Consider the following 111,196-nt stretch of genomic DNA (forward strand, 5'->3'; position numbering starts at 1 on the left):
GAGGAGTGGGGAGCCCGTGCGCCCCCCGCGCAGGCGCAGCGGGTCTGGTGTGAGCACCAGCCTCCTTTGTGTCTCTTTTCCCCAGTTTGGTTTTAGACTTTTCCAAAGCGGGAAGCATCCGTGTGTTTCCCAGCTACGTTAACGGGGCCTTCAGTGAAAACCTCCCCGCCCCCCCTTCCAGCAAGTGCCCCTCCCCTTCCGTATGCTCGCCAGCGTGTCGGGTTGGCTCTTCTGCTCCTGGCCCTTTACACCCCGTCCCCGTGGCCGGAGGCTTGGGCACCTCAATCTGGGGGGGGGGGGGGGGGGGGGGCGGGGAGGGGGGGCATCTTCCGCTCCAGGTGCTCAGCTGTGGAGGCCACCGGACTTAGTTCACTAAATCCTACTGCTACCTTCCCGTCACCGCTGGGCTGTTGGCGTTTCAGGCACCAGCGCTGTGACACCTTGCGTCCGTCTCTCGGACCTGCGACCGGACATTTATCTCCGACGGGTGCCCAAAGCAGGACGGCTGGGGGCGGGTGTGAACGTGTGAGCCTCTCCTGAGCTCCCTCTGCTTCCCTCCTCGAAACACTTGTTTCCTGCCCTTTGTTCATCTTGGGCTGGATGATGCCTTCTTTCTTTCTTTCTTTCTTACTGATTTGTCAGAGCTCTTGACGTACTAGAGATCTCAGCCCTTGCTGATGTGAGTTACGGCCCCCCCCCCCCCCCGCCCCGGTTTATCGTCTTTGGCTTTTGACTCTACCTTTGGCCCTGTTTTGCCAGCCAGAAGCCTGAGCGTGTCAGCGGTAGCCTTTTCTTGTGTGGTTTCTGGGTCTGTGTCCCATGTTCAAGGCCTTCCCACAGCGAAATGGTTTTCAGACCCTCTCCACGTTTCCCCTGGTATTTGCACAAGCTAGTTTCTGTACGTTTAAGCCTCTGACGGCGCAGGCTGGGGCGTGGCCCCCAGAAGACTCGCCATGTTTCTGACCAACCCTCAGGGCGCCCGGCTTCCTGCCGGGGCGGCTTACACCTCTCCTGCGTAGGAGGGGAAGTGAGAGACGGGAGGGTGGCCACCACTCTGGCGGGGGCGGGTGGAGGTCTCAGCTGCGGGGGCTGTGATGTGGGCACACCGGACGCCCGTTCCTCCCAGGGTCCGTAGGCAGGCGTCCCCTCCTGTTCTCCTGTCCACTCTTGGGTAGGGCCTCTGTCTGCCCCGCAGGGCCGTGGGCACAAGACGTGTGGGTGGCTGATGGCGGTGGTTGGGGACAGGGGCCGGGAGGCGGAGCCCAGCTGGAGCCCGGCTCTGGACTGGCGCCCTCACCCTCCTGCCCGCAGCAAGAGGCCGAGTCCAACCTTCGCAAGGCCAAGCAGGGCTACGGGCAGCGCTGTGAGGACCACAGCAAGGCCCGCTTCCTGGCGGCCAAGGCCGAGGAGGAGCAGGCAGGCACGGGGCCCGGGGCCGCGGCCTCCAAGACCCTGGACAAGCGGAGGCGTCTGGAGGAGGAGGCCAAGAACAAGGTGAGCGCAGACAAGGAGGGGGCCCCGGCGGCAGAACCCCGCGGCACCGGCCCAGGCTGCGTGTCCCGTGGGAACGCGTCCCAGCCCGTTCTGCCGCCTCGGTTCCTGCGGCCGGCCTGGCGACGTCCCGGGGGCCGAGGCCGGGCTGAGGCATCTCCGGGCACCCCTCTGCCCCCATGCAGGCGGAGGAGGCCATGGCCACCTACCGCACGTGTGTGGCCGATGCCAAGACGCAGAAGCAGGAGCTGGAGGACGCCAAGGTGACGGTGCTGCGGCAGATCCAGGAGGTCATCCGGCAGAGCGACCAGACCATCAAGTCGGTGCGGCCCCGCGCTCTGGCCACGGGCGGGGGGCAGGGGGGCCCTGGGCCCGGTCGGTGCGGCCTACCCACCCGCCTGCCCGCCCGCCCGCCCGCCCGCAGGCCACCATCTCCTACTACCAGATGATGCACATGCAGACGGCCCCGCTGCCCGTGCACTTCCAGATGCTGTGCGAGAGCAGCAAGCTGTACGACCCCGGCCAGCAGTACGCCTCCCACGTGTGCCAGCTGCAGCGGGGCGATGAGCCCGACGTGCGCTACGACTTCGAGCCCTACGTCTCCACCAACACCTGGTACGGCCAGCGGCACGGGCCCCGCGGGGGCCGGGCTTCCCGCCGGCCTGCAGCGCCTCTGTGACCCCCGGCCCGTCCCCTCCCTCTGGCTCCGTCCACCAGGTCTCCGGTCATGCGCACCCGGAAGGGTAGCCTCAACGTCAGCGACGCCGTGGGGACAGAGGCCGCTGGCGGTCCCGAGGAGGAAAGCGGGCCCACCGAGGGGGCGCTGGCCAAGGACCGCAGGGGTGAGCGCCTGGCGCAGTGCGGGGTGGGTGTGGCTTCCCCGCGCCCGCCCCCCCCCCCCCACTGGAGACACGCCTCCTTCTGCAGGTGGGTGTGGCCACCAGGTGCACAAGTCGTGGCCCAGCAGCACCGCAGACTCCGACGGCAGCCTGGACCCCGGCCCTGGCTCAGGTGAAGAGGCCCCCGCCTGCCGGGCGTCTGGGGCAGCCGGAAGGGGGGGGGGGGGGTGTGATGGGACGCTGTGGCGGCCGTGAGCCCTCTGGGGAGGGTCCCTCGTGGCTCGGGGTGCCCGACGCCGGTCTCCCGTGCAGGGGACTTTAAGAAGCTGCAGCGGATGTCATCCGGCGAGGAGCTGGCGGACCAGGACGGCAGCGCAGGGGCATCAGCCTTCGAGCAGGGTGAGGGGCCCCCGGGCCCGGTGTCAGGGGGAGGCCGGTGGGCCCGGTGCTGGCCTGCGGCCTCGAGGCTGACTGCTGGCCCCGCCCTGCAGCCGACCTCAACGGCATGGCCCCCGAGCTGCCGGTGGCCGTGCCCAGCGGGCCCTTCCGCCACGTGGGGCTGTCCAAGGCGGCGCGAACGCACCGGCTGCGGAAGCTGCGCACGCCAGCCAAGTGCAGGGAGTGCAACAGCTACGTCTACTTCCAGGGCGCCGAGTGCGAGGAGGTGGGTCGAGCTCGGGGGACGGCTGGGGCTACGTGCTCGGGGGGGTCCGCTCAGCTGGGAGCAGAGGGGAGCATCTGGAGACCGCAGGGCCCCGGGGGAGCGCCCAAGGCCCGGAGGCAGGACCGCCGGGCTGTCGGCAGGAAAAGCGAGGCGTCTGGAAGGAAGGAGCTGGGGTGGCAGGCACAGGCGTGTCCCCCCAGCCGAGGAGACAGAGTGAGCCGGGGGCGGTGGCGCTTCCGGAGACGCCACGAGGGAGTGAGGGTCGGGAGGGCGCTGGGAGGGGGGCCGCTGACACGCCGCCCGCCGCAGTGCTGCCTGGCCTGCCACAAGAAGTGCCTGGAGACGCTGGCCATCCAGTGCGGCCACAAGAAGCTCCAAGGCCGCCTGCAGCTCTTCGGCCAGGACTTCGGCCAGGCGGCCCGTGGCACGCCCGACGGCGTGCCCTTCATCGTCAAGAAGTGCATCTGTGAGATCGAGCGGCGGGCGCTGCACACCAAGGTGACCAGCCCCGGGGCAGCAGCGGGGGGTTCGTCCTGGGGGGGGGGGCGGAGGCGCGGCGGGCGGGGGCCGTGCTGACCGCGGCCCCCACAGGGCATCTACCGGGTCAACGGGGTGAAAACGCGCGTGGAGAAGCTGTGCCAGGACTTCGAGAACGGCAAGGAGCTGGTGGAACTGTCCCAGGCCTCGCCCCACGACGTCAGCAACGTCCTCAAACTCTACCTGCGCCAGGTGGGGCCGAGTGCCCGCTGAGCCGGGACCGGGGGTGGGCGGGGGGAGGACTGGCGGGCTGGGGGCCTCTGACCCCGTCCGACCCGTCACCCACAGCTGCCCGAACCGCTCATCTCCTTCCGCCTCTACCACGAGCTCGTGGGGCTGGCCAAGGACAGTCTGAAGGCGGAGGCCGAGGCCAAGGCGGCGTCACGGGGCCGGCCCGACGCCGCCGAGAGCGAGGCTGCAGCCGTGGCCATGGCGGGCCGGCTGCGGGAGCGCCTGCAGGGCCTGCCGCCCGAGAACAGGGCCACACTGCGGTACCTGCTGCGACACCTGCGCAGGTGAGGGCCGGCCTGGCAGGGGTCCGGGTTGTGGGGGACCTGGGGGAGCCATTCACACCTGCTCCCGCGCCCGCGTGGCCCCCAGGATCGTGGAGGTGGAGCAGGACAACAAGATGACCCCGGGGAACCTGGGCATCGTGTTTGGACCCACGCTGCTGCGGCCAAGGCCCACCGAGGCCACCGTGTCCCTGTCCTCCCTGGTGGACTACCCCCACCAGGCCCGCATCGTGGAGACCCTCATCGCCCACTACGACCTGGTCTTCGAGGAGGAGCCCGAGGTGCCTGGGGGCCAGGGGAGGGTGTTGGCAGACCGCAGGGCTGCCGGCTCTGAGCAGGGGGCCGGGCCGGAGGCAGAATGACTGACGCGCTTGCTTTGGGCCGGGTGGTCAGAAGTGGCCTTGGAGGCATCTTTTAAGCAAAGAACTGATGGAGGAAGGGCTCGACCCTTGAGGGAGAGCCACTGTTGGTGCAAAGGCCCTGTGGCCGTGCCCCCCCCCCCCCCCCCCCCCCCAGAGCCCACCGCGGACCTCGCGTTCGGCCCGGCCCCGTGGGTCTCCCGTCTCCGTGCCGCCTACAGCACATCCTCACGCTCACGTGCTGCCCAGCTGGGTCCAACCTGCCAGCTCAGCTGGCTGCTGGGTTTTAATCTCGTGCCGCCGTTCTCCTGTCCGCCAGCCCCGTCTGCTCTGTTCTCGAGCCTCGTGCTCCCGTCCCCGTGGAAGGCCCTCTTCCAGGGGGTGTGTGTTCGGGGCGGCAGGGCACACTGGCGTCCACACGGGACCTCGGCCTTGCCGGCCGCGGCCTTCTGCCCCAGGTGGGCGAGTCGCACCTGCTTAGCGACACCGGGCACAGTGGCATCAGGCCATCCGCGCGCCGGGTGTTTAGTTAACCAGACGGAGAACAGAGCCTGGGAGGGGCCAGAATCCCGGACCCCGGCTGACCACATTCTGCCGCCCACAGGAGGACGCGGATGACCGGCGGGCTGAGGATGGGGTACAGGCGCCATGCCCGGAGGCGGGTGCAGGGGCTGCCCTCCCGCTGCGGGAGGAGCCTGCAGACGGGGGTCCAGGTGAGCGGGGCAGCCTGGATGCCCGCTGGCAGACCATGTGGTGTTAGGGGGCCACGTCAGGGGCTTTGGAGGCCACACGCCCCATGGGCAGGGACATCTCCTATATCAACTCTTAATTTGTTGCAAATGCCAGCAAAGAGACGCCTTTTTGAGGTGTTCTGTAGATACCGACGTGGGTGCCCTGGGCCTTGAGCCCGCACCTCGGCCTGCGGGTGGGTGGTCCCAGGGCGGGGAGCGGGCCGGGCGAGAGGACAGCAGGTCAGGCGGTGGACCCCAGGTCCCTCCTGGTCACGGCGCAACTGGCCTCTCTGCCCCCACCCCACCTTCCTTGGCTTCGCAGAATCCCAAGTGGCCTCCAACGACTCCGACTCCGAGGGGGAGGAGGCCTCGGAGTTGCCGTCCCCGGCGGGCAGTGGCGCGTACCGCCTCAGCTTCCTGGAGAAGCAGGGCAGCGAGGCCAGCGTGGAGGAGGCCCAGGGCAGCGGCAGCGGCAGCGAGGAGCAGCTGGGGGCCGGGGCCGGGGAAGGCCCGGCAGAGCAGCTTTCCGAGTTCAACACCAATCAGTGCAACAATGTGGCCGAGGTCGGACTGCCCGTCACGTGGCTCCACGATGGGCAGATCGCAGCGGGCACCGGCCACGAGAGGCAGCCCGAGTTTGTGTAGCTGGGGCGCGGGGCGTGGGGCACGCCGTGTGTTCCTGGCTCCCATCTCTGTGGGTGTCCAGTTACCGGGAGGCCACGGGAGGCCTGGCCTCTTCCTTCAAGCCCATACCGGTGAGGGCACTGCCGGCTGCCTCTTCCACAAGCTTCCGGGGCACTGGGTGAGGCCGAAGCCCGCTCCGTCTGCCTGTGTGCCCTGGTGACCCGACCCAGCCACGCTGGGAGATCCTGCTGTCCAGTCGTCCGGGGACTGACCGTGTGCTCAGAGAAGCCTCGGACGTCCCTGCCGCACGGCCCTGCCCCCGGGGCCAGCTGCCCCGTGGGCCTACAAGCTCTGCCTTGACCTCTCACCGCTGGGCCACCACCGAAGGCCACTCCGAAAGCCAGACAGCAGCGGCCAGTGGCAGCACCACGCCCTCGCTTTCCTGGAAAACCGAGTCGGGACACGTGGGGTTTAGGCGCGTGGTGAGCTCCATCTTGGTCACGATGTACGTCTTTCACATGCACATTTACTCTGCTTAAAATAAAGTTTAAAATCGGAGCCTATCTTCTCTGGTGGTGGCAGGCTGGGGGTAGGGACACAGAGGACACAGAAGTTCCACTACAGCTGTGTGAGCTCCAGTGGCCTTTGAGACCAGCTGTGCAGACACAACCTCAAACAACCACTTCATAAAAACTTCTAGCCCAGCACCGTTCGGTAGAACCTTCCAGATGAAAGAAATGCTGTCCGTTCACCGTCCAGTGTGGCAGCCACGAGCCCTGGAAACGGGGCCAGTGTGCCTGAGGAACAGTTTAAATTCTGTGGCCACCTTCGGAGACGGCAGTGAACCCTCAGCCCGGAGCAGAAGAGGACCCCTGCCCCCAATTCCTGTTACTGACCCCCCACCCGGCTCAGAGACCACCCCCCAAGCTGGGTTCATGCCGGAGGGCCGGGGACGGTCGGAGCGCTGGGAAGATCCCAACTCTTCACACGCAGCGGAAAAGCAGACGGAATTCGCGCCCATCAAGACACGCAAGTGGCAGGAGGGGCCTTCCCCTCCTGACACAGAGCAGCCCCCCGGAAGCTGCTGCGCACCCCAGGCTTAGAAAGCAGCAGCGGTGCCGGTCAGAATGCTCTGCAACAGCCTGCCCGGCCCTCCCCGGCAGCAGCTAAGAAAGATCTGGAAGAGGAGATCACCGGGCCGGCCAACAGCCCAACGCGGAACTGCACGCAGCCAAACCTCGTCACGCGCTGCCCATGTCCCCGCAGAGCCGAGGAAGCACCCAGGGGCCGTCTGGCCCGGGGCCGAGAATACCTATGGTCTGGCTCTTCACGGAAAGAGCACGCCCACCCGATACATGCTTTAAGAGGGTCAGAAGAGGGGCGCCTGGCTGGCTCAGTTGGGTAAGCGTCTGACTCTTGATTTGGGCTCAGGTCATGATCTCAGTTTGTGAGACTGAGCCCTGAGTTGGGCTCTGGGCTGACAGTGTGGAGCCTGCTTGGGATTCTCTCTCTCTCACTGCCCCTTCCCTGCCTGCTCTCTCAAAATAAACTTTAGACTCTTGATTTCTGCTCAGGTCACGATCTCCTGGTTCATGGGATCGAGCACCACGTCAAGCTCCACGCTGACAGGGTCTGGTTGGGATTCTCTCTCCCCCTCTCTGCCCTTCCCAGCTCGTGGGCTCTCTCTCAAAATAAAAAAAAAAAAAAAAAAAAAAAAAAAACTCAGTTAAGACCATTTAACTGTATTCCGTGTTCAGCCAGACGGCACCTTTCCACTTACGGGCATTATTCAAACAGCAAGGGTCATGAAAAGCCTCCCCCTGAAGTCTGGCCAGGCCTGTAAACGAAGGCCTCTGGATGCCGTTCATGAGGTGCCTGCTAATTTACTGGTTCAGGGCCAGCTTCAGGCCAGGCTTGACCCAGCTCACAGCACGTCACAGGGGCCTGGGGCCCCCCTCCTCAATCCACCCGTATCCAAGGAGGGGGCACCTCTTCCATGAGGCCTGAGGCAGGTGTCTGAGCAACAGCCCAACCTGAACCAATCTTAGGGAGGTTATACTCAATGGCATAGGCAGGATCTGGTCCCCAAAAGGGATGAATTCTCAAAGGAAGGCCAGGTGCCGCTGGAAGGAGGGCATGGAGGTTGAGGCAACAAAAAACCCCCTGCACCAGAACGACAGGAACGTCCGTGGCCTCTACGCCCGAAACTCTGCCGACTTCGAACGGAGCTTCAAAGTTGTTCAAAGTCCTTCGTGTGCAGCTGAGCCAGAGGTTTGCACCTGGGTTCAGAGACCAAGCAAACTCAACCAAAAGCAAAAGGATTGTTTACATATTCGTTTTAAGTTCATTTATTTTGAGAAAGCGCGGCATGAGAAGGGGAGGGGCAAACAGAGAGAAACAGAATCCCACGGCGCAGAGCCCGATTCTCCCGGGACCGTGAGACTGTGACCTGAGCCGAAATCAAGAGTCGGACACTTAACCAACGGAGCCCCCCAGGCACCCCTGTTCTTGTACGAAGTCCATGTTCAAGAACAGCCAAGAGTCACGTTAATTTCAGGTGCAACCAGTGACACCCTGTCAGCTACCCCTCAGTAACTAGCTATGCCTCCCCCCAAAACAAAACACACAAACTAAGTATCAATAAACCGAAACAAAACACAAAACCCCACTGTGGGGGGAAGGACACAATAACCAAGTCGTTTTCTGTTTTTTTTACTGTGGTTAAAATATACGGAATACCCACCACATCTAAGTGCACAGCTCACGGGCGGCAAGCACACTCACAGTCATGCAGCCACCCCCTCCATCCGTCTCTAGAACTTTCCATCTCCCGAAACTGAGACTCTGTCCCCATGAAGCACTGACTCCCCGCCCCCCTACCACACCCCCCACTCCCACCATCCACTGTCTCTGTGGACGGGACTCCTCTAGAGACCCCCCGTGAGTGGAGTCACATGGACGTGACCTTCTGTGCCTGGCTTCCTTTGGCAAACAACGTACGTACGTTTGCAGGGGCAGGGGAGACGTGTACCACCGTTAGACATGCTACAAAGCTGTCACTTGGAAAACCAGGACTGATCCACAGACAAGAGGAGCTGGAAACAGACCCATGTCCACCTGGGAATCCCGAGGAGTGTGGCAATTCGGGCAGTAAGGACCCGCTAGGCATTCACAGTATCAAGAGCACCATCTGTCCCAGGGAGAAAAGATACATCCCTAAGTCATACCAAGCCCAGGAGCAAATCCCAGAAGTCAAGGCCACGTGTAAACATACCAACGTTAGGAACAGACGTTTGCAAAAACAAAAAACGGAAAAAGCTCTCGCAAACTGTGTAACTGACCAGGGACTTGTGCGTGTTAAGCGTATATAACACACCTGCACACGGGAACCGACAGCACCTGCAGCCTGGTCGGACAGACAGCCAGCCAGCCCGATCCCGCCACGGACGAAGGCTCTGAACAGACCTCCCTCCAAAGATGACGCTGAAGTGGCCAGTAGGCACACAAACGCTGCTCAGCGTGGCCAGGCGTCAGGGAAAAGCAGCCCGGGCGACGGCGAGGACGCAGCCCGCCCCGCCAGGAGAGCCGCAGAGGGCAGGGGTGTGCGGACGAGACGTGGGGCGGCTGCGGTGCTGACCGCCGGGTGGTTCCTCCAACGGGCAACCAGCCTCCAGGCGACCCGGCAATTCTACTCCCAGATACACGCCCGAGAAAAATGAAAACACACGTCCACGCGAAACTTGTGGTGAAGGCCCACAGCAACATTATTCGTAACTGCCAAAACGTGGAAGAACTCGCTGTCCAATGGCAAGCAAATGGATACACACGTCCACAGCGCACGCGCACATCCCTTGACCGCGAGGAGTGAGGCGCCCGCCCCCGCCGCCCCACGGTCGGTCCCCGAACACACGATGCTCAGGGAGGGAACCAGACACGAGAGGCCACGCGAGGTGTGAATCCATGTGCGTGAAATGTCCAGAACAGGCTCATCCACGGACGGGAAGGGGGCTCATGGGGGCCAGGGTGGTGGTGGGGAGGAATGAGTGGTGATGGGGACGGGGTTTCCTCTGGGGTGACAAGTTCTAACAGTGACAACACTAAAACCCACTGAACGGTGTGCCGCGAATGGGCGGCTTGTGTGGCACAAAAGTTATATCCCAATAAAGCAGTTACTAAAACAGAAAGAAAAGCAAACCGGGGGAAGACTTCCTGAAATCAGACGGTAACGGGAGGAAGCTGGGTGATCTCACTGCAAACTTCTGCGCGAGAAAAGCAGCAGGAAACCAAGTCGAAGCAACACGGCAGCGCTGCCTGCCTCGCGCACGTGGACAGGGCCCGATGCCCGCCGTCCACCCCCCCGCAGGCTCGGTACAGGGACGGGAGAGGACGGCCACCCTCCGGGGCAGCAGGCGCCACAGAACAAGGGGGCTGAGTCCCCCCAGTGGGGCCTAGGGGCTACAGCCTCGAGCAAGGCCACTCGTCGCAAACCGGTCGTTCTGCCTTCCAGACAAGCCGCTTTATTGACTCCAATACTTCTAATTCTTAAAAACACCCGGCAGCAAGTAGCGACTGGCTCTCTGCCGCCACGGACGCGGCTCACAGATGTCCCCGGGGCCACCCTATAGGACACGGCGACAGCAAGGAGCTGGGGGCCAGAGACTTGGACCCAGGACTGCAGTTTGTCACCGGGCGCCGGAGGGCCTCCCTGCGCCGTCCCGTTCCCTCCGGAGGCGCCCCCACGCGGGGCCCAGGTGAGGCCACACACAGACCTTCAGCCCAGGGGTGTGGAGAAGCAGCAGTGAGGAGGTTCCTGGGGTGACTGTTCCCACAGGGCAGGCCGGCTGCCGCCCTCAGCCTGGGTGAGGGACTCCGGGCCGCTGGACGAGAGGAAGGACGAAGGCGTGTTAGTCGGTCCTGCGAGCCTGAGCCAGCTGCCTCCAAGCCCGGCGACAAGTGGATGACACACGAAGGACCGTGGGCAGCGGGGAGAAGGGGCTCTCCGGCCACAACGCGGTGGGCGGGAACGATGCGCTCCCTCCCGGGCCGGAGACGGACAGGCCCTCCCGCTCAGCACCCCCGAGAGGTGCCATCTCACCTGCAAGCAGGGCGGCTACTGCACCAGCCGGTAGGTGATGTACCTGCCCGCGGTCTCGCTGGGCCGGATGATCTTCACCACCTGCGCAGGTGCCAAAGCAGAACAGGGGCTGGGGCCTCCCCACAGGCTGAAGTCACAGCCCACCCCGGATCTGGGGTGGGGGGGGCCCTGGGTGACGGGGGGGTGGGCGGGACTCCTCACCTGCCCTTGGGGGAGCCCCAGGTGGGGGGGGGGGGGGGCGGCGCGAGTCCTCACCTGCCCTCGCTTTATCCCAAAGTAGCGGGCCACCGGGTCTCCGGCCTGGATCCTGGGCAGCTGGTTCTCTCGGAGTTTACTGAGCAGTTCAGTCAGGGAAAAAGCCAGGCTCAGCTGACGGGGGTGGGGGTGACTGGGGTGCGGGGGCCCAGGGGAGGGGGCCGAAAGGATACTACCGGGCCAGGAGCTCGGTCACCTCCTCCTTGGTCATGACGACGTGCTCCGGGACCAGCTGCCAAGAGGAGGAGCCGAGGACAGGCCCCGCTGATTCCCCACACAGAGAAGGGGTGCGGGGCGGGCCCTGGCCAGCTGCCTTGTCGCGCCACGTTAACCAGAGGGGCCGGGGTTTACAGATGTCCTGGCACAGCCCCATCCTGCTCCCGCCTCCATGTGTGGACGGGGGTTCCCAGACTGCGCCTTCTGCAGACCAGCCCTGGGGTCCCGCCCCCACCCCCCGGGGCTTCCTGACTGTGCAGGCCAAGCAGGCCTGGGGATCTGCATTCCTGGTTATGTTCCTGGGTGATGTTGCTGCGGCCCGTCCGGGACCACACTCAGGGACCCCTGCCCTACTTCCATCACCAGACCGGCTCTCCGCAAAGCGGGAGCATCCAGCCCCGGGGACGCGTCCCCACTGTCTTCCTACTGTCAGGCAAATGCCCACATCTCTGCCATCCCCCAGCGGGTGAGGGACCGTGGGGCCCGGCACTGCCTTCCCAGCCTCCCTTCGTCCCTCGCTAGCCCCCGCTGGGGAGGAGGGCCCATTCCCCGCAGCCCCCACCTGAGGCCCCCACCTCGTGCTCTGTGATGTTGATGAGCAGCTCCTGTTGCAAAAACTGCTCCAGGACGTACTTGGGGGCCATGTCAACCAGCGACTGGAAGAGAGACCGCCCTCAGGCACAGCCAAGAGCCAGGACCACCCCACCGTTGGCTCCCTGGAGGCTGGCGGGGGCGGGAAGCCAGAGAGGGTTTGCTTTCACACCCCAATAAACCGCCAAGCATTGCAATTCAGCAAAACCCACCACCAGGCAGCCGGGCTCCTCCGCAGGGAGAGCCCGCCCACCCAACAGGGGCCTCGGCCCGGTGTCACGGTGACAACCAGGTGATGCTCGCGTGTTTCCATCTGACAAAATGCTCCCGGGGCTCGTCCTCGAGCCGATGGGGCTGGGAGTGTCCTGCAGCCCCCAAGCACAGGACGAAGAGTGCTTACTGGTCCTCCGTCCCGTCCTGTCACAGACGGGGCGCCGACCGCCCTGCCACTCTGGCCCTGCCCCTCAGCGAGGGACAACCGCTCCTTCTCAGATCCCAGTCCCCGGGGGTCCCCTCGGGATGGGCGAAGGGCCCCGTGAGGAGCTGTGGCAGGAAGGGAAGCGAGGTGCTCAGGGCCGAATGAGAGACAGCGGGGCTCAGCACCTGGGCAGGGCCCCCACCCACCTGCTTGGCGGAGGGGGTCATGCCCTGCTGCACCACGATGAGGGCGCGGGTGATGTTCTCTTCCTGCATCCGCTGGCAGTACACCTTGATCGTCTTGATGCCGACCTTGGGCTCCTCTGCGGACAGAACGCACGGCGGTCTGCACTGCCGGGGCCCCTCTCGCCGTGCGGGCCTGGCTCCCTCGCCCTCTCGGGCACCTGGGCGCTAGCTCTGCTGTGCCGAGGGGCCCCTGTGCCACTCCGGAACGGCCCCTTCTCTCTGAGGCCTCAGCTTCCCCACACACACGACAGGAACCTGGCTGCTGGCTCCCAGACCAGGGGGCTGGCCGCCTCCACGTCACCTGGGGAGCTGAAAGGTGCCTGGCAGCCCGGACTTACTGGACCCCTTCCTGGAAGTAGGATCTGGGACGCATGTGGTCCGGGGCCTCAGTGGTGCCAGGGTTTGGGAACGCCCACATCAAGCGCTTCGTCTAGTCTACGGGAGCCCGAGGTCCCACCACGGAGACTACCTCCCGTCCCTGCACTGCCGGTGGGGTGCCAGGTCACCACGGCGCACAGGCCCAGAGCCTGGCACGATGGGACCTCTGGACTCCAGGAGCCCAGCAGACGGGCAGCCCCTGGTGCCAGGACCCACGCGGGGCTCCCGGCCAGGCCCCTGCCCGCTGCTCCGTCACGGCACCCTCCTGAGACCCTCGCTCCACCGACGGGCAGTATCGTGGGCTGAGTCGTGTCCCCCCCAAAGCCCTTACGTTAGAGTCCCAACCCCCAATACCTCGAACACGACTGCATTTGGAAACAACGCTAAATTTACGCGAGGTCATCGGGGCAGACCCGAATCCAACCGACTGCTGTCCTTCTAGGACACGAAGACAGAGACGCAAAGAGCGAGCGGCCATGTGAGGACACAGGGCGAAGGCCAGCCCTGCTGATACCTGGCGTCAGACTTCGTGCCTCCGGCGCTGGGAGCGGAGCGGTCGCAGACGCTCAAGCCGCCAGGTCGGGGGTGCTGTGTGGACTAACACGGCAGGAACCCCAGTCCTGAGCTATGGCCCGCGGGAGAACACGGACGCCCCCACTCTCGGGAGGCTGAGACAGCGCCACAGGGACGCAGGCGGCTAAGCACCAATGCCTCCAACAAGCACGCCTCACACACGGGGACGCTTCCTGTGAAAGCACCAGCTGGGTCCATTGTGTAAACGTGTGCCACCCCCCTTGATTCCAGGCAGTGGGCTGGGCCCCCAAGTGCTCACCCCACAGCACAGCCTCCCGACCCTTATGGGCCTCAGAGTCGGGCTGCCTCAGTGGAGCAGGTGCTAAGACAGAGGGACACAGGGGGCCCGGGACACCCCTCGGTGGGCTCTTCGCTCGACCTGGAAGGGGTGGCACCCGAGCTCGGTGAGGGGCATGGACAGGGCCCAGGACGGGGCCAGAACCCTCCAGCAGCACAGGAAGGGGCTGCAGGGAACGGGAGGCTTGGAGACTGGAGGCTGGGCTGATGGGCGGGGGGGGGGGGGGCCAGAGAGGACACAGGTGAGTCTCAGGTCATGAGGGGTCCGGGGGCCCCCCTGGGAGGCCTGTGACGGTCCTGGTGGAGAACACAGCCAAGGAAGAAAAACTGGGGAAGGGGATCGAGGAGAAGGAAGCTGGAAAAAGTGCTCAGAGAAGTCAGAGATCAATATCATCGTCTGCAGCGAAAGGGCGGGGGGGGGGGGGGGGGGGGCGCGGCAGGGGGGGTGTGTGCTCTCTTTCCAGGCTGGGAAGAGTAAAAAGGGTCAGTGTAGACACTGGTCACACAGCATGCAGCTGCGACCATGTGACCCCGAGCAGGCCCTCGGATGGCTCTACTAGGACCGTGACCCCCAGGACACACACAGCCAAGGACCAGCAAGGCCCTCACCTGGAAAGAAGACGAACATCTGGTCAGTGGGGTCGTCGTTGTGGGCCACCAGCACCGTGAGGTCTGTGCGCCGTGGCCGCCCTTCACTCGGCTTGTCCCCAAACTGGGCCTTGAACTCTTCCAGTGTCTGGTCCAGCTCATCCTGGGTCACCAGGTAGCCACGGTCATGGCAGAGCTGCAGAGAGAGAGAGAGAGAGAGAGAGAGAGAGAGAGAGCTAGCCCAGTGACCTCAGGGCAGAGAGAGCTGGCGGGAAGCGCTCGGGCCAGATGAGGCCACTGCAGAGAAGGACACGGGGTTTGGGGGCCTGATGCGACAGGTGCGTGTAGACGTCAGACGGAAATGGGCAGGTGGGGACACAGACCAGGGCACGCCCCAAGAGAGCCCCTGCGCTGCTCCAGACAACCAGCTGCCACACACGCAACTGTCACCTTATCCTGAGCCTCGGGGACAGGCCGTGACCGGGAAGCGGTGGGGCAGAGCTATGGCCCTGGGGTCTGGGTGGGAGGGGCACTGCTGGGCTGGCCAGGGCTCCTCCAGTGGGTGAAGAGGATCCAGACGGAGAGAGGGAAGGTCAGAGCTGCTACCCGGCCCTGCGCCCACCCCTTTTCTCCATGAGCCCCCTGGCCTGATTGTCCCTCCAGAGCCTGCAGGGCCCCCAGCGCAGCCCCTGGGCACGGCTGCTCTGGTCCCTGCCTTAGAGCAGCTTTGCAAAGCGGTAAGAAGAGGCTGAATGCGGCCGCCTGGGCTTAGTTCCGGCGGGATTTCTCCCAGGCCTGGGATCGCACGGGTCCCCTCCCACCGGGCGGCTAAACCGCACGCCTTGCAGCGAACGCTCAGCCAGACTGTTGCTGATAGTTGTCCCGAACAACGCGAGGAGCTCAAAGGTGGCGGCCGAGGCCGTGAAGTAGCCGCCGAACAGAAACATCAGTCAGACGCCCTCACTGACCAGCAGGGCTCCCCCCAAGCCCCGATTCTGGGATTCTGTCAGGCACCCGGGCTAGAGCCCAAGCCTTCCAGGAACAGGCCCAAATGGGAGAACAGGGGTCCGCCGTCTCTCTCCAGCTCGAGGGAGACCCCCTCCTCCCCACCCCCACCCCCCGCCCCTCCCCGGGACCGCCGGACTCCCGGCTCGGCCACAGGCCGTCGGCCCCTCCGTCCTCCACGCGCCCCGGCCCCGCTGCGCGCCGCAGGGACCTCGTCCTGGTCCGACCTCGCCGCGTTAGCCGAGCAGGCTCACCTGCATGATGGTCTTGCGGATCTTCCACAGCCGGTACGTCTCCTCCTCGTCGTCCATGGCCGCCGCCGCTCCGCGTCAACGCGCCCCAGCCCGGCAGTACCCTCACCGACTGCGCCTGCGCCGAGCCATTGTCAAGCCCCCAGTCCGTCTCGTGGAGGGCTGTCGACAGCGAACGCCTGAATCCAGACAACTTCGGGAGAGGCAGCGCCAAGGGCAGCCCGGGCCTTCTGAGAGCGGCGGTTGGCTGCGCGAGAGGCGTGCGAACGGAACCGCCCACTCTCGCCTCGGCAGTTCTCGCGTGGCCTTGGCCGCAGGGCCTCTCGGGAGTTGTGGTTTCCGCTCAACGCTGGTCTCTGCGTTAGATTTAGAATCGTGGGAGGCGGAGGCGAGCTACGGGAGGGGAAACTGAGGCCGGACGGAGGCAGCAGTCTCCTCGCTTCCCAGAGAGGGCCGGGCAACTTTGTAGGCCCTTTGTAAATATGCATCCAGGTGCTGCGGGCCGCGTCCAACTTAATGCCCATGAGCCTTGGTGTTCCGTTCTGTGCAATGGAAATAAAGTGTCCCCGTTTTAGAGGGTTAGGTGAGAGTCTAAAGGGACGGCTGTGCTTGGGAGGAGCCTGGCATAGCTCCTGGGCTCATGAGGTGCTCCCACCTGTGTCTCCCCGCAGCCCCCACTGCGCATCCACCCCTGCCCCCAGCTCAGCGCTCGCCCCATTGGAGGCGCATCAGGAGCTTCTCATTGAGCGATACGTTCACAGAGACAGACATTCCAGGGAGACACAGGACAGAAACGGTGAGCACAACAGACGATAATGTTACAAGGTGACAATGCTATGGAAGAAAAGGTAGACCACGCTAAGCAACGTGGGAGACTTTCAGTGTCAAATGGGGAGGTGGTCAGGGAAGGCAAGGAGCGAGAGAGACTCTGGCAAAAGCCCAAATAGAAGGAGGAAGTTGTGGGAATGTCTATAGAAAGGTCTATCAAAAGGTACAGCGTGTGCAAAGGCCCTGAGGCCGCACTTTGCCTGGTGAGTTGGCAGCAAGGAGGCCTGTGGGGGGAGGGGAGGACAGGAGGTTAAAGAGTGCAGTGAGGCAAACCCTGGGAGGCCTTGTTGCTTGGGTTAAAAAGCTTGGGTTAACTTTGTCAGTCACTCTCAGTGTTTGAGCAGGGAGACCAAGGAGGGGTGGAGAGGATGACCTGGGCAGAGCAGTGGGCAGAGTCCTGGTATTCTGAAGGTGGAGCCCACAGATTTGCAGATGGACGGGACACGGAGAAGAGAGAGACAGAGAGGGAGGAGGGAGAACAGGGCAGCCCTGACTGGGGCCAACAGGCCAGGGAGAGACAGGTGTGGGTGACAGATTAGAAAGGGGCTCTGGAGGGGCGCCACTGGGAGTGGCCCAGTCGGTTGAGCGTGTGACTTCAGCTCAGGTCATGATCTTGCGGTTTGTGGGTTCGGGCCCCATGTGGGGCTCTGTGCTGACAGCTCGGAGCCCGGAACCTGCTTCAGATTCTGTGTCTCCCTCTCTCTCTGCCCCTCCCCTGTTCATGCTCTGTCTCTCTCTGTCTCCCAAAAATAAATTGAATAATTTAAAAATTTAAAAAAAGAAAGAAAGGGGCTCTGGGGGCACCTGGCTGGCTCAGTTGGTGGAGGAGAAGTTCACGCTCCACATTGGGCATAGAGATTACTTAAAAAATAAGAATAAAGAAAAAAGAAAGAAAAGAAAGAAGAAATGATCTCCTTGCGGCCCAAGGAGAGAGATCAAGGAGACCTTGGGATATGAGTGGAATCCAGGGCAAAGTCCAAGGTTGGGAGGCGGGGGGGGGGGGGGGGGTGCAGCAGACTTGTGGGAGTCAATGGAGATCGGAGGCTGGGCGCGGTCACCGAACAGATCCGAGACCAGGACTGGAGCCTTGCCAAGATGTGGAGGCCGAGGAGAGGGAAGAAGCAGCGGAAGGGCACAGAGCGGGGCACAGATCCTGAAGCAGTGGCCTGGCCTCCAGTCCTGGCTGTGTGAACCGAGGCACATCCCTTACCAATTTTGTACCTAAATGTCTCCCTTCCCCCTGCCTCGTAGAACAGGGACAAAAACAGCACCCGCTTCTCAGGGCGCTTGATTAACGATGGCAGTGCCTGGCACCAGCAGTGTTACATGAGTGCTCCTTGGTAGAATAAAGGGCGGTAGGAGGTTGCCAGGTGCCCTGGAACCAGGTGAAGAAAGCGTCTGGAGAAGGAGGAGGGAGAGACCAACCATCACGGCCACGAAACGGCAGTTTGAGTCTGAGCAGATGTGAAGATTAGACGGGAGCTTGGTGACCCCAAGGAGGGCAGATCAGGAGGGGGCCTGGCCAGGGTGGGATGGATGAGAGGAAAGGAGTTGGAGATGTGGACGCGAATGCCAAGGGGAGGGGGGCCAAGGGTGGAAGGAGAGGGAGCTAGGAGCGGTTTTAAGATGGGAGAAAAGGCATCTGTCTAGGTTGCTGGCGTGAAGGCAGATCTGGCAAGGGGAGAAGGCAGGACTGTTGGAACCTGGGGGCGGGGGGAGGCCGGCTCCAAGGAAAGGTGGCCCGGATAGTACCCCAAGAGGGCCCAGGCATGGGTGGCAGGTGAATACAGTAGTGGGTGTGTAGATGTTAGGCAGTCCTGCTGTTCCACAGGGCACAGAAGAGACAGGAGAAAGGGCTCACAGGGCCAGGTGGGCCTCAGGACCCCAGAGAGGCTGCCAAGGCCTGAGCATCATTCTGATGATTCAGAGTCCAGTGACTGTGCCCTCAGCGCCAGGACACAGAGACACAGAGTGGCAAGCTGCTCCTTCGCACCTCTCGCCATGCTGTATCACATGGCCGAGGCTGAGTCCAGAACTCTGGCCGCCATCCACATGCTCCTGGGTGGGGATATAAAATGGAGTGGATGGAAAACAGTCCGGCAGCTGCTCACGAGGTTAAACGAGGCTTAGCATCTGACCCGGCAATTCCACTCCTAGGTGCATACCAAGGAGAAATGAAAATGTACGAAAAGAGGGAGGGGGACAAAACAGAAGAGACTCCTAAATATGGGGAACAAACAGAGGCTTGCTGGAGGGGCTGTGGGAGGGGGCATGGGCTAAATGGGAAAGGGGCATTAAGGAATCTACTCCTGGAAATCATTGTTGCGCTATATGCTAATTTGGATGTAAATTAAAGAAAAAAAAATTTTTTTTTAATTAAAAAAATGAAAATGTATGCCCATACAAACACTTGTACAGCGTTACAAAGGCAAAAGTTCAAAACAACCAAATTCCATCAATATATGAACAGGTAAACACACTGTCCACCACGCATGGGAACATTACTTGGCCACGAGCAGAGCAGGAGCGAGGCGCCCACCCCCGCCGCCCCACAGACGGACCCCGAACACACGACGCTCAGGGAGGGAACCCGACACGAGACGCCACACGGAGTGTGAATCCACGTGTGTGAAACTTCCAGAACAGGCTCTTCCACGGACAGGAAGGGGCTCGCTCATGGGGGCCGGGGGCTGGGGGAGGGGACAGGGAGTGACTGATGATGGGGACTGGGTTTCCTTTGGGGTGATGGGATGTTCTGGAATTACCTAGCGGAGATGGTTGTACATTTTAAATATCTTAAAAAAGTGTGCACTTCAAAATGGCTAAAATAGTGGATTTTATGTTATGTGAATTTTATCTCAATTAGAAAAACTTTCCACTTTGAAAAGGCCTCTCGCCAGTGGCCAGCTGAGCCCCCTCACTGGGGACACACAGGAACTTAGGCCACCACAGGGAAGCCTTCCTGGAGCCTTGAGACCGTCCCAAGACTCCACGGCCCCCTCTGTGAGACGGAGTGTCTCCGGCAGAAGCCGTGAAGCCCGGACGCCCCGGCGGCAGCCGCACCTCCGGCTGGCCTCCACATGGGTTGTTGTCTTCGCCTCTGGCCACCTCAGGACATGGGTGCTGCCAGCTCGCTCCACCTCTCTCCTCCTGCGGGGTGGGCACAAGGGCGTTTCCCTGAGCTGTTTTTCTGGCCCATCCTGCAATAACCAACAGCCTCGGGGGCCATCTTTATGACAAAGTTATAGGTCACAACTGCGGCAAAAGTGAAAACAGCAGTCTTCCCCCCAGGGCCAGACAGGCTCCTTCCCCAATGTGGCCGTGACACCCCGCGGTTCCAGGGGGGAAGCAATATGGGCGGCACGTGCGGGGGGGGGGGGTGCTCCTTCTTGAGAAGTGAGGCTGCCCAGGTGGGACTATGGGGGCTCTCTTCCAGGAGGTGACTCAGACAAGTGGGCCTCTGGTAGCCGCACTGGAGGGAGGCGGCCGTGTGAAGGCCATTGTGCAAGACAGGGCCTGGCCGTTGGAATGGGCTTCCTCATTTCATTGCGCTTCTACCTGTAAGCGTGGCGCAAGGCCAAGGGCCCCAGCTCTGCCCTTGGGCAAGCCTGGGTGGGAGGGGGTCTCATTGGGGCCCCCCAAGTGAACCAAGCCGAGAGTCCTTCCCCCCCCCCGTCTCTGCAGCAATGTTCACGGGAGGACCCGAGAAGGGGATAAGAAGTGCACTGTAGCACAAGCTGAAAACACCCACTCGTCCACAGGTCAAAGTCCAGGCAGGGCTGGGAGTGGGGGCGGACGGGCCGCTGAGGAATTCCTTGGCTCAATTCCCAAGAGCGGGCGGTTCTGTCTTCTGGACCGACTCGGCCAAATGCCTGAGCACGCCTGCACTGTGTGCAGACTACGCCCCCGGCGTGTGCCGCCGCTGCCCCGCACACACCTGCGCGTCCTCGCGGCCACAGGGGCCCGCTAACCGTCGCCCGGTTAGTGGCCCCGGGCTCACGCGCTGCTTGTAACGGCAGCGTGCCGTTTCGTGGCTCGCCGCTGGGTGGTCCCCGGCCTTCGCTGGGCCCACGGGCGGGGCGCCCCCGCAGCGACACCGCAGTCTCCAGTGAGCGGGAGTCTGACCCCGACTGACTTTATTTACTTTTAAAAGACAACCTCCAGTGTTCAAAGAGCTGGGCGATACGTCTGGGAGTTCGAGCCCCCCACCACGCGTTTCCAGTACTATCTCAAGTGGTCAGGCATCCCGCGGTGCCGAGGTCAACCAGCCGGATAACCGTCCTAAACTCGCCGACGCGCCGCGCCTCCTGCGCGGACGTCGCAGCCCTCCCCGCCGGCGAGCATGCGCGGTCGCGCAGAGCCGCGGAGCCGCAGCCCGGCCCGGCCCCGACCCCGCCCGCCCCTCACCCCGGCCTCCCATTGGCTGGTGTCACCACGCGTCCGCCCCGCCTGCGCGTACAACCAATGAGATCTCTGTTGGGCGTGGCCTAGGGCGGGGAGGCCAGGCCCGCCGGCGCGCGTCCATTGGTTGGCTCGGCGAGGGGAGGAGTCGCTGCCTCCGGCGCCCCCGCCGCCGCGATGAACCTCAGCCGCCTGTGCCGCCTGCTGAAGCCGGCGCTGCTGTGCGGAGCCCTGGCCGCACCCGGCCTGGCCGGCACCATGGTGAGCTGGGCACCGGAGGCGGGCCGACGGGCCGTTGGGCAGGCGCGCGGGGCCGCGGAGAACTCGGGCGGGGGGCGTTCGGGAGCAGGCCTGGGCAGGAAGGACCCCCGATGGGCGCCTCCGGGTTGCGTCGAGGGGGCTGGGTGGCTTGGGCACCCTCGGCCGCTGGCGCCCCCGGCCGGGGCCCGGCGAACGGGAGGCGCCCGGTGGGCTGGAAACCCCGGGTCACGCGCCGCGGGGCGTCACCGCCCCTCCCCCGCCCCGTGCTCCCCTGGGCCCCGCGCGGTGGCGTCACAGACGGGCGGCCGGGCGCCCTGGCTACCGGCCCTTTGTCCCCCCGGCGCGGCCCTCGGGCACAGGCGCGTCCGGAAACGGTCCGGCATGGGCCGCACAGCCGCCGGCTCCCCGGGTCGCCGCGGGCAGCGGCGCCGGTTGCCGGGCAGGCGGCGGCGCCGAGTCCCCCCGCGGCGGAAGGCTGGGGCTTGCGGGCGCAAGAGGGCGCGCCCCCGACGGAAGGAGCCGCGTCTAGAGAGAGCGGGGCAGGCGGCGCTCGCGACCTGTGATAGCGGCTGTAGCGCCGATTCCCGGGATCCGGTGCGCGCGGGGGCCCCCACACCCGCCGCTGGAGCCACCTGGCGGGGTCCCAAACCCTCTTTGGGTCTCAGTGTCCTCTGTCAAATGCGCCCTGCAGCGCAAGCGGCGGGCGCCTTCGAGGAGGAGGAGTCCTCAGTTTTTCCTTGTCCCGGGGACATGGTTTTCTTGGCGCGGATCCGCCTGGGAGTCCTTCCTCTGGGGACCCTGAGCTGGGCGATGGGCCAGGTGGCAGCGAGGTCCACAGGCCCCTCATGGTGCCCTTGCCTTACAGTGTGCCTCCCGAGACGACTGGCGCTGTGCTCAGTCCATGCACGAGTTCTCAGCCAAGGACATCGATGGACACATGGTTAATCTGGACAAGTACCGGTGGGTACATACCTGCCTGGTGGGAGAGGCAGGGGAAAAGGTCGATGGCCCTGACCTGGCCTGACTGCACCATCTCTCCTCCAGGGGCTTCGTGTGCATAGTCACCAACGTGGCCTCGCAATGAGGCAAAACGGAGGTAAACTATACTCAGCTTGTCGACCTGCACGCCAGATACGCTGAGTGTGGTTTACGGATCCTGGCCTTCCCTTGCAACCAGTTCGGGAGGCAGGTACGTACTTGGCCAGCTGTGTCCCTAGGTGTCCCTGTGTCGGGATGGTCAAGACTAGGGTGGGCGGGGTGTGGGGAGAAGATCTGGGTCGGGCCTGTGGCAGCGGGGACCAGGGGGAGTCCAGGCTTGTCCTCCCTCACCCCAATGCCCCTGCTCGCCCCAGGAACCAGGGAGTAACGCGGAGATCAAGGAGTTCGCTGCTGGCTATAATGTCAAGTTCGATATGTTCAGCAAGATCTGTGTGAACGGGGATGATGCCCACCCGCTGTGGAAGTGGATGAAAGTCCAGCCCAAGGGGAGGGGCATCTTGGGAAAGTGAGTGCGGGGCAAAGGAGGGGGCAGGGTGGTCCTCAGGGACCCCGGGGGGCCCGCAATCGCCACAGATTTCTCATGAGCTCACATTTGTCTTCTAGTGCCATCAAATGGAACTTCACCAAGGTAAGAAGGGGGAAGGGGGGACAGGCTAGGACCGTGTCCAGGGCCAGCTCCTGCCCCTGGGTCCGTTTATTCAGCCCCAGCTCCGTGCCCTGCCCAAAGGGACTCCAGCCCCGGGGGCCGCATTTCCCCCCCAGAGCTGCGGGGTCCCTGTTTTGACGCGGCCCCTTCCTGCAGTTCCTCATTGACAAGAATGGCTGCGTGGTGAAGCGGTACGGTCCCATGGAAGAGCCCCTGGTAGGTTCCTCCGCAGGGGCCCGCTGGGGGGTGGGGGCCAGGGAAGAGGCCAGCGCTGACCCCCTTTCTCCCCACAGGTGATCGAGAAGGACTTGCCCTGCTACCTCTAGCTCCACAAGGATGCGCCCCCCCCCGCCCCCCCACGGCCCTGCCCCTGCCCCTCGGAACCTTCTACCCGGCACCCATGACGGTCTGCCTGAAAACCAGCCTGCTGGTGGGGCAGACCCGAGAACCCGGCGTGCACCCCCTGCCGGAGGAAGGTTCCTCGGCCCGGCTCGTGGCTCGGCGCCCCCCCCCCACCCCTGGTTATCTTGTGGGAATAAAACATACAAATTGGCCTGCTGCAAGTTCCTGCCTCCCTGGGGTGGGTTTGCGGGGTAGGCGGGGAAGCCTTTTGCCCTGGGGACCTTCTGGTTCAGGGGCAGGAGGGTGGTGGTAGCTCCCCAGGCTCTTGTGAGTTCAGGAGTTCTCTGGCTTCCTAGGGCTGCGTCTGCGCCCGCTAATCTTAGCAGCCCCGCCTGCTGGGCACAGGCTGATCCTGTGGGAGGTGATAGGAATTACTGGCTGTGACTCATCCAGGGTATTAGCCCGCTGCTCAGGGCCTGCCTGTGGCCGGTCTTCCCCAGTGCCTAGATGGGAGGCCAAGGGGGCTGGGGCCTTGTGGCTCTGCCCACTGGAGGGACTGGGCACGTGGGGTGGGCTGAGCATCAGGCCGAGCTGGTCTGGGCACAGAGCCGTGCCAGGCAGGGCCTGTGCAATAGACAGGCCTCACTGTTGGACACTGAGCCAGGGCATCCAGGCCTGCCCACGGGGCCTCATCTGGTGCAGCCGTGGGGGCGTTATCTACAGTCCCCCGCCCCAGGAAGGGGTGGGAATAGCCTGAGGCCATCAGTCCTGCAGACCAACGCTCATCCACGGTCTGGGGGGCCTGGGAGGCATGGTCACAGCTTCCTGCCTGTAGCTGCCTGGGGCCATCCTGGCAAGGGAGTAGGGGATGGCATGGCTGGAGAGCAGTTGGGTCTGTCCTGTCCCTACCCACCCCCCCAGCCCCCACCAATTTCCAGTGAAGGTCAGCAGCAGAGAGATGGGGCTGGAGGGCTGCAGTAGCCAGGCTGAGAACCCCAGCCACCCTAGAGCTGCTTCCCCTGGGTCTCCCGGCTCCTCACCTGTCCATGTCCTGGCTGGTGGGAGACCCTTCTAACCTGAGGACCAGACCCGGGTGTGCTTCCGTGGTTTCCGCGAAGGGCCTGGCGTGCGTTCCTGCCTTCCCAAGGGCTCAGCTCTTGGTCCTCCTGTCCTGGGCTACCCCACCCACCTGAACCAACACTGTGAGGGAGCCTTGGGAATAAACCGGAGCAGGGGCTGCAGCTGTGCACACCAGAGACTAGGGGAACTGCTCTGGAGAGCACCACCACCTTGAGTGTCCCGGGGTGTCGGGGGGTGTTGGGTCTCCCCGGCAGGCAGGAGGCAACCAGTGACTGGCCCAAGACACAGCAGGGCTGGCACGGGTTGGGCCAAGGCAGCTGGCCTGCCACGCTGGTGCCAGGAAGACATCGTAGACAATGGCCCCTTGTAGCGTGGGTCTGTCTCCTCAGCCTGGCCCTAGACCTCTACCCTGGCCTTGGCCTCCCACGGGTCTGGGAGAGGAGTGGGCTGGTCTTACCCGCCTGGCTCCCTCCACAGGCAACAGCCCCCTTGACCTCCTCTGAGTGGGGCCACCGTGGGCATCCGCTAAACGTTCTTGGAGGAGACACACTGTGCCTTCCTCTCCCCATGATCTCTGCAGGCTGGAGAAGCAGACAATCTGGGAGGTAGTGAAAAGGCACATATATTTAAAAAAAGATCTCTTTACATATGTACACCTGCATTAATTATAAATACACATAGAAACCAGGGACCCACCCACACCGCCAGCTCCACGGCAGGTTCTGGGGCCTGGGAGAGAGGGCGGGGCAATAATTTAGGGAGCAGAGAGAGTGGGGAAGAATTGCATATATTAATGGGGGTGGGGTCTGTCCCATGGAGTCCCCCAGAGAAGGCAGGGCCCTGAGCACCTGGGGTTTCCTGAGTTTCCAGCTCTTGGGGCCACCCAGTTTTGTGGATTTCAGGGGTTTCTGGTCAGACCAGGCCCTGAGGGTGGGTGGGGTGAGGTGGGATGGGGAGCTCCTGCCTAGGCCTGGAGGGCAGGAGAGGGCAGAGGCACGGGCAGGGTGTGCCCCTCACCCCCGGGCCCTGCCCAAGCCTGGAGCCCGCGACATCCTGAGTGGGACCTGCGCTGCCTGGGAGGGCCCCGAAGGGCGGGCAGCATCTTGAGGGGTCTGCCCGGTAGGGAAGGCACTACAGTGGAGGCCTCCGGAAGCTGGGGGCGGGGGCGGGGGCGGGGGGGCGTGGCAGCCCCTCCCCGGAAGTCAGCAGGGGGGCCCTGGGCCCCGGCTCACCACCCGCCCCTCCACCCAGGCCTGCAGGAGAGAAGTTCGAGTCCACGGAGACGTGCGTATTGCAGATAAGTTTCCTCTCGGACGCCGGCTGCGGGCCGCTTGCCGGGCCTACGAGCTGGGAAAGGGGGGGCCGAACTGGATGACGCTCTGCCGCTCGGGCCCCCCGCTCCCCGCGGGCGCTCCGGCTGCCCCGGCGCCGGGCCCGGCGTTGAGGGAGCGCAGCATGTCCTCCAGCACCTCCTTGAAGTTGATGTCACGGCGCTGGTGTGCCAAGGCCGCGGCGGCGGCGTCGGCTGCGGAGTCCGGGGCGCCCAGGGGCAGGCCGCCGGGGGCGGGCACGGGGTCCGGGGGCGGGAAGGCAAAGGGCGGGGGCTGCGGGAAGGCCTGGGCCGGCGGGCTGTAGGTGAGGTCCAGGACCTCGCCGGGGCCGCAAGGCAGCTCGAGTGGGCGCAGGGCGGGCGGCGGCGGCGGCGGCGGCAGCGCGGGGAGGCCCCGGCCCCGCGCGTGCTTGCGCTTGACGTCGTCGTCCATGAGCTGTAGCTCCTGCAGCACGCGGCGCACGCAGCCCTCGGGGATCTTGATGCCTGGGGGCCGGGGCGGGTCAGGGCGTCTGAAGGGGTGCCTGCCCCCGCCCGGCCCCTCTGGCGTGCCCACCTGCTCACCGACTTGCTTCTTCTGGTCCTTGGTCTTGAGGCGCACGATCTGCAGGTAGCTGCTGCTGGTGACGTCGGCCATGACGGCGGCGATGCGGCCCCACACGCGCAGCAGGGCCCCGCACAGCATGTAGTGGTGCCGCAGCCGCAGGCCCTGCACGCAGTCCTTGCCCTCCTGCACCAGCCGGCAGTGCCGGTTCCTGCGCCGGGGCGAGGGAGGGGAGGCTCGGATCCCACGGCCCCCACGCACCGTCCTGCTGGCCTCCTCCGAGCTCCCTGAACGCCCCTGACGCCCAACGCGCCCCCCCCCCCCCCCGCTTTGCCCTGTGCCATTCGTAGGGACCCTCCTCGTACACGTGCTTTGCAGAGAGGCCAGGGCCAGGCGGTGCAAAGCTGTGGCGCCCCCGTCCCAGTCCGACCCCGGCCCTCACCATGCGGTGTGGCTGCAGTGCGTCAGCGAGAAGGCGTAGCTGTTCTCCCAGTGCTCCCTGGCCTCCTCCGCTGTCACCTGCGGACACACAGCCGCGTGAGCCACCCGCATGGGCTGACCATCCACGATTCCCAGCGCACGAGCGGGAAGCTAAGGTCCACGGTGCCCCAGGCCTGCTCCTCCTGCACCGGCAGCCGGGTGAGCTGGGCACAGAGGGCTGGCCTGGGGACCTGCAGAAAGGGGAGCACGTGCGCCAGGGGGCACAGGCACCCCCCCACCCCCGGCCCGTCAGCCGGCGCCTACCCAGTGGAACTTCCGGCACAGGCTGTCGAAGGTCTCCAGCTGGCTCTGCCGGCCCACGTTAGGCTTGTACACCGTGAAGTGCTTGCCGCGGTTCTGCTCCGCCAGGAGGCAGCTGGGCTTGTTGTCCCGGACCTGCGCAGGGGTGCGCGGGAGGTGGGGAGGTAGGGGCGATGCTGCGTGTCCCTCCCTGCCCCTCCCTGCCCCCCCCACCCCCTCGGCTGGGGTCCCGCCCCTGGGGACGTGTTGGGGGCCCCCCGAGCCACCCACCTTGTAGGAGAGGTAGAAGCCGTCGTGGGGGCCCGTCAGCTCCAGGGACTTGGCGTAAGCCTCGTCCCATTTCAGGCCGCGGTCCACGCTGATCTGCAAGGGCACGTGGGCTCAGAGCGGGGTGAGGGGTGCTGGGGGCGGGCCTGCACGTGCTGGGCGGCTTAGCGCCCACTCACCTTATAGAAGACCACCTGCCCATCCTGTGGGTGCCCAGGGGCAAGGAACACCTGCTGGCTCTCCTCATAGATCTCATCAACGCCTGGAGCCAGGTCTGCACAGAGGATGAGCAGGGGTGAGACCCTCCCATCGGGGGGCCACGAGGCTCCAGGCTCTGGGCTTTCGGGAGCCGTCCGTCCCAAGTTCTCGGGGACACCCCAGAGATGTCCACCAGGGAGTGCGGTGGATGCGCCCCCGGCAGAGACGGCCCGGATGGCAAGTGGCCCCTCCTGTGGTGGCCTGGGGTCCAAGCCGCCTCCCCAGCCCCCACTGGACACTCACACTAGATGTGACTACAGACAACATGCCCCTCAGGGCCCCAGCTCTGCAAGGCTCTTGTGGGGATGGTTACGTAGAAGTCAGCAAACTATACCTGCCACCGATTTTATAAATAAAGTTTTACTGGCACGTAGCCGTGACCACTCAGTTTCCCGTGGTCTGTGCTTTCACTACCACGGCCAAGTTGTACGCTCGGGCAGAGACTGGTCCTCGAAGCTGAAAATACAGACTCTGGTCTCTCTCAGGAGGGCTTGTGGCCCCCCCCCCCCCCAGCCCCTGCTGTGGGGTATCAGCCGTCGGGTTCCCTTGGCATGAGGAGAGCAAACGTGCCAGGCTCACCACCAGCACGTGGGGCATGTGGATACACCCCTCAGGCCTAAATAAGACCTTCTGGTCCTCAGGGAACGGCACTAGGCTGCAGCAGCCCCCCTCCCCGAGACAGTCTTCTTGGTGCCCCAAGTCCTGCCCCTCCAGGGCCCTCCCAGTTGCTCACCGGGGTGGGGATCACCCCAGCACGGCCACGGTCCCTCCGTTAGGAGGCTGGAGCGGGGACAGGGGCAACACCGTCAGGGCCATTCCGGGCTCTGGAGACCCCCACCCCCCACAGGCCCCCGCCCCGGGGAGCCCACAGCCCTCACCCAGGATGCCCATGTCGTATTTGCCCTCCTTCTTGTCCACATCGATGAGGTGGTCGAAGGTGTCGGAGAAATACTGGAACAGCGCGTTCTGCTTGTGCACCTCTAGCCCCAGGATGCGGTTCAGGAACTTGGTGATGGAGCAGTCTGGGGGGTGGGGGGTGCTCAGGAACTTGATGGAGCAGTCTGGGGGGGCGGGGGGGGTGCTCAGGAACTTGGTGATGGAACAGTCTGGGGGGTGGGGTTGCTCAGGAACTTGATGGAGCAGTCTGGGGGGGAGCAGGGGGGAGCTCAGGGCCCCGGGAGCTTTGCCTGGGAGGTGTGGAGGCCTTCCCATGGATTTGCGGGGGGGCAGGGGGGCTCTGCGTGGAGGACTCACCCTTCTCCACATCCAGACAGCCAGAGCGGGACTCACGCCCACCAATGCCAACCGACAGCAGGCCCTGCTTCATATCTGCAGAAGGGGGGGCCTCGAATGTCTCCTGCCCCGTGCCAGCCCTCCAGCCAGCCCGGGGGGCCCGCCCTGCCACCAGTGCCCCCTCGGTAAGCTTGTGCGGAAGGGGGGTCTTTGGACACAAATTCAGTCTGCCAGTGCCAGTGCTCCAGACCGCTCCGGGTCAAGCTGTCCCCACACCGCACAGACCTTCACTCAGCCCCAGCTCACCCCGGAAAAAGGCGGCGTCTCCTCCGGGGTAGCCCTGGGGCAGCGGCACCTTGTTCTCAGTCTGGCTCAGGATGGTGGTGAGGACACAGCTGAGGGCCCGGGCGCCGTACTGAGTGCAGAGAGGAGGGGCGTTAGGGGACCCTGGGCATGGACACATCCCCTCCTGCCCCCCTCCCCCTCCCCAGGTACCTTGTTCTCAAAGTTGTACTTGCTCAGGTCACGGGACTCAGTGGCGCGGCGGTCCCCATGGGTCAGAGCCCCCTGCCCCGGATGGGGAAGGCCGTCAGGAGCTGCCCCCGCTCCTCCCGGCGCGGCGCCGCCCCGCCCCCCCCCCCCCCCCCCCCCCCCCCCCTCCCCGGGGGAGCCCGGCCAGCCCCGCTCACCAGGCTCTCCAGCCGCTTGGCAACGATGGAGGCGAACCTTCGCTCCCCGGCCAGCTCGGAGATGAGGAAGACGTACTCGGGGGCAGAGACCTGGTTGGACCTGTGGGTCCGGCCTGAAGCGGAGGAGGGCTCTCAGGGACCGCGGGCGGGGGGCGGGGCGGCCGGGGGCGGGGCGGCCGGGGGCGGGGCTGCCCGGGGTGGGACTCACCGAACTGCTGGATGGCCCGGTCCGCGCTCCAGGGCAGCTCCAGTGTCATGTGGACCCGGCGCCGCTGGTTCTGGACGCGGCGGTCCGCTTGGAGGGAGATGCCAGAGCTGGAGGCCTCGGAGATGATGGCCACGAGCTGGGGGACACGGACGGGACGGTCAGAACCCTGCCTGCGCCTCTGTGCCTTGCGCACCTCGCGTGGGTCACTGGGACTCGTTTAAGGTGAGTATGGGAGGAGCAGGTGTGTGTCCGTGGGGGAGCCCACGTGCGCTCAGAGCGGACCGTGGGCCACCCCTGGCCTGCCCTGGGTGGAGAGGAGCAGCCCACACTGAGTTCCAGTGGAGGGCCTCACAGCGGCCCCTGGGCGGTGACAGACGGCAGCGTGACAGTGACTGGAGGCTGGGACGGCCAGGGGGGCCTGTGGGCCCCCCCCCCCCCCCCGCTCGGGCACTCGTGCACACACACGCCCAGCGGGGGCCGCGATGGGCTGTGGTCCTGGGGCCAGCCCCTCAGGAACCCTGCACCTCCCTGGTCACGCAGGGTCCTCACCCGCTCCCTCCACACGGGGGGCACCTGTTGACACAGCCCATCCCCTGCACCCCCCCCGGGCCCCGGCCTCATGCCCCCACCTTCTCCCCACTCATGAAGCGCTCCTTCTCCCTGAGGTTCACGTGGTCGATGGAGAGGCCTTGCTCTGCCCGAGACTCAAAGGCCACTGTCCCGTCGGGCCTGGACACCACACGGCCCTTCCTGCCAGTCATCTGGGGTTGGGGAGGGGGGACCAGCAGTCAGCCGGTGAGGCCGTCAGGGACTGGCCCCCGCATGCCCGTTTCCCTGGCCCCTTGCCTGGGTGCCCGGAGCCCCCGAGTGTGTGTGTGCTAGGGACGCTGTGGACCCTGGGCCAGGACGGCCTTGGTGCCAGGCCCGGGCCGCCCAGGGGCAGACAGCAGGATTTTCACTCCGTCCTACGTCTTCTGTTATAAACCTGCTCCCTGGGGCAAAACCAGAGCCTGGGCTGTCCCCACAGGGACATCCCAAGAGAGGGGCCAGTTTGCAGGTGGGGAGGATAGGGAGGAGACACAGGGGGACAGGCCTGGGGACTAGGAGCACACGGGGGTGTGTGGGGAAGGTGGGTGCCAGGCCGGGCTGGGGAGCGGGGGGGCAGGGCGACGGCGGCTGTGGGAGGGGAGTCCACCAGCAGCCGGCCCGGCCTCCTGGGCTGCACACCGGATGCCGGACCTGGGGTCTTGCCAGCTCCGACCCCGCGTCACGGTGCCGTGCGGGGACTCCGGGGTGGCCACGGGGGGGGCCCCGTGGAAGCTCACCTCAGCCACGTGCTCGGGGCCCCCAAGCTGGTCGATGAGCTCGTCCAGAGTGTTGACGGGCAGCTCCCGGCCCAGCGCCCGCACCTTGGCCAGGAGGTCCTGCCTTAGCCGCTCCACACGCTCCAGGACACCAGGGCCGTGTGGGTCTCGCTGCAGGGGGCACAGGGGCCCTGCAGGGCCAGAGGTCAGGGGGGGTACCGGCCGGCCCACCTGCCCACAGCCCCGCTGGAAGCAGTGAAGGGGTCCCTCCTGAGGAGTGGGGCACAGTCGCGTGCACGGGGGGATAGGGCTCTGGAATGTTCTCTCAGCCCAGACTGCTGGTGTGAACCCCCTCTGCCTCAGGCCAGGCGCGTGGCCCCGATGGCTCTCTGAGCCCGACTCCCCTGTCCGTAAGGTGGCAAATGCCGGGCTGCGGGCCTCACCGCGGTCATCGGCCGGCAGCCCGATGGCGTCCAGAATGACTACGTCGTCATCCAGCACGGACTCAGGGGAGGAGTGGAAGTCACTGTCCAGGCCGGCATCTGACTCGGTGCTGCTGTCGTCACTGATCCGGATCACGCCTGCCACCTCGCACACCAGCCTGGGCGCCTTGGCCCCACGACCCCGTGGCCGCCCTGCACAGGAGGAACCAGGCTCATGGAGGCCCGGCCCGCTCCTCCCTCCTGAGGGGCCCAGCTCACGGCGACGCCTCAGGAGGGGAAGGGGGCAGTCCAGGGCCACACCCAGGTGCCGGGACCCGAGTGGCCTGAGCCTGTTGCTCCGTCCGGCTTCTGGCTGCTCTCCCGGGTCCTGCCGTCAGCCAGGACGTGGCGTAGAGCAGTTTTGACGTCTCTGTCTGACTTCCTGACGCTTCAGTTTACTCTTGGCTGGTGCCTGGGGAGGCCAGGTGCCTGACCTCACACGGCAACCCTGGTTGCCTGGTTGGGTCGGCCAAAGGACGTACCCAGGTCCCGAGGGGACGGTGGTCTAGGCACCTTACGTACACTGCCATCGTCGGGGATGCCCCGCGTCTGGCTGTGTGACCTCAGCTGGGTTGCCTGGCCTCTCTGAGCCTCGCTTCCCACAGCGAGCTGATGCCCAGCCTCTGCTGGAAAGCAGCCCACGCAGGCACCGCCGGGAGGGTGACCTCCCTCCTGGGATGCGCTTCCTGAGCCCCATCGTGGCCCACGAGCTAGTGCGGTGGGGGCGCCGGGCTGGCCTCCACCTAGGGAGCGCGAGGCCGAGAACCAGAATCTTAAGCTCCCCCATCCGAGGGTGACGCTGGGGGCCACAGGTGGCTGCTGCCCGAGGACGAGCTAGCCACGCCGTCCCGCGGAACCGGGGTTTGGTCTTTGGCCAACTGGGAGGCTGAGGAGAGGCCCCGCTGGGGTCTGCGTCTCCCGTGCAGCGAGTGCACCCTGGAGGCTGCCACCCACGGGGTTTCTCTTGGGAAGCTGTGCCGAGTGCCTCTGCACCTGCTGTCCCCTGGACACGTGGGTGGCGGGGGGGGGGGGGGGGCCGCCCAAGTTGGGCCTGCTCAGAGACAGAACCCTCCCGGCTCTGCAGCGAGTAGCAGAGGGGTCGATGCTCAGACAGGGGACAGTGGGGCAGAGGAATGAGCGAGTGAGGACGGGAGGGAGACCAGGGAGGATTTCGAGCCAGGCTGTGCATGGGAGATGGGAGAGAGATCAGAGGCAGGGGGGTGTGGGGGGAGCTTACGTTTTCTCTTACTGCCAACTCCTCTCTCTCGCTTTCTTTTGGTTGAAGGAAAGTGCTTCTGAATTAGTGACAAAAAGACACCCCTAAAATCAAGAAGCAAAATTATTCCCGGTACAAGAGGAATCGCACCTGGAGTAGCTCTGGGGAGGGTGCCTGGGGTTTGGAGAAGGCGGGCAGGGAGGGAGGGTGTGAGGACTGGGGGGGGGGGGGCGGGCAGGGAGGGAGGGTGTGGAGACTGCAGGGGTGCAGGGTGAGGGTAGGCCCAGGGCCACAGTTTCACTGTGAGGGCCTGGGCGTGGGGTGGGGCCCTGAGTGGGGCTCCCTCCTCCAGCCATCAAGAGCTCTGTGCACACAGACTAACCACCTCTGAGAGGCCCTGGGCCCAGGAGGCTTTCCAGCCCTGGGAAGAGAGGCCTGCAGCTTTAGGATCCCCAAGGGCTAGTTCCTAAAACCTGCGCGGTCCTTGAAACAGTGCTGCAGCCATGTGGGGGATGGGCACCTGGGAGCCTTGTTCCGAAATCCCAGGTCCCTTTGCTGGCACCCTCTGAGCCTTGGGGTCACCCGTGGCTCATCGTCCCGGCCTGTCGTCCCTGAGGGCTGGGGCAGTGTCTGAGCAGATGCACACCTGGGTTCTCACGGCTGGGGTCACAGGGCACTGGCTGCCACGTAGGGAGAACAGAGGGTGGGGGCGCAAGGGGGGGGGGAGACTGTCCCCGCCCACCCTGGGGGCTTCGAGCATCACTCACTCAGCGGCGGAGACAAAGCAATCGAGCTGCCCGTCCTTCTGGTCCAGCACCTCCCGGGTCCGAGCCTCACCCGTGGACTGCAGCCCGATGACCACACACTTGGGGGAGTGGGGGGAGGTCGGGGGTGAGCTGGGCTCTGAGACTCCCACTGGCCAGCCCAGGAGCGTGGCCCCAGAGGGGCCCACAGGGAAGCCCCTGGTCGTCAGAAACCAAGTTGGCCTCAGTTCCTTTCTCTTTCCGCCCCTGGTGTCCCGCTGGCTGCCAGGCCCCCAACACACCTGAGTCTACCCTGAGACTCCACACAGCCTCAGCCCTCCCGGACCCTCTCACTACCCTCTGCCCTGGCTCCTGCCAGCCCTGCCTGGACGTGGAAAACCGGGGGCCAGGCCACGCCTGTCACCTGCTTCAGGGGGGCTGGGTCAGGCAGGACTGGAACCTTCCAGGCCACACTCTGTCCTCACGGACTCGGCCCAGCCACACAAGAGCGCAGGGCTCCTGGTGTGACCGCAAAGCCCCAAGCCCTGCCCGGCTCTCCAGGCGACCAGGGAAGAGCGCCTCGCCGGCCCCGCCCACCTGGGCGCTGTGCCTGCCGGCTCACCTTGTCCCGGGCCAGCTCCTCCCGGGCCAGCTCCACCAGCCGGTGCACTTTGGCGGCCACACAGAGATACTTGAAGAAGCGCTGGTGGGCCGACCAGAACTGGCCCCACAGGGACTTGCGGGACTCCAGGCCGATCCAGTCGGCGGCCTGCTGGAACACGCCCAGGGCCTCGGCCCACTGCAAGGACACGCCCAGCTCAGCTGCTGCGGCCCAGCCGCTCCCCGCCACCCGGCTCCCATCCCGGCTGGGATTCGTCGCGGGGGGCGAGGGGGTGGTAAGCAGAGCAACACAGAGGTGCTGCTGGTACCAAACGCTAAGAAATGTTAGAAAACCAAAACGTGCGATTCTGGCGAGGCCACGGTGGGAACGGCAGACTCGGCGCGGGAGGCGAGGAGACGCCGCATCTGCTAAGGGGTGGGGACACCTGCAGTGACCGCCTTCTGCCAGCAGCCACGTGGCTCTTGACACTTCAGACCGGGGCGTCTCACCCAGGACCGTGCCTGGCGACAACTGTGGCCGTCACGACTGGGGGCCCCATCGAGTGGGCGGGGCCGGGGATGCTGCTCCCCCTCCCCCAGTGCCCGGGACGCCCCAGAGAGAACGACCCCCCACCCCCACCCCCACCCCCACCCCGTGTCAGCAGTGCTGGCGGATGGGGCAGGCGGCCCAAACTGGGTTTGAACTGTAGTTCAAATCATCAACACCGTCAGGCCTGACGCCCAGGGCTTGTCCCGTGTGGGCGAGATGGGACCGTGAGAACAGAGGAGCCCGTCCACGACACAGAAATGCCAGTGAAGATGGGGCCACGCCACAGGCACGGAAACGTGGACGCCGACAGCGGCCGCGAGCTCCGGGAACAACGAGGCCCCGTCATTACGGTCACAGGAGAACTGGCGGCAGGAGTGAGTCTCGACGGGCCAACTCCCCGTGGCACCCGCGAGGACAGATGCTGAACGGACGGGAGCATAATTCCCAAGGGACACGCACACTCGTGTCCGTGTGGTCACAAAGCCCGGCCACCCTGCTTACCAGCAGGGCCGCGCGGTTGTAGACGCGCTCGAAGGCTGGGGCCAGCGGGATCTCCTCGATGCGGAAGGTGACGCCGGAGAAGCTGAGCTGGCGTGCGATGTACATGCCGCTGACTTTCATGTCCATGGCCACGATCTCCATGGCACCCACGCCCCTGCGGACAAGGACAGGGCCACCTGACCACATGCCGGGTCCCACGGAACAAGGGTGACTTGGCGGGGGGCTGATACTGGGAGCTGAGCCCTGGAGGGTGAGGAAGGGCCAAGCACACAGAGAGCGGAGGAGACAGCACACGCAAAGGCCCTGTGCTCCCACCTGCCTGGGCCCGAGAGGTGTGGGGGGCGGTGCAAGAAAAGCAGGAGTGAGGGGGGCTCCTTCTCCTGGAGTGATGATGGGCAGCAGGAGGCGGAAGAGTGAGTTTTGGGTCCCTCTGGTGGCTGGACGAGCACAGGCCAGGGTGTACAGCAAACGCCCCTGACACCGGGCCCTGAGGCGTGAGAAGCAGCGCCCTCTGTGGGGCCCTCGCCAGCCCCAGTCTCGGGCAGGGAAGGGCACCCACCTCTTCTCGATGGCATGCAGAAACTCCTCGAAGGTTCGGAAGGGCGTGCCGTCCCCCCAGATGCCCAGGCGGCTCATGTAGATCATGTTCCGGGGCTCAGAGGCACCTGGGTTGGGGGAGCCGGCAAGGTCAGGGGCCTTGAACACCCGGGAATGACTCGAATGGAGGCCCAGGAACGGGGGCCGGGAGGCTCACAGCCAGGGGTGCCAAGCGGGTGGAGGCAGATGGCAGAGGGAGCCCCGAACGGGTCTGGCATCTGCCTGGGGAGAGAAGCCCTGCCTCTGGACCAGGTGCTCCCAAGGCCCCCCGGGGCGCCCCCCCACCCCCGCCCTGCGCCTCCCCCCCCACCTGTGGCGCTGGCGTAGACCACCCTGGCCAGGGGCAGCTTGTTCTGCAGATCCAGGACAGCCTTGCCCATCTTCGTGGAGCTGGCATTCTTGGCTTTGTGACACTCGTCAAACACGATCTGGTGCGGGCAGGGGTCAAGGACTGTTCTGGGAGACAGACAGCCCCGGGGACCCTGGCCGGATGCCCCAGGCCACCCCGTTCTGAAGGGGAGCTCGGCAAGGTGCCTGGGGGGTATGCAGCCTCGGGGTGGGAGCCTGGGAATGTCACCGCCAGGGCAGTGGGAAACAGCCTCAGGGCCCCCTCTCGACTGCTGAGGACGCGTGCCGGGTAGGTGGCGCAGACACACACAGACACTCGTGCCAAGGGGCACGGCGAAACGGGGGTCTCTGAGGAAGAGGGCTGGGCTGGGAGCAGGCAGGCATCCCAGCTGTGACGGGTCCCCTGGGGGGGGGGCGGGGTCTCTGCGTAACTTCTCACAGATCCTGGAGACGCTCAACGAAGCAGAGCACCGGGGAAGGTCTTTGTATTTTAAGAGGGAAGGAACCAGTTACAGGCGAGGACGGGCGCCACCGAGGTGTTCTAAACACAAGACACGCTTCTCCTCACACACGCGTGCGGGCACGTACACGCCTCACGTGAAGCCCGCTTTACGCGGCTCTGCGGGAGCGACACTGGGAAACAGGAGCGTGGGGGTGAGCGCACAGCCTCCAGGTGGGCCGGCCGTCATTTGCCCCAGGCTGTGTGGGGTCTTCGCCCCAGGCTGTGCGAGCTGTCGCAGGGCAAGCACAGCGCCCTCCGGTGCCGGTGCCGGTTCGGCACAAGAGAGACTTGCTCTAGAGGACAGGTGGCATCTGACGGCGGTAAACCCGGGAGCTCGCCCAGCTAAGTGGGAAGGACACACGGGCCGGTGTCCCTCTTCCTATCTGTGACCGGGACCAGGAGAGAGGAGGACTTTTGGAGAGTGCCGGGCAGCCCTGGGGCAAGTCACCCCACTTCTGGGAAGGGGCCCAAGGAAAGTGAGAAGGGGGAGACGGGGTGATGGGGCACCCTGGCCGGGCCCAGTCACTCAGGGTTGTTTATGACCCAGAGAGAGAGGCCGGAAGCTGCCTCCAGGCCCCGGGGACAGGGCGGCACAGTACGTGATGTGCAGACATACCCAGGCTCAGGCGGGGAGGACGGGGACAGCCCTGGGGACAGTGCACAGGAAGATGAGCGCCCTTCGGTGGGGGCCAGGCCGCCCCTCCCCCCCCCCCCCAGCACCGTGAGGAGTGCCGAGCCTGCTGTGCGCACCACGGGGCAGACTCCCTGGCGGGGGAGGGGGTGGGGTGGGCTCAGGGGACCCTCCACAGGCGCCAGTGCAGAAATCCAGGAAAAACCGTGGCCCCCGCCCGGCACCTCAGCAGGGGAGACAGGGGCGTGTGCTGGTGCCTGACGTGTGTGATTCAATGGCTCACACACGACCCACAGCAGACTGTCCTGCTCTTGCCTGTACTGGTCCCCCCGTCGCTTTTCTCTAGTTTGGGAGACGCACAAAACCAAGCTTTCTAAATTCCAAGGGAGAAGAGAAAGGTAGAAACTCCTCCGATCCATGAAGCTCCTGCCAAGTCGGGAAGGATCTAGAGCCAGTACTGGTACGGATACCCCCCAACTGACCAACCGGTCAGCAGAGCTCCTGAACCCCGGCAGCCTGGCTTTTGGCCCAGCTGTCCTCCAGCTGGCCCAGCCTGGCCTGCCCACCTGCATGGAGCCCACAACCGACCGGGAGGGAGAGGGTGAGGAAGAGGGGGAGGGGGGAGGGGGGAGAGAGAGGAAGAGGGGGGAGAGAGAAGAGGAGGAGGGAGGGGGGAGGAGGAGGAGGCAGGAAGAGAAGGGGGAGGCAGAGGAAGAAGGAGGGGGAGGCCGAAGATGAAGGAAAAAGAGGGAGGAGAGGAAGAGAAGGGGGAAGGCAAAGGAGGAAAGAGGAGGGGAAGGGTGAAGAGGAGGGGTGGAGGGAGGAGAGGGAGGAGGGGAAGAGGAGGAGGGAGGAGGAGGGGGAGGAGTTAGAGGAGGGAGGACGACGGAGGAGAGGGAGGGGAGGGAGAGGAGGAGGGGGGCAGAGGAAGGAAGCGCCCTCTGCCCCATTCCTTGGCCACAGGCACCTTCCCGCCCTGGGGCCCCTCGGCGCCCCCGCGCCTGTGGTCGCGGTCCAGCTCGCCGGAGCCGGAGCCGGGACGCCGCCGCCGAGCCAGACCGCAAGAGGACAAGGGCGGGCACTGAGGGCGAGCGTCCGGCCGGCCGGGAATGCCTTCCAGCGGGCGGCGCGCTGGCATCCGGGACGGGAGGAGGGGAGGGAGGTCCCCGTACTGCGCAGCCCCGCCCCCGCCCCGCCCCCGCCCCGCCCCCTCTGGTTCAGGATACGACTCCGTCGAAGGCCTCCCCGCACCACTCCAAGATCTGGCGGATGCGCGTGCGGTGCTGCCCGCCGGCCTGGCTCTCCCCGATCAGGGCGGAGTAGGTGGCAAAGAGGACGCCCTCTGAGGTAGTGTTGTCGCCGTACTTGATCTGGGGGAGAGAGGCGGGCGTGGGGGTGCAGCCGGGCTCACTCGGGGACCCCGCCAGAGGAGGGGGCCACCCCACCCACCTTGCTCAGCGCGTGCACCGCGATGCCGGGGGCGTCGATGTCCCGAAGGTCGCGCTCCGCGTCATACTTGAGATCGTTGGAGACGCTGAACCTAGGGGTGAGGGCCGGTGGGTGCCATGGCGCCCCCTCCCCTCCCTGCCCACGTGCGCGGGGTGGGAGGGCACACTCACCACAGTGACTTCTTCCGGCCCCGCAGGAAATTCTCCAGGATGATGCCAGCCACCGTGCGCCCCTTGCCGACGCCCGCACCGTCGCCAATGAGGAAGCCGGCCCGCTGTCCGCTGGGGAGCAGGACCTCGTGTTGCTGCGGGCCGAGGGACGGCGGTCAGGGCCTGGCAGGAGGCCCCCACGCGGGACGGGGGCCGGGTGGGAGACCGAGGTTACCTGGCAGGCGTAGGTGATGGCCTCCAGCTGCAGGGCAGACAGGGCCCCGCTGTCCGAGGCGGGCAGGGCAAGGGTGTAGGTGATGTCTGGCGGTGGGACACTGGACAGCGTGCTAGTCTCCACCACGCGGTCAGGGTGCTGCTTCCCGATCTTGGCTGCGGAGGCAGGGCCGGGGGCAAGTCAGGAGTGTGGCCAGGGACAGGTCAGGGGCGTGGTCGGAGTCTCAGGGTTGGCTGCGGGGGGGGGGGGGGGGGGACCTATCCGTGCTTCACACAAAGGGGTGCGGGACAGATCTGTACAATCCTAAGCGGGGAGGAAGTGGGCTTTTCATGGTACGCTCTGTGCTGTCTCAGGCGCTGTGCCGAGCAGGGATTATAGAAGTGGCCCCAAGGCCAGCCCACAGCTCCCAAGCCCCTCCAGAAACCTGGAGCAGCCAGCACCCCCCGCCCCTGCTGGGGTTTCGCAGGGCAGAACGCTCACATTTGGAGGGCACGTAGTCGGCGTAGGTCTCTGCGTGGCCCAGCTCGTCCCCCTCCTCCTCCTCCGCCTCCTCCTCCTCCTCAGGCTGACTTTGAGACTGAAGGTCGGTGCAGGAGCTGTGGTCAGGGCTGGATGGCCCTGTCCTGCCCAGCACGGCCGGCCTTCCCCCAAGGGGCAGCCAGGCCAGCGAGCAAGAGGGGTGGGGAGTGGCCCACCCGCCCCCAGTGTGCTGCCTCCCAAGGGCCCATTTCCCCATCTGTAAAACGGGCAGATCTTGCTTCCAAAAGGCTGCCTCTGAGCGTTCTAGTCCCTACAAGAGGTGGGCAGGGCGGGGGAGAAGGCCTGGCTCACCTGGTAGCTGACGAGGAGCGGGGTGCTGGAGAGAGAGGACACGGGGTCCTCGACGCCCGTCCACGGCCCGCGGGGCAGGAGCAGCTGGAGGGGACAGTAGACATGAGCCTGCAGACAAGACGTGGGGGGGGGAAGCGCCTCCCCGAGCCCCCTGACCCGGCCTCCGGCGGGGGGGTACCACGTGGTCTTCCTGCCCCCTCCCTGCTGCCCGCCAGCTGGTTCGTTTGAGCAACAGGCTAGAATTCCCATCAAACAGAGCAAGGACACGTCCCACGTCCCCAACCGCAGTCACACCCGGCAGAGACTGAGCACCTGAGTCTGGTCCAAGGGAACCAAGAACCTGATAGGCAAAGCTGGTGCCTGCGTGGGGGTCCATCAGCCATGGGGGCATGAAGCCCACCTGGGATTAGGACTCATGTGGTGTCCGGGGAGCCTGGGTGGCTCGGTCAGTTAAGCACAGACTCTCGATTTCGGCTCAGGTCACGGTCGCATTTCATGAGTGCCAGCGCCGCATGAGGATCTGGCTGAGAGCTCAGAGTCTGCTTGGGATTCTCTCTCCTCCTCTCTGCCCCTCCCCCAACCCCACTCGCGCTCTCTCCCTCTCGAAAATAAATAAACTTAAAAAAAAAAAAAAAAAAAGAATTCAGCCCACAGATTCAGAGCAAATTCAGCTCTGGGCAGACCCAGCCCACAAATTCAGAGCCCACAGATGGGCCAGGACGGGAGACCCAAATGCCCTAGGGCCATGTCGCACCTGGCCCTTGACCTGCCCACTCTCAGGGAGTGGTTACGCCCATGTCTGAACAGTCACAAAGAGCCTGGGTGGGGTGACTTCTCGGCCCCCAGGACACACAGTGAGGACACAGCACGGTCCAGACCAGGGTCTGTGCAATTCCAAAACATGCTTACCGTTAAAATAAAAACATGACAATCACGTGGCCACCTTAAGGACAGGTGAGGAATGGGATAGAACTGAAGAAATCCCTTCCAGACCCCGTCTCCCCTGGGACTCCCACCACCCCAAGGCCAGTGACTGTGAGTGCCGGGTGCCCATTCCTGAGCACACACGGAGCTCGGGTATCCTTTACGGTCTCCGGGATGGCACGGGCCCCCAAGGCATTTGGTCCCACGACACCCCACCTGATTTTTACAACCCCCCGCTGTTTTCAAAGAAGAAAATGTAACGAGAGCAGGATGCCGGCAGGCCAGGAACCTTTCCTCAACCCCCAGTCCCCTTCTTCTCAATGAACAAAAACAAACAGCCTGGCCCGGGTTCCTGGAAGGCTGAGTCAGGCCGGCGGGCTGGCAAGCAGCGGGGTGTGGGTGCTGGCGCGCCCTGCCGTCCGCTCCAAGCCACCGTGCCTCACGTTCTCCACCGGGAGCAGTGGGCTGCTCGGAGGGCCTTCGGCCCGGACGCAGGAGGGGGCCGGGGTCGCCACCATGGCTGCCCAGGGCAGGGACCGCGCCAGGCTGCCTCGGGCACTTCCCGCCCCTCTGCTGGCCCCATGCCGGGCCCCAGACTTCCCAGGCCCGGCCCTTCTGCGTCTGGGCCGTGGACGCTGCCTGAGGAACGTCAAAGTGGCCGGGCGGGCATCGTGTCCACTACCGTGTACCACCTGGCAGGGCTCCCCGGGCTCCCCCCGGCTGGCTCTGGATGGAAGGGGCCGCTCCCCCTCGGACACGCGTGGCCCCCATCCGTGTTTCCGATGCCGCCCGTCAGCCCTGAATGAGGGTTCTGGCCCCCGAAAGCTAGAGGCTTCTCTCCCAGCAGACAGCCCTAAGAGGCCTGGATGGGCGAGGGCTCCCCACGCCCGGCATTAGCCCCGGTCTTCCTCACCGATGTGCCTGCTGCCCCGGTCCTGGGAAGGAGCTGGAGTCCGGGCCTGGCGCACGCGGAGACCCTGCTCACCTCTGGCGACTCCTGCCCGGCCTCATCTTCCCCACCCCCGCCCGTGTTCCGAGGAAGCAGCTTCACAGACGCCAACCCAGCGCGCTACCCCCTGCAGAAGGCTGGCCGGGGGCACCCCCTCCGGTGCCTCCAGCCACTGCCCAAGGTCCTGGGCGCAGAAGCGCCAGGGTGAGAAGCAGCAGTGTTAGAAGCTGCTTGCTGCTCACCTCCTGGGGAAGCCCGCGTCCCCAGCAGGGCAGAGTGTGGGCGCCGAGCCAGGGGAGGCAGCGAGGTTGGTGCCTGACCGCCACAGGACCTTCCACAGAAGGTCCCGCGCCAGTCCGTGCGTTTTCCGGGCTGTGCGGGAAACAGGAGGACGCCTGACCTGTGACCTCACTGCCGTCTGTGAACAACAACCTGAACCCGCCCCCGGCCTGGCCTGTGGACGGGGCCCTCGGAGGGCGCTGACCTTGTCCTGGGCGGAGGGGCCAGTGCTCACATCCCAGATGGTGGGCACCTGGCTGAGGCTGTCAGCCGGCAGGAAGTCAGGTGTGTCCGCGATGTCTGAGAGGGAGTCCACGGACGAGGAGAAGATGGAGGCGTTGGAGAGCTCGTCGAGGTACGTGGAGTCCTGTGAGACGGGCGGGATGAGAAGCGGCCGGCGCGGCCGGGGCTGGGGGCAGCCGCACCCTGCACACGCCTGCTGCCAGCAGGAGCCAGGCGCCCGCCCCGCGGGCATTCCCCGAACACACGACGCTCAGGCAGGGAACCCGACACGAGAGGCCACGCGGGGCGTGGGTCCGCGTCTGGGAAACGTCCAGGACAGACTCATCCACGGACGGGAAGGGGGCTCGTGGGGATGGGGGAGGGGCTGAAGGGGTGGAGGCGACGGCTGATGGGGACGGGGTCGCGTTTGGGGAGATGGAACGTTCTGGAATTAGGTGACACTGGGCACATGTGACACCAGCGCACGGATGTCAGAACACAGAGAGCCCCGCGCCTTGCAGGAGGTGGCGTGCTGTACACGGTACACACAATTCGGAAACCTAAATTTAAAGAAAATCGGACGCGGTGCGGGGTGTTCCCACGTCGCCCTCCCTCCCACCCCTGGTTCACAGGCACTGAGGACCTGTGTATACCCCGTTTGCACTGGATACCAAGGACACTCGGAGACCAGCCCCCAAGGGCTCCTGGGCCAGCCTGGAGTGAGCCCCCCAGCCGGAGACCCCCATGGTGCCCTGCTGGGTTCTGGTGTTCATACCACTAGCCACCAGGAGGGGGCAGTAGGTGTCCAGTTTTGCACACAGGGCCCCGGGGTGCCTGAAGCTGGGGAGGGGCAGGCCTCCTTCCCCATCCCTGAGGCCCTGCAGGCCCGGGTCAGGGGGTGGGGGCACAGCCCTCAGCCGACTCCTCATGGGGAGGGAGTCCCACAGCCCCGCCCAGACGAGGCCCTTCCAGCCGGACCTCCACAACAGAGGACCAGACCACACTGACATCTCAGGTCAGTCAGTGGGGGCATTTTGTGAGCAGGGCAGAGGCCAGTGGGGTTGGATGAGGCCGCACGTAGGAGCAACGGAGTCCCCAGGCCCTGTGCACCGTCTACGTGTCTCGGGCTGTCGGGGCCACTGGAAGGCCAGGGCCAGCCGGGTGGGATGCCAGTGCACAGGCACGGGGGGACGGCGAGGCAGACAGGCAGGGCTGGCCAGTGGGCGTCTTGGGCTCTGGGGATGAAGGGGATGCGTGGGCCTGGAGCCCGCCTGTATGCAGCTGGCTCGGCCTCCAAGACCACAGCTGAACTGGCTTCTGGGGGTGGAGGCGGCATCCTTGCAGCCCCCAGGTCCCTGAGAACAGGCCCCTGGTCTCGGCTGCTGCTCCTGCCCCACTCCATCTGTGAGGGCTGTTTCTGGAGCTCCCCTCCCATTGATCTGTGTTGGCGTCAGATCCCCATTCCTGGGTGGGGGGGTGTCTCTAAGTGATAACGTCCAGCTCGCTCCGATGCCAGAGCACACACAGCCCCAGGACCGTGCAGGCTCCGGCCCATTGTGCCCTCGGGAGGGGGTGGGCACGGAGGGGGTCAGGCCCCCCTGAGGGAGACTAAATGCGGGAGACTCTCTACCAGATGGGGTTGGTCCCAGAGCCAGGCTGGGACTCAGGATCTGTGCTGCAAAGACCACCCGTGCCCACGTCAGCTGGTGTGCCTTGACTGGATGCCACCCCGAGGCGCCCTGGTGGCAGATAGCATATGGGAAGGCAGAGGGACTGCCACTCGCTCCCGCCCCTCAGCGGTGCCAAGCCCAGACCCGTGGGAGGCGGACCCCGGTAGGACCTGCCAGCCTGGGCAAGTCCCGGCGAGGAGGCAGACAGCGGCTGGCAAGACCAGCTCAGGCAGGTGGTGGCCCAGGGAAGGTCTGCAAAAGTCTGCAGCGCTGGGTCAGAAGCAGGGAACACCATGCTCACAGTGGGAAAAGGCACAGCCGGACACTTGGGACGCCCATCACCCTCACGTGAGAGCCCAGTAGCTCACCAGGCCACAGCAGCCATCTGTGGGTTGGGGGAGGACTCAGGTGGCAGCGTGGGGTCTGGCCTGGCTATGAGGACTGCTCTCTGCCCACCAGGACCTCCTATGGACTCTGCCCCATCCCGGGGCAGCTGGGGTCAGAGGTGACCGAGCCCGAGCCTGGCAGATAACGCCAGGAGAGGCTGGGCCACAGAAGCTGGCCGCCCGCTCCCTATGAAACAGCATGGAGCACGGACCCCTGCAGGCTGCCTGGGGTGGGGGCTGGGTAGGGGTGGGGGTTGCTGTGTGTCCTGGCTAAAATCTCTCTGGGACCGCATCTGAGGGTGGCCTTCCCAGAGGATGCCAACCAAGCCCGGTCAGAGTGACAACAGCACCTGAACCCATGAAGCTGGCAGCCCCGAGGGGCCCTGAGGGGTGGCCCTGCTTCCTAAAGGGAAAACGGTCACCAGCAGTAGGATGGGCAGGTGGGGAGGAGCCCCGATGAGGTGGGTGCTCAGGGGGACCATAGCCCTGCATGGGCTGCACATGGCGACCCCCTGCCCACAAGGACCGTGTGGAGCCCGACCGGCACACCCGGCCGGAGACCAAGGTCAACGTCGGGGGTGAGGAACCTCGTGGGCAGCGGGGGCCCCAGGTGTGACGGCATGAGCCAGACACTTCGTTCAGAGCCATCGTGGGACGAACCCGGGGTGGGGGGGACATCCTGCAGGAAGCCTGTCCAGTCCTGCTCCTGACCGCCTGCCCGGGGCATCCACCGGAGAAGAGGTGGAGAAAGCGTGTCAGCCCAGTGGGGCCTAAGGAGAGTGAGAACCCGATTCACGCGGTGTCCCGATGGGGTCGTGGGACAGAACGAGGACACGGGAGGCCGAGGGATCTTTGGTCGATAATGATGTATGGGCGCCTGGCTGTCCCACCGACAGACGCACCGCGCTGAGGTGCGGTGTGAACAGGGGCCGGGGCGTGGGAACCGCGCTACCTTCAGTGACCGTGCGGGTCGCGCTGCTCCAAGACAAAAGGTATTTAACGAGCGGGGATGGGGGCGCGGCTCAGTCAACTGAGCCAGCGACTCCTGATTTTGGCTCAGGTTGTGATCCCAGGATCCCCACAGAGCGAGTGAGTGGGCTTAGAGCTGGGCCTGGAGACTGCTCCCGAACTCTCTCTCCCTCTGCCCCCTCTCCCCTGCTCATCCTCACTCACCCTCTCTTAAAAAACAAAAACAAAAACAAAAAAACGGTGGGGATGCTGCCCTCAGCAGCCCTCACCTTGATTCTTGGGCCAAAGGGAGGCAGGGCCTCAAAGCGGGTCACCAAGAGTCCCTCCCAGCTCCACTCCCTATAAGGAGTTGGCGGCAGGATGGGGCAGGAGCTGACCCCACCCAGGGGCGGCTCAGCCAGCAGCCCCCCTGTCGGGACCTGAGGCCCAGCAGCCACCAAGCAGACCTCCAAGACCAGCCAAATCCAAACGAACCCTCTGTGGGCGCCCCGCAAAGCGCCTGCCCCTCAGACCCCAGGCTCCCACCTGGCCCCATCTGCTGTGTCAGTGGGGCGGGAGCAAGCTGCTCATCCTGACAGTTTTGGGGGTCACCTGCTGTGGTTACCGTCTCGCAGCATTTTGGGGTTCCCCGCACCAGGCGAAGACCTGGCGGGACCCGGGGGAGCCGCCAAATAGTGGCCCCGCTCTGGCCACAGACCGCCGGGTGGGGACAGGATGGCCCCCACCCCAGACCTGCTCTGGGCCTTCCCTGGGGCGAGGGGGGGTTGCTGCACACACTCAGACCCCAGGAATGCCCTGCAGAGACAGGCTCTGTCACGCGGGCCCCGGGGAGGGGCTGGACCCCTTCCCGGAGCCCCGGGGGGCCGGAGGAGGGCCGGAGGGCCGGGGCGCTCCTACCTGGCCAATCGGAGCCCGAGCGGACGGCACTCCGCCAGCTCCGTCCCGGGGCACCCCGGACGCTGTCGAGGTCGGGCGCTGAGCCCTGGGGGCGGCAGGGCGCAGCCCGGAAGGTGCCGGCCGCGCACCTGCGCGCCCCAGGCCCCGCGGCCCCGCTCCGAGGACGCGGGCGGCCGCCTTCCCCGCCCGGAGCCCCGCGGGCGGCGCGGAGGGTTACCTTGTTGAGAGCCGCGAGGTGCAGCCAGAGCCGCAGCTGGGACATGGCGCGGCCGCGGCGGGTCCCGGGAAGGCGGCGGGCGGCTCCCTCCGGACCGCGGCCGCCCGGCCGCTCTCAGCCCGGCTGCATTTGCATGTTGGTTTAGTCACCGCCAGCGCCGACTTCCCCTAAGGCGGCTGACTTTCAGGAAATGATGGCCGCCTGGGAAGTCAGGGTGATTACTGGCAGAGCGAGAATTCCTGTACTGGGCGGAATCTAGCCACAGACCTCTCGGCGGGGCCGGGCCCCCGCCCGCCGGCTCGCACCCTGCCGCCCCGGCGCCCCCCACCGCCCACCCCGCCGCCGCCGGGGGCCGGGGGAACGCGGGGGGCCCCTCCCGGCCGGCCCGCCTCGGTTTCCCCAGACCGCAGGGCGGCCGGTCCGGGCGCCCTAAGGCCCGGCCGGTGCCTCCACGTCCCCTCCGGGCAGCTCCCGGGCTTGGACAGGGGCCTTCACCAGCTGCCCCCAAGCACCCGGCAGCCGTCTCCGCTGCCTCGCTGGGCTCACGCCCCCCAGCCCCCGGCCTTTGCTCACGCTACCGCCTCACCTGGAGTGGGCGCGCCCCCTCGGGACCCCGGCCCCCACCGTGCTCCTTCTCCTGGAACTTTGCCAAGGGGTATGGCTGCCCCCGACACCCCCATTCTTTCCTCTCCGGGCCTGCGCCTGCACCCCTCGGCCCGCACAGAGGGTGGGACACAGGCAGGGCTCGCAGGCAGGGGGTGTGAGGCCCTGGCGAACCCTGTGGGGTCAGGTGTCCTCTTCTCCGGGAAACAACTGTTGCTTTTAGAAAACCCACTTTGGGGGCGCCTGGGTGGCTCAGTCGGTTAAGCGTCCGACTTCGGCTCAGGTCATGATCTCCGGGTTCGTGGGTTCGAGCCCCGCGTCCGGCTCTGTGCTGACAGCTCGGAGCCAGGAGCCTGCTTCCGATTCCGTGGCTCCCTCTCTCTCTGCCCCTCCCCCACTGGGGTGTGCATGCGTGTGTGTGTCTGTGCGCATGCGTGTGTGTGTGTGTGTGTGTGTGTGTGTGTGTGTGTGCGCGCATGCGTGTGTGTGCGTGCGCGCTCGTGCTCTCTCTCAAAAATAAATAAGCTTAAAAATGTTTTTAAAAGAAAAGAAAACCCACCCGGTAGGGTGTTTGTGCCACGTAGCCGTCACTTGGCTGAGAGGAGCAAGCTGGTGAGGCGAGCCTCGCAGCATAGGCTGGGGGGGCATGGACACACGAGGGGCTCTCGCTGGGGAGAGACCCCGGGCCGCGGGCCTGGTCAGGGACAATGAGGGACCGCGGGGTCCAATGCTGCAGACGCAACGAGGCCACCGTGGCTGCCCCTGTCCTGCCCGCACCTCACGGCCGGCAGACGCCCGAACCCCGACAACGGGAGGGGAGGGCCGGGCCCGGCTGGACCCACCGCGTGTGCAGGGGAAGCGCAAAGGGCGACCAGCCGGCAGAGAGCCGCTCGGCACCGTCAGGCAACGAGCAAACGCAAACCGAAACCCGTGAGACACCACCTCCCGGCCGGCCGCCGGGACCGCGCCACTCGGCCGACTACGGCTAAGCGTCAGCGGAAGTGGAGGAACCAGAACCCCGGCTGGCGGTGGGGACGAGAAGCGGGGCGGTCTGTCTGGAAGACAGGCCCGCGGTCAGTTCCTCGTCAGGTCGACCCCAGGGTCACCACACGACCCCGCGACCCCGCTGCCGGGTCCACACCCGAGAGACACGAACACTCACGTCCACGCAACCCCCACCCGCACGCCCACAAATGACCACGTCCCCCGCGCACGCGCACAGATGACCGGGTCCACCGCGCACACGCACGTCCCTCGGCCGCCAGCAGGGGCGAGGCAACCCCCCCCCCCCCCACCCCCCGCCGCCGCGGAGGAACCCTGAACACGCGACGCTCAGGGAGCCAACCAGACACGAGAGGCCCCACGGGGTGTGAGTCCGACTGTGTGAAACGTCCAGGACGGGCTCATCCATGACGGGAAGGGGGCTCATGGGGGCCGGGGATGGGGAGGTGATGGCTGATGGGGACAGGGTTGCTTTTAGATGAGGAATGTTCTGGAATTAGAGGTGGTGGTTGCACAATTCTGTGAATTTACTTAAAAGAGTGGCTTTTACTATTTTTTTATAACAGTTTTTATTCTTTTTTTTTTTTTTTTTTTTAAGTAGGCTCTACACCCAGTATGGGGCTTGAACTCACCACCCTGAGATCAAGAGTCATGCACTCTACCAGTGGAGCCAGCCAGGCGCCCCAAAAGCATGGATTTTAAGGCATGTGGATTCTCAGTTTTATTTTCATTTATTAAAGTTCGTTTATTTATTTAGAGAGACACAGAGACAGTGTGAGCAGGGGAGGGACAGAGAGAGGGAGAGAATCCCAAGCAGGCTCCCGTGTCAGCACAGAGCCTGATGCCGGGCTTCAGCTGACGAACCGTGAGATCACGACCTGAGCCGAAACCAAGAGTTGCATGCTTAACCAACTGAGCCACCCGGGCGCCCCGACTCAGTTTTAAATGTGTATTTTTGAGAGGCACACACGGGGCGGAGAAGGGGCCAGAAGATCCCAAGCAGGCTCCTCCGTGCTGACAGCCCAACGCGGGGCTCGAACCTACAAACCGTGAGATCGTGACCTGAGCCAAGTCGGACCCTCAACCGACTGAGCCCCCCAGGCGCCCCAGTTCTGACTCCGTTTAAAAATAATCACTGGGAACTGAAATAAAAGATGAACGCAGTGCCTGGGCCAGGCTCTCATTATCAGATTTAGCATAAAGTCCATCAAGTTTCCGGCACAGTTACTGACCTCTGAGTATCCGTCCCCCAAATCTCGGCACCAGACTGATGGGCAAGGGTGGCCCTGAGGAGACAGGGAAACCGGGTGGGGGTTCCCACGCCAAGAAGTCAGCACCCTCAGGGCTGTCCTGCGCCGCCCCCCCCCCACCCCCGCCCCCGGTGGCTGCAGGCTGTGCGGGTCTGCTACGTGTCTGGACGGGGGTGGAGGGGCCGAGGGGGGGGTCTGGGCAGAGGCCCCGGCACCAGTGTGAGTGGGGTCGTGACCAGGGACGTGACTGGTTCCGCCCCCGTCTGGCTGCGTCTGGGCCGCAGTGCTGTCTGGCGGGACCCTCTCTCTGGCCCCAGACTGACCCTCTGCCCTGTGGCCAGGCCACGTACAGAGGGGCGGGCGAGGCCCAGCTGCCCCGGGATTCCCAAGACCCTCCCGGTCTGTTTTGGGCTCTCCCCTCCCCACTAGGCCCCCACAGCAAGCCTGTGCCCAGGTGGCTGCGTGTCCTGACTTACGGCAGAGGGTGTGGTGGGCATTGCAGGCTCCCCTCAGGCACACTGCATTGCTGGAATGTTCCTGTTGAGGGGTGAATTGTGTCCCCCCCAAATGACATGTCCAAGTCTTGACCCCCTAGTGCCTGTGGAGGGGACCTTATTTGGGTATAGAATCTTTGCCAATACAATCAGTTAAGATAAGGTCGTACAGGAGTCAGGTGGGCCCAATCCGGTGACCGGTGTCCTGGTAGGAGGGAAATCCGGACACAGGTGCGTGGGGAGGCAACCACAGGCCACGGGGGCAGGCGCCGCTGCAGGTGGCACAGGCCAAGGGACATCTGCAGCCCCCAGGACCCTCCCTCTGACCTCGGACTTGTGGCCCCAGAACTGGCGCCAGGTCTCCCTGCTTGCGGTGCTCTCTGGGGGCCGCCCCAGCTCCCACGGCCCCCTGAGACACTGCTGCCATAGCCCACTGTCGTGGGGACAGCAGCCCCCGCCAGAAAACTGACCCTGACCACCCTGTTGCCATCAGGAGAGGCTGGAGCTCTGCTCCCTGTGGCCAGACCCTGACCAAGGGCTTTTCTGCAGGCCTCACAGCCCCTCCCTCCCGTCCTCGTCCCTGTCCCCGGTTCCCGGTGTCCCAGTTGCTGCGCAGAGACCCTCTGGAGACACCTGTGCTCCCCGTCGCCACCTGTCTGCGGCCCTTAGTACAGACCACGGAGCGGGGCTTCCTTGGCCATGGCGCTCGGCATGGACCACGGAGCTGGGGGCGGGGGTGGGGCTGGGTTCTCGGCCGCGGCTCAGAGTGAACCGACGGGCTTCCTTTGAGAGGAAACCTCGCGCTCGCTCGGTTTGCCGATGCCGGTAACTCCTGGGAGCCTGCTGGCGGGGCGTGCCGGGCCTCCGATCCCTGCTGAGATCCATTTGCAGGGCGTCCGTGCCGCCCGCCCCTCACTGGAGAGCTGCTGAGAGTTCGCAAAGCACTTTTCTGAGCTGTGACCTCATCCTGGCTTCCCAGAAGCCCCAGGCCAGCAGACGGAAAGCGTCCTCGCTGAGTGGATGCGGGACCCACCCGAGACGCCTGGACTCTCAGGGTGGACGCCCGCTCCAGTAACAGAGTGAGGGGGGCTCAGTGTGTAAAGAAGTGCCCTCCCCCAGAGTCCAGCTGAGACGTTAGGGGTCCAGGTGACCTTGGGAGGAGGGGTCGGGGCAGCCCCCACTCCCAGGGAACGCGTCTGCGGGGGGCGGGCGGGGGGGGGGGGGAAGCAGTGAGGATGAGCACTGGGGGTGTAGCAGGGAGGGTCGGGTGGTCACGCCCACAACCAGGACCCCAGATACCAGGGTGGGGAGAACGCGGGGGAGGGCCTGAGGGGCGGGGCAGCGAGGGCTGCAGGCACGAGGCCTTGGGAGGGCGGCGCTGCGACGTCGAGTCCTTCACCCGCCGCCACGACTTCAACATTTCCCCAAGTACCTCCCCCCAATCAGATTCAGGTCCACAAAGAAGCCGGTTACCGATGTTCACAGCAGCACAATTCACAGTCACCCAAATCCACGCTGCGGGAACAACCCAGATGCCCAACGAGGGGTAAACGGGCCCCCACAACACAGCCACCACGGACGCGCACGTCCACCGAGGACCGTGTCCGCCGCGCACGCGCACGTCCCTCGGCCGCGAGCAGGAGCGAGGTTCCCGCCCCCGCCGCCCCGCGGACGGACCCCCGAACACGCGACGCTCAGGGAGGGAACCCGACTCGAGAGGCCACGCGGGGTGTGAGTCCGCGTGTGTGAAACGTCCAGAACGGGCTCGTCCCCTGCCGGGAAGGGGGTTTCCTTTTGGGGTGATGGAACATTCTGGAATTACATGGAGGTGCTAGTTGCATAACCCGGTGAATTTGCTAAGTCAGTGAGTTGTGTGACACACAAATCATATGTCACCTAAAAGTCAAGAACGAGTGAAAAGCCACGCACTCACACCCAACACACAGTGCTCCCGGCGGTGGGAGACCCCACGTGGGGCCCCTCGACTATCCAGGTCGCTAACAGACGTGGGGGCCTCAGTGGCTCTGTGCCACGCACGGTGAGAAGGGGCCCTTCCCTGGGGAAGCAGGTGGCATGAAGGCTGAGGCAGGGACCTCAGGGAGTGGGCCTGGGCCATTCCTAGTGGCTACAAGGGAGGACACAGAGGGACAGAGGCTCCGACAGCCAAACAGAAGCAGCGGATAGCACCTGACCGTAGCCCGTGTCGTCGCCAACATGACTGAGTAAGGGAAGGCACAGCTCTCCCTACGGAAGACCTCCGGCTGATCGACACGGCGGAGCAAGGACACAAACGTCTGCCAGCCAGACCCCGTGGCGGCCGTCACTGCAGGCAACGTCTACCGGCGCCTGGTGAAATCCACCCCCCTCCCCACCACAAGGGACCAGGGTCCCTGACGCACCCTCGCAGGGGGAGAGGGGAAAATGGCAGCGACCTGACAGTGGATGGGGGACAGGGAGGCGCGGGGCTGGAGGGCAGGACCGTCAGCGGTAAGGCACACCAACGCCAGCAGGCTTGGAAGTGACGCCCCAGGAGGACGCGGCGCCCCGTCTGCGGGACTCCTGTCAACAACACAGAACCCCTCCTTAGCGTGAGGGCCCCAGGCCAGCCCACGCAGGGGCCCTCGGCGGCGACCGACCAGCTCTCTACAGAGGCCTCGGGGCCCCAGCCCCGGCCCTCGGGTCAGTCACTGGTGCTGTGCAGGGGCTACTCTCTGCGCCGTGATAATGGACCGTGGTTCCAGAAGACAACAACGTGCCAGGACACTGGGCAAACGAGTGACAGTGTTCGAGGAGTGTTGGTACTGTTTTTGCAACCTCCCTATAAGCTAAAGTGCTTTAAAAGTCATCTCGTCACGAAAACCTTAACGAACAAACAGCAAAAGAGAGTATCAGACCTTAAATTTATAGATAACCCCTGGGTGCATGGGCCTTCCGAACTGGAACCTGGGCCCCTGGGCTCTGGGCCTCTGCAGGGGGCTCGTGGTTTGAACGCCAGGCCCGCCCCGCAGGGCAGAGCCACCTCAGAGTGGGGGTTAGCCTTGACCTCCTGCATTCCTGACAGCAGGGTCCCACAGGATGTGGGCCCCACCTGGGTGTCTATAAAACAGGAACCCTGGCATGCCTGATGGACTCAGCCAGTAGAGCATGCAACTCTTGATCTTGGGGTCATGAGTTCAAGCCCCATTTCGGACATACAGTTTACTTAAAAATAAAATTAAAATTAAGACAACAACAACAACAACAACAATAAAACAAGGACCCCACATAAAGGCGTGACCAACCTGCCACCAATTGTCCTGGGTCTGGGTCGGCTCATGTACAGAACCAGGGGAGGTTCCTGGTTCCTGGTACAGAACCCGGTACCCCTAACATCCAATGATTCAGCCCTAGGCACAACAGAAGGAACAAAGGCCCTCAGACAGCAAAGCCAGAGCCAAGACCAACCACAGGACTGGGAACCAACGCCATAAGCAGTCCCCGGGGAGATGGGCGTGGGATGCCGACCCCAAGGAACTGCTCCGTGCCCCAGAAGGACGCTGGGAGAGAAGCTTTCTCTTTGCAGGCAACAAGAGTCACACAGCTCCTCTCCTTTCTCATTTTGCTTTGGCTGCTAGGAAACTCAGAGCTCAGGTTTAGTTAGGAGGAGGTACGTTAAGGCCTGCAGGCCTACGTCCACTCCTTGCCCCAGCCCAGCTCTGGCGTTTCTATTCCAATTTCTTCTGACTTCTACAACAGTGGGGACATTTCGAGAGTGTGCCAGGGGCCACGTGAGGGCTTCACATGGTCCATCAGATTTCTCTTGCCACTGTAATGAACTACCACAAACCTCATGGCTTAAAATAGCACACGCTTATTACCTTATGGTTCTGGAAATCAGAAGTCCAAAACGGAGAGCTATGTTCCTCCCCGGGGCCCCAGGGACAGCCCTCTCCCCCCTTTTATGGCTTCCAGAGGGGGCGCATCCTGGGACCACAGCCCCTCCTCATCCTCACGGCCAGCAGCGCGGGGTCTGCCTGTCTCTCTGCCTCTGACCCTCTGCCTCCCTCTCGAGAGGGCCTTGTGAGGCCTCCGGGCCCCCCGGAGCACCCAGGGTTACCCCCGCCTCGGGGGCCTTGACGAGGTCCCCTCTGCTGCGTGAGGGGACAAGTCCCCAGTCCCACGATCAGGACGGGGACGTCTTTGAGGCTGTCCCTTTGCCTGTCACCATGGTGATGTTATTTGGTCAGTTAGGAACGGAGGGTGTCTGCGGTGGGTCCACTGGCTGAGGCACAGCTGTGAAGGGCCTCGAATGCCAAGCTCGGTCTCGCCCCTTCCTGTCCTCGCTCACAGGCCCAGGGGTCACGAGGGAGGTGATGGAGACCCACAGGGCCTCAAGACCCTTCACCGCATCTGAACTTTGGTCTCACATCTGTCAATCCCACACTTGGCACGGGGTGAGATTTTGTTTGAAGAAGCGGCTTTAGAAAAAAGATCTGGGTTCAAGGTGCCCCCGGCAGGGTAGGCTCCCGCCACGTTCAGCAGATGCTCAGTAGGTATCCGTGGGATGGAGGCAGCTGAGCTCCCCTGCACATGATGAGAAACGGGCGCGGTGGCCCCGAGGGGGTCTTGGTGGAAGAAAGCGTGTCTGCTCCGGGCAGAGCCAGGAGCAGCTGTGCAAGCCGAGTACATGAGACACCGTCGGGGGACTGGGGCCAGGGCGGCGGGGGGGGGGGGGGGGGGGGGCTACTGGGGCGGGGCCTGCGTGCACCCGAGCCTCAGCTTCCCCGTCCGTGCGGCAGGTGACGCCCCAGCGTGGGCGTCAGCATCACGGGACGCCACGTCTGGATGTGGAGCTGTGTCGGGGACACGTGCGGAGGAACTTCATCGGGGCTCAGAGCCAGGCAGGGCCGCCAGCCCCGAGGCACGGCAGGCCAGAGAGGGTCTCGGGCCGTGGACGGACCAGCTGCGTCCCGGGCTGGGCGACGGCGGCCGCCAAACAGAGGGGCCAGGGCATCCCTTGCGGGACGGGGCCCCGTCCACAGGGCCCTCCCATCCCCCTCCCACTGACTCCTCACCCTGGGAGGTCTGGGGGCCAGATGAGGCCGGCGTGCGCCCCCAAGGACCAGGGGGGCCCCTGTGCTCCCATCTCCTCCAGGCCTGGCCAAGTCGTTTCCTGGGCGGCCACAAAGCGTCCCAGATGGAGAGGGAGGACTTAAACAACACACCGGTGTGCCCCAATGGCCCTGTGGGGGAGACACCCCAGGTCAAGGTGTCACGGGCCGCGATCCCTGGGAGGCTCCAGGGGAGGCCCCTCCTGCCTCGCCCAGCTCCTGGCATCCCTGCTCGTGGCCGCGTGGCTCACTCTGCCTCGGGGTCACGTGCTTCCTCTGTGTCTGTCTCTCCTCCTTTAGGGTTAGGGCCATCGTGATCTGGGATCACCTCATCTCCATCTTGAGCGAAATGACACCCACAGAGACCCTGTTTCCAAAAACGGTCTCATTCCGAGGCTCTGGGTGGACCCGGATTTGGGGGACACTGGTCCAGGCTCCAGATCCCTGCCCGGCCAGGCCGCGTGGACAACGGCCAGCCTCCTGAACTGCGCTTGTCTGGCTCTAGCGGGTTTGAGCTGACAGGTCCGAGCCACAGCCTCCCAGACTGCCACCCCCACAGGCCCCCACTTCACAGGGAAAACAGGCTCAGGGGAGCTGAGCCTCTGGGGCCCTCCAAGCTGGCCGGTTCCCAAACTGCGTGCCACAGCGAAACCACTGGGGCCATGGATTCCAAACTTCCCAGGGAGACCACGCTGCCCGGCTGCTGCCAGCCCCAGCTTCCGATCGCCCTGGGCTCCTTCCCACGAATCTTCTTGCGGGGCCCGGTGTCCGGGCCGCCACGAGAAGTCGCGTGCCATTAGAGACGCCTGCCGGGGAGGGTCCCCCCGATTCTCCAAAAAAAGAGATCGCACGTATCTCTTCCTTCGGTTTGGGTGGGTGACGCTCTCCAAATAGCTGCTGTTTGGGGACATAAATGCCAACAACGGGGTTTGTGCCGGACGGAACGTCGTTCTGGCCAGGGGCGCGGGGAACACGGCGGACCCTTGCCGAGACGCTAAGTAAGGCACCCAGACGGAGCAGGCGCGGGGGCCTCTGCCCAGGAGAGGAAGGCGCTAAGGTCTGGGAAAAGCGGATCAGATGCTCCACGGTACCGCCCCACAACCCACGGCGGGGGCGTGAGCAGCACGCGGACAGGTGTGGCCCCTAGCCCAGCTCTCGCGCTGCCCGGAAGCCGCCCTGACAGGCCCACGCGGGCGTGGCTGTGAGTCGGGAGCCCTCAGGCCAGGCCTGCAGTAGAGGGGAGCACTGGCTATTCCCAAGTACAAGCCGGGGCTCCATGCGGCCCTGAGCCCAGCCCGGGGCCCGGCCAAGGCCACCAGTGCGTGGCACGGGCCTCCGGGAGCACGTGGGGATCGAAGGGTGACTCTGGCTCCAGGTCCCTACCTGAGGAAAGTCGCCTGTCTTTGGCAGGAAGCTGGGGGTGGCGGCGGAAGGTCCGCAGCTGGTGTCCGCGCAGGGCTGGCTGACGATGAAGGAGGTGGAGTTCATGAACTGGCTGCGGGCAGACAGGGAAGGTCAGCCATCAGGAGCCTAAGGGAGGGCTCTGGCATCCGAGACACTCAGCTCGGAGCAGAGGCCCCCGTGCCCCCGTCCCCGAACACAGTGCCCCGGAGAGACCTCAAGCCTCTGGCTCCGTGCTCTGGGTCCTTTCCATAGGCCATTCCTCGGCCTGGTTGTGGGCCCGCTCCCCCGGCAAACTCCTACTGACTCTTCAAAACCCAGGTCGCCATTGCCCTCTGCAGGCAAGTGCCCTCCCCGCTCCTTTGCCCCCAAAGTTCTCCCCCGCTGCCCAGGGCCACCCCCTGACCAGAGGGTACCCACGGAGCCCTCCCAGGATCCTTCATCCCTCCCACCTTTGCCCTTTTTCCTGGCGGGCTCTTTCTAAGACAAGTCACGGCCGGTCAGTCTCGGCTGCCTCCGTGTGGCCAGGGCGCAGCCCACGGCCCCCTCAGCAGGACACTGAAGCCCCTCACTTGCCACGAGCTCTAGTTTCGTTTAACCAGTGGCTGCAGAGCCACGGAAGGCCTCGAGGGCACTGTGGCCACCCAGCGGGACGTGGCGGGGCTTGCCCGGACCCTGGAGGCCAGAGGAACTTACTGGCTTTCGCTGGAGAAGGCTGGGTACGGCGTGGGCGAGAAGGGGCTCCACCACGGGTAGTGCAGCATGGTGTTCTGGAACAGACCAAGAGCGTCAGGAGGGGCTGCCCTGTGGAAGGGGCGGGGGGCTCCTCAGTGAGGAGGGGGTGAGGACTCTGCGACCCCGTCCAGGTAGAAACGTCACCCTGTGGCGTCCCACCTGGGTCACCTAGGAGTCACTTAACCACCTGACAGCTCGGGGCCTCAGTCTGCCCATCGGCATGGGAGAGCCCACCGAGGGGAACTCGTCCACACCCATGAAGGGCTCGGGCCCGGGCCTGGTGTGCCGCTGCTGTAGGCCTCTCTGTGCGCAGGGCGGGGGTGGGTAGGTGTGACCCACCTCCGGACTGGAGTGCCTCCAGAACCCCTGAAGGGGCCTGGGCAGCCGATCCGAGGGTCTGACCGGGAGCCCCCATTTCACACAGGATCCAGGCGTGCTGGTGGGCCAGGGACTCTGCATGGAGGCCCCCCGTTCTAGAAAGCGCAGGGTGGGACTGGGCGAGAAGCAAGGCCGCATGAGCTCCCCCCTCCAATCCAGCCCCGAGGGAGGCGCCCGTGTGGCAAAGAGGACTTCGTTAGAGGGGCTCCCACCAGCGCCAAGGACCGGTCCCCCGCCCCAGCCCCCTCCCGGGACGGGGGAGAAGGGACAAGAGCCTGGCCTTCTGAGAACTCCCTCTGGCCAAGGGTGTTCCTGGAAAGCCCCAAGCCTGTCTGGCCCAAGAGTGCAGCACAGGTAGGGGTCCTGGGGAGCCTGCTTTGAGAAACACCGATGGCAGGCTGGAAGAATGAGCCTGAGGTCAGCGGGGACTTGAGGGGCCCTGCACTGGGCTCTGATTGGACCGACTCAGGGTGGAGGGCTGTGGACACTCACGCCCCCCGCCTTCCGTACGAAAGAAGTGGCTCGTCCCACCTTGACACACAGCCTGCCGAGCAGGGGTCCCTCCCCTAACCCACAACGCGGCCCACATGGGACCATGTCGGGGAGGTCCCCGACCAGCGGTGGAGAGAGGCCTGTTGGCAGCCGTCACTGTCCCCTACTCGTCCTAGCTGGTTCTGCCAGACGGCACGTCCAGAGACGGAAGCGCAGCGGCCTTCCCGCTGGTCCACGCGGGTCCTGCTCCTCAGCGAGGCCGCCGGGAACCGATCCCGCAGCCACCGCTTCCTCCCGCTCACGGGACCCGTGAACGACAGCTGGCCCGGAACCAGCCCAGATGGCGGGGAGACCAGGCGCCCTTCTACATATGGCGCCTGTGTCTGGGAGGGAGGAGCCGGCCCTGACTTCCCATCACTGTGCGTTTCCCCCCAACACCCCACCCCTGCAGGGCGGTCGGTGGCCAGACGTCCAGCCGCAGAGAGCCAGAACTTAGGAAGGAGAGACGCACGCCCCGCGAAGGGGCTGTGCCTGCTCTTCTGGCGTCTGCCCGGGCTGTAAGATAAGAGCAGCTCCAGCACGAAGGCTGGAGGAATCATGGAGGAATCGCCGTGGAAGCCTCCGGAAGGCTCCCCCTCCGGGGCACTCCCGGAACACTTCCACAGCAGAGACCATACTCAGCCGCTTCAATGAACTGGCATAGACCATCCCAGGCGCACACGTGGCACCGTGGGCACACAGCAGGCAGGGCCGGCCTCAAGGCTTCAGGGGGCTCCCGGCGGTGGAGGGCCTTCATTTACTCAACCTTCTCCGCCGCACCCAGAACCCCAGGTCTTCTAGGACCTTGGGGCTTCAGCCAGGAAGCCGGAGGGTGGGAGGTCACTCCTCCCCCAGCTCAGGGGCACCACACAGCTGCCAATCAGAGCCCACCTCGGTCTTTCCCACTTGAGGCCGGAAGGGTGGCCACACCTTTAGAGGGCAGGCCCCTGGGTCATGATTGGTCCAGAGAGGAGCCCCTGAACCCAGCCAGCCAATCAGAGGTTTCCTTGGGATTTTCCGCTTAAGGCCAGAGGTACGTCTTTGCCTTTAGAGGGCAGGCCCCTGGGACATGATCGGTCCAGAGATGGATGCCTGACCCCTACCAGCCCATTCGAGCCTGCCTGGGGATTTCAGGTGGAGACGGAGAGGCTGGCCTCTCCTGGGGAGAGGCAGGCCCTGGGACATTAATCCAAGGCTGCCCAGGCCACCTGGAAGCTGATGTAAGAAGAGAACACTTTCACTAGGGCAGCAGATAAAATAAGGCTGCCACATAAAACACAGGGTGCCCAGTGAAATTGGCATTTCTGATAAACGACAAACAATTTTTAGTGTAAATGTTGCATAGAACACACACGCTAAAATATCACTTGCGTTTACGTGAAACTTACGTTTCATTCAATGTCTGCGGTTTCAGTTGCTAAATCTGGCCACCTCAATGACACTGGCAGTCCTGGGGTAGGTCTCCTTCTCCTGACGGTGGCTCAGCCCAGCCAGGACAGATGAAGGGGGGTGGCACCAAGTATCCTGACCACACCGACCACATACACGCTCAGCGTCAGCGGGAGCTGCACCCAGAGTGGCCCGGGTAGGGGGCAGCCCTCACAGCTGGTAGCTCACCAGGGACAGGCTCAGTGTACAGCCTGGGGAGGAGTGGCCCAGCCTCAGAAAGAGCCAGAGTCGGGCTCGGAGAGGCACATCCCTTGCCATGGGTCCCCACGGCAGCCCAGGCGTGCCCCCTCCTCCCCGTCGGCATACGGGCCACCATCGAGAGGGTGTGGCCCCAGCCCAGAATCCGTGACCCTACCCAGTGCTCCTTCCGACCCAGGAATTGATTCAGAAGGACACCCTCCTGCCCAATCCATGGGGACGGGGTGGGGGGGGGGGCACACAGTGCTATTTATAGCAGCAGAAAACTGGAATCACCCCAAAGGCCCAACAATAGGGAAATCATTAAGCAAGTTATGGGATGCCGACAAGAAGGAGTCCTGCAGCGCTGTTAAGAATGACAAAAGCACGCTCTGAGACTACAAAGTGGCGGGACATAGAGCCCACACACTGACTGCCAGGGGCCAGATGGCACGTGGGGAACAGGAAGCCATCGCCATGACGACGCGGGCAGAAGTTCAGAGGGGAGCAGGGGGACACGGAGGGTCAGGGGACGTGTGGACACAGCTCCAACAGGAAAGGGAGAGAGAGGAGGCACACGGTGACGTCTGGGACCCTGGCCAGAGGCGCTGGACGACAGCCGAGGCCTGGAAGTGTTACCTTCGGGGGTAACTCATTTCTGCCTTCCCCAGACTGATGGCTCACCTACACAACTTCTGTCCCGCGCCTCTTACGTGAGGGTACCACGTGGGCACATCTGGACGGAGACCGAATTCTGCCTTCCCAGGTTCCTCCTGATGGTTCTGGGCATCGGGCCCTGAGCTAGCCTGACCCCAGCGGCCCACTTCCCGGCTCCTCTCAAACCCAGGCTCGATCCTTGCTCTCTCTTGCCACCCGGCCCTCCTCCCGGCCCCAAACCAGCAGGACCGAGGGGCAGACGGCAGCTGACGCTTTCCTGAAGGAGGGACCCCGTGGCAGCCCCAGCCACGTGCACCCCTTGCCACTGTGTCCCGACACCCTTCTCCCTCCCTTCCCGGCAGCTCGAGTCTCTCTACTCAGAAACACCATTTGCTTTTCTACAGGAGAAAGAACCCTGGTTTCGCCCCAGAAACTGGGAGCGGGGGGGCTCCAGGCCTGACTTGGTGCACAATTCTGAACCCTTCTCTCCACGGGGCCCTTTGCAGCTGCTGGGACCTGTGGTGGTTTTACTACTTGAGATACTTCACTAGCTGTCAGGACCTAGGAGCAACTGAGACGCCCTCCAGCAGGTAAACCGGTCCATAAACACGCAGTGGCCCGGCCCAGACGAGGGAATGTTACTCAGCACTAAAAACGGGCCATCGAGCCGCACAGAGACACGGGGGAGCCTCAGACGCACAGCACTCGGTGACAGAAGCCAGGCTGAGGAGGCGACACACGGGGTGGTTCCCAGTCCAGGATGCTCTGGACGAGGCAGGACCGCGGAGGCACGGCTGCCGGGGTGGGGGAGGGTGAATGGGAGGAGCACAGGAGTTTCAGGGCCGTGGGTCTACTCCGGACGACACCGTGGTGGTGGGCAGGTGTCCGTGACATTCGTCCGAACCCACGGGGTGTGCCGCACCGGGAGCGACCTCGTGTCCGCTGTGGACCGTGGTTCGTCACGTTCGGTGCTGGCTCATCCGTTGTGATAACTCAGCAGGGTCGCCAATGAAAAACGTTATCGATGGGGAAAGTGGGAGAGGTGGAAACTTTCTGTCCAATTTTTCTATAAACCCTAAACTGCTTAAGACACAAAGTCCATTAAATTGAAAATAGGAAACCTTGGTAAAAAAGCCCACGTCACAGAGGCCCCAGCCCCTGTCCTGCAGGGAAGGCGGCGGCAGCCCTGGCCTGAGCGTCTCCCTGAGGGCCCGTCACGGCCTTGGCAAACACACCTGACGGCAGGCGGGCACCCCGAGGCGTCCCCCTGCCGGGCTGGGGACTGGGACGTCTGCTCGAGGCCCTGGAAAGGGGAGCTGCGGCCGCACCCGACCGCGAGGGCAGCGTCCCGCCCCGAGGCCGACCGCGGATGGCGGGGGCTCACCTGGACGCCGGACCCGCACAGCGGGGTCTGCAGCGGCGGCGGGCTGTACAGGATGCCGCCCGCTGGCGGGGGTTCGTGCTGAGGAAACTCGCCGTCCATGGCGGGCCCCACTGCCAGCATCGGGCGGCTCCACGACCCAGGCCGCCGAGGCGTCTATCTGGGCTTCTTGCTCCTGGGCGGCGGCATCATGACCTGGGGGGAGAGACGGCACATCCCGAGGTCAACCTCTGAGGAGTCCCTGCGAGGCTGGTGCCGAGGGGGTGGGGTCAGCACAGCAGGCCCCTGATACGGGAGGGTGTGAGCCGAGGCTCCCCCAATGTCGCAGCGGTGACAGGCGCCCCTCTGGGTTCCTGGACTCTTCCCGGGGGCTGTGCTGGCGCAGGGAGGGGGCCCGGACCCCAGCTCAGCCTGAGCGTGCTAGGGTGCTCGAGCAACCCCTCGGCTGCCGGGACAGGAGTGCACGCGCCCCCCCCCCCCCCCCAAGTGGGGCTCCTGGCCACAGAGAGGGGCCTGAGACAGAAAGACCAGCCCCGGGGACAGATCTCCAGGACGGTGGCAGCCCTTCCAGTGAGGCTGGGCCACCCGACCGCTTTCCCTCCCTGCCCATCACGCGACCAGCTCAGGCCCTGGGGGGATGCTCCGGCCATCTGGGCCCCACAGCGAGTAGCAGAGACTCAGCTGATCCCGCGGGCCTGGCTCTGTGACCTGGCATGTCTGAGGCTGTGAGGCAAAGTCCAACTCAGCAAGCACCTCCAGGCTGGGGGCCAGTCCTGTCCCCCTGCAGCCAGAGCAGGTTTGCAGAAGGGGCTCTGGGGGAGTCAGGGCCAAGCTGAGCCAGGAAGTGGTAAGGACACACAGCATCCCCACTGAGAATGTTCTTGTTCTCGAATGCAGGCAGACCCAGCCGGGAACATGCCTGCCATAAGAGCCGACAACAGATATACAGGATTTCCCACACGATTTCCATCTGCCCCGTGGACTGTGGCCTAGGCTCCCCGGCACCCCCCCCCCCCCCCCGCACCACTGCTCCTGGCTGAGCCCGGACCCTAGGCCGGCCCCTGTGCTCCTCAGTCAGGCAGTGGCTGAGGACATTAATCACCGAGGGGGGCAGGAAGGGGAGGCAGCTGCCACTCCCGGCCAAGCCCTGGATGAAGAAATCCTCGGGACTTCCAGTAATCACTGTCCACACACGGGCAGCTTATGCAATCCCTCAGGGGGTGGGGAGGGGTTGCCTTCACCCCAAGCTCCTGGCCAGAGAAGGGGCCCGTGGGGCCAAGCTCCAGCCAGCTCCAAGCCTTGGTGCTGCCCTGCTCGCCTCCACTGGTCTGGGCGAGCCACGGGCTCACACCTGCCGGGAAGACGGCGCCTCCCCCTGCCTCGGTGGCCCTGGCCTGCTCCGGCCGTGCCCTCCAGGCTCCTGGCTGGGGACCTGGTGGGACACAGACATGGAAGCCGGGAGTGTGAAGTCCTGAGGTCTCGCTCCATAAACACACAGCTACCCGGTGATTTGGGGTCTCAGCCCTTCCTTTTAAAGATTTCGGGCTCAGGCAGATGTGGTCAGACCCAGCTCAGCCTTCCAACAACTGGATTGTTATTTGACAACTCAGGGACACCTCAGCTCCTCTGAGCCCCGGTTTTGCTCAACAGGAGAACTGAGTTGTTTGGAGGTACACGGGCAAGGCTGGTCAGGCACTCGGCAGAGCCCAAGGCCCCGGCAATCCAGGGACCAGTTAGATGACCACTGGTTTCACTGAGGCCCCAGGAAATCTCCTGGATTTGGGGGATACCCCTCGAGGGGGCTCTGCCCCCAGCACCTGGGACAGAAGGCAGGCAGGAATGACCTCAATTCAACAGAGGAAACATAGAGCTGACCACAGGCATTGGCCAGCATCCCCTCAGCCCTGGGGTTCGCCCGCCCGCCCCTTCTCTGCAGCAGGTGCTCGAGATGTGTCCCCCACCTGAGGCCATCTGTTAAACCCTGTCCATACCCCACGTGTCCCGGAGTGAAGCTGAACCCCTCCCACGAACAGGTGCTTCCAGGCTCTGCAGCCACTGAGCCCTGGGCCGCCCCTTTAGAAAAGCACCATCCAGAGGCCACAGGCCAAGGAGCACGGTGGTGCTGTGGGCAGCTTCCCAGGAACCCGAGAAGAAACGAAAATACTTATCCACATGAAACCTATACACACACGTTCACAGCAGCGTGAGTCACAACGGTGTGAGGATGGCAGAACCCAATGTCCGTAAACCGGTGAGTGGATAAACACAATGTGCCCACCGCGCACGCGCACGCCCCTCAGGTGCATCTACCGCGCACGCGCACATCCCTCACCCCGAGCAGGAGCGAGGCGCCCACCCCCGCCGCCCCGCGAACGGACCCTGAACGCATGACGCTCAGGGAGGAAACCCGACACCAGACGCCACACGGGGTGAGTCCACGTGTATGAAACGTCCAGAACAGGCCCATCCACGGACAGGAGCGGGGCCCGTGGGGCCGCGGGAGGAGTGGGGGTGATGGCTGGGGGCGGGGTTCGGGAATTAGGTGGCGGGGATGTTCGTACATTGTATAGTGGAAAACGCTGAATTGTACACGTTGAAAGACCCAGTTTTACACTATGAATTTCACACTGTGCCCACCACCACCCCGGGCCCCCAGAGGCCACCCTACAGTGCCCCCTTCCTCCAAACCCCCGGGGGCCAGTGTTACCTGTCACCGCTGCGGCACCTCCACAGCCTCAGGCTTCCTGTTCCCCCATCCCCCCAAAGCCCTGGGGCAGCCCCCAAACAGCCCTCCTTCTGTTCCCTCAGACTCCAGCTGTCCTGACCCCCCGATTTCTGGCCTCTGCCGACCTCCCCTACCTCCTGCCCTTTGAACCCTGCCCTAAGCCCCGGACCCCAGAGCACCAACGCGCTGCATGCCTGGGACTTTCCAGCTGCCCCAGGACCAGCCCCGCGAGTACCAGGTGGGGTCTTGGGGCACGAGGGGAGGTAACAAAGGCTGGCCCGCTGGGTCAGAGCTCAGCACCCATGTGGTGGGCCCGGCGTGTATTTTTAGAACATCCCGTGACAGGTGAAGCGTGGGTGCTCACAGAGGCCTACGCTTCACAATCGTGGTTTGTGTTCAGACAATTTCCTTTTGAGATCAGGTTTTCGAATGAGTCATTGTGAAAGAAAAAGATCAAGGAATCAGTGGCCCAGACAGGACAACGGGGCAGCGCAGCATGGAGGGAGGCCAAGGCCTGGAAGAGCCCGTCTTTCTCATACGCCCCGGCCGGCAGGCACCTGAGGGCACCCAGCCTCTCTGCCAACCCCCTCAGCCCTGTGGGCCTGCCCCCCAGACGCTGTGAGCAGGCTGTCCCGACCCTGATGGCTGCCCAGACTGCCTGCCCGCTCCCACTTGTTACCTTGTCTGGACCCCGCCAGGCCAGGACGACGTCGTCCCCCGCCCCGGGAACTGTGTCTCTGGGCAGCAGGGACTGGCTGGCCTCCCACAGGGCACAAGACGGTGGCCTCTCTGGCCGTCCTTCCACCTGGCTCTGAGTGAAGATCCAGGGATACCAGCAGGGGTCAGGTGGGGGAGGGAGGGTGGGGGGACGGGGGCCCAACAGAGGCTGGCCAGGGCTCTGTGAGGCTCGGCTCTCCGGGCAGAGGCCCTGGTAAAATCCAGAGGCCTGATGAGACCCCAACTTGGCCAACCAGGACCGTCTGGGGAGGGTCTGTCTGTGGACTCCACACCGAGCGACGGGTGGGGAGCCGCGGGTCAGAGCCGGCCTGGGGCTGTCCCAGTGGGGGTGCCCGGGAAGGGACACGGGCAGGGGCATCCAGAGAACTCCTCTGCTCCCAGACAGAGGGGCCCAGCCAAGATGAGCTGTGCAGGTGTCAGAAGGAGGCAGGCAGCCGGGCAGGGTTCCACGTGGAGGGGAGACCCCACGGCCTGTGCTGGGGGCCCCAGTCCAGAGCAGAGATCCTACCTGGGCTCCAGGCATAGCTCAGCTCTCCCAGACCCTCCGAGGGAGCGCACCCCCCAAATAGTGGCCTTCATGGGTGCTCTGGGCCCAAGGACGAAAAGGAAGGGGAGGGAGGGGCTAGGGTCCCCAGGGAAGACGTTGTGGGGGCTCCTGCCTCCCTCATCTGCTGAGGCCAGAGTGGCAGGCAAACAGTAAAGGGGGCGGGGGCCGGACAGGGTGCCAGCAATGGGGCAGGAGAGGTGCGGGCCACGGCCATTCCCTAAATTCACATCCACTGGGAACCTGTGAACGGGGCCTCGCCTGGAAATAGGGTTTTAGTTGATGCAATCAGCAAAGATGGGGTCCTACTGGGGTAGAGTGGGCCTACTGCAAAGACTGGTACCCCTATACGAGGGAGATTCAAACACAGACACAGAGGAGATGGCCATGTGACCTTGGGTCACAGCCCAGGCCCTGCCACACCTTGACCTCAGACCTCTGGGCTCCAGGACTGGAAGAGAACAAAGCTCCGTGGTTTAAGCGGCCCACTGTGTGGTCAGTTGGCAAGGCCACCCCAGGACACTCTGACCAGAGGGGAAAGCAAACCCCAGCTGGAGCCACCCCAACCCTCAGTCCGAGTCTCTGTGACCCCGGGAGCACTGCCGACCAGGAGCTCTGGGCGAGGCTGGCGGCAAGCACGTGACCTCGGATCTCTAGAGTTCCCAGGAGGCATCCGGAACGCAACAGCTCTGAGATGCCGAAGACAGGGCAGGAGCCCCGGCGCCCGGTGCCCAGGTCAGGCAGGGCAGGAAGGGGGAGCCCCTGCATCTGAGACAAGGACAAGGTGGGCTGGCCCAGAATCCCCATTTGAGAGCACAGCTGTCCAGGGGTTCAATTTCCAGTTCTGTTCTCAACGGGCCCCCAGAGGCCCATCCAGACCCCATTCCCCAGGGGCCACATCTCAACCGAGGGGCTCCCGCGAATGTCCGGTCCCGCCGTCCTGCGGGGACGTGAGGCCCGGCGCCCCCGCACACCTTCGCCTGGGGGGCCGAGCTCTGGCTAGCACGGGCGGCGGCCACACCGGGCTGGACGGGGAGCCCGGACGCCCCGGCCCTGGCCTGCGTGGTCAGCACGCGGCTCGGTGCGAGGCCGGGAAGTGGACAGAAAGTGCAGATGGCTCCGGCAGGAGGGACACCACAGGCCCGTGACCCCCACCTGGCGCCCAGGAGCGACAGCAGCACGCAGGGCCCCGCTCGCCACCTGGGGTCGGTGGGGGGGGCCAGGCGGGGGCGACAGACCCGGCCCGGGGGAGCACTCGGCATCGTGTCAGTGTTCTCTCGCTCGCCCGGGCAAGGGCCAGCCAGGAGGGCGAGAAACTGCATCCGGGGAAGCGGCACCAACCCCAGATGGACGGGACGACGCCCTGTGAGGCACGGAGAGCCTGGAGCCGAGCTCTGGGGGAGCCTCGGGGTTGCCTGCGGCAATCCGTCCGCCTCTCCGGGCAGCGCCTCTGCCGGCCGTGTGCCCACGGACCCCAGCCCGTGGGTCCAGGGTAGCCTGGCCAAGTCAGCAGCAGCGCCTGTGACGGCCCACGAAGGTCAGGGTGGAAGGACAGCCCCGCGGCGGGGCGGGCGCTTTATAAAGCAGCCTGTGACAGACGCCGGGTTGACGGCAGCCCCGGGGAGGCCAGCGAGGGTGCTCTGCCAGCCCCACGGGCACAGCTTTGGGGGCACACAGCCCTGCGCAACCCATCCAAGGGCCCGGAGGGGAATGGGGACCGGAACAGGGAGCCTCCTCGGTCATGGCTGAGGACGCTGGAGTCTGGGTCTCGGGAGGGGCCCCCCGAGCCCGAGGGGGCTCACTTCCGGGTGTGGTCCAGTGGTTTCCCACGGTGCTGCACCGACCCACCTGCCCACGGGCGGGGACCGCTGTTGCCGGCCAGCCCGCTCCCGCCACCGGGAGCGGCGCTCCCAGCCCGCCGCTTAAGGGTGCTAGGCCTTCAAACCTCTGTCCCCGACACCAACACCTCCTACAGGCGCTGAGCACCCCCCACGTGGCTTCTTCTGGGAAGTGCCTCTTCAGGTCTGCGCCTGCTCGCGGTTTTTAAGAGGCATCGTGCACACTGAGCTTGTGGTCTCCTCTGACACCCACGTCTTCTTCCCGCGAGCAGGTTTTAGGGCCAAAGCCCACCGGCCCGACGTCCCGGTTCCTTGACAGCGACGTGCCCCGCGCGGTCTGTCCGTGCGGAGGGTGGTCTGTCTGTCCCGGTGCTTGCTGTCACCCCTGCTAGTGTCGGGCTTGCTTCAGGCCGGCTGGCGTGCCAGGTGTCTCCTGAGCCCCCAGGGAACCCTGAGCAGGACAGGGCTACTGCTGCCCACACGGGGTCACGCCGGTCCCAGGTGTGCGGCCTGTCCCGTCCACACCCTCCTCAGGCTCCCGAGGGCCAGCCTGGTGCAAGACCATCGCCAGGGACCTTCACCCAAACCCAAAGAGCAAATGGTGTCCCGTGAGAGGGGGAGGGCTCCTCCGGGCTCGGGCCGGTCCCGGGGACGGCGGTGGCGCCACGCGGTCTCACACGCCCCGTCCCGAGCAAACGCCGGCACCGGGCCGTGCCCGCCTCTGGGAAGAGGGCAGAGGCCCCCAAATCGCAGCAGCAGGAACCCCAAGCTCTGGGCGTCACGAGGCCCGGGCTCCGTGCTGGGTCCCTCTCGCGGGCAGACACAGCGTCCGCAGGACACAGGCCCGCGTCCCTGTCGCCGGCAGCAGCACACGGAAGCCTCCCTCAAGTTCGAGCCTCTCACTCCCCTTCAGCCTCCAGTGAGAAGGTTTTCTGCCTTTTGGGGGGGGGAGGGGCAGAGACAGAGGGAGAGAGAGAATCCCAAGCAGGCTCCACTGTCAGCACAGAGCCCAACACAAGGCTCAAACCCACGAACCGTGAGATCGTGGCCTGAGCCGAAGCCGAGACTCGGGTGCTTAACCGAGTGAGCCAGCCAGGCGCCCCTAAAGGTGCTCTGCTTCTGAGGACCTCGGGAGAATGCTGGGTCCCTGGGGAATCCAGGGTCACCCCCACCTCAGGGGCCTCGAGGGACCCGGTCTCTGGGACTATTACTGAGCCAACCACACAAGTCGAGTAGAGCATAGCTCATAACGGACCAGTGGGCAGCCAGGCTGGCCCAGTGTCCCCCATAATAACAGTCTGTGGAGAACAGAAGCCCCCCGCAACCCCTTCTCTGGGAAGCCTCCCAGAGTCCTCAGAGGAGCCGGGTGGGGGGGCGGGGGGCGGCGGGGACAGCACAGCCTACACTATGCAGGAATGTGGCCCGGGGCTTCCAGATGGGCTGGTTCTTTGAGAGACGCGGCAGACCCAGATTTGGGGGTGGCAGCCCCTGATTTCTCAAAGTTGGCAATCCAGCCGTCATGTCACACCCTCCTTATGTGGGGTGACTTCCTGCAGGTTCCCACAGTGCTGGGGGTGGGACCACCCAGTCCCCCTGTGACAATGCAGAACCCCTCTGCAAGGCTGTCCCTGATGGTCCCCGACACCGACCCGGGGCTCATTCGCCCCTGTCCTGACGGTCCCCGAGATGGACCCGGGGGCTCATTCGCCCCTGTCCCTGACAGTCCCCGGCACGGACCCAGGGGCTCATTCACTCTGAGCCCCGCCCTCAGGTGGCCGAGCACCTACAGGGCCAGGATCCAATCCTGGATACGCCCCCGGGCAGCTCACACATGCCTGAACGATGCCAGGAGAGGCTCCGATGCCTTGGGCCACAAGTGCCAAGCTCGGAACCACCCTGGGACTAGGCGGGGGCGTGGGGGGGGGGTGGCTACACCCCCACCTCATAGCTTTCAGGGCAAGTGGCCGAGGAGGACCTTCCAGAAACGCTGCTGAGCTCTGGCCCTGTGCAGACCATGCGCGAACCCAGACACAGATTCGATGCCCACGGCACCCCAGCGGGAGACAAGAGTTTGAGCAGGTCAACGGGTCCACCCTCCCACGTCCACACCTGCCACTCACACGTGCAGCTGTCGGGGGGGGGGGGGGGGGCAGCCTTTCCTGAAGGTACCTTATGTAACGTACCTTACAACGTGCAGAGGAAGACGCCACTCCTGGCACCCCCAGGCCACCCCGAGGGCAGGGATTTCTGCCCCACCTGGTGAGTCAGTGCCATAAAGGTTTACTGCTCTCTGCAGACCCACTCCCTTCCTCCTGCCATCCCCATATCCTGTGTCAGTGGCCTCTGACCCTCTGGGTTGTGACTGCAAGGAAATGAAGGTGACCTGCCTCCAGAGTGCGGCACAGGTCGCTTTTGAAATGCAGCAGGCCTTGGAGCAAAGGAGACAGAGGCCAGTCCCAATGGGGAGTCTGGGTGTCTGCTCTCAGTGCCACCAGACCTGGTGACTCCCTTGCCATGGGGCTCTAGGGACAGGAGTCCCAGGGAAGGGCCAGCAGGTACCTGGTTCCACAGGGGCACCTGAGACGCACACAGACCACGAGCCCCCAGGGACAGACTAAAGCCCAAATCTGCCATCACACAGCAGGGGCCACACAAACTCCTTCCCCCCTCCCCCCCCCCACAGGACAGGTGCTTTGTGGGCCTCCCTGGGCCATGTCCCCGCCCACCATGCTGAGGACCACACAGCTGGAGGGCACCCCCTGCAGATGGCCCAGGAGGAGTCCACAGATGACTTTAGACGGGACCAACTCCCTGGGGTCACTAGGCTCCCCACTGTCACCTGGCCTCCCGGCAGGGAGGTCCCCGGGCAATCAGGGCCGTCGAAGGACAGCCAGGACAGTGCAGTCGAGCACCCCTTCCCCTATCTCCCACAGGCCCCAGGCTTTATGGGGGAGCTCCCCCGGGGCCTCCCGCCCAAGGCACCCTACATCAGAAGTCCAAACACCCCCAGGACTTCTTACGTGATGCGCACTGCACACCACGTCCATCTGCACGTCCCAGACAGTGCTGGGGTTCAGGGGCGGCTCCCCCCCTTCATACAGTGAGGAGATGTCTCTTCCCGTCTTCCTCGTGGGGCTGGAAGGGGCCCGCTCCGCGACACCCGCTCACCCCCAGGCCACAGCACATGGGCATCTGACCAAAGACAGGCCTTGCTGTTTTGTTCTGTGAAGGCACAGTTCACAAACCATATACTTCACATATTTACAATATACAATTCAGTGGTTTTCAGTACGTTCACAGAGTTGTGCAACCATCACCTCTATCGAGTGCCAGAACATTCCATCAGCCAAAGGAAACCCTGTCCCCCTCACCCCCACCTCCTCCCCAGCCCCCGGCCCCTACGAGCCCCTTCCTGTCCCTGGATGAGCCTGCTCTGGACGTTTCACACACATGGACTCACACCCCGTGTGGCCTCTTGTGTCGGGTTCCCTCCCTGAGCGTCGCATGTTCAGGGTCCGTCCGCGGGGCGATACATAAACAAATGACAAGCCTTATCTCTGCCTCCCCTCGGGGCCTGGCAAGACCGAGCAGCAGGTGACAGAGCCTGAGCATCAGAAATCACGTTCTCAGCCCTCGCCTGAGTCACCCGCCTGGCAGAAAGGGAAGCAGGGGACCTGCGGGCCAGCTGTCCCCAATGGCAAGAAGATGAAGGAAATTTGCACAGCAGGAGCGGGGGAAAGGGCCGCTCCAAGGGACCCCACTCAGGGGAGAGGGGACCCACACTCGCGAGGCACGTCATGGACACCAGGACTCGGGCCTGCACTTGGGCACGGGCAGAGCCGGGCGGACGGCAGGTGAGCAGGAGTAAGGCCAGGCCTGGGATGGTCCGGGTGACCGTGCCTTCTGGCTGCCCCGGGAGGCCTGCTACACCCTGGCTGTGACACTCCAAGCCTGCCACTGACAAATCCCACGAACGTGACGCACGCTCTCTCACGTACATACAAAACACACACGCGTGCAGGCAGACGCACGCGGCACTGAGAGCACACTCACGTGGGCACAGGTACACAACTGGGCACGCAGGAGAGGCACGCACGGGTCACAGGACACATGCTGCACACACTCCCAGCACCCTCACAGGTGGGCGCGCACACGCACACGCCACACCCAACACACACGTGCACACCCTGGACGCTGCTGGCACCTTGGAGGGTGCCCCCCACTCTGCACATCAGCCTCACGGTGTTTGTACTTGAGGTTACGTTCCCCACCAGCAGAGGAACAAGCAGGTCCCCACCCCCACCCGCGGCCATAAAGGCCTGTTACCCAGAGGAGACCATCCTGGGAGGGAGGTGGCCTCTGGGGACTGGACACAGTTGCCTCTTTATTCCCGGCCGAACTCACTCGGTCAGCGTTTCCGGCCCGGCCCCTGCTGAGGGGCCTCAGGGACTTTGCTAGAACTGAGCTGGGCCAGCCTCAGCTGGTCTCGCCCCAGTGGGGGCCAGGCCTGCGGGGCCCGGGAATCCAGCCTCGGTGTCCCCCCAGATCAGGGCAGTGACTGGTCCAAGGTCACGCGGCTGGAGAACACTGGCTCTGGGCTGCTGCCTGCACACTAGTGGCTGGCCCCACCCCACTCAGTCTCCAAGGGACCTAGCCCCCTGCTGCACTCAGTCCCACAGGCTCTCCTGGAAATCTGGTCCCCCCACCCGTCTTCTAAGACTCGTGTACACATACACACACACACACACACACACACACACACACACACACACACACACACACCAGGCAGATGCTGGCTCCGGGCAGGTGTGAATAGGTGTCTGCTCAGATACTCAGAGCTAATCAAAAGCGCCCTCCCCCGTCTGAAATCACAGAACGCCTTCCCCTCAGTCCCCACAGCGGCTTGTCCCTGGGCGGGCGCGGTCTTGCATCTGCCAGGCTGCTTGGGGGCCTTCTGCATACCTGCCGGCACCTTCCCGACCAGGTGAGACCCTGGGGCCATTCACCTATCCTGCCTTCTCTGGCCCACCCACCCAGTGGCCCAGACTTCATATTCAGCATTCTCTATGAAGCCTCTGGAAATGGATGTCCTAAGAGGACCGTGGCCCTAAGCACACAGCTCTGGGCTGCACTCACCCACCTCTGGGGCCTCCCCTGGGAAAATCCAGGGTGCTTGGAAAGAAAGAACACAGACAGGCTGCCCAGTGGGCCCTGGTCTCAGCGTCCAAGAAAGGAGCACCCAGCGGCTGTGCTCACAAGGGTCCACGACTGCACAGCGCCCCCCACAGCCAGGCAGGGAGGGAAAAGAGAGGCACAGGGTCAGGTCCAGCCCCGGAGGAAGGGCCAGGCCTCACATCCCAACCCGGACTGGCCTCAGACAGTCTCTGGAGTACGGTGCCTTTGACAGGTGGCCATCTGTCCTCCCTGCAGGGTCTGCAGTCCTCGGGGCCCGAGCCCCATCTTCCTTCAGCCTTTCCTAAGCGTCTACGGGGAAGATCCAAAGATCCGCCGTGCCCGGCGGCAGGTAAGCAGGCTCCCAGCTGACGCCTGTCCTATACCAGCCCCCCTAGCCATGCCATGAAACACTCACTACCCCCCAAACTGCCAGATGAAGCTTCACCTTGGTCGGCTTCCAGGCCAGGCACCCTCCTGTGTGGGGTGCAAACACATGGCGCCAAGCCAGCGCGGCCAGGCAGCGGCCAGGCAGGACCGATGTCCGTGCTGGGAAGCAGAAGCCAGGGGTGCCCCAGACACACATCTTACAGACTCAGATTTTCTTCCCCTTCAGACCATTAACCACATTATTCAGGGAGCCACCGCCTCCCAGGAGCTCCTCCGTGGCTGTCCACACCCCTACTCCCTGACTCTGGGTCCCCCAGCCTCCTGCTCCAGGGACCTGGGTGCTGGGGAGCAGCCCGGCATGGGCAGGACCCACCGCGGGCATCCCCTTCCGCACCCGCCCACCTCCAGCTCTCTGCCCACCTCCTCCCGTCCTCCTGTCCTTGGAGGCCAGGTTCCGATGCCAGCAGAGGCAAGACTCCCACCCAACACTCCGGGCGCAGTCAGCCGACCCCAGGAAGGCCCCCATCCCAACATCCCAAGGCCGTGGGCAACAGGAGTGTCTGGACAGAGCCGCTAGGAAAGCAGGAGAGGGCAGGAAGCGCCAAGGAGCCCGGGGTCATGGGTCACCAACATAGGAGAGGTCAGGAGGCACCCAGGGAGGAAGGGGCTGGGGTCGCGGAGGCCGGGGCGGGGGGGGGGGGGGGGGGGGGTCACAAAAAGGGGCAGTCAGGGAATGACGGAGAAGCGGTTGTGAAGGGGGTGGTCACACAGTGCTGGAGGGTCGCCGAGAAGTGCAGGGTCAAAGGTCACCGAAGAAGTAAAGTTTGGGGATCACTAAAGAGCGCGGGATGGGGGTCCCGGTAGGGAGGGGTAAGGGAATCACTAATGGGTGGGGACGGGGGTACCGAAGAGGGAGGGAAGTAAAGGTTGGTGTGTCGCCGCGGAGGATGGGGTCAAGGTTCACGCGGAGGCGGGTCGGGAAGGGGGGTCACACAGCAGCACAGAGTCGGGGGTCGCGGAGCAGGGCGACTTCAGGGCTCACAGCTGAGCGCGCACGGGGCTTACGGCGGAGGGCGGGGTCGGGGGGGGTCGCTTAGGAGGGCGGGGTCAAGGCTCGAGGCAGAGGGCGGGGTCGGGGGGGGGGGGTCGCCGAGGAGGGCGGGGACAGGCCGCCGCGCTCCCTCCGCCCGCGGCCCCGGAACCCCGGAACCCCCGGCCCAGGACGCAGGCGGCCGCGGGGCGGAGGGGGGGGGGGGAGGGGGGGGAAAGGCCGGGGCCCGAGCGGGCCGGGGAGCGCGGCTCGGGCTGGGCGGGGTCGGCGGAGTCGGAGCGAGGGTCGGGCCAGACGCGCCTCACCTCCGTCCTGGGTCCGGCCGGGCGCGGAGCCCGCGGCGCCTCCGTCTCTCCGAGCTTCGCCTCAGCCGCGCTCACTTCCGGGTTTCGGGCGCCATCTTGGGGGCCCCGCTCACTTCCGGTCATGCCGCGGGGCGGAGCCTCTAGTGGGCGGGCGGGTGGGCGTGGTCGTGGGCGGGGCCCCAGGGGGCCCTGCAGGGTTAGGACTCAGTGGGCCACGGGTTCCAATCCCACCCACTCCTGTTTATGTTGGGACCCCGGCTCCTGGCTTACTCGCGAGCCTCAGTTTCCTCCTATGCAAACATGGAGATCAAATTGAATCACTCCCACCTCCGGGCCCTTTCCATCCCTGCAGTCTCACACCTGAGCTTTAAGCCACTGGGGCTCTCTCGTATAATCCGGATGTTAGCTCTAAAGCCCCCTCCTCACATACTCCCTAAAAACCATCTGACTCGGCCCTACCCCCACCCAGTCCTGCGCTCTCCCTTAATTGCCTCCCCACCAATAGTTGTCTGCCCATTAGTCTGTCTCCACCCCAGGAGGAGTCTTGGGACCTATCGGAAGCCCCAGCGTGGAGCCCAGTAGTGGTGGGGTCTGACGAGTCCCAAGAGAGAGGCCCTGGGATCTGGGTTGCTCCCCAGCTGGCTCCCTCCCCGTTAGGGCTCCCAGGGGCCTGATGCAAACGAGGCCAGATTTGCCGCACTGCCAGGAAGAGGGTGGGACTTTGGCACAGACTGTAGATTTCCTGTGACTTGACCCCACTGGACCCACTGTGGGCTGGGCCAGGCTGGTTCAGGCAGATCCAGTCTGGGAGGCACCACCCCTTCCCTAGCTGAGTTGTCAGTAATGAAAGCCCCACCTCGCCACCAGCCAGAGGCCTCCTGTGCCCATTCCAGCCCCCTGAAATTAGAGGGTACCTCCCCATGTGCTTGTTTACTTATTAAGTAAACCCTTACGGATTCCAGTCTCTGCCTGGTCTCGAGCTGAACAAAGCTGGGGCTCCAGAGGACTCAGTTCCCAGGCCTGCCCTCAGGAAGCTCCCAATCTAGGGGGAATGGAGGCTGGACCAGACACTCCCATCTGCAAGACTGGGCCTGGGGCCCAGGGAGGGCTGAAGTCTCTGCCTAACACGTTATGGAGGAAGGGGTATTGAAGCTGGGGCTTTGAAGTTCAAGTAGGAGGTTGCCAGATAGACAAGAGTAGGAAGGGCAGTCCAGGCAAATGAAAGCTGTTCACAGACTTGTAAGGGTCTGTTTAAAACCCGTTTGACCTACAAAAATCCAGGTCAGAGTCCACCTGTAGCCAAGCCTACAAGGAAGCAGGGGAAACTGAGGTCGAGAGAGGAGAAATGATTTATTCAGAGTGAGCTTTGCTTCGGTATGTGTAGTTTTTGGCAATTTGGGTTGTAGCCTTGACTTTGAAACTATTTTTCATAGCTAATGAAGATAAGTCCTATTGAGCAACCGACAGTTAAAATTCAAAAGCACAAATAAGCTGACATGAGGGGATAGATGGCCTTCCGGTTGTGTTTTCCCATTTCCTCCCACACAGGGCCAGCCACATAATCTGTCGAGCCCAGTGAGAAATGAAGACAGAGGGCCCCCCGTTCAAATAGTGAGGATTTCAATATGGCGACAGCAGAGCATTAAACAGAGTACGGGTCCCCCTGAACACGGAGCCGGGGCAAAGCCCTGAGTCACACGCCCACAGAGCCGGCCCTGTTCCCACCATGACCTTCCGAGGTCAGGACCGCTATTACCTGTGTGTTGCTGGCGGGTAAACGGCAGCGCAGAACCGTCCAGTAGCCGGCGCAGGGTCACGGAGCGCAGGGAGGCATGGACTTGACCTCTGCCACGTCCACCTCGGGAAACCACAAGGTTTCTATGGGTAATTTTGCCTGAAATGGGGGCAGTTTGCCCAGGCCGGGGTGGGTCCAGCCATCTCAGCATGGAGTAATCTGCCAAGTCTGGGGATGTCTAGGGAATTAGTCAGATTTGGGGATTTCCAGGGAATTGCAAGAGGCAGCCCGGGAGAGCGGAAGGCACACGGCTCTGCAGGGCAGCGGCTTTGGCGGTGTGCTGTGTGACCCTCGGAAAGTTACTTAATGTCTCTGTGCCTCCATTTCCCCACCTGTAAATTTGAGGTGGGGACCTTCTAGGTTATTAAGATAGCAAAATGAACAGTTTCTTGTGTTTGGGTATTATGAATGTTTCCAGATGCACTTCTGGATCTTTCCTCACAAAAGTCCACAGAGCCACCTAAATGAGCGTTCTATGAGATAATAATGATGATGAAGCCTGAGGTTGGAGGTCTGGAGAGGAGGGATTTTTTTGTTGTTGTTGTTTAATGGTGATAAAAGGCTGGGATGGGGGCCCTGGGCAGCCCCAGCTTTCATGGCTCAGGCTGCAGAAGCTGTCACATTCAGAGGGTGGGAACACGCCCGGCTCTCATCAGATGTGCCCAAGGTCCCCTCCTCCGGTGGGGAAAAGGCTCACAGAAGACCAGAGGTCTGTCCGGTGAGGGTCTGTTTTTGGTCCAAGAGCCTTCCCCAAGCCCTCCCTCTGTCCCAGTCCCATGCAGGGACCCCCTACATATCCCCCCAGACATTTCAACCAGGCTTGAGGAAGTAGGCCACCATATAAAATACAGAACACTCAGTTAAATTTGAATTCCACGTACGTGAAGAAGAATTTCTCATGTTTAAGTATGTCCCGCGCAGTGTCTGGGATATACTTATGCAAAAGAAAGCAGCCTCCGGCGAAACCGGGAGTCCTGTTTCTATTGGTGAGATTGGGCAGCCCGGTGTGGGGAGACCACAGCAGAAATGGCGTCCCAGAGCCAGGCCAGGGGCCCCTCTGAACCTCAGTGTTCTCACCTGCCAAATGGGCACGGCCCTGGGACTGACCCACCTTCCGCACAGGCGTGCTCACAGAGTGCGACAACTCTTGCCCTTTCAATTGTTTCAAACAGCAGAAAAGTCAGACCTCAACGTCAGGTCCCCCGGGGGGGTTCCCTGTGGGTCCATGGGGAGCTTCTTGGGCTACCCCTCAGTTTCCCTCCTGGGGAGGACTCCAGCGTGCAGACTGGGAGACTGAGGCAGGCGGAGGGCTCACCCAGGGAGCGGAGACCCCCACCCCGGACCTGGGCAGGTGAGGTGGGGCAGGTGGGTCGGCCTGGCCCTGCCCAGGGGGTGGGGGCGGGGCCGGGGTGCTTCCTGTTTCTCCACATTCTGGAAAGCCCCAGCGTTCCCCAGCAGTGGGAGCACCTCCCTGCCCGCCTCCTGGCGCTGGGTCCCTCACCACACTTCTCCTTTCTGCACCCACTTCCCCTGGCTGCCCCCCAGCCCCTGTGGCTCTGCTCCTGCCCCGCCTCCTGCCTCTCATCCCCCCCCCTCCTTTCCCCTCCCTCCTACCGCGCCCCTCTTTGCCCTCCCTCTCCAGCCCTCCCTGTGGTGTAGAAGGGGAAACTGAGGCAGGAGCAACCAGCCGGCCCACGTCGCACCAGCCATGTGTGTATCTCCTCCTGCATCACTTCCTGTCTCCTGCTGGCCTCGCCCGCCTCCCCAGCTGACCCTGCCCTGTCCAGCCACCTCCCTACACCCAAGGCCCACCTGCCACTGCCACTTGCCCTCGCAAGTCCCCCGGCAGCGCTGGCTGCCTCCCGGCCCTGCCTGAGCCAGCGTAGGATCTTGCCTAGGCCGACCAGGGCTGCCTCTGAGCCAGGACAACTGCAGGGAACAGCAAACCTGTCCGGTGGGTCTGAGATCCGCCCCAGACAGGACTCCCCACCTCTGCACTGAGAATGGGACACCAAGGCTGCACAGGTTAAATGTGATGTCTGACGGAGCAGCCCTCAGGCTGGGCGAGGGCTGGACCCTGAGGCCGCAAGGCTGTGAGCAGGCAGGAAGGAGAAGGAAGAGGGGAAGGACTGTCAGGGAGAAGGCAGCATGTGCAAAGGCCCCAAGTAGGGAAAGCATCCAGGGAGCGTGTGCAGGGGTCCAGGGCAGCAAGGGAGTGAGACTGGAAAGGGCCGAGTGGGCTAAGGGGGCGGGGGTGTGCCTGGAAAGCCAGGGCGAGGCCTGTATCCTGCGGGCAGTAGGGAGCCACTGAAGGTGATGGAGCAGAGGGGTGGGGTGGTAAGGGCGGGGCTGGAGGGGGCGGGACACAGGGGCCACGTTTCTCGCTCCTCTGGAGGCCAGACAGAGGTCTGAAGAGGCAGAGCTCCTGCCCGGAAGCCAGACGAAGGAGCCTGACTCTGCATTTCTTTCTGTCAGGGTCTATGGTGAGCCAGGCAAGAGCTGGGCCAGAGCTGAGAGGGTGAGGACCTTCAGGGTGTCCCCTCACCAGTACTCACCCCCAGCCCCAAGTCAGAGGGGGACTTGGCTTGGCTCATGGACAGAGATGCAGCTAGGGCAGAGCGGGCATAGGAGGCGGTGCGGGTGCAGGAGGGCGCAGGTGAGTGAGTGCAGGAAGGAAGTGGGTTGGGCTACAAGGTGGATGGGCGTGTGCGTGTGCGTGTGTGTGTGTGTGTGTGTGTGTGTGTGTGTGAGAGAGACAATGCTGATCGAGTCCGGGGACACAGAGAGCAGAGCATCAGAGCATGCCCCGTGGTGTCCCAGGCTGCAGAGGGGCAGGACATCCCCCAAAGGGCACAAGGCGCTGGCCCTCCCCAGGCTGTCCTCCTGCTTAGCAGCCAGCACGGAGCACTGCGGTCACCTGTGCTGGTACTTCCTGAACCTTCACCTTGGGTCTGCCCTGCCCTGAAGGGGACTCCAGGGCGCCTCGGGCTGGTTGACTCACATCCAGGTCCCAGACGCCTGACAGGGGCTAGGCTCCTGGGGGACAAGGGACGTCTGGGGCACTTGGAGAACTTCAAGGGACCCCACCATCCTCCACGCCTCCAACTGAGGAAGAAGCCAGAAGCCCCAGCCCCGGGGTGCCCCCCCCCCCCCCGCCGCTGGCTCAGTCAGCACGTGACTCTTGATCTCAGGATCCTGAATTCAAGCCCCACGTTGGGCCTGGAGCCTACTTAATTAAAAAAAAGAAAAAAGAACTTAAAAGGAAGACAGTCTACGCTGGCCATGAGAGGGGTGATGGTTGACACAGCACGTCTGTGCTTATACCCCAAAGTCACAAATATGCTGGCGGGTCAGGGAGGGGCCCCGGCTCTAATGACCAGGCTCCATCCCGATCTGCCGTGTGGACAGGGGCCCCTGACGTGACCGGACGTAAAGGGCACATGGCCTCTGTGCCATTCCACCCCAAACCCCTCACCCTGGCCTGACCCACAGAGTAACACTGGACAGACCCCAGTCAGGGGACATTTTCTAAAATACCCAACCTCGGGGCGCCTGGGTGGCTCAGTCGGTTGAGCGTCCGACTTCGGCTCAGGTCACGATCTCGCGGTCTGTGAGTTCGAGCCCCGCGTCAGGCTCTGGGCTGATGGCTCAGAGCCTGGAGCCTGCTTCCGATTCTATGTCTCCCTCTCTCTCTGCCCCTCCCCCGATCACACTCTGTCTCTCTCTGTCTCAAAAATAAATAAATGTTAAAAAAAAAAAAATTAAAAAACAAAATACCCAACCTCAACACGGTCCAGGCCTCAAACTCAAGGGAAGTCTGATCAACTGTCACACCCCAGAGGGGCCCGAGGAGACATGACAGCTGGGTGTCATGTGGGGTCCTGATGGGGTGCTGGTGCAGAAAAGGGACATGAGGGGGAAACTACAGAACTCTTTCTTTTTAGTGTCTATTTATTTTTTGAGAGACAGAGACAGAGCATGAGCAGGGGAGGGGCCGAGAGAGAGGGAGACACAGAATCGGAAGCAGGTTCCAGGCTCTGAGCCGTCAGCACTGAGCCAGATGCGGGGCTCGAACCCACGAACCGTGAGATGGTGACCTGAGCCAAAGTCGGACACGTGACCAACTGAGCCCCCCCAGGTGTCCCTGTAAATAAAGTTTTATTGGCACGTGACCGCACCTGTTTGTCTCCCGCAGCCATGTCGAGCGAGTAGTAGTGACAAAGACCACCTGACCCACAAAGCCAAAAATAGTGACCGTCTGGCCCTTCCCGGGAACACTTTGCTGGACCCGGATCTTGTCGACAAAACAGATCACACAAGTCCTGAGTAATGGAGAAGTTGTGGCGTGTAACTTACTCTGCGATACGTATCATATAATAAGGAAGTTCTTTTTTTTTTTTAACGTTTATTTATTTTGAGAGAAGGAGAGAGAGAATCCCAAGCAGGCTCCGCGCTGTCGTTGTGGAGCCTGATGTGAGTGAGGCTCGAACCCATGAACCGTGAGATCACGACCTGAGCCGCGGTCAGACGCTTCACGGACGGAGCCACCCAGGCGCCCCAAGAAATCTTAGGCACACGGAGATTTGTTGCTAACGTATCGGTGACAAACGTCCCCCACTCACGTGAGACACGCACAGCAAGGGGAGGGCGCCCCACGCTGTCTTCGTAACCTCCGTGCAGATCTTCGAGGAAATGGATAGAACAGTAGAGCACGGCCCAGCCCCTGTCCTCCCACCCTGCTTCCGTCCTGCTGGGGGCTCTCTGCCCCCTGGGGGTGAGGCCCGCCCCAGCCCTGGCCAGCTGCCATCTGCACTCCTGTGTCCAAAACCCCCTACTCGAGTCTCATATCCCACATTGTTACAACCTTTTGGTTGCAAGTGACAGAAACTGCAACCGAAACCAGCTTTTTTGTGTAAATGGGAATTTTTCGTTCACGGTACGGAAAGGTCCAGGGAGAGACCTAGCACTGGGCTCTCCCCGCCGGCCCCGCTGACATTTGGGGCCGGGTGGTTCCTCGTGTTGAGCAGCCCTCCGGGTCCCCACCCGCCGGACACCAGGAGACCCCTGGCGTGACAGCCACAGATGAGACCAGCTGATCCAGCAGGCACGGCCAGATCCGGCACCTTCCGGGAGTGTCTCAAAGACTGACACAAGCCTGCATCTCTAGGCTCCTTCCCACGCCTCTGGAGAGCAGCTCAAGGCTTGAAAGTGAGGGAGACTATAGCACGTCGAGAGGCACAGTCCAGCCTGTCGCCTTCTTGGTGCAGACAGACGCGTGGCACTGAAACCTTTATGTTTCGTCTCCTTTCCCTTTTAATGTTCATTTCTTTTTTTAATGTTATTTATTTATGTATTTATTTAATTTTAGTTTTGAGAGACAGAGGGAGAGCGGGGGAGGGCCAGAGAGCGAGAGGGAGACAGAGAGAGGGAGACACAGAATCGGAACCAGGCTCCAGGCTCCGAGCCGTCAGCACAGAGCCCGACGCGGGGCTCGAACCCACGAGCCCATGAGATCAGGACCTGAGCCGAAGTCGGACGCTCAACCATCTGAGCCACCCAGGCACCCCTCCTTTTTGTGTTTTAAAGTGAGCTCCACGCCCAAAGCGGAGCTTGAACTCACGACCCTGAGATCCAGAGTCACGGGCTCTACCCACCGAGCCAGCCGGGCGCCGCGAGATGTTTGTGTTTACGTGGCTGAAAACATTTCAGAAGAAGGGTTGTTTTGTGACACGCGAAGCGATACGACATCGGTGTCAATAAAGTTTTCTTGGCACAGACACACGCGGTCGTTTACGTATTGCCTGCGGCTGTTTTCCTGACCCCACCAGCAGGGCGGAGGGGTTGTGACAGAGACGGTTGGGCCCGTACAGCTGAACACACTTGACCTCTGGTCCCTCACAGAACAGGTCAGCTGACCCCTGCTCTTATGTCCCTGGACAATGACACAGGCACCTCTGCGAGCCCAGGAGTCTCCCTTGTTGACCGGAGGATGGTGAGAGGGAGGAAGGACCTCAGCCTGGAGGTCAGCCAGCAGTGAACTTTGAGTGTCAGCATGTGTCAACCACGATCATTACGATCATTACGGTCGCCCCTCGGGTAGCCTGGAGGGGGTGCTTCGTCAGCTTCCGGAGGCAGGTGGGAGAAGGCAGGACCGGTCTTCAGCAGGCTGCGGTGGCCGTGTCCCGCACCTTGAATTCGTGGGGTGACGGTGCGGCCCTTCTGGAAGACGGTTTGCTCAGAACGGCCGTGGGATCCGGCCATCCCAGCCCTAGGCGTCACCCGAGAGAAATGGAAGTTTCTGTCCCTACAAAAACCTGCACGCACGTGTTCACCGCAGCACAACTCGCAGTCGCCAAAAACAGAAAACCACCCAAGTGGGCGAAAGACCCGCGGGCCGTTCATACGAGGGCGTTCCAGGAGCGCAGGGAGGACACGTCGCTAAGGCTCGCGAGACCATGAATGAATCTCAAGTGAAGTACGCCTTGCCGTGGGATCCCATTTATGTGACACCCGGAAAAGACCGAGTTACAAGGGACAAAACTCCATCCTTTCCTGGGAAGGAAGGCAGAGGGAAGCGATGACCCCCACAAAGGCGTGTGAGGGGGGGTCGGGAGGGAAGAAAAGGTTTTATCCCTCACCTACAGTGGTGATCACATGCTTTCGTCAAGATTCATCAAACTGCCCGCCTCGCAATTCTCAGGAAGCTTCTGTGTTAGTGTCCTAGGACGGCTGAGACCAATGACCGCTCACTGGGTGACTGAAACAAGAGAAATTCATCCGCTCCCCATTCTGGAGCCAGGTGTGGGGGGCCGAGCTCCTTCCAGAGGCTCCAGGAGGCCCTTCCCCTTTCCTTCAGCCTCTGGGGGCTCCAGGCAGCCGAGAATCCCTCTATCACAGCCTCCATCGATAGCTGGTCCTCTCTGTCAAATGTCCCCTGTGTGTGTCTTATAAGGACAATTGTCATTAGATCTAGGGCCCACTTAAGTAACCCAGGATGATCTCATCTCAAGATCCCTAGCTTGGTGACAACAGTGAGTGAGGTCACATTCACAGGCTCTGGGAAGTTGGATGGGGAAACCTCCTTCAGGGACCACCATTCAACCCAATAAACACTGCTTAAGTTAAGAACACTTAAGGGGCCACCTTAGGACACTTTCTCCCAAACACTTCAGATGTACATTCTGCCTGGGAATGTTTGAAGCAGAATCCTAGACTCATAGCCTTTCAGCCGTAAATGCTTCAGCGTGTATCTCTAAAGCAGATTGTCAACTGGGGACAGTTCTGCTCCAGGGGACCCCAGGCGATGTCTGGCGACACTTGCGGTCAGGACTGGGGGCATCGTCTGAGTGGGGGCTGGGGACGCTGCTCAACCCCTGCAGTGCCCAGGACCCCCAGAGAGGATGACACCAGCCCCCCAGTGTCCACAGTGCCGGGAGAAGGGGGACAGTCAACTGTAGGTGTGTGACGGTGGGGCATCCCTGCCCTGTGACCAGGTGTGTAACAAGGTCCAATAAGGGTGACAATGATGGTCCAGAGTGTCACCGCCCTGAGGGATCATGTGTGGGCTTCCAACCCTGTGGTTTTGACATCTCATTCACACACATAGACACACACACACACACACACACACACACACACACGCGCGCGCGCCCGCAGTCCAGAAACCTCGGCTGCAGTCCCTGCCCGCCCCCTGGTGGCGGCAGAGAAGCCCACATGCCCCCCGCCCCCATCCCAGCCACCCCCTAACCTGGAACCATGGCTGGATTCCCAGTGGGGGTTCACCTCAATTTGGAAGGACCCCTCTGGCTCCTGGGCCCTTATTCGATGGATATGGGGCTGAGCTGGGTCCATGGAGAGGAAGGGGCTAGGGTCAGGAACCTGACATGTAGGATACCCGTTGAGTGGGTGGAGACCTGGGATGGAGCGCCAGCTGGTCGTGTGCCCAGGAGGACCGCGGGCTTCCTCTGTCCTCCATTGGGGGGGGGGGCGTAAAGGGAGGATGTCAGAGGGTCAGCGGGGGCTGCAAGGGGGCCAACTGGGCACAAGTGTTTGTGTGTAGGGGGGGTCATGGGGTGGGCAGGAGAAACGAGGGGTGTGAGGAAGAGATCGTGGGAGGAGAGGAAGGCAGAGGCTATAGGCCTGAGCCCCGGAGGGGCTGGTGGGCCCTGACCTATAGCCTGGGGTCCCCGCCTGTTGTCCGAGGCCCTCTGCCATTACCTGGGACTACCATTTATAATCTGGAGTTCTTACCTGTTAGCCAGGGCCCCTGTGTGTAAACCAAAGCCCTCCACTCATAATCTGAGGCTGCCTTTCAATAACCTGGGGTCCCCCACCTGTAACTTGGGGATCTTTATCTGTAATATGGGGCCCTCCATAACCTTGCCCCCCACCTACAACCTAGAGCCTCCACATATAGCCTGGGGTCTCCTACTATAACCTGCCCCCCCACCCCCATAACCTGGAGTCCCAGATCCACTGTGGACCTGGACAGGTGGCTTCCTTCCTGTAAGCCTCAGTCAGTTCACCTGTCATAGAACATTCCATCACCCCAAAAGCAACCGGTCCCCATCAACAGTCACTCCCCACTCCTCCCCCCAGCCCCCACGAGCCCCCTTCCCGTCCGTGGATGGGCCTGTTCGGGACGTTTCACACACGTGGACTCACACCCCGCGTGGCCTCTCGTGTCTGGTTCCCTCCCTGAGCATCGTGTGTTCGGTCCGTCCGCGGGGCGGCGGGGGTGGGCGCCTCGCTCCTGCTCGCGGCCGAGGGACGTGCGCGTGCTCGGGGGACACGTTGTGTTTATATGTTCATCTGTGGATGGATATTTTGTTTTTTTCCCCCAGTTTTGGCTGTCGTGAATCCTGCTGCTGTGAACACACAGTGTACAAGTTTCTGTGTGGACCTGTGTGTGCTAACCCAGGATAAGAGTAGCTGGGCCGCATGGAAACACTGTTTTCAACCTTTTGGCTTTTTCCAAAGTGGCTGCACCATCTGTATGAGATTTCCAGTGTCTCCACATCCTTGCCAACACTTATTGTCCATTGTTTTTAAAAGTTTTTTAAATGCTGGGGCGCCTGGGTGGCTCAGTCAGTTAAGTGGCCGACTTCGGCTGAGGTCATGATCTCGCGGTCTGTGAGTTCGAGCCCGTTCGAGCCCCGTATCGGGCTCTGTGCTGACAGCTCAGAGCCTGGAGCCTGTTTCAGATTCTGTGTCTCCCTCTCTCTGACCCTCCCCTGCTCATGCTCTGTCTCTCTCTGTCTCAAAAATAAATAAAACGTTAAAAAAATAAAAAATAAATTTTTTAAATGTTCATTTTTGAGAGAGAGAAAGAGACAGAGTGAGGGGGGAGGGGCAGAGAAAGGGAGACACAGAATCTGAGGCAGGCTCCAGGTTCCCAGCCGTCGGCACAGGGCCCGATGACGTGGGGCTCAAACTCACCAGCTGTGAGATCATGACCTGAGCTGAAGTCAGATACTTAACTGACTGAGCCACCCAGGTGCCCCGCTTTTTAATACCTTTGGGGTCTGTAGTGGTATCCCTTCTTTGATTCCTGGTACGGGTCATCTTTTATTCTTGGTGAACGTGGAGTTTTGTCGTTAAAAAAAAATCTTTTCAAGGAACAATCTTTTGGCTTCATCTATTTTCCCTATTTGCTTTCTATTGTATTTTACTGGCTTCTGCTCTGGTAGGTAGGATTCCCTTCTCAGCGGAATTTTGGGGTTTGCTGGTCCTGCCGATGTGGCGCGTGACCCCTTCCCTGCAGAGTCACATCAGTCCCCCTCCATGGGTGCCGGAGACGGTGAAGACACTCATGGGGCATGTCCAACCACCACTCTCCGGCACACCAAGTTTGCACAGAGGCTCAGGGCGGTCACAGGTCGCCAGCCTGGAGTCCCGATCTGATGGCGCTGTTCCCCTAGGTCCCACTTTTCTGGCTGTCGTGAACCAGGAGGGTCACACCAGATGAGATGAACAGTTTGTGCAGAGCTAAGAATACAGTGCTGGGCAACGGAAGGGAGGTGTTTTCACATCCGCCCACTTTGTCCACTCTGTACTCACAGCACTCTGCTGGCACCTGGGCCACTGCTTTCCCGCAGTGGGTCCCCTCTGGGTGCAGAGACTCTGCAAGGGTCTCTGGCCTGGAACGTTCCACTTTGGGCCATTCAGAAAGAAAACTTTTTTTTTTAATGTTTATTTTTGGGAGAGAGAGAGAGAGAGAGAGAGAGAGAGCGCGCGCGAGAGAGAGGGCAGGGCAGGGGCAGAGAGGGAGCGAGACACGGAATGCAAAGCAGGCTCCAGACTCAGCACAGAGCCCAACGCGGGGCTCAAACTCACGAACCCAAAGTCGGACGCTTAACCGACTGAGCCCCCCAGGAGCCCCCGGGGCACTTTTTAATTTACTGATGTCTAAAGTAAGCTCTAAGCCCACCCAACGTCGGGCTGGAACTCAAAGATCCCCAACAGCAGAGGTCGCACGTTCCACCGACAGAGTCGGCCGGTCGCCCCTCCCTGGGGGCTACTGTGTGACCCTCGCCCTGGCCTCCGAGGGGGTCTGTGGGTGAGGGGCTCCTCGAGGGCTCTGCCCGCGGCACAGCCGTTCCCAGGTGGCCGTTGTCGCTCTCGACCGCCGACGCCAGCCCCGAGCCCCTCAGAGGTCGACGCTGTGGGCTCCCCGCGCCCGCTTCCCGCCAACCCCCCCCACCCCATGACGGGCTCCTCCGCGGGCCAATGTGCCAAGCTGTATCCACCCCCGGGGCGGGGCCGAGAGTGAACCAATCCCCGTTTGGGCGCCTGCCTGTGTCCAAACGGCCCAATCGGCAGCGGTGGTGGGGCGGGCCGCGGGGCGGGGCCTCACGGCCCAGCCAACAGGCGGGCACGTCAGCGGCGGGAGGGGCGGGCCCCCCCGGCGGGCGTGCGGCGGCGCGGCGGCGCAGGGCGGGGGCGGGAGGTAAACAAGATGGCGGCGGCGTGTCGGGCGCGGAAGGGGGAGGCGGCCCGGGGCGTCCGCGACTGAGGCGGGGAGCGGGCGGCAGCGGCGGCGGGCGCCGGCCGGCTCCGCGCCGCCTTGCATGGGCTGGGCCCCCGCGCCGCCCCGCCTGCTCCACACGTGCGGCGGCTGCGGCGGGGGCGCGCGCTGTCCGGGCCCCGGCGGCCTCGGGAACCCCCGGCCCGGGCCTTCGGCCTGCGCCGCCTCAGCCGCCCGAAGCCCTGCGGGTCCCCGCGCCCCGCGGCCCGCGGCCGACGGCGTTCTCGGCGGAGAGCGAGCGCGGGCTGCCGTTTGGGGCGGGGGACGGCCGCTCCGGGGTCCCAGGCCGGTGTGGGGGCGCCCCGGCGGCGGCCGGCTCCGACGGAAGTTGCTCCCCGCGGCGGGAGGGCCCCGGGCAGCCCCCGGCCCCCCGACGCGCGCTCGGGGCTGGCGGGGGCGGACCTCGGTGCCCCCCGCGCCTTCCGGACAGGCACCTGCCGCAACCGCGGGCCCCCGGGACGGCGGGCCCCGCCGGGAGCCGCCCCCAGCAGCGCGCCCGGCCCCCAGCGAAGCTCGGCTGCCCAGCCTGGGGCCCTGGGGCCGGCCGGCCGCCGCGGGGCCCTCTCTGGGCGCGCGCCACGACCCGCTGGTAATGCCCGTCCCGGAGAAGACTTGGTTTGGCTGCAGCGGTGTTTGTCCGAGGGTCTAAAGTCCCTGGAGGATGACCTAGCACTTGCAAGCCCCACCGGCCTCCTGAGGGTCCCCGTGGACGCGCCGGCCCGACCCGAAGCTGCGAGGCGGGCAGGCACCCAGACTTGCGACCCTCCGCACCCTCGGGTGCCGGGGTTCTGGGCCAGGCGCGCCTCTTGAACTCACGACTAGTACAATCGTTTCTTTTCGAAGAAGGATTTCCCTTTTTTTGTTTTTGTTTTTTGCGTTTTTTGTTGATTTTTGTTTTTTGCGTTTTTTTTTTTTTTTTTTTCCTTGGAGAAGGGAACTTTAGGGGGACAAAAGGAAGAACCGCTCTTCCGGGGGAATAGATAAGGAAGATAAAGGGACCGCCCGCGAGAGTCCAGGATGGATGTGGCCGACCCGCAGCAGCTGGGCATGTTTACAGAGGGGGAGCTGATGTCCGTGGGGATGGACACGTTCATCCACCGCATCGACTCCACGGAGGTCATCTACCAGCCGCGTCGCAAGCGGGCCAAGCTCATCGGCAAGTACTTGATGGGGGACCTGCTGGGGGAGGGGTCCTACGGCAAGGTGAAGGAGGTGCTGGACTCGGAGACGCTCTGCAGGAGAGCCGTCAAAATCCTCAAGAAGAAGAAGTTGCGAAGGATCCCCAATGGGGAGGCCAACGTGAAGAAGTAAGTGTGGGCTTCCTGGGTCAGCGAGCGGCCGGCCAGCGAGGGTGGTCGCCTTCCGTCCTTCCCTTTCTCCTTTCCTTCCTCCTCCCTTCCTTCCTGTCCCCTCAGCTCCCGTGTCCTCCTTGACAGGGAAGGTGTCGGTGGAAACCTGCTTTGTTACTTTAACGAAGTCAGGCCGGCTTGTTGCAGCCGGGTGTCCCGTTTCTTAGGATGCGGTGTCAGAGCCTTTTTCGGAGGGGGGCGCGCCTCCCCCCCCCCCCCAGCTGTCCAAAGAATTTAGGTGCCCAATGGAACCAGCCAATGTTTATTTGGCCCTGAGACGCCGTGTTCCTAAACGGCCCTGGCCGCCACCAGCAGGTTTTCTGCGCAGCGTGCAGCTGTTACTAGGGCCGGGCGAAATGCGATTTGTTTATCCTGTTGGAGGGGAGCCCTGCGGTTGCCAAAAATAATTGTTTGCACTGGCTTATCGGTCAGCAGGGGGTAACTTAGCCCTTTCTTGCTCATTTGGGATGTGACACTAGATGCATCCGTGACTACAAGCCCAGGTGACTCCCTGGGAGAGGAATCAGCCCAGGTCCTGGCAAACTTTTTATCCAGACTTTCCCGGGCGCCTGTCCGCTCTTGGGCTTTGCAGAGGTCTCGGAGTCTGCATGCAGGAGGCTCCCCACAGATGGTGGGAGCCGTGTCTCCATCCCTCTTGCTGGTTTCAGGAGGAGGTGCCCCTCTTGTCGGCTGCCAGCCCCTGGGACCCCACCCTGCCTGGGCTCGTGCTCCTCCCAGCCTCCAGTTTCCAAGAAGGGGTTTATCTAACGGGCCAGGTGGCAGGACTGACTGACGACCTTGGACGTCCCGCTGTCGGCCCTCCCACCAGGCCCATCCTGGAAAGTGTTGCTCCTCTGTCCGCTTTCACCTCCCCCTTCCTGGCCCAGCCTGCTCTCACGCAGAAGCTGAGCTGTGTTCACTTGCCCCGGGCCGGCCCAGGTCTGGGTGTGGTGAAATTATGGATGGGCTGAGGACAGAGACCGGACCGGCTCCCGTGTTGGTGCCCGGCCTCTGGACAGTGTGGTCCAGAGCCAGGGCGGGCTGTATTTCGATGAGGCCTTCTTCTGGTCTTCATGCCCCGGCCTGTGGACGTGGAGAAGGGATGGCCGGATGCCCTAGTTCTCTGTGCCAGTCTCTTACCTGTGACATGGGGTTGGACAGGGGCCACCTGCATGCGGGGGGAGACTGAGGCGGGGGGGGGGGCCCACCGGCACCCTCCTGAGGTCCAAGCGATCCTTCACCCCCGAGTCAGGAATCCCCATTCAACGGCTGCCTTCTAGGTGTTTTCTCGTTAAGCCAGAAGCACCTAGGGGTTGCGTGGCCTCAGCCTGCCGGCACTCCTGCGGGGTGTGGGGCTGCACTCGGGCTCCTGCTTCTTGGATCCCACTCCTGGCACAGCCCCTCTCCCAATGTCCAGGGTCCATCTCTGTCCCACTGGCTCCTCTCCTCATCCCCTGATGGGTCTGGGGAACAGGGCCCACCCGCGGCTGAGCTCTCCTGCTTGGAGGCGGCACGGGTCCACGGAGCATCCCTGGGGCTGGCCACTGGACTCCGTGCCGCTGTGGCCCCCCCAGCCTCTTGGGAACAGCACCCTGAGGTTCCCAGACTCCCTCTCAAGGGCCTGGGCTGCGTTCTGGCACCAACTGATCCGTGGCGAGAGTCCCCCACGCCCACCCTGCTGACTGTCCTGGGGCTCCTGGTGGCCGCAGGACTCCGCGGACCCCTGCTGGGACACAGGGGTGGTGCTGCGGTGGGCGAGTGCCCGCTCTGCTGAGGCACGGTGCAGGTGTCGTAGAGACACTTGTCCGCCAGACGCAGTGTGAGTCCTGACGAATGCACACACCCAAGGTCAAGTTAGAGGGCGTTCCACCACCTCCGAGAGCTCCCTTGTACTTGTGGGAGACACGAACCACCAGAACCTGATGGGGGGGCGGGGTTTGCTGAGCCCGGCCTCCCAGTCTCCGCACTCCTGAATGGCCAGTCGGGGCCCCAAGAGCTTGTGGACACACGTGAGCGTGCCGTGTTGGGGCTGCAAGGGGCTCGGTCCCGCAGCGTCCCTGAGAAGAACCTGGGGGGAAACCGAGGCCAGGGAGGTGGAGGGGCTCGGGGTCCCCAGCTGGCTTGGCCGTTCGCATAAGGTGTCCCAGCTGTGGGGCCCCGTGCCAGTGCCCGTTTCATCAGCTCAGGGCCCGGCTCTCAGGGGAAGGAGAGGGGTGTCCTTGCATGGGGAAGCCTGTACTCCTTGGCCGGCCATGCTGCCAGCCGGCTGCGGGGAAAAAAGGCTCCTTTGTCTTCGAGAGGCTTAATAAACCCCAACAGCTCTTCTCCGAGTGAAGTGTCCGGAACCGTCCAGACAAGCTCTGGAGTCCCAGCGTGGATCAGAAGCCTTTTTCCTAACGAATGATGCCTGTGGTAAAGGTGGGGGGGGGGGGGTGGCCTGGGGTGGCCCTCCCGTCATGTGGCTTCCTCCCAGGAAGACCGCCCCGGGGTCTGCACTGGCTCCTCTCTCCTTCTTGTTTCTAGAAACTAACAGGTTCTTTTTATAGAGTGAGAAAGTTTCAGAAAGCATCAAGTGGGAGAAAGAGTCATCTGTGATCTCATCAAGTCTTTTTTTGCGTTTTTTCTTTAAACCTGTTCAAGCACTTTTTATATACCCTGATCGTTTTTAGGAAGCGAGTGGTATTGTTTTTCTAACGGGCAGTAAATCACATGGATTGAACCTGTAAAAGCTGGGAAGAAGGTATTTGGTGGGGTCTCCCTCTCTCCCGCTTCTCCGGGGGCAGCCGGCGTGATCTGCTGGCGTGTGTCCTGCCAGCGGGGTTTTGTGCAGGTGTAGACAAGACTGCTCATCCTTCCCGTTTTGACACGGTTGTCTCCTGGGCTGCGCACCGCTGTGCATCCGTGCTGGAGCCGCGGGAAGGCAGCTGCGGGCAGCAGGTGCGCGGCTGACTGGCTGTGCCCACGACCACGACAGACGCTGCACCTCACTTTCCGGAGAGTCGCATGCGCCACAAAATGTTCCCTGTGGGCTTTTTTCCATCAGATGTTTGGGATCATAAGATTCACTTGCTGCTTACCGGCATACAAAGTCGGCGTATAAGGTCACGGGGTGCTCACTCTGCCCCTCAGGCTGTGGCTCTCCGACCCCTGCCAGTCGTCGGGTCTCCACTACGCGTCTCGGTGGTGGTCTTGTCGGGGCGGCAGGGCTCCGTGGCCGGGTCCGACCCACCTGGTGCTGGTGGCTCTGTTGGCCACGTTGGCGAGTTACTTCTTGCCACGTGCCGTGATAAGTGCAAGGGTGCTGGAAGGGCACGTCACCGCAAGTGGAGTCTTGGGGTCAAAGGGAGCGTGTGTGCCTCTGACGAGCTGTGTCCCGACTGCCGGTCCCCCGCCTCCGCAGCCAGTCTCATCCAGCCAGCTGCCGTATCCCGAGTGAGCCCCAGGAGCAGCGGGTCCTCGGCACAGGGGCGGCTGCTCTGTACGCAGGCGGGCGCCGGCTTCCAGGCTGGGCCGCCTCGCGGTGATTGGTGGATAGTTGGATCTGGGTGGTGAATGGTTGGGATTGTAGTGTGTCCAGGATCAGAGCCCTGGACTCTGTCGGCTCCCGGTCTTGTCCCAGGCGGCCTCGACAAGGTCCCAGCGTCTGCTGGGGTGCCCCGCCCCGTGTCGGGAAGGGTTCCACTTTAACCCCCGGCTGGCTGGCTGCCACAGGTGGCCTCGGGAGGGCGTGGTCCGTCCACTGCAACTCGCAGGGACCGTCCTGGCGTCCTCCCTGGATGTCCGCTCCTTCCCTGGTGCGGGGCTCATTCTGGAACGCGGGAGCTTGGGGCAGTAGGTCGCGAGCCAGGCCTCACAGTGTACGGGACGCTGGCAGAGCCGCCCTTTATTCTGGGCCCACCATGTGGCTGGACTGCAGTTTATTCGAACGGCTTTATTGACACGGAACTCACACACCGACATCGGTGGCGAGGAGGTGTGATTCGGTGGCATTGAATACTTACACGGATCGTGAAACTCTCAACGCTGCGTGGCTGGGGCAACGGTCCGCCTCCCCGAAAGCAACCCGGTCCCCATCAGCCATCCTCCTCCCCTCCTCCAGCCCCCACGAGCCCCTTCCTGTCCGTGGATGAGCCTGCTCTGAACGTTTCACACACGTGGACTCACACCCTGTGTGGCCTCTCGTGTCGGGTTCCCTCCCTGAGCGTCGTGTGTTCAGGGTCCGTCCGCGAGGCGGCGGGGGTGGGCGCCTCTCGCTCCTGCTCGCGGCTGAGGGACGTGCGTGTGTACAGATCGACCACGTCATGTTTGTCCACTTACCTGCCGGTGGGGCGTTCAGGTCGTGTCCACTTGACGCCTCCTGTGAGTCGTGCTGTTGGGGACGTGTGTGTACCGTCCTACGAGCAACTTCCCCTTGTTTTAGTCTCCCTCCTGGGACAGCGTTCAGAAGCATCAACAGCGGGGCTGAGAGGTGACGGGATCTTGCTCAGTGTCCCTCTGCCAGTGCTGCCATGGCCCCTGGTCTGCCCCTCGGAGCCCAGCGGACCCCTCCTCACCTGAAGGGGAGTGACGCGCGGGCCTCGCTCAGGGATGCGTGGAGCCGGTGCTTCTCAAGGCAGTGGGCCTGTTTGTCACTGTGTGTTTTGTTTGGGGCCCACGTGACTGTGAAGGCAGTGACTCTCCATTCCTCTGTAAGCTTGAATGGCTTTATGACCCTCATTCGGTTTTTCCTCCAGTTAATCGACAAGTCGGCTAAGCAGTCCACTTGGGTTGGGCAGCAACCCTGGGCAGGTCCCAGGCAGCAGGAGGGGGCGGGGAGGGTTGTGACCACAGGCACTGAGCCGGGGGGGGGCGGAAGGCACCACTTCCTCTGCCTCCACTTCCTGCATCCGGGCTGAGCTCCTCGCCTTTCCTTTTTCTTTACACATTGTTTTCCTTTGTGTTTAGACCCACGATGTAACCTGTAGGGGACACGGAAAGTACAGAGGTGACAGGAACCCCCAGGACGCTCGGGGGTCCCTGGGCAGATGGCTTGGCGTGCCCTCCTCCTGCACTCTCTGTCCTGGAGCTCTGGCCGCTGCCAGCTGTGTTCGGGGACTGCCCCTTCTGTTCGGGGACTGCCTGACATTGTGTCCGTCCTTTCCTGGTAGAGATAAGGTGACTGACTCGAGTGCTCACTCGCAGTGCTTTGATCACAGTGAACCAAACAAACAAGTGCACAGCCCAGCATGCCCACGGTGGATCGCCTGTTTACGTCAGAGTGTGGACTTCTGTTTTTAAGAACAAACTTTTTGGACGTTGGAGTAGGAGTGTTGAGCTGTGTCACTGCAGAGGCAAGGGTGCTGCCCTCTGGTTCGGTTCAGAGCTGGTGCTGTGACCATCTTGTAGAGGATGGATATTGGGTGGTGGTTTCATCCTGATGGCAGTGGGTGGAGGGGGAGGCATGCGAGGACAATGCAGAGCGGGGGGCTCGCCTTCCTATCAGTGAGGACCTGGGGTGGGCTTCCCCGGGGCCCCTTGACTCTCAGTGTGGGATTAGAAGCGTGGTCCCGGGCTCCGTCCCCGTGTCTGCGTGGAGCTCTGCTGTAGATGCTGCGGTCCTGCTGCCCCACATCCCCTACAGGTGGCCGCCATTTGGCTGGAAGAAGGAAAGGCCTCCTGGTCTCAACACATGGGTTTTACTTTTATTTTATTTATTTTTAAGTACGCGCCACACCCAACATGGGGCTCGAACTCACAACCTTGAGATCAAGGGTCACACGGTCCACCGGCCGATCCAGCCAGGTGCCCCATTAACACATGCATTTTAGTTACGTTGCAGGTACCTGAAGCTATCTCTTTGGATGAAGAAGAGGGCCCTGAGGAAGTTTCCAGGGCCAAGAGGGTGGCACGGACAGGTCGAGGAAGCATTTGACTCACCAGGCTGTAGTGAAGGCAGCTGACCGGAGATATGCTGTGGTCTGTGCTGACTGTTCCCAGTCCTGTGTGCGGTCCCAGGAAGCGAGAGCTTGGAGGAGTTGGGGTCTGTCTCTGGGGCTGACCCCGTCGGTCCCCCCCGGGCACGCAGGGCTTGCTAACTTAGCTCCCGCCGTGCACGGATGCCCTTCTCCTCTGGGGCTGTCTCACTCCTGCCCCTTTTGCTAAATCCACCTGGGCTGCCGACCCCTTGACAGGAGTCCAGGCAGCACCTGGCGGTGACCCCAGAGGGGTCTGCTGGCGTGTGTCCTGCCAGTGGGGTTTTGTGCAGGTGTAGACAAGACTGCACATCCTTCCCGTTTTGGCACGGTCGTCTCCCAGGCCGTGCACTGCTGTGCTGGTGGCTGGGGGCTGATGGTCGGCCGCCCCCCCATAAATGGGTATTTGCTGCCATCCCGTGCCTGTTGGGTAGAAATGGAGGGTGATGGCCCAGTGGGCAGAGAGTCCCTCTGGACACACGGAGCAGGGCTGGGGCAGGCAGGGGAGTGGGATGGTTGGAGGGGGGAGGGGGTGGAGGAAGGGCTGAGGGAGGGAGATGAGGCCTGAGTTCCAGGGGATGCCCCGTGCTGGCCCAGAGGGGCTCAGAGGCGAGGACAGGGGTGGCCTGAGGTTCCGCTCCTGCTCGTCACGGACCTTGATCCTTTACAGCAGGGCACCGTCCCTCACCTGACACCGCCCACCCCCAGAGGACAGTGGGCCCTGTCTGGGGACGTCTGTGGCTGTCAGGAGTGGCGGGGGGCGGGGGGGGGGGGGGAGGCGGGGATACTACTGAACTAGTGCCCAGGACGCCCCCACTCGAGAGCGACCTGCCCAGAATGTTAGAAGTGCCGAGGGGGAGACACCCTGCGTTAATTATTTGGGGGGATAAAAAGGGATTCTGATCTCTGCTCGGGAGGGACGGCGGAGTAAGTCCGCAGGGCTCAGAGGGTACAAGCAGGGCCGCCCCGGCTTCTGCTTGTCACCCCCTCTCCCTCCCACTCTGTGTGTATTTCTATATGTGCAGCATCCCTGGGCCTCAGTAGTCAGACGGGTAGGGATACTGTGGAAAAACAGGAAAACGAGGGATTTAGGGTAGAAATCTCATTGAGCCCAGAACTCTGCGGGGGGTGGAGGGGTGGGGGGTGGGGACGTGGGGACGTGGGGACAGGGTTTGGTCGGTTAGTTTGTGGGGGAAGTGCCTGCAAGCCTGTGCTTTGCTCTGTGAGGCGATGGCCTCTGGGCCTGGGGTCTCCGGTCTGGGGTGCGGGGCTGTGCACACACGCCGAGTCCTGGGCCCTGGGTGGTTCCAGGCATCATACCGCAGAGGACCTGCCCTGGGGAGGGGGGGGGTTGTCAGGAGAGGCCCCCTGGAGGTGGCGGCGGGGCCTGGGTCTGTGAGGACGGTGGGCTCTCCAGCCCGTGCCTGAGCTTTCTGCTGAGGACCTCCTAGACTTTCCGTACGGTTTGATGGCATTTAATGTATTCGTGGGGATGGGCACCCGCCACGCGCTCATCTAGTTCGTCATCCCTAGAGCAACCCTAAAGCAACCTAAAGGTCCCCATCAGCAGTCACTCCCTGCCCCTCCCCCAGCCCCCGGCCCCCACGAGCCCCCCTCCTGTCCGTGGACGGGCCCGTTCTGGACATTTCACACACGGGGACTCACACCCCGCGTGGCCTCTGGTGTCGGGTTCCCTCCCTGAGCGTCGTGTGTCCGGGGTCCGTCCTGGGGGTGGCGGGGGTGGGCGCCTCGCCCCTGCTCGCGGCTGAGCGATGTGCGCGTGCGCGGTGGACGCGCCCGAGGGGCGTGCGCGTGCGCGGTGGGCACAGTCGTCTGTGGACATAACGCGTGTGCGGTAGACGCTGGGGTGGTTCCGGCTTGGAGGTTTGTGTGGCCGGCGCTGCCCTGGCCAGGCAGGTGCAGCCTTCTGTGTGGACGTGTTTTCAGTTCTCGCGGGCACGGCACACACCTGGAGTGGCACCGTGGGTTCGGCTGCTGGCCGGCGGCCTCCCGAGGGGCTGCCGACCGCTCCCCCTGTACCTGCCGGCTGTGAGGCCCCCCCCCCCCCCCGTTCAGACCCCGGAGAGGTGAGGCGTCGGGGGGCCGTCCGCAGAGCGGGCAGCGCTGGGCACGTGGCGTCCACTCTGGTGGGGCCTGTGCCCGGACGGGAGCCGCGGAGGTCTCCTGGGCTCTCTGCCCTTCCCCAGGGGCTGTGGGGCGCCAGGGAGAGCAAGGGGGCCTTGCGGGCACGTTCCGGCTGTGGCGCACCGCCCGGGGCTTCGTCCCCACCAAGAGGCGCGGAGGGGATGCGGGGCGGCGGGGACGGTCACGGCCTGGCCTTGCCGTGTAACCGAGCCCCGGCTCCTGCACGTGGTGGCTGCTCACTGCCGCCTCAGAGCTTGCGGCCCCTGCGCCCCTGCGCCCCTGCACCCCTGCACGGCGCCCCCAGGGCAAGCGCTCTCCTTCCCCGCCGAGCGGAGCGGGGAGCAGGGTGTTCTGAGCCCTTCTCGCTGGCGGCTCCGCTGACGCCTCTGTTTTACGTCTTCAGGGAAATCCAGCTTCTGAGGAGATTACGGCACAAAAACGTCATCCAGCTGGTGGACGTGTTGTACAACGAAGAGAAGCAAAAAATATATCCTTCTGGTCGCCCGGCCCCTCTGCGAGCGCCGGGTCGGGGCTGCAGGCTCGAGCGCAGTTGTAGGGCCTGGGGACCCCAAACCTCCCTCGGCCACCCTGGGTGCTGGGCTGGCAAACCCCGGGGGGCTGCCGGGGCGGCACCAGCCCGAGGGCGGCCTTGTCCGGCTAGTGCCGCCTGCCAGGTCCGCATGGTGTCTTCCAATCTTCGGTTGTGAGGGTGCTGTGCCCTCCCTTCGCCCTGCGCCCTGGGCTGGGAGTACGGGGTCCCAGGCCCCACCCCTAAGTGCGGGGGGCCTCGTGGAGGGCGCTCTCCTTGCGTCTGGCATTCCGGCCGCAGGGCACCTTGCCCTGCACGGCTGCTCTGTTCAGGGTAGGACGTGGGGTGGGGCGGGGCAGGGAGTGTCACTGCAGGGGTGCTTCACTGGGCCGGTCCTTGGCTCTGCCCTTTTCTCTCTGGGGGCGGGCCCTGTGTCTTCAGGGCGGTGTGGCCCCCCCCCCCCCCCCCCCCCCCCCCCGCCCGGCTCCAGCTCTAGGGGGCAGGTGGGGGGCGGAGCCTCAGGTCTAGCCAAGGGACTGATGTCTTTCCACAAAGGCGTCTGTCACTGACTTGCTGGGCACAGAGTGGCAGGCTTTCCAGCACGTGGCTCCTCTCCAGCACGGTGCACTCAGGGCCACCTCTGGGGGAGATGTGGCGGGGGCCTCGACCTTCTCTCCTGCTGGCCTGAGACACAGCCGCTTCCGGCTTGGCCTGGCGGCCCCCAGGCTTCCCTCCCCTCTGCCCACCCCGCCCCTCCCTCCTGCCCTGCAAGCTTTGTCTCCTCTTGGTGTGGGGCTTCCTGTGGGGCGAGGGATGAGGCGGGAGCCCCTCAGGGTGTTGAGAGCTTCTCGTGGGCCGGAGGACTGAGCCCAGATTGAGCCCAGACGAGGCGACCACAGACCTCCACAGGTTGACCCTGGGGAGGTCAGCGGAGGGGCAGAGGCGCCCTACGGGCTCTGCGATCTCTCTGCACACTACCGCTTGTCTTTGTTGATGCGGCCAGGCCGTCAGGCGCGGTTGGGGTCTTCTCCCCCAAACCCTTCCCGCGAGCGTCTGGCTGGCTGTTCCCAGGGGGCAGGCCCTGCCTGGGGTGGCGGTCCCTGTCAGTCCGTGGTTTCCTTAGCCCCGCACGTATATGGTGATGGAGTACTGCGTGTGCGGCATGCAGGAGATGCTGGACAGCGTGCCTGAGAAGCGCTTCCCCGTGTGCCAGGCCCACGGGTGAGTGCTCGCCGCGGGGGCCCGTGGCTCCCCCCTCCCGTGGGGTCACCCACACTCGGGCCCGTCCCGCGTTCGGACGAGTTTTTCTGATCACCGGCGAGATGAACGCTCCAGTGTGTTTTAAAGCTCAGCTTCGGGGGCCCAGTTTGCAGCCTGCCCGGCCCAGCGGCTGTGTCTGCCGACCCTGGTGGGCTTGCTGCCTGAGACTCTGGGACCTCCTGGTCCTTGAAAGGCCGAGGACAGTGACCTGAACTGCCACGGGTCAGCTGGTCCTCCTGGGGAGTCACACCGCTCCAGCCCCGCTGCCGGCCTGTGTCGTGAGGGAAGGGGAAGCTGGCAGAGTGAGCCTGGGTCCCTGGCCCCAAGGGGCCCCTTTAGGGCCATGTGGTCACGTCCAGGCAGAGTGATTGTGGGGACACAGCACAGCCCTCGGGCCGATGGGGAGCGCAGAGAAGGGCTGCCTGGAGTGGGGCGGCAGCGGGGGCCAGGGAGCCCTCCTCGCCTTCCCCAGGTGGGACCAGGAATGGCTCCGATTGGTCAGCGTCCCTCTGGTTCCCTGCTGGGCCACCCATCCTGTCCTTTCTGTTTGCGGGGCCCCGATGTCTCTGGTGCTGCGGGGTCACTCCCGGTGCCGAGGGGGACCCGAGGGGCAGGATCGAGGTTCCTGGTGGGGCAGGTCACAGAAGTCATGTCCCCCCAGGTACTTCTGCCAGCTGGTGGACGGCCTGGAGTACCTGCACAGCCAGGGCATTGTGCACAAGGACATCAAGCCAGGCAACCTGCTGCTCACCACGGGCGGCACCCTCAAGATCTCCGACCTGGGTGTGGCCGAGGTTGGTGCGCCTCCCTTAGCGCCCCGGGGGGGCGGGAGGGGGCGCTCCCGCGGGGGCTGCTCCCTGAGGTCCGCCTGGCGATGCTGCAGGCCCTGCACCCCTTTGCCGAGGACGACACGTGCCGGACGAGCCAGGGCTCCCCAGCGTTCCAGCCCCCTGAGATCGCCAACGGCCTGGACACCTTCTCTGGCTTTAAGGTGGACATCTGGTCGGCTGGGGTTACTCTGTAAGTGCCCGTGGGCCTCGGTCCCCCTGCTTCACCCCCGCCAGGGGCCCCTCCTGTGCCCACCAAGGACTCAGGCCTGTTTGGGCTTCAGGCTTCTAGAACCGCCCCTCCTAGCGTGTCCCCCAGACACCGTTCCCGGGCTGTGCCGGGTGGCCAGAGTGCCAGAGAAACCGTGGTGCCAAGATGAGAAGCCCCCTGTGGGTAGGAGCAGAGGGGGCCGCTCCCCGCCTTGTGGGGTCCTCGGGATTAGCTGTGTTGGGGGTGCACACGGCCGGGCCTTCCTCCTCGGTCGTGAGGGCTCGTACTGGTACGTTTGCCCCGGTTCACACCCCAGGGCCACTGCTGTTGTCTCGAAGCAAGTGTTTCTGTCCTGACTCTACGCCGTCACCCCGGAGGAGTCTCAGACCGTGTCCCCCAGTTCTGCTCGTCCGTCCCTCGGGGCACATCCCCGAGCACTTGTGCGTGAGCAGCGGTCAGCGTGGTGCCTGCCACAGAGGGCAGGCCCTAACTTTCCAGAACCTTCCCTCCTGCCTCTTGCAGGGCGGCTGCCGGCCGACACGGGTGTTTCATTTCGTTTTATTTTTGTTTTTTAAGTATTTATCTGTTTTTGAGGGAGTGAGAGCAGAGGGGCAGAGGGAGAGAGAGAGAGGGAAAGAGCGAGTCCCAAGCAGGCCCCGCACTGTCAGTGCAAAGCCTGACGCGGCGCTCAGTCCCCCGAACCGTGAGACCACGACCTGAGCCAAAATCAGGAGTGGGACCTTTAAACGACTGAGCCACCCGGGCTCCCCTGTTTCGTTTTATTTTGTTGAGAGATCACTCCTACGCTGTAAGAGCCACCCTTTTAAGGGGTCCGGTGCAGTGGTTTCTGGTGTTTTCAGAGTGGTGCTGCCACCACCACCACCACCACCACCTATTCCAGAGCATTCCCGTCACCCAGTGTGAGGCCCTACAGGTGAGGGTGGTTTAAGGCTCCTGTGCCAGGCTGGTCCCAGGCTGGGGCTGCAGGAGAGGCCCCAACTGACCGGGCCTCTCTCCTTCCCCTTGGGGGCGAAGCTATAACATCACGACAGGCCTGTACCCATTCGAGGGGGACAACATCTACAAGTTGTTTGAGAACATCGGGAAGGGAGACTACACGATCCCGGGTGACTGCGGCCCCCCGCTCTCGGACTTGCTGAGAGGTGAGGCCCTCGGGACGGCACCTGTGGGGCTGGAGGTGTCGGGAACGGGCTGCCAGCGGGTGTTGGGGGTCCTGGGGGTTTTCTACAGACCACTGGCCTCTGGAGAGCTGGGTTTCATCTCTGCAGCCCCACGCCCCACATGCCCGGCCTGTCCCCCCCCCCCCCCCCCAAGGAATGGGCCCAGTTAGTGGAGAGTGGCTGGCAGGATCAGCTCTGGAGGCTGAGGCTGAGGCTGGGAGGGGCATTGCTGACTTCCTTGGGCCCCACTGCCTGCTTGGGGCCTTGGTTCCACCCTCTTCTGGCCCCCTAGCCCCCCCCCCACCTCGGCTGGTTTCTTCCTGCTGCGTGTCCCAGGCTGTGCAGCAGGGGGCGCTGTGCATCCGACGCAGGGCCCTGGCCAGGGCGGCACCTCCCCTCCGCCCCGCAAGGGGCGGGGCTGCCACAGCTGGCCTCCTGGGGTTCCTCGATGTTTGTTTTCAGGGCCCGGTGGGTGATGATCTGGCTCATCCAGAGCACCCCCTCAGGTGTGAGTGGTACCTAAGAGTTGTCACGGAGATAGCGCCTCGGGGTCTGTCTCTGCCTGTAGTCCTTAGGCTCTGGCGTGTAACTGACTTTACGCTCGGCTCGCGTTGGATGTTCGGTTTCTAGACCTCCTGGGACTTCAGTTGAAGGAGTAGATTCACGTTACTTCACGTGCTCTTGAGGGTTTCCCGATAACTGAGGCAGGCCGGCGCTTACGTTTACGTTAAGATGAAACGAGGCTGGGGCCGAGGCTGGGGCTGCAGCGGCCGAACTCCAAGCGCTGGGCAGCCTGTGCGGCGCCCCCCTCCCTCTGGGGCCCTGCCCGGACAGCCACCCCAGGACCCGCGAAGGCGAAGGCGGCTGAGCACGCAGCCCAGGGTGTTCTGGGAACGGGGGAAGCAGCTCTGCCCTGTTCCCGGTACGCGCTGTGGCCCAGCCCGCCTGCTGCTCAGACCTGGCCTTCTCCCCCCACCCCATCCCCCGCCCCCAGTTCTCCTTGGAAGCTCCTGGGCACTCTGGAGGAGGGTTGTGATGTCCACCCTCCTTGTCCTCGGGTGCGCCCAGAGCATGGCCCTCTCACCTCCCCTCACCCCCCACGAGGGCTTTCTTTTCCACCGAAGGTCATTTCGGACACGGCTGAGGTGGCAGACGGCGCACTTTCTCTTGACAGGCAGCGGCTGGTTGGCGGTTTCTCTAAAGGAAGCTTCCTTTGCTCGGTCCGTTACCGCCCTTACTTTTATCAGCGCTTGAAATAGCCCCCATCGGGGTGCTTACGTAGATGGCAGAGGGCATCAGTAGTCCGGTCCCTCACCTCCAAGGCATTTGCCCTAAGGCCGAGGTGGCCCCGGGGTCATGGTCTGCAGATGCCCCTGCACCGCAGCCAGGCCTGGAGAGTACCATCCGGGCCCTGAGGCCTGGGGTCCGACCAGCTCTCCAGATCGAATCGCCGTGCGGTTTGGAGAACAAAGTTGTCCTCCGGGTGTGTGACGTGCCGAGCTCTCAGAGCTGTCCCCCCCCCACCCCCACCCCCACCCCCGTGTGGAAGCTACAGGCTCTGGGGTGGGACCTGCCCCCCAGCGCCAGACCCTTGTGCGAACATCCACAGCGCGTCGCCCTCTTGGCCTCCGTTCGCTCCGGCTGCCGTCTCGGGGACCGTCCGTCTGGTCCTGGCTAGCAATGCTGACCGCTAGCGTCACCTGCCTTTTGCCGGCCGGGGGCCAGCAGAGAGTGGGCCTGCGTGCTTGACTTCCCTGAGCACACGGACAGGTTCTGCGTCGCTGCGGCGGGCCTGCCCTGCTCCCCGGCGGCCCTGGTGTCCACCTTCCTGCCGGCAGCCTCGTGGGGCCCGGGGCTGTGCGCACCCAGTGTTCGCAGTTATGGACTCTGCGTGTTGGCCCCATTGCCCGGGCCGGCCCTACTGGTGGAGGCCAGGCCTGTGGGGGGCTGGCCGGGGGCGGGGGGAGTGCCTGGAGCACCGAGCTGGGGCTCCCTTCACACGTGCCCGCACCCCTTCTCCTGGGGGTGTCCTCTGGGCACAGGCTGACACGGGCTGGGGCTAGGGCCACGCCCCCAGCACTGACTCCCCACGCCCTGCTGGTCTGTCAGGGATGCTGGAATACGAGCCAGCCAGGAGGTTCTCCATACAGCAGATCAGACAACACAGGTGAGTGTCCCGTGTGGGGCCGGCCGTGCTGGTGGGGGTGGGTCTGGGGGCACGGGGGGTGCGCGTGGTGGGGGTGAGTCGGGGGTTGGGGTGCAGGGCCTGTGCACGGTGAGAGAGTGGGGGGTGCACGTGGTGGGAGCGAGTGGGGGGCAGGGTTGGGTTATCTGGCCGCTCTCTTCCCCTGGCTTTTAGGCTGGGCCTGAAGTTGGGAGGTGCCCCGTGTTGAGGGCGGGGGAGCCCCTGCACTGTCCTGACCTGTGACTTCCACAGCTGGTTCCGGAAGAAGCACCCGCCATCAGAGGAGCCCGTGCCCATCCCGCCAAGCTCGGACTGCAAGGACCGCTGGCGAGGCATGACGGTGGTGCCCTACCTGGAGGACCTGCACGGCTGTGCGGACGACAATGGGGACGAGGACCTGTTCGATATCGAGGACGACATCGTCTACACTCAGGACTTCACGGTGCCCGGTGAGTGCGGCCGCTTCGCGGCCTGGCCCGGGGGCCCCTGCCCACGGCAGCAGGGATCACATCCCCGGAAGGGACCCTCCTGTGTTCTGGGGAGTGCAGACCGCGTCCCGCTGGGCGGTGAGAGATGGGGGAAAGCCCCTCCAACGGCCCGAGAGGGTCCAGTGGCCCTCCTGGTGCCCGGCCGCCAGCCCTGATGCGTGTCGCCTTGCTTCCCCAGGTGGCGAGGAGGCGTCTGAGGCAGGGCTTAGAGAGGAGAGAGGCACGCAGAGGAGCCAGTGTTCAGACCTTTCTGGAGAGGAAGCTGAGGCCGGGGGCGTAGAGCAGCTCGGGGCGTAGTGTAGCGCTGCTCCCCCTCCAGTGCCGTAGAGGCCAGGCCTCGGCACCCCTGCCTCCCTCCTTAAGCCTGTGCAGCTGCCCGAGCGCCCCCCCCGGCCCCTCCCCCACCCCCTCCCACAGCGCTCACAGCTCTGTTGTGTCCTGGGGCCAGCCTGTCGGCTCCTGTCATAAAGGTTTGCCACGCTGTGCGTGTGGGGGTGATGCCGGTCTCCCTTTGTGCTGGCTCGTTTGCCAGGGGTGAGGATTCTATTGTTGAAAGAATTGGCGTGTGGAGGTGGCCTGTGTGGTGGGTGGGCCCCCGGGAGACCCCACTGGGCAGTAACGCCGTGGGCCCGGCGCCGTTTTCCTGCCAGAGCCGGGGCGGGGATCATGGGTCCCACTCCTGTGGGGGGGCGTGCTTGGGGTTTCTGTGACAGCCCGTCGTGGCCGGCTGCAGGGTCATCTCAGAGCCAGCGCCTGCTGGACCCCGAGTTTCTGTGGCTTTGGCTCAGCCGTTTCCCTACCGGGTCCGGGGCCCCAGGAGTCCCGGGAGGTGACGTGTACGGAGTCCTAGCTCTGGGACCCCCGGCCTCCAGAGCTTCCGTTTCCCGTGGAGAGTGAGGACAAGGCGTCCTGCCTCTCAGAGTCGCTGGGGTGTTGTGTCAGGAACCTGTGAGGGGCCCTCGCTGGTAGACAGTCTGCTGTCCCGGGAAGGCTGAGTGAGGACCCTGCCCAATCCCCAGAACCTCGCCAGACTATACTGACCGTGTATGTTGGCTCCCGTGTGCCCTTTGGCCCGTGTGAGAGGCCAGGGGCTGCCTTTGACGGGTAGGGGAGGGTGCACCCGAGGGCAGCTCTCCAGGCTTGGAGCCACATGCCTGGCCGGACGATGTCGTCCGTGTCAGAAGTAGCACAGTCCTGCTCCAGGACCAGTGGGGTTTTCTCTGACCTCCTGTGGGTCAGCGGTGGGCTGCGCTGGGGCCAAGATCCCTCCTCGCTTCAGTCCCGGTGGGGTGCTTCCGCTCAGAGGCTCTCAGCTGCTTGGCCTCCGTCTCCCCGGACTGTCCCCACTGTGGAGGTCTGCCGCCCACCCTGACAGCTGGGTGCCGGGCCTCGGGCTGGGGTGGAGTGGGGGCTTGCCGGCCGTGCCCCAGTCCCTTGAGGGCAGGGAGGCCGGGTCCTGTGCCGCCTCAGCCACAGCTGCTGTGCCGGTGGCTGGGTTCCCGGTGGTCTGTGCAGAGCTGCCCCTGCCCCCCCCCGTGGCCCCTCCTCCATCAGAGCAGGGTTCCTGGCCCCCCCCAAGGGCTTTCCTCAGCAGGAGCCTGTCAGCAGTGAGGAGCTCTGACCTAGGATGCCATGTTCCAGAAGCTGCTGTCAGGCAGTGGGACTCTTGGCCCAGAGGGGGCTCTGTGCTGGGGAAGAGGTAGGCTGGCGGCAGCCGTGGGCAGCTTTCCACCTGTGTCGCAGGAGGGCGGACTGTGGGCAGCAGGCCGATTCTCCATGTGCACTGAATGAGCCACCTGGGCCCTGGCAGGTTGGCCAGCTCCTATGCGCCTTCCCCTCCCCCGCCCCCGCAGCTCGGGCAGGCAGCCCCAGGCCCATGGCTCCCCGGAGGCCAGCAAGGGCTGGTGCCACCCAGTTGAGAGTAGGGACCGGCAGGCCCTGGGCCCCGATCTCTTCATCCCATGCCCGGCACGGGGAGTCGAGGCTGGCGTTCGTGGGAGAGATGCCTGTCGCACACCTGGCCTGAGCCAAGCCCCGAGGGCCCAGCCTGGTGTGGCCTCTGCGAACAGGCCGAGCCCAGGGCCCTGTGCCCCAGGTCCCCGGTCCCTTCCCCGTGTGCTGGGGTGGATGGTGAGCACTCAGCCCACCTGGTGCAGACACCCGGCTCAAACCTGAGCAGGCAGGTGAGCGTGGGCCGGGCCCCCACCTCGGTGGGCTCCCTCTAGCCACATGAGGGGCCCTGTGGGCGGGGCCGGGGCGGGACAGGCGGGGCAGGAGGTGGAGGAGCCCGGCGGGGCAGAGAGGACCTAAGCCCAGGCAGGCGGAGACGTAGCCTGCGGGCTGGGGGGCCCTGGGGGTGTTGGTCTTGGGCCCCCATGAGCCCACACTCGCCTTCTCCCTCCTAGGACAGGTCCCAGAAGAGGAGGCTAGTCAGAACGGGCAGAGCCGGGGCCCGCCCAGAGTCGTGTGCGTGAACGGCACGGAGTCGGCGCAGCTGAGCGCCAAGTCGAAGGTGGAGCGCCGGGCCAGTGCCGCCTCCAACCCCACCCGCAAGGCCTGCTCAGCCAGCAGCAAGATCCGCCGGCTGTCGGCCTGCAAGCAGCAGTGAGGGTCGCCGCCCGCAGGTAGGCCGCCTCGGGGACCCGGGGGGGATGGGACGCACCGAGGGCACCGGCCCACCACTGCTGACCAGGGCCGGTTCTGCCCTTCACCGTTTTGTCGGTCTTCGTCCACCGCCACCAGCATCTGGGCCAGAGGTAGAGGAACTCACTTGCTCTAGGACCCTGGCTGGGGGTTCGGGGGTGGGGGGTGGCTTGGGCAGCAGCATCTGCGAGCAGGAGGCGGGCCCCTCACAGGAGCCGCCTGTCCTGCCAGCCCTGGGTGATGCTGGACTCAGCCCAGAGGTGTATGAGGCGCCGGGTGGCCGGGTGGGAGGTTGGGACGTCTTGGGTTTGGCTCGCGCTGTCACCCCCGGTGGCCGCTCGGCCTCCTCCACTTCCTCTTCCTGCTCCTGCCTGCCCCAGTCCAAGAAGGTGTATGTGGAGGGGAATCAGGCCCCAGGGGTGCAGGAGAGCTCATCGTCTGCTCAGGGTGCAGGCGGGGTGCCCTCTCCCAGGGTGCTGCCCCCGCCCTCCCTCAAGTGGCCCTGGAGTGCTTATCTGCCAGCATCAGAACCAGCCAGGCAGGCTGAGAACTGCTTCTTCAGGGAGGCCTGGCTCTCTCTGTGGAGGGTGGTGCTTAACCCCAGTGGGCAGGGAGTGAACCACAGGGTGGCCCCTCAAACCAGTGTGACCTTGCCTGGTCTCTCTGGACGCCTGACAGCTCCGTGTGACCAGGCCTCAGTTTCCCCCACCCTGTCAGCGGGCCCCAGGGTGGGCCCTGCCTCCTGAGATACAGAATGTGTTTGCTGGCCCAGGAGTGACCCATCTGTTCCCGTCTGCAGCCCGTCTCATCCAGGTGCCACGGCCCAGGTCCTCAGTCTTCCCATCGACTGCTGGCCCACGTCTGCTGCCCAGAAAGGCCGCCACCACACCCTCCTTGCCGACTGCCCCTCAGGAATCCAGGGGTCCTGGAGGGCCGTGGCTGGGGGGACAGCAGGGACTGGGGACTGGCCTTCCCCTCATGGCCAGTGAACACGGCCTCTCATTGACTTTGCAGCCCTGTGCTGAGCCCCCTCCCCGGGCCTCGGGAGGAGGGAGAGCGCCGGCACGCCGGCCCCGCGGGAAGCCCCTGCCATGCACTTTACGTTCAGACTACTGGTCCTCGCCCCACCCCTGACTTCTTCTTACTCTGCTCCACGTTAGCGCCTCCCACACCTAGTGATGTGTTCGGACAAACCACAGCCACAGCAGGAGCCAGTAGAACAGGGCCGTCAACCGAGATGCATGCCCAGAGCCCAAGGGAGCCAGGCGGCTGCCTTGTCTTTGTTGTTCGGTTGGTTCCTTTTCCTTTTTCTAAGAAAAAATAAAGCAGGTGGATTTGAGCTGATTGTGAAGGGTGTTTGGGAACTGTTGGGTGGTCCTCTCATGGGCTTCACAGCCCGGGGGGGGCAGGCTGGGCTCTGCAGGTCTTGCCGGCTGGCAGGTGGTCGGGTGGTGGGAACTGGGGCTTCCGAGGGGGTCTGTCTTTGGCCACGCTGGACAGGAGTCCCCTCAGTGGTGACCGGTCTCCCCGGAGCTCCCCAGGGCCCTCGGCTCCCCAGTGCAGCAGCCGGGGGCCTGATCGCAGGACCCTGACCCTCTTTCCAAGTTCTCTGTGCCCCTGGGTCCCCAGAGAAAACCCGAACTAAGCAAGAGTGTGCAGTAAATATTTATAATCAACCAGAAAACAAACACAAGAAACTCCATCACTGGATGGTACACAGACGGCACGAAGCTCCGAGGGGAGGGGCGGGGTGGGGCGACTCGGCCGCAGGCGAGGGCTGCCCCATCTTTTGGCAATAAATAAAGCTTGGGAAACTTGAAACCTTGGCCGTTTGGGTTTTGTGTCTTAAAACATGACAGAGTTCCGGCTGCTCTTTGGACGGTGCACCTGCGGGGCGGGCGGGTGGCCCACTCACATGCTTTGGGTGGGCGTGGGAACTCGGCGGGAGGGGGTGGCGGCGAGGCGTTGTTTATTGCTCGGAGGGGGCGCAGACTGCCGCGAGCACATGCCGCAGTGAGGTAAACAGCTTCAGGGGTTCGGCGGCTGCGGCCTCCACCCGACCTGCGCTGCAGAGCCGGCGCCGGCCGGCCCCGATCTCTCCGGAGCCCCGGGCCCTAGAGGGCCCGCGCGTGCGCCCTGGGAAGGCCTTCAGCGCGTGCAGCTCAGACACGCCTCGAGGCTCCACTGGTCCTGGTAGGGGCGCCCTGCGCATGCGCCGCCCCGCATCGCCCGCCCCTGCCCCAGGGAGCAGGTCCTGCGGGAGCGCCTCCCGGTGCTCTGTGCCCGAGACGCCACCACTCAGAGGCTGCTGTCTAGGGTGGAAGGCAGGTGAACGTTCTCCCCGGGAGCCCGAAGAGGAGAGCCTGCCTCGCCCCCTCCAGCCGAGCCAGGGCCCTGCAGCCTCGCGCTTTGGGAAGCCACAGGGCACCTGCTAAGTGCCCAACGGGGACCGTGTGCGCGTGCCCACCAGAGGCAGCTCGAGGGTGTCACGAGGACGCGAGCACGCGCACGTGGGGGCGGCCAGAAGACCCGCGCGCGTGCGAGGCCCCGCGGCCCCCAGCGCTCGCGCCCCGGAGCGTCGCGCCCCAGGCGGGTCCCGTGGCAGGGGTCCCGGGCGGCGCCGGAGAAGCTGACGAGGTGGGTGCAGGAGGCAGGGCTTAGGCAGGGCTGTGGTCGGGAGACGTGGGCGCGGCGGCGGCCAGCGTGGGAGCGGTGGCGATGGGCTGGGGGAGGCGCGGCGGGAAGAGTCTGTCATCGAGGCCAGCCGCCAGCTTGTCCAGCAGCGTCCCCGGGGGCCCGACGCACAGGCCCGAGCCGGGGCAGGTGCTGCTGCCACCGCCGGGCTCCTCTTCGATGACCGGGATGGCGGGCGCGGCCGGTTCGTCGCCCGCCGCGGCCCTCTGGGGGGCAGTCGACGCTGTCGCCTCGGCGCAGGGGCGCGCGCGTGGGGCGGGAGTCGGCCCCGAAAGGGGCCGCGGGCGGGGCAGGGGTCGTGGCGCGCGCGCCGGGGTCGCTGTGCTGCCGGCCGCGCTGCTGCCACTGCTTGCGCGTGTGGGGGTGCGCGCTTGCAGCGATGGCGCGTGGCGCAGGGCAGCGTGTCGTCGAAGTGCGGGTCGTGGCGCAGGAACTCGTGGAAGAGTGCATCCGTCTTCTCGTCAATGCTGTAGTCGCGGCGCGGGGCGCGGCGGGGGCCAGGCGCGCGGGCTGCGGGGCCGGACGGGCGCCTCGGTGGGCGCCGGCGCCCCCTCGAAGCTGGTGCCCACAGTGGCCGTGCGGCCGGCGCTGGTGAAGGAAGAGCGCTTCTCGGACGCGCTGAGGAGCCCGTCCTCGCCGGCGCCGCGGCCCTCAATGCTGGCGTAGCCGCTGTCCATCTGCAACAGCTTTCGCGGACCTCCCGCCTCGCTGTCTGCCGGCCGGGGGGTGGGGGGCGGCGAGGGCGGTGGGAAAGTGGGCACGGTGGTCCCGGAGCCCGAGCCCGAGCTGTCGCCGCTGCGCACCGAGTCGCGGTCGTTGCCACTGCTGCTGTGGTCCGAGGCGGCAGCCGCGTGCAGCTCAAGAGAGGCTCGCAGGCTCCAGATATCCCGGTAGGTGGTGTGGGCCTGCTCTGGCCCCGAGTCCCGCTCACCATCAGATTCCTGCTGCTGCTCAGGCCCCGCACCACCACTGCGCTCGGGGGGAGACTCGGGGCTCGCTCCTCCCGCGGCGCCCGCCTCCTCCGCTGCCTCTAGCCTGCAAGCCAGGCCGCAGCAGTCAAGAAGGCTGTGTGCGCCCCTGCACGTTCTCCCCAGCCACCCTGCCTCTGGGTCCGGAAGGGTGGGCGCCGGTGGGGACCCCCTAGGCTCGGCCAGGCTCTGCGGAGAGCGGATTTTAAGAAAATGCTGGCGGTCCCTGTTGCAGGGGGTGGTTTCTGGATCAACCCCAAGCCTTCCTGGCACCTGCCTTTCAATCGTGGCTTTTTTTTTTTTTTTTTTTTTTTTTTTACAGTATCTGACCCAAGCACCTGCTGGCGTTGCAGGTGGCTGGCGCCGCACCCACAGAGTTAACATTCCCCTGTGGCGCTCCCCTCTTCCTAACACCTCAGCGGAGCAGGAAGTGGCTGGGATGGACGGGGCCAGGCGGGAGTCCGGCTCGGCCCCTACTCCCCAGCGGGACTACTCAGGCAGCTGCACCACCCCAGTACCTCCGTCTGTGGGGCTGGGGGAGGGGGTGCTGCTGGCAGAAGTAGCCACAATTTCTGAGAAGAGGCCATCCAGCCTTCAGGAACACGGGCAGGAAGGAAGGGGCAGCAGGCCACAGCGGACCCCTCGGGGCCGTGGACTCTACCAGGGAGCAGTAATATCCAAGCAGGCACACGCCCCTGGCAGCCCTGCCTGGGCAGGCGTCCTGTCCTGGCGACCCTGTGGCCATCGTCCAGGGCCCCACCTGCCCCTCTGCCCTTACCCAGTCTCCCCCAGTTTCCCTCTTCTGGTCCTTGCTGGAGAGGTGGCCCCAGTGAGGCAGTCTCCAGGAGGGACGATGGAGCTGGAAGAATGTGATAGGTCTGCAGGGTGGGGAAAGCCCTCCCCAGGCCACTTAGCGGGGGACTGGGTGGGGCGGGGGCCCACAGGTCCACCCCTGACGCTTCTATCTACTACAAAATACCTGCCGAGAGCGGGGGATGGGCTGGCGGGGCTGGCCAGAAAGGGACGGGGGGGCGGGAAGGCCACCGTGTCGCCTGCGCTGGCGATGTACTGGATGAAGTCCATGTGGGGGGCGTCCCCCTCCTCCTGCTCGGTGCTCTCGCTGGCTGCCCGCTGCCGCTGGAAGTGGTGCCGTTTGGGGGAGCCTGTGCAGAGGAAGGCGCGTCAGCCTGCCCGAGTCCCTCCCGGCCCCGGGCCGCAAGGAGCAGCCTGGGTCAGGGGTGCGCTGAGGTGCCGTGGCGGTAGCGGACCCCCAAGCAGCTCTGGCCACGAAAGCATGGCCGGAGCAGGTCTGCACTGGACACCTGGAGGCGGGCGCCGCTGAGCTAAGAGGCAGAAGCCGGGACACGTGGGAGGATGAGGGACAGGCTGGCGGGGGCCGCCGAGGGGAGAGAGGGGAGGCCTCTTCTGCCAGCTCGACCTCCACCCACGGGCCCCCTGGAGGGCCTAGGCGAAGCTCTGGTGGGAAAGGGGGGGGGGGCGGGGGACAGTCACCCGGCAAACAGGCCCCAGGCACTTGCACACCTATGCCTGACTCTAATCACCCTCGGGGACCACGGGCTCCGTCTCAGCTCCCAACGGCAGTGCAGTAGGCCGCCTTCCCCGCCCAGGAGCGCCTCGGCCAGAACTCGCTCCCCCTCCCCTGCAGCACTAGCTGGCACCAGGCCCCGACGAGGGGCTTGTGCTCTCTCCTTAGCTCTCCTGACCCCAGGACCCCCCACCTCCACAGCGCCGCCTGTCCCGGCTCAGCTCCCTTGGGCAGGGGCCTGTTGGTACCCGCCGCTCAGGGTGGCCACCTCCCACCCCCGACACGTGCTCCTGCTCTGGGCTGAGGATAAGAAGGCCCTATAGCCAGGGCTCCACGAGAC

The 111,196-nt window shown here is 64.2% G+C and overlaps 6 protein-coding genes across 14 annotated transcripts in view; 3 read left to right on the forward strand and 3 right to left on the reverse strand.

The window, feature by feature from the left end:
• The window catches only part of ARHGAP45 (Rho GTPase activating protein 45), a 12,756-nt gene extending 6,441 nt beyond the window's left edge, over positions 1 to 6,315 (forward strand). For both annotated transcript variants that reach the window (XM_053898428.1, XM_053898427.1), the window contains exons 11-23: positions 1,312 to 1,494; positions 1,677 to 1,814; positions 1,916 to 2,106; positions 2,209 to 2,333; positions 2,419 to 2,502; positions 2,643 to 2,729; positions 2,822 to 2,994; positions 3,304 to 3,492; positions 3,586 to 3,723; positions 3,820 to 4,046; positions 4,132 to 4,324; positions 5,007 to 5,115; positions 5,456 to 6,315. In XM_053898428.1, the coding sequence (XP_053754403.1) occupies positions 1,312 to 1,494; positions 1,677 to 1,814; positions 1,916 to 2,106; positions 2,209 to 2,333; positions 2,419 to 2,502; positions 2,643 to 2,729; positions 2,822 to 2,994; positions 3,304 to 3,492; positions 3,586 to 3,723; positions 3,820 to 4,046; positions 4,132 to 4,324; positions 5,007 to 5,115; positions 5,456 to 5,778 (2,160 nt within the window). In that variant the 3' untranslated portion in view covers positions 5,779 to 6,315. The remainder of the gene's footprint in view (positions 1 to 1,311; positions 1,495 to 1,676; positions 1,815 to 1,915; positions 2,107 to 2,208; positions 2,334 to 2,418; positions 2,503 to 2,642; positions 2,730 to 2,821; positions 2,995 to 3,303; positions 3,493 to 3,585; positions 3,724 to 3,819; positions 4,047 to 4,131; positions 4,325 to 5,006; positions 5,116 to 5,455) is intronic.
• Positions 6,316 to 10,273: 3,958 nt separating this feature from the next.
• On the reverse strand, positions 10,274 to 15,806 carry POLR2E (RNA polymerase II, I and III subunit E). Its single transcript, XM_019434100.2, has 8 exons — positions 15,673 to 15,806; positions 14,435 to 14,609; positions 12,539 to 12,654; positions 11,899 to 11,979; positions 11,281 to 11,339; positions 11,108 to 11,186; positions 10,853 to 10,933; positions 10,274 to 10,634 (listed from the first exon to the last, which is right to left on the reverse strand). The coding sequence occupies exons 1-7, from the start codon at positions 15,727 to 15,729 to the stop codon at positions 10,868 to 10,870; spliced, it is 633 nt and encodes a 210-aa protein (XP_019289645.1). The 5' UTR covers positions 15,730 to 15,806; the 3' UTR covers positions 10,274 to 10,634; positions 10,853 to 10,867.
• Positions 15,807 to 21,026: 5,220 nt separating this feature from the next.
• Positions 21,027 to 23,153, forward strand: GPX4 (glutathione peroxidase 4). 2 transcript variants are annotated; one of them, XM_019433992.2, is made up of 7 exons: positions 21,027 to 21,159; positions 22,025 to 22,119; positions 22,204 to 22,348; positions 22,512 to 22,663; positions 22,762 to 22,786; positions 22,961 to 23,020; positions 23,098 to 23,153. In XM_019433992.2, the coding sequence occupies exons 1-7, from the start codon at positions 21,076 to 21,078 to the stop codon at positions 23,128 to 23,130; spliced, it is 594 nt and encodes a 197-aa protein (XP_019289537.1). In that variant the 5' UTR covers positions 21,027 to 21,075; the 3' UTR covers positions 23,131 to 23,153. The 2 variants fall into 2 exon arrangements, with proteins under 2 accessions (XP_019289537.1, XP_019289535.1); XM_019433990.2 differs by lacking the exon at positions 21,027 to 21,159 and adding an exon at positions 21,526 to 21,753.
• A 2,340-nt stretch (positions 23,154 to 25,493) lies between these two features.
• On the reverse strand, positions 25,494 to 75,935 carry SBNO2 (strawberry notch homolog 2). Of its 5 annotated transcripts, none has more exons than XM_053896786.1 (32): positions 75,815 to 75,935; positions 61,299 to 61,490; positions 56,684 to 56,757; positions 55,970 to 56,081; positions 41,992 to 42,153; positions 39,635 to 39,718; positions 39,284 to 39,380; positions 38,804 to 38,958; positions 38,590 to 38,723; positions 38,420 to 38,510; positions 38,197 to 38,340; positions 35,800 to 35,917; positions 35,452 to 35,557; positions 34,893 to 35,046; positions 33,864 to 34,040; positions 33,266 to 33,363; positions 32,520 to 32,602; positions 31,244 to 31,435; positions 30,822 to 30,991; positions 30,126 to 30,257; positions 29,497 to 29,632; positions 29,289 to 29,401; positions 29,095 to 29,166; positions 28,906 to 29,014; positions 28,621 to 28,695; positions 28,245 to 28,427; positions 27,288 to 27,382; positions 27,112 to 27,204; positions 26,845 to 26,976; positions 26,543 to 26,619; positions 26,121 to 26,311; positions 25,494 to 26,042 (listed from the first exon to the last, which is right to left on the reverse strand). In XM_053896786.1, the coding sequence occupies exons 2-32, from the start codon at positions 61,416 to 61,418 to the stop codon at positions 25,567 to 25,569; spliced, it is 4,155 nt and encodes a 1,384-aa protein (XP_053752761.1). In that variant the 5' UTR covers positions 61,419 to 61,490; positions 75,815 to 75,935; the 3' UTR covers positions 25,494 to 25,566. The 5 variants fall into 5 exon arrangements, with proteins under 5 accessions (XP_053752761.1, XP_053752762.1, XP_053752760.1 ...); XM_053896787.1 differs by lacking the exon at positions 75,815 to 75,935 and adding an exon at positions 74,059 to 74,190 and having other exon boundaries at positions 28,245 to 28,388; XM_053896785.1 differs by lacking the exon at positions 75,815 to 75,935 and adding an exon at positions 74,059 to 74,190.
• Positions 75,936 to 87,894: 11,959 nt separating this feature from the next.
• On the forward strand, positions 87,895 to 106,987 carry STK11 (serine/threonine kinase 11). Of its 3 annotated transcripts, XM_019433976.2 has the most exons (11): positions 87,895 to 88,186; positions 96,728 to 96,811; positions 97,985 to 98,074; positions 98,775 to 98,907; positions 98,997 to 99,133; positions 100,187 to 100,314; positions 102,442 to 102,499; positions 102,770 to 102,966; positions 103,184 to 103,225; positions 105,411 to 105,629; positions 106,448 to 106,987. In XM_019433976.2, the coding sequence occupies exons 1-10, from the start codon at positions 87,897 to 87,899 to the stop codon at positions 105,611 to 105,613; spliced, it is 1,362 nt and encodes a 453-aa protein (XP_019289521.1). In that variant the 5' UTR covers positions 87,895 to 87,896; the 3' UTR covers positions 105,614 to 105,629; positions 106,448 to 106,987. The 3 variants fall into 3 exon arrangements, with proteins under 3 accessions (XP_019289521.1, XP_019289522.1, XP_053752808.1); XM_019433977.2 differs by lacking the exon at positions 103,184 to 103,225; XM_053896833.1 differs by lacking the exons at positions 103,184 to 103,225; positions 106,448 to 106,987 and having other exon boundaries at positions 105,416 to 105,558.
• Positions 106,988 to 107,295: 308 nt separating this feature from the next.
• Positions 107,296 to 111,039, reverse strand: CBARP (CACN subunit beta associated regulatory protein). The gene is given in 6 exon segments (XM_053896834.1): positions 107,296 to 108,540; positions 108,542 to 108,717; positions 108,719 to 108,832; positions 108,834 to 109,377; positions 110,089 to 110,169; positions 110,290 to 111,039. Coding segments are annotated over 6 exon segments (1,254 nt in total). The 5' UTR covers positions 110,394 to 111,039; the 3' UTR covers positions 107,296 to 108,305.
• Between the last annotated feature and the right edge of the window lie 157 nt (positions 111,040 to 111,196).

Source organism: Panthera pardus, unplaced genomic scaffold (genome assembly GCF_024362965.1).
Source record: "Panthera pardus isolate Hobbes unplaced genomic scaffold, ASM2436296v1 HiC_scaffold_8, whole genome shotgun sequence".
Lineage (NCBI taxonomy): Eukaryota > Metazoa > Chordata > Mammalia > Carnivora > Felidae > Panthera > Panthera pardus.

Bases quoted from the DNA above. Each gene is read 5' to 3' on its own strand.
- POLR2E (XM_019434100.2), bottom strand. From the start codon at position 15,729: ATGGACGACGAGGAGGAGACGTACCGGCTGTGGAAGATCCGCAAGACC. The intron at 12,655-14,434 runs GTGAGGGCCTTG...TTCTGTCCGCAG, and splicing joins GATGTTCGTCTTCTTTCCAG to AGGAGCCCAAGGTCGGCATC. The intron at 11,340-11,898 runs GTGGGGGCCTCA...TCCTCTTGGCAG, and splicing joins TCAACATCACAGAGCACGAG to CTGGTCCCGGAGCACGTCGT.
- SBNO2 (XM_053896786.1), bottom strand. From the start codon at position 61,418: ATGCTGGCAGTGGGGCCCGCCATGGACGGCGAGTTTCCTCAGCACGAA. The intron at 56,758-61,298 runs GTGAGCCCCCGC...GGTCTGTTCCAG, and splicing joins TGTGCGGGTCCGGCGTCCAG to AACACCATGCTGCACTACCC. The intron at 38,724-38,803 runs GTAACCTCGGTC...CTCGGCCCGCAG, and splicing joins CCATCACCTACGCCTGCCAG to CAACACGAGGTCCTGCTCCC.
- STK11 (XM_019433976.2), top strand. From the start codon at position 87,897: ATGGATGTGGCCGACCCGCAGCAGCTGGGCATGTTTACAGAGGGGGAG. The intron at 98,075-98,774 runs GTGAGTGCTCGC...ATGTCCCCCCAG, and splicing joins CCCGTGTGCCAGGCCCACGG to GTACTTCTGCCAGCTGGTGG. The intron at 102,500-102,769 runs GTGAGTGTCCCG...TGACTTCCACAG, and splicing joins CAGCAGATCAGACAACACAG to CTGGTTCCGGAAGAAGCACC.